The sequence below is a fragment of the Podarcis raffonei genome, chromosome 8 (genome assembly GCF_027172205.1).
Source record: "Podarcis raffonei isolate rPodRaf1 chromosome 8, rPodRaf1.pri, whole genome shotgun sequence".
NCBI classification, from domain to species: Eukaryota; Metazoa; Chordata; class Lepidosauria; order Squamata; family Lacertidae; genus Podarcis; species Podarcis raffonei.
The window spans coordinates 65,931,845-66,074,768 of record NC_070609.1 but is presented as its reverse complement, the minus strand read 5'-3'; the positions used below and the strand labels follow the sequence as shown (position 1 = coordinate 66,074,768).

At 45.9% G+C, this 142,924-nt stretch overlaps 3 protein-coding genes and 1 non-coding gene across 12 annotated transcripts; 2 read left to right on the top strand and 2 right to left on the bottom strand.

Annotated features, from left to right (window-relative positions):
• The first annotated feature begins 16,622 nt into the window (after positions 1–16,622).
• On the top strand, positions 16,623–26,761 carry UBXN10 (UBX domain protein 10). 2 transcript variants are annotated; one of them, XM_053400508.1, is made up of 3 exons: positions 16,623–16,833; positions 23,974–24,095; positions 24,822–26,761. In XM_053400508.1, the coding sequence occupies exon 3, from the start codon at positions 24,837–24,839 to the stop codon at positions 25,728–25,730; it is 894 nt and encodes a 297-aa protein (XP_053256483.1). In that variant the 5' UTR covers positions 16,623–16,833; positions 23,974–24,095; positions 24,822–24,836; the 3' UTR covers positions 25,731–26,761. The 2 variants fall into 2 exon arrangements, with proteins under 2 accessions (XP_053256483.1, XP_053256484.1); XM_053400509.1 differs by lacking the exon at positions 16,623–16,833 and adding an exon at positions 16,846–17,349.
• A 2,665-nt stretch (positions 26,762–29,426) lies between these two features.
• On the bottom strand, positions 29,427–50,896 carry LOC128419602 (ATP-dependent RNA helicase DDX19B). 3 transcript variants are annotated; one of them, XM_053400504.1, is made up of 12 exons: positions 50,769–50,896; positions 47,342–47,390; positions 45,362–45,415; positions 43,524–43,659; positions 37,815–37,907; positions 37,384–37,486; positions 36,825–36,939; positions 36,184–36,361; positions 35,115–35,352; positions 33,671–33,833; positions 33,039–33,230; positions 29,427–31,749 (listed from the first exon to the last, which is right to left on the bottom strand). In XM_053400504.1, exons 1-12 carry the CDS (start codon positions 50,823–50,825, stop codon positions 31,688–31,690), a joined length of 1,440 nt encoding a protein of 479 aa, XP_053256479.1. In that variant the 5' UTR covers positions 50,826–50,896; the 3' UTR covers positions 29,427–31,687. The 3 variants fall into 3 exon arrangements, with proteins under 3 accessions (XP_053256479.1, XP_053256481.1, XP_053256480.1); XM_053400506.1 differs by lacking the exons at positions 47,342–47,390; positions 50,769–50,896 and adding an exon at positions 47,155–47,223; XM_053400505.1 differs by lacking the exons at positions 47,342–47,390; positions 50,769–50,896 and adding an exon at positions 47,029–47,098.
• LOC128420438 (small nucleolar RNA SNORA57) lies at positions 44,737–44,881 on the bottom strand. The gene has a single exon (XR_008332040.1). It is a non-coding gene; the product is annotated as a small nucleolar RNA SNORA57 (small nucleolar RNA).
• Positions 50,897–66,926: 16,030 nt separating the features above from the next.
• VWA5B1 (von Willebrand factor A domain containing 5B1) lies at positions 66,927–139,259 on the top strand. Of its 6 annotated transcripts, none has more exons than XM_053400499.1 (22): positions 66,927–67,611; positions 87,873–88,032; positions 88,851–89,009; positions 89,967–90,189; positions 90,750–90,895; positions 92,749–92,880; positions 93,410–93,534; positions 97,564–97,740; positions 103,890–104,000; positions 105,262–105,464; positions 106,511–106,625; positions 117,460–117,645; positions 121,095–121,290; positions 123,037–123,233; positions 126,893–127,121; positions 128,170–128,490; positions 129,489–129,626; positions 130,311–130,424; positions 132,456–132,533; positions 133,692–133,752; positions 134,360–134,483; positions 135,795–139,259. In XM_053400499.1, the coding sequence occupies exons 2-22, from the start codon at positions 87,894–87,896 to the stop codon at positions 136,503–136,505; spliced, it is 3,885 nt and encodes a 1,294-aa protein (XP_053256474.1). In that variant the 5' UTR covers positions 66,927–67,611; positions 87,873–87,893; the 3' UTR covers positions 136,506–139,259. The 6 variants fall into 6 exon arrangements, with proteins under 6 accessions (XP_053256474.1, XP_053256473.1, XP_053256476.1 ...); XM_053400498.1 differs by having other exon boundaries at positions 88,851–89,012; positions 90,753–90,895; XM_053400501.1 differs by having other exon boundaries at positions 88,851–89,012; positions 126,902–127,121.
• The last annotated feature ends 3,665 nt before the right edge of the window (positions 139,260–142,924 follow it).

Sequence of the window (142,924 nt, the reverse complement as noted above, 5' to 3'; positions counted from 1 at the left end):
AATGTATATGCAGATGAAGCCCTAGTAAAGACTATTAGTTTCAGTGGATCTGCTATGAGCATGACTTGGTCGGATTTTCAAACTGAGAGTTTAAAAATCAGCAAAGGTTTGGTTCTGTTCTGGGGAGAAATCTGCCTTTGAGACTCGGAAATGGAATATATGATTTCTGCCCACATTTTGCTGCTGGGGAGGGCTCAGTGCTCAGTTGCAGAGGGCAAGCTCTGCACATGGAAGGTCTCGGATATTGCCAAGGTTGCAGGTTCGATCCCTGTATGGGACAGCTGCATTGCAGAGGGTTGGACTAGATGATCCTCAGGGTCCCTTTCCAACTCTACAATTCTATGATAGACGTGTGTAAAGTTATGCATGTTATAGAGAACGCGGACAGGGAAAAGGTTCCCTCCCTTTCTCAATCACACCAGAACGGGTGGCCATCCAATGAGGCAGAAGGATTCGGGAGAGACAAAAGTACTTCTTTATGCAGCAAGTGGTTAAACTATGGAACTCACTGCCACAGGAGGGAGGGATGGTGGCCAGTTTGGATGGCTTTCAAAGAGGATTGGACAAATTTTTGGAAGATAAAGCTACTAGCCCTGATGACAATGCTCTCTGCCTATGGTTGGAGGCAATAATGCTTTTGAATTACCAGGCGCTAGAAGCCACAGAGGGCTCAGGTCCTGTTTGCAGGTATCCCACAGGCATCGGGTTGGTCTCTGCAAGGACAGGAGGCTGGACTAGATGGACCACTGGCCTGATCCAGCAGCCTCTTCTTACGTTCTGCTCATAGGCCTGATCACTGTGAGAAGAGAATGCTGAACTAGATAGGCCTTCTAGCTGAATCAGGCTAAATCACCCAATCGGTGTAGGGCCACACTGAGCTCTACAGGGCTAATGCACTGCTTGGGATGTTCCCTTGCGTCCACAAAGACCCCACTTCAGTTCTCAGCATAAATATCAGGTTATATCTAGGGAAGATTCCTGCTTGACACCCTGTAGAGTCAGGCGACTGGCACCCAATCTGGCACCTTCCAGATGTTGCTGAACCCCAACTCCATCAGCTGATGGAAGGTGAAGTTCAACAACATCTGGAGTGTACAAGGGTCCTCAGCCCTTATGTGGCCAATATCGAGCTTAATGGGTTGAGGGAATATTCTGGTACAGCAGCTGCTTAAGACTTATATTTTACTGGTGAATTTGGACTGCCTTTTTAAAAAATAAATAAAAACTCCTTCTCCCTTTCGGCTCTCTCTCAAGACATGTTTGCCTGGGATGGGATTGTGCGTCTTCTTTGTGTGGGGGCGGAATGCAGAACCTGGGGGTGACATCTTCCATTTTTTATGTGGCGAGATCTCTGGAGAGGAGAGAACCTTAGCGAGTCATTATTGAAGAAACTGGAAGTGCAGGAGAATCTGTGTGTGTGTGTAGGCATAGGTCTGTGACGGAGGCAAAGCATGATAATAACTGCTTTGCAATCTTTGCGCGCAGAAAAGTATGTTTCCCCCGCTCTCTTTTCTATATGCATTGTATTCGGCTGGGGAGGGGGAAGTGATGAGGTCAGAAAGGAATATTACACCTAGAGGCAAACGACTGTCTATTTTTAGCTACTTCCTGTAGCAATTGCTTTTCCAGAAAGATCCACTGAAGGGAGGGGGGTGGAAATGGGGTACAACATCAACTTTGAGTGGTCATGCCAAATGACTTCTTTTTTTAAAGTCGGGCCACATGGCAAGGCAACTCATCTCAGGGAGATGATGGGGCCAGCTAGCGACGTTTGACTTCTTTATCTGTTTTTCCTTACTCTCCTGGCTCAAGCAACTCATGTGAGCTCCCTACCAAGCTGCTGAGTTTGGTACAATGCTCCATCTAATTCAGTATTGTCTACACTGACTGGCAGCAGCTCTCCCAAGTTCCAAGTGGGGATCTCTCCAAGCCTTTACCTGGAGATGCTGGGAACTGAACCTGGGGTGCTCTGCATGGAAAAAGAGTGCTCTAACCACTGAGCTTTGTTTTTCCCCTGCCCAAAGCTTGGTAGATGTTTGGAGTTTTGCTCCCAAAATAGCAAGAATCATGTTATTTCTGTTCTTGGTGATAATGTCTCACGGCAATTGCAAATACAGTGGTACCTCAGGTTAAGTACTTAATTCATTCCGGAGGTCCGTTCTTAACCTGAAACTGTTCTTAACCTGAGGTACCACTTTAGCTAATGGGGCCTCCCACTGCTGCTGCCGCGCGATTTCTGTTCTCATCCTGAAGCAAAGTTCTTAACCTGAGGTACTATTTCTGGGTTAGCGGAGTCTGTAACCTGAAGCGTATGTAACCTGAAGCGTATGTAACCCGAGGTACCACTGTAAGGCTGAAGTGACCCTCCCTAGTTCCATTCCTCTATTTTTCCTCAGGGTTGTTCTGTGGAGGAAACACAGGCGCCTTGAGCACTCCTTGCAAGCTGATTGGAAATGTGGAGAAGTGAATATTGGGAAAGTGAGAAACGGAGATGAAATTGACATATCCCTACCCCTGGGTAAGACCTCTGAACTAAGTTGCTGGGTGGGTTGGGAATGGCAATAGTATATCAAGTGCTTCTTTGCACAAAGAAGGTTCTGGATTCCAATGTCTTCAAGTTAAGGTTGCGCTTGGAAAGGCCCCCCTCTTGGGGAGCTGCTGCTTGCTGCCAGTCAACAAGATTACTTGCCTGCCTTGGAAGCGGTCCCACGGAGGGCCCTGCTGCAACCCCGACGGAGCTGGTGAGCTGAGGTGAGATTTTTACCAACTTGACCTTTACAAGATAAATAATGGTGACGACCAGGAGTGGCTGTAGAACATCAGGCTTTTATCGGAGTGATTTAAGACCCCTTCCTAAAAGAACTACCCTAAAGGGAGCACACAAAAAAAGCACTCGGCCCTTTAAGAATAGGGGTAAAGTCAAGCCGAGTGAGAATCAGCAGGAAACTGAAACTTAGAATCATAGAATCATAGAGTTGGAAGAGACCACAAGGGCCATCGAGTCCAACCCCCTGCCAAGCAGGAAACACCATCAGAGCACTCCTGACATATGGTTATCAAGCCTCTGCTTAAAGACCTCCAAAGAAGGAGACTCCACCACACTCCTTGGCAGCAAATTCCACTGTCAAACAGCTCTTACTGTCAGGAAGTTCTTCCTAATGTTTAGGTGGAATCTTCTTTCTTGTAGTTTGAATCCATTGCTCCGTGTCCGCTTCTCTGGAGCAGCAGAAAACAACCTTTCTCCCTCCTCTATGTGACATCCTTTTATATATTTGAACATGGGTATCATATCACCCCTTAGCCTCCTCTTCTCCAGGCTAAACATGCCCAGCTCCCTTAGCCGTTCCTCATAAGGCATCGTTTCCAGGCCTTTGACCATTTTGGTTGCCCTCCTCTGGACACGTTCCAGTTTGTCAGTGTCCTTCTTGAACTGTGGTGCCCAGAACTGGACACAGTACTCCAGGTGAGGTCTGACCAGAGCAGAATACAGTGGCACTATTACTTCCCTTGATCTAGATGCTATACTCCTATTGATGCAGCCCAGAATTGCATTGGCTTTTTTAGCTGCTGCATCACACTGTTGGCTCATGTCAAGTTTGTGGTCAACCAAGACTCCTAGATCCTTTTCACATGTAGTGCTCTCAAGCCAGGTGCCACCCATCTTGTATTTGTGCCTCTCATTTTTTTTGCCCAAGTGCAATACTTTACATTTCTCCCTGTTAAAATTCATCTTGTTTGTTTTGGCCCAGTTCTCTAATCTGTCAAGGTCGTTTTGAAGTGTGATCCTGTCCTCTGGGGTGTTAGCCACCCCTCCCAGTTTGGTGTCATCTGCAAATTTGATCAGGATGCCCTTGACTCCATCATCCAAGTCGTTGATAAAGATGTTGAATAAGACCGGGCCCAAGACAGAACCCTGTGGCACCCCACTAGTCACTCTTCTCCAGGATGAAGAGGAACCATTGATGAGCACCCTTTGGGTTCGGTCAGTCAGCCAGTTACAAATCCACTGAGTGGTAGCATAGTCAAGATCGCATTTTACCAGCTTCTTTACAAGAATATCATGGAGCACCTTGTCAAATGCCTTGCTGAAATCAAGGTAGGCTACATCCACTGCATTCCCTTCATCTACCAGGCTTGTAATTCTGTCAAAAAACGAGATCAGGTTAGTCTGACATGACTTATTTTTCAGAAATCCATGCTGACTATTGGTGATCACAGCATTCCTTTCTAGGTGCTCACAGACTGTTTGCTTAATGATCTGCTCCAGAATCTTCCCTGGTATTGATGTCAGACTGACTGGGCAGTAATTATTTGGGTCCTCTCTTTTCCCCTTTTTGAAAATAGGGACAACATTTGCCCTCCTCCAGTCTGCCGGGACTTCACCTGTTTTCCAGGAATTCTCAAAGATGACTGCCAGTGGTTCTGAAATCACATCTGCCAGTTCTTTTAATACTCTTGGATGCAGTTCATCTGGCCCTGGAGACGTGAATACATCTAGACTAGCCAAGTATTCTTGTACTATCTCCTTAGTTATTCTGGGCTGTGTTTCCTCTGCTGAATCATTTGCTCCAAATTCTTCAGGTCGGGCATTGTTTTCTTTATCGGAGAAGACTGAGGCAAAGAAGGCATTGAGGAGTTCAGCCCTTTCTGTGTCCCCTGTTTGCATTTCACCATCTTCTCCTCTGAGTGACCCCACTGCTTCTTTGTTCTTCCTTTTGCTACGAACATACCCATAAAAGCCTTTTTTGTTGCTTTTAACCTCTCTAGCAAGCCTGAGTTCATTCTGTGCTTTAGCTTTTCTGACTTTGTGTCTACACGTGCTGGCTATTTGTTTGAATTCCTCTTTGGTGGTTCCCCCCCTTTTCCATTTTTTGTACACATCCTTTTTTAATCTTAACTCAGTTAAAAGTTCTTTAGATAGCCACCCTGGCTTCTTTAGGCACCTTCCATGTTTCCGTCTCAATGGTATTGCCTGAAGTTGTGCTTTTACTATCTCCCTCTTAACAAACTCCCAGCCATCATGAACTCCCTTTCCTTTTAGTATTACTGTCCATGGGATCTCACCCAGCACTTCCCTAAGTTTTATGAAGTCGGCTTTCTTAAAGTCGAGAAATTGAGTCTTAGTATGCTTGGCTGCTCCTTTCCGCTGTATAGTAAACTTCAGAAGAGCATGATCACTCGCACCTAATGATCCTTCCACTTCTACCCCACTAACCAGGTCATCAACATTGGTTAGGACCAGATCTAAAACGGCTGTTCCTCTTGTTGCTTCTCCCACTTTCTGGACAATGAAGTTGTTTGTAAGGCCAGTGAGGAATCTGTTTGACCTTATGCTCTTGGCTGAGTTTGACATCCAACAAATATCCGGGTAATTGAAGTCCCCCATTACTACTATCTCCCTTCCTTTTGCATGCTTGGCCATCTGTTCCAGGAAGGCATCATCTATGTCCTCCGTTTGGCTTGGGGATCTATAGTAAACTCCCACAATGAGGTCACTGTTATTCTTCTCTCCCTTAATTTTGACCCAAATGCTCTCACTTTGGCTTTGAGGTTCTAAATCTTGGATCTCTTCACAGGTATACACATCCCTGACATATAACGCCACTCCTCCTCCTTTCTTGTCTGGTCTGTTTCTCCGAAATAGATTGTATCCCTCCATTATTACATTCCAATCGTGGGACTTATCCCACCAGGTTTCAGTGATTCCTATTATGTCATATTTAGTTTGCTGTACCAAGACCTCAAGCTCATCTTGTTTATTTCCCATGCTTTGCGCATTAGTGTACAGACATTGAAGTCCATTAATCATTCCCCCGTGTCTCTTATTTAAGGATTTTTTCCTCTCACCACTAGGTCTGCGTGCTGTTTGCTCCATTCGGTCTATGACATTTGGATGATCATCTTCATCAATTGATAGACTCCTACCTTCAGGAGCACTGTCTCCCTCCCCCACATTAGTCAGTTTAAAGCCCTCCTGATGAGGTTTCTGAGATTTTTGGCAAAAACATTCCTCCCAACCGTTGTGATAGAGATAGATTGTGATAGATTGATAGAGACTGTGGTTCAGATTGCGGAGATGAATCCACTCTCCCATATTCTGGAGGCGGAAACCCCAGCACCAGACCCATCTAGCATGCACCCCATCTCTGAGGCAAATATGGCTACAACATCTGCCTGGGACAAAATGAGGGAACTTAACGAATCTGAATTAGGCTCTCCATGTAAAGTGCCCCATATGGGTACACTTACTTGTAACTTTATTAACCCACTTTCTTCTAACGTGTGCAAGTTGAATAAATCCATAGATACCATCGAACCGGTAACAGAACCAGCTGAACCAGACCAACAAATGAGAGACGACTCTATTTTATTTTTAGCCCCGAAGAGTGATCTGGTTGAAGACCCGACAGGTCGTATTAACAAAACTATCCAAACAGTTAATGATCACTCAACTAGTGGCACGATACCTGTTGACTTAATTTCGCTCTCTCTAAGTAATACCCCCCTAATTCTACCATCTGGCTCTGAAAAGTCGACTATCTTAGGCCTAACATCTGCCTTTAGCGAGACGAGTGGCACGACTTTACAGCCAAACCACCCCAATAAATCTAAACAGTTGGGATGTATAGCACAATTGCCACCTTCTCAAAGGAAAATTACTGATTTTTTTGAAGCTGAAACTCCCCCAAATTTAGAATCCTATTCCCACATGATCTGACTACCTAACGACCAACCCAGCCACTCCTCAATGTCATTTCTATGCTGGAATATTGCGGGATGGAGGGGGAAGAAATCTGATCCAGACTTCTTAAAATTTGTTAATTTATTCCAAGTAATTCTCCTACAAGAAACTTGGGAAGAGGAGGTGATTGACATAAATGGATACGATACCATTTTGCTTCCAGCTAGCCCCTCTCTTAAAGGTGGACACCCTAGGGGAGGTTTGGTAATAGCCATTTCCCTCAAATTGCAAGCAAAACTTACACTTGTTAAATCTTCCTCTCCTTATGCGATTACAGGATTGATTTCAGGAGGGAAATTTGAATTACTGGTAACACATGTTTATTTCCCCCCTGGGGGGCAGGTAGTGGACCTCCACTCCAAATGGGAAACACTTGAAGAACACTTAGCTTTCTGTTACACTAAGTTCCCAAACATCTCAGCAGTCATGGGAGGTGATTTTAATGCTCGTACAGCTGCAAACTGGGAAGCGCTAGGCAAGGCCAAATGGTGGGTCATACCTGATCACCAGAACTTGGATTTCTCCCCCCATATACAGAGAAAATCGAAAGATAATAGGGTTAATGAAGCGGGAACCCTTCTTTATCAGCTGATTTTACGTTTGAATTTGATAATTTTAAACGGAAATTGTCCCCCCGGATATTCCGGGTGAGTTTACTCATTTGAGCACACTTACAAATAGTGTTCTCGATTATTTTATTGTTTCTAGAGATTTATTCCCAAATTTTTCTTATTTTAAAATAGAAAACGTTCAAATGAGCGACCATCTCCCCTTGAGTGCCAAGCTTTCCCTAGACTGGCAGTTTATCAAGTCTAGACACCCCATATAATATGGGAATAAATACTGCAGAACAAGTGAGAGGAATAAAATGGTCAGTAACTCAAGCCCAAAAATATATGGAATTCTTCCAACAAGAGATAATTCAAACTCATGTTGTTTTAGATTTAGATTTGTATGGGCATGAACAAATTATCAATTCATTCTCTCTGCTTACAGAAAATCTTATGTCCTTTTTTACAGTACCAGCCATCCAAGTAAATTGGGCCCATTTTAAGACCGGTGCCCCTTGGTTTAACTTAAAATGCAAACAAGCTAGACGACATCTCTGTGCCATTTACAATGAATATAAATCTTCTGGTGCCTTAGTATTACCTAGGAATTACCAACAAGCAAAAATAGCATATAAGCAAGCCCAGAGAATGGCTAAGCAAGAGTGGCAACAAAATCGTTGTTCATGTAACTCACGGCAATTTTGGCAATTGGTTAATAGAAGATCAAGGAGATACCCCTTAACAATAATTCCTGCCCCGGTCTGGGAATCCTTTTTAAGGAAATATTTTGCGTCACCAGATTCCAATACCAACGCTCTTGATGATGTATTTGATCATCTCCCCATCTGGCCTCCTACTGACCCCGATGAAATCTTGAATTTAATCTCTAAACTTAAAATTGGCAAAGCCCCTGGGCCAGATTTGGTTCCGGCGGAAGCCATAAAATTACATTCCGACTGGTGGGCAAAAATCCTGGCTGCTACTTTTGATGCTATTAATGCAACTGGAAGGGTGCCAAAAATATGGAAGGACGCTATTATAATTCCAATATATAAAAAAGGCTCCCCAGACAATCCGGAGAATTATAGGAATATTAGCTTACTGTCAATAGTCGGAAAGATATACGCACGTTTTCTGCTGAATAGACTTACCCAATGGGCTGAAGAAAAGAAACTGATAGGTCCTGAGCAAGCAGGATTCAGACCGAACCAGTCAACTACGGACCATGTTTTAGTCTTGCACCATCTAGCCCGGAAATATTCCTCTTCAAACCGAGGCCAACTTTGTGCGGCTTTTATCGACCTTAAGGCTGCATTTGACAGCATCCCCAGAAGGTTACTCTGGGAAAAGTTGGCCCGATGGGGAATTGATAGAAGACTTTTATGGTTAATAATCCAGCTGCATGAGGGGTCGGCTGCTAGGGTGAGAATAACCCCAGCCGGCGATCTTACAAACTCGGTGCCCATCAACAGAGGAGTCCGGCAAGGATGTATCCTAGCTCCTTTTCTTTTCAATTTATTCATTAGTGATATGAGGATACCATTGGCTGAATCTCAGGAAATCATCCATGCCCCCCGTCTCGCAAACTATTGTTGCCCATTATTACTCTATGCTGATGATGCTGTGATTTTATCCTTCTCAAGAATTGGCCTCAGGAGAGCATTAAAACTCTTTGTTTCATATTGTAAAACAAATTCCCTCACTATAAATCAATCTAAATCAAAAGTATTAATTTTCTCAAAAAGTCGGAAATCCTATAAGTGGCAATTAGATGGAAAACCTATTGAACAGGTCTATAAATTTCAATACCTGGGAGTTTTTCTCCAATATAATATGGGTTGGAAGGCGCATATTGCATATATTTTAAACAAGGCCAAGGCCCTATCCTTTGCGCTATTGTGCTTTTTCTTTTCGGACGGGGCTCTTCATGTTCCATCTGCCTTGAAAGTATTCAAAGCTAAAGTAATTGCAACATTGGCATATGCTGTTCCTTTATGGGGGACCGCAGTAAACTTGATGCCCTTGGAGGTAATTCAAAATCAATTTCTAAGACGACTGCTAAAACTCCCTCAGTGCGTTAGTAACGCAGCTATTCGCTTAGAATTAAAAACTACATCTTTAGAAAATACTCTTTGGAGGCGTAGCCTTTGTTACTGGTTGTCCTTAAGGCATAGGCTCCCGAATCTGTATTTGATCCAATGCCTCTGGAGAGATAATTTTCCCGTCCTAGGGGCAAAAGAGATCCATTCTAAAGTAGTGACCTATGGATTGTCTCCATCAGAATTATTGGAATTGGACCTAGCCACAGCAAAAAAAAACCCTCACTCAAAAACTTGAGGAGATTGACCTACAACAAAACACCATTTTGGGTAGTGGCACTTGCTCACCATTAAATCTTGGCATAGTCCCCTCACAGCAGATACCATCTTATTTGACTTCTTTGTCTGTAGCGGCCCACAGATATGCCTTTATTAAGGCAAGATTTAACGCCTTTCCTTCCAATGTCTTGAATAATAGATTTTCCAATGGTCAGATCTAAGCGGTGTGTGTATGTGATAATAGATCTATAGAATCTTTACAACATATACTATTCTGTTGTCCACTACATTCAGTTTCTCGGATCAGATTCTTGTCCCCTTTATTATTGGAAATCTCAGGTGACTCCTTGGAAACACAGCTAATATATTTATTGCAAGATTCTGATCCGAGTAGGTCCCTTTCTGTTGCCAGATTTCTGATAACAGTATTAGCTTATAAGAGGAAAAATGGATTACTCTATGATTATTGATTTTGTTTAAATAATATTGATATATATTGATAATTTGATATTTTAAGCGCTATATTGTTCTTATTTTAATGGAATTTAGAAATTTACGGTTTGAGATGTACTTGATTTAAATGTATTTTAATTTATTAATTTTATTTTGTTATACTTGTTTTGTTGTCTGATGTACTGAATATGGGCCTATGGCCGTAATAAACTATCTTATCTATCTGCCAGTCAACAGTAGACTGCACCTGGCTGGCTGGATCAGGAATTATGTTGGGTGGGAGTCAAAGGTATGGGGGTCCCTGCAGAGGGTCCCTGCTTTGGCCACCAGCTTCTCCAGGTATGGCTGGAAAAGACCTCCGTCTGCAGCCATGAAGAGCTGCTTCCAGTCAGTGTGCGCAGTATTGAACTAGACTGACCAAGCATCCTCCTCACTATAAGGCAACCTTGTGTTCCTATGATTCAACATTAAACTGAAACTGTACAGAAAATCTGAAGAATAAGAACTTGAACTGAAAAGACCACCAGGCCTCCTGAGATGTTCAGCTCAGACTTCAGGCCGTTGTGTTATTGCTCCCTCCGCGCTCAAATTGCCACGACTGCTAGTGCCGTCAAGCTGAACAGGTCCTGTCCCACGTGCCACAGAGGAGGGTGGGGAAACGTGTTCCAGCCCAAGGGCCACATCCACTCCTAAGCAACTTTCTGGGGGCCGGATGCTGGGGGTGGGCGGAGCCTGAGGCAAAAGTGAGCAGAGCAACAAATGTGAATGTTGACTTTTGTGTAGTGTGTTTTGTGCAGTATTTTTCACCCGCTCTTCGTCCTCCATCCAAATGGCATTATCTGAATTCAAGGACACTTTCCAGCCAGAGAAAAACACTTGAGGGGAAGCAAAGCGGGGACATTTTGGGGAGGGTCCCGGGGTCCAGATAGAGAGCCTTAGAGGGCCGCATTTGACTCCTGCAGGTTCCCCATTGTTAACGGAGAAATCTGAGGGCTCCCTTGGACAAAAAACAAGGACACCAGCCAGGAATACCAGAGCAATACAGCAGCCAGTAGGCTTGAAGACTGTCGTGACAGGACTCCCACCTGCCACAAGGTGGAACAAGATGGAAGCCCCAAACAAAAGAGCCCACAAACTTTTATTAGCTGCTAATCTCCATGTTAGGTAAAGGTAAAGGGACCCCTGACTATTAGGTCCAGTCGTGGCTGACTCTGGGGTTGCAGCGCTCATCTCGCTTTATTGGCCGAGGGAGCCGGCGTACAGCTTCCGGGTCATGTGGCCAGCATGACTAAGCTGCTTCTGGCGAACGAGAGCAACGCACGGAAACGCCGTTTACCTTCCCACTGGAGCGGTACCTATTTATCTACTTGCACTTTGACGTGCTTTTGAACTGCTAGGTGGGCAGGAGCAGGGACCGAGCAACGGGAGCTCACCACGTCACGGGGATTCGAACCGCCGACCTTCTGATTGGAAAGTCCTAGGCTCTGTGGTTTAACCAACAGTGCCACCCTTGTCCCTTATCCCCATGTTACACCCCCCCAACTACATCACTCATACATCATGAAAGGGGAGGTCTGGTGGCAGTAATCTGAGCATCCTGGACCCTGCCCCATGGTTCCCCTTGCCCTCCACCAAGCACCCATCAAGTGTAACAAAAAAGATATTTACATTTCCCTGTTTCCCAGCCAAGTTAATCACACCCTTTTGTCTTCATCTGGGTTTGTTATTTCTGGAATGGCTACCTGTCTGGCACTCAGGCATCAGGATGCCAGGGATTTTCACTCAGGCAGAGGGGCTGCTGAGTAGCTGAGCTCACATGTCTATATGAATTTCTGATGCTTCCCCTGTGAGCCAGAACATAGATACATTTATCAGTGAATTCTTGCATTTGGTATCGTGCAGCAAAGGCCCTTTGAATAGATAGGAAGAAACTGTGATGAAGTGTTTTGTGGGGACAAATCACAAAAGTCACAAAAGCGATTATGCTGGTTTTGGTAGTGGGCTGCATGTGCATGATATCTGCTGGAGGGGCAACCCCCCCAACTTATACATAAATTCCTGCAACACAATCCTTGTGGGGCTTGACTGGAGAGAGAATCTGAAGAGAGGCTGTGTCCGTGCCACTCTCTTGGTGCCATCCCTCTGACAATGAGGGCTGTGTGTCTTCCCCCCTCCAATTAATCCATATCCCCAAGCAGCTGCTGGCTTGATGTGCAACTTGTGACATTGGGTGCCTTTCCTGACTCTCGAATGAGCTCTGCGAGGGACACTGCTCTCTCTGTTGCTCTGACCCCCCCTACCTTGGGTGGGGTGTTTGAGCACAGTGCTTGACTGTATTCCCCCCCAGATCCATACAAGCTTCCTCCTTTCCAGACAAGAAGTTGGCAGTGGGACACCAGGAAAGAGGCACTTGCCTGGCTTTCCAGAGGCCAGGGTTCTTCACGCAGGGTTTCCCCATCCAATCCCAGCTCCATCACCTGTCGCCCTTGGATAGCTGTCAGGCACCAGTGTGTCACAGCAACGTCACTGATTATCGACCTCTTTTTTAAAAAAAAAATATTGGTTTTTTACAACAAAAATGCCTTCTTAACATGAAATCACAATGTAAAGTTTCAGTTTCTCGCTGATGTACATGTGTTTCTAAATCATAATAAAGATAAAACAAAGATATATTCTTAATCATTCGACTCACTGATGTTCTAATTACCTCAGACTTCCCTCCCCTTCCTACTTGGGTCTTTTGGAGTTCTTGGTTGAATGCATGTCATAATAAATCTAAATTGTTGGTTACCAACTTTTTCGCTATTATTTGATATTTCTTGTTACAATAGTTAATCTAAATCAGTCAAAAAATTTAATTCTCAGCAGTGGTCTTTCAGGTATTGTTGGAATATATTCCAATCTTTACTAAATTTTTCTTTTGCTTGGTCCCTTATCTGCCTTGTCAGTTTACCCATCTCAGCATATTCCATCAGTTTAATCAGCCAATCTTTTTTTGCTGGTATCGTCTCACTTTCCCCATTTTGAGCAATCAAAACTCTCGCTGCTGTGGTGGCATGCATAAATAATTTCTTTAAATCTCTTGGAATCTCCCACCTGATTATCGACCATTCATTCTGAGTTGTGTCCACAGAGGTCGCACCACCCAATGATGTTTCCATTATTCCACACTTTAAAATGCATTTCCCGTTTTCCCACCAGAAAAAATATCTGTGGCTGTCGAGTTTTTTTGCTTTTATGGGGCAGAGAAGCACAGTTGTTGTGCCAGAGCACCAAATCCGCTTTAATTGTGAGACCCAATTTTGCCTATGATTGAATAAGGTAAAGGTAAAGGTACCCCTGCCCGTACGGGCCAGTCTTGACAGACTCTGGGGTTGTGCGCCCATCTCACTCAAGAGGCCGGGGGCCAGCGCTGTCCGCAGACACTTCCGGGTCACGTGGCCAGCGTGACATCGCTGCTCTGGCGAGCCAGAGCCGCACACAGAAATGCCGTTTACCTTCCCACTGGTAAGCGGTCCCTATTTATCTACTTGCACCCGGGGGTGCTTTCGAACTGCTAGGTTGGCAGGCGCTGGGACCGAGCAGCGGGAGCGCACCCTGCCACGGGGATTCGAACCGCGACCTTTCGATCGGCAAGCCCTAGGCGCTGAGGCTTTTACCCACAGCGCCACCCGCTGTGATTGAATAGCTACAGCAAAATCTGAAAGTGGCCTTGCATCAGTGGACACTTCCCGCCCTCTAGTGGTAAGACTAGAAAAGAAGAAAACCTGGGCTGGATGAGGACTGGTAGTTTTTACGAGAGTCAAAAGTGGTTTGAGCTGAGAGAAGCCTTGACTTTCGTCCATGGTTGCCTCTAACCCTGTTTTCATTCCCAGAGGTCCATTTCCTTCTGAAGTTCAGGTGCCAGTGGTGGGCAAGGCCAGTGGCAAAAGTAGGCGGGCAATATATGTAAATTTTTACCTTTGCAGCAGTAAGCTAATTTCTACACAAGCTCACACACCTCTTTCTATTCTCCATCCAGGCACACAACCACAAGACTTCATCAGATTTCAAGGGCACATTCTAGGCAGGCTAGAGTACCCAAGGTGTGGCTTATGGAAAGAGGAGGGTAGCCTGGAGTGATGCCAAAAGCCAAAGAGAGGGGATTGGAGGTCTGCATTTGCCCCCACGCCCCCGCATGTCTCGGGTTCTAGTCAAACAGCCGTTGCCATTTTAAAAACTTTCTCAGGAGCAGAAGTAGAGCAGTATGCACGCTAACACTTTTCTTATTTAGATTTCATAGGGCATCACATCACTTTTTTGTTACTGTAATCTTGTGAGCATCCCTGTTAAGTCATTTGGCATTATTGTCCATCAAAGCAGATTTATAAGTCTGCAGCCTAATGCTCCCATGGTAGTTTAGCAACCAAGAAAAACAAAAGGCACGCACAGCCACTGGCAATAGAAACTTACCAGCCGTGCAGCCAGGTAACGAGCGATTCGGTGTCAGATTTATCATAAGCAAACTCACGTCAAAGCAATAAAACAAGGCAAAACAATTAAGCTAATACAAGTCAATTTAGCAACCTTCCAGCAGGATTCATCCCCATAAAACAAAAACAATTCAGTAAATCAGTTATTTTATTTGCAGAAAAGAAAGAAGAATAGTTATTTCAAAGATAAAACATTCAGTGATTACGTAAATAAATCTCATGGCAACAACTTCAGCAAAACCAATTCCATAAAACCTGTTTATTCAGCATTCACTGAATGATTCAGTATCTTGCTGCTCACTCCTAAAAAGCTGGCTTAGGGATGTGTAATGGGCTGATAATTTGTTATTTTTAAATACAGAGGTATTGCCATCTCCATAATGATTCACAAGGCTCATGAATGTGCTTTCAGCATGCAGCAGTTGCTGGGATTAGGAACACATGCAAAGTTTGGGTGATCAGAAACAGGCCAACAGGTCATCAGAAACATTATCAGTTTAAAACACAGCTAGGCCATTCACTTCATCAGTTTGGATCAAATCTACCTTGGGAGAAAGTACATCAAAAATGCACTATTTCATAAGAAACCACGGGCTACATACAGCATAGTTATTGTTATGGGTTTGGGAAGTCAGTCTGGGTCCCTTCCGAACCTGAGGCTGGAATCTGTTGGTACAGGATAAATAATTATAGGTATAAAAAGGAGAATTGCCTGGATGCCAAGATCCAGGTTTGGGGCAAGGACTTTTTGGTGACAGAACCCCAGCAGAAATATATAGGGTATTAGTCACAATCCATATTGTTGCACATACTCCAATCTCTGAATGGCAAGGCACTTCCAGGGTTCTTGCACTTACCCAGGTTTGGTTTCCTTGGAATGAAGGTCAGCGGAGACTGTGGTGTCTTTAAGATATATGGATTTATTTACACAGAGCATATACAACCAGAGCGTAGGCTGGAGAGGCTCACAGCATTAACATCCCAACGGATCTTGCTAACATGGTGTGTACACAGCTTCTCAAATGAGCAGAAGGAGCACACCAGATGCATTGTAAAGAGGTTGTGCTCAGATGCTGAGCTCCGGGTGTGGCAAAATAAAACCAGCCCATGAAACATCACCACAAATGTGACAAGCTGTTTACACACCTGCAAACAAATGTACACACTGCCAGCGGCTGCAGGTGTTTAATGAGAGATTTTTACATGCTGGGTTTTCTGTAACAAGGGGGAAATCTGGACTAAACAGATTGAAACAGCCCTGCAGTGTTGCTCAGTGCTATTATGCCCACCAAGCTCCAGGCTAAGGCAGGTGGGTTGAGCTTTTTTGGGGGGAATTATGGGGACAGAAGCACCTAAACTGTATAGAAACTTATTTATGTACACTACTACAGCGGCAAAAATGTTACTTGCCTCAAAATGGAAAGAAGCAGAAGTCCCAGCAAATGAAGAATGGATACAAAAACTTTTGGAATATGCAGAAACGGTGAAACGTACCAGAAGAATAAGAAATCAAGATAACAATTTTTAAATAAAAGAATGGAAATGGTTTATTGAATATTTACAGATAAATTGTAAACAGATAAGAACATTGGCAGGATTATTGTAATAACCTGCAGCTTCATAAGAGTATATATTTAAAAGGAGATGAATAAATGAGCAAATTAAGTTAATTTGGATACGGAGAATATATTAAAAATAAATTAAAAGAAAAAGGGGGAAGGAAGAAAAGCTTCGAAATGTCAAAATGATTGTAAAATTAGTGAAATGTATAAACTTGAAAAGTATAAATAATTATTTCAAGAGAAAACTGGAGCACAACACCCCTGCAATGTAGTCCACGTTCTTCATTTACTACTTTCGCAAGTGAGTGAGCATCCATATGATAGGCCATTGCTAATATTGCAGGTGCTGATATCTCCAAAGAAAATTCCCTTTAAATTGACCCTCAGCTCCTGCTCACAGCCTCCATCGCCCCTCTCCTCTTTCCCTGTCTGGTTTATTCCAGAGTTCTTCCTCTGTTTACCACGGAGGTGACGAAGGCTAGAGCGACGCGACTCCGCGCCCATAGAAAACCATGTCCTAGAACTGGCCCTCGCCCACCCACTCAGTTTATACCCGCTTCGGCCTCTCTAGGACGTTCTTCAGTCGTGTATGGAGAGGCTGCGCTTTGTTCCGGTCAAGGCCGGAAGTAGGCTACTGGCGGGCGTTGCCGTGGAAACGCGGCGCTGTTTACCACCGAGGAGGACCGGACCTGCGGCGAGGGAGCGAGAAGGGCTGCTGGATGGAGCCGCTGCGAGGTGAGAGGGCGGGCGAAGGCCTGGCGTGGGGCTCCCCTTGCCTTACCTGACGCGACCGGGTCGGGACCCGCCACCCGCCCTTTCTCGCCTCGGGAGCGGGGGGCCTCGGCCTCCTCAGCGAGTAGCCCCACAACAGGCCTCCTCCCTATCGCTAGGTGGTGGGAGAGACCGAGCATGCGCGCGTATGAGATACTTGGTTACATGACACCAGCCTTTGCCAACTCGGTGCCCTCTTGGAAGTTTTGGACTACAACTCCCATCTGTGCTGGTGAGCGTTGTTGTCCAAAAGTTCTTCCGGGAGGTTACCGGGTTGGCAAAGGCTGAGTGGCGAACGTGCATAGAAACTCACGCACACACGGTATTAGGGCAGTTGCACGCCTTACATTTAAAAGCGCATGACTTTACCTTGGAGAATATCGGGAAAGGTAGTTTCCCCAGTACAGAACTACAGTTCCCAGCACCCCCTAGCAAACTACAGTTCCCAGGATTCTTTCAGGGAAGCCACGTGCTTTAAATGTGATTTGGGTGTGCTTTTAAAAGTATGGCATGGATTTGGTCTTATACTTATTTGGCCCGTTCTCATCTGTGGATTTAAAAATATCTTAAGTTGCTCACTTAGTAAATCATGTTTACATTTTCACTTTTCTTTTTTGCTCAGTTTTCATTGGTCACATTTTTCCCCCTGATATAGTGTAGGATTTTCCTTGTGCGTATGCGTGTGTGTTTGTAGTTTTTATGTGCCATGTTTGTTTTGATGCTGAATTTTATTTATTTTGCAACATTTATATATTGCTTCATTGAAATTAAGCCTAAAAACAATGCTCTGTTTAGTTGCTACTTACATTGCATAGAATGTGGCAGCTTTTCTGGAAGGTTGTTTGTATTTGTGTTTATTTACTGTGGTGTGCAATATGTATGTGAGCCTTCTGTTCTAATGGCTGTGTTGTTTGGGATTGTTCTACTGTATATTTTAATTATTTGATGTTTTATATTTTAATGTTTGTTTATCTGGTTTTATGTATGTGTATTTAAAATATAACGTGAGTATATTTTTATCAAAATATTTTTATTCTGCACTTTATTTTCCAGTAACAGGACCTCCAACATGGCCAACAACTATCCACTTAAAACCATGCAAAAACAGCACACAATAAAATGGTATTATTAGCATAATGAAAAAGTGTCAGCATCAGGAAGGACAGGGAATGAAAAAGAGTGGGATTAAGTATTTAGGCCAAAGGGGCCCAATGGCACAGATATGTTTTTCAGAGGGCATGAAAGTGTCATTAGTGATGGGGCCAGCTGGGGCTGAGAACTCTGAAGCTCAGGCACCCACCCAATAGAGAAGCCCCTGACACCCTTCTACCTACTCATCAACTACAAGTTGGATGGTGCTGGGGCATGGATTGGGGCCTCTGCCAAAGATCTGAGTGGGAAGAAGTGATCCTTCAAGTATGCTGGTCACAAACTGGGTAGTGCTTTGCAGTTATAATCAGCATTTTTAATTGGAGATGTAAACAAACCGGGAGATAGTAAAATGGTGCAACAGTGAAGTCACATAGAGAGTGTTGGACTAATCCAGTTTAGCTGTGTCAATGGCAAGTGGATCAGCCTTCTCCAGGAAGAGCACAGCTGGCATACCAGCCAACACTGCAAAATGCATTCCTGGCCAAGCTGCCGTTTGGGTGATGAAGAGCAGTGTTGGGTCTAGGAGAACTTTCAAGAGGTGAACCTGTTTTTTTCAAGGATAGTGACCAAAACAGGCAATTCACCTAATCCCCAGACAGTTCTTGCTGACCAGCAGCACTTTCAAGGTGGTATATAGAAGTATTTCAATTAAACTATACACACACACACACTAGCAGGAAACGTATAAAAACCCCAAACCTGTCACAGATTGTTGAGAGCACCAATACACATTTTTACCTAGAAGAGCCAAAAACGTTTTTTTATTTGATGCTGGTTGAATAGGGAATTCCATAGATGAGGTGCCAGTGCTAAAAAGGCCACACCACTGGTAGCCACCGTCTCCTCCATGGCAGGCAAAAAGGGAAGGTAAATAGAGCAAGGCATCAGATGAGGACCTTAACAGGGAATCTGTGACCTCCGGATGCTGCTGGACTTCAGTTCCTTTCATACATCACCATTGGCTATGTTGGCTGGGCCTGATGAAAGCTGGAGTCTAGTAACATCTGGAAGGACACAAGTTCCCCACCTCTGGATTAGTTGCTCAGTGGCCAGAAGTTCCTTTTAGCATGAGCGACAACTATGGCCATTCCTGAACTGGAAGAGCATGACTACAGTAGTTCAGGCACTGGTGACTTCAAGATTGGATTACTGTAATGTACTCTGTAGGGTTTCACTTGCACTTTATCTGGAAACTGCAGCTAGTGCAGAAAGTTGTCGCACGGTTGCTGACAGGAATGAGACCCTGTCAGCATATAACACCTCTGCTCAGAGATCTGCACCAGAGATCTGCACTGGCTGCACATTTGCTACTGGTCGGAATTCAGTGTGTTACTGTTAGTATATAAATCCCATAACAACTTGGAACCAGTTTACTTGAAGGGATTGCCTTTCCCCCTATATGCTCACTCGGCTGCTTCAGTCTGTGGAACTGGCTCTTACTAGTGCCCCATAATACCTGTTCTGCACCTGTAAGAAATCATTCTTTTCGCTGGCAGCACATTTGAAGCTGTCTGCCTATTGACATCAGGCAGGTGCCTTCCCTGTATTGTGCTTAAAACATTTCTGTTTAGGAAAGCCTACCCAGACATGCAGAAGTTATGTGTATTCTTTCTCCTTTTAGCTACTGTTGATTTAAATTAATCTTTTGAGTCCTTTACATACTTGCTTTAACAGCTTTTACGAAGCATTTTAACATACCGGTAACCATTTAGAGGTTTGGGGTTTCTTTTACATTCAAGTGGTATATAAATGTTGTCGAATGAATAGGTTTAAAAGTCTGCCTCACATTCGTTTTGAAACAGCAAATATTTGTTTATAAAGGTCGAACTGAGATGGTATTCAGATGGATTCTAGGAGTGTAAAACTGAATGGGAGAACTCACTTTTAATCCTCATCTGTATGCTCTTTTCTTTTGGACTGAGATTAGATGTAGGCTTGGACTCCTGTTTGTACGTGTTTTCTCCATGACATGGCACATAAAACGCTTTGTATTAATTGTGCTGCCTTGGTGTTTATATCTGTTGCTTGGCATATCAAGCTTAATACACAAACACACCTACTCTTTTTACTCTACATCCCCACTCCAAGACAGCAGTAGATGATTGTCTTGGTGAGCCTGGCCTCTGTGGCCAGCTGGTGGTTCCTACACCTTTCATTGTAACCCAAGTCAGTGGGCCCTTTCCCCTATTATATATAGCTGGCAGATATGGGTGCATGCTGTGCCATTGTCAGTTGGAACAAGGCAGCAGCAGTGCCCCAGACTTGGCCACAAGAGTGGAGTTCATCATTTGCTACAGAATCTTTCCCCATTTTGTGGATGTGAGAAAACAAGAAGGCATAAGGTGAAAAAGAGCTTTGTTTTCTTTGTCCAGTTTTGTGAAAGCAGCAGGATTGTCAATTACTCTTTGGACTAACAGTTTTTGGGGTAAACTTGAGATGCTCTGGATTGTAAGGCAGCTTCAAAATAGGTTTAATTTCAAAGGGCTGTAGCTATCTAAGTTCTAATCAGAGTAGATCCATTGAAAGTGATTGACCTAAGTTATTCAAGTCCATTATTTTCAGTGGTTGTGCTCTGAGTAGATACGATACAACCCAAAATGTGTACGCATATTCAACTTGTATATCCTGCCTGCTACTTTGGAAGTTCAAGGCAGTTTGTGAAATGTCAATTTTAAAACTTTTAAATGCCATACACAGTAAAAAGAAATTCATGAATAAAAACCGTTAAATTAGCATTAAAAATAGCCTGAAGTAGCATTTCATGAAAATTAGTGTTTATTAAAAGGCTGAGCCATTATTTAAGGTCTTAGCTGAAGCTCTGTTAAGAGAACACTAGGGCCACAGCCCTGGAGATGTCTTCTTCAAAGGCAGCTGATATTTAGAGACAGTGAAGGGCTGTAAATTTGAATGACCCTCATCTCAGATTTGTTGTTTTCAAGATGGGTACCCAAAATTTTGGGAGAGCACTTTTCCTTGAAGGTTTCTGCTAGTGAATAGGAAGCCTACATGATCAGTCTCCTTCTGACTCCAAAGAGCTGATTCCTACCTTTCAAAACCCTGCAATCCCTATCCCCAGCATGCATCACAAAACACTTTCATTCCCAAGTTTCCCTCCAGACTCAGATCCATAATGGAAATCCTCTACTCTGACTGCCATCTTTTAAGGAGGTACATACCAGAATTCTGGTAATGTATTGGGGAGGAGCGCAAACTGTATCACTCTGTGGTACAGTCTCTTTAGGTGGGGAACCTCAGGCCCAACGGCCAGATGTGCCCACTCAGTCCTTTTTATTTGGCCCTTGGGAGTCTCCCCAAGCCACACATACCCTCCCCTGCCACACCTCTCACTGCCACTACTTTGCAGCCTCCATAAGTGTTTTTGTCTGACTGGAATGTGTCCTTGAAGTCTGGCAATGTTTTTTGATGGCCTGGATGGATGATCGTGTGAGGGGTGTGTGAGTCTGTGTTGAAATTAGCCACCTGGACAAAGGTGAAATTCACATGCATCAATTTGCCTACTTTTCCTCTGGCTCTGCCCAGTGCTGGCATCCTGCCCCCAGAAGTTTGCCTAGAAGGGAATGTGTTTCAGGCTGACAAAGGTTTTCCTATTCCTGATTTAGAGAGGCCCTCATTGCTCTCAGTGTTTTTTGCCAGAAGGATTAAAAAAGAAAAACAACTCTTCTCTCAGCTTACTTTTCAATTGACATCTCAAAGTGCCTTGACTTTTAAGGTGGGAGTGTTTGTATTGCTGCTTTCCCTTGTAAGCTTGCACTGAATGTGGTGCTTAAAGTGATCTCTTGTATATTTATGCGGTTATGGTATATTTTTAATTTAGTTTAGCATTGCTGTGAGTGTTGTTTGGAAAGTTGTCTAAATAGATGTAAATAAACAGATGGGCACAAATTGTGCTGCTGCTAATGTATAAAGGGAAGAAATGTGTCTCCCCTGCTGGGGATGTCCATCCCTGTAGTTCGACAACCGTTAACTTTTGTGCTTTAAAAAAAAAAGTGCCTCCACTACACTTATTCTTTGGTTGTAGAGCAGCAACCTTTAGTCAGGTAAAACCTTTTAAAATTGTCTTAAGAAGCATTCCTCTTGAATTATTTTTAACATAAGCATTACAGGTAGCAGATGCCCCCTTCCATCTCACACAGGAGGAAGACGGTACCTTTTGGGAGTGACACATCGATGTATCATTTAAGCAACCCCTGGTTCCTTGATTTAAACACACAAGTGTCTCTTTTTCTTCACAACCTTTGTTTTAGATATGCAAATTTGATGCGTCAGTTTTTAAACTATATCTACATGTCACCTTCCTACCCAAGTATTCAAGGTGGTTTAAAATGTTAAAGAATGCTCAGGAAACATAAAACAGAAGAAATCACATACCGTATTTTTCGCCCTATAGGACGCACTTTTTCCCCTCCAAAAATGAAGGGGAAATGTGTGTGCGTCCTATGGGGCGAATGCAGGCTTTCATGAAGCCTGGAGAGTGAGAGGCGTTGGTGCGCACCACCCTCTCACTCTCCACGCTTCAGGAAGCTATCCGCAAGCCTTGGGAGCCCGGCGAGAGTGCCCGCCGGGCTCGCAAGTCTTGCGGGCAGCAACCTGCAGCCCGAAGCATGGGGCGCACTCCGGAGCGTGCCTCGTGCTTCGCGCAAATGTCCGCAAGCCTTGGGAGCCCGGCGGGAGTTCCCGCTGGGCTCGCAAGTCTTGCGGGCAACAGCCTGGGCTGGGGGCTGGGGACGGGGGAAGCTCGGGCTTCCCCAGCCCCGCAAGCAAGCTCTGGGAGCGATGGCGAGGTTGCGCAACCTCGTCTTCGCTCTCGGACCCGTTCTGGGGGCTGGGTTCGGGGGAAGCTCAGGCTTCCCCTGCCCCCAGCCCCGCAAGCCCCGAGGCTAAGAACAAAGCAGGACAGCTAGCGGGATCCATCCCGCTCGCTGTCATGGCTTCTTTGCTCTTTGGGGCTCGGGGGGGGGAATATTTTTTTTTCTTTATTCCCCCCCCCCCAATAAGTGCCTCCTATGGGCCGGTGCGCCCTATAGGGCGAAAAATACGATAATAGGAAACGGCATGGACATAGCCAGGATTTTTTGGGGGGGCAGGCCTTTTGTTGGGGGGGGCAGAACCTCAGTTTGCTATGTATTTTTATTGATTTTGAGTTGCCCTTCCCTGCCTCTCTGCCCCCCCTTGTCTACACCCATGGGAAAGGGGGAAGAGGTGGTGAGGGAAGAGGATTAGCAGCAAATTCAATGTACCAACTCTTTTTAAAAAATTAGTTTTTATTAAAGATTTTCTTGTGTTACAGAACAAACAAACAAGGAAAAGTACATATAGCGTCTCCACTTTCAATTCACAGAGACTTTGTGATGTGCAGTGGAATTGCATAAAAGAAGTCCAGGAGGCTGCTAAGCTGCTGGGGTCTCTCGCTCTAATGCAGTCATGAGGAATAATGTCAATCAAGAGGGAGGTGGCACTCTTTTCTTTTCCTTGCTTAAGCCAGAATGTCAAAATTCAGCCTGGTGTTAGGCATGTTTATGGCCTGTGCTCTCACTGGGTGTAATGCTGAGCTGGACTGCATGCAGCCACTCTGTCTTTGTAGATGAGTCAAAGTATTCTTTGGGCTCTCAGCCACCAACAGCAACAGCTGATGGAATGAGGGCTAGGTACAGAGGGCACTCCCCCCCAGCCCAACATCTGCCTTCGGCTGCCTTCAGTGTGCATTAAGAATCTGTACCTGTTTTTCATTGCAGAGACCCTCTATTTTTAAGAGGTTTAATTCAATAAAAGCTATACCTATTGGGTTTCTGCCTGTCATGAGCTTCTAGAAGCATGGGGCCCTGCTGGAAATGGGCAGCTCCAATACTTGCCTTGGCCTCTAGAGGACGATTAACAGATTTCTCACAGAGAGAAATGTCATCTCCGCCCTTCTTTTCTCTTGCTTGGTTTCAGGGTTGAAAATCTGCAACTCCCTGGAGGTGCAGGCGGAGATCCTCTCAGACTGACTGGCCTGTTTGATCCTCTGGAGCTTTTGAGCCGTCAGTCCTTTTGAGCCGATGGAGCATCTTCTGCATGTGAGTGTTTTGGTTTGCTTTTGAACTTTTCCCAAACATGACCTTCAACGACAAAGCTTTAACTGGCTCCTGAAATATCCTGGGATGCTTTTGCTGATGTCTTTTAATTCTGAGGTGTTCTTTTTTCGTAACCTATTTGCTTGCAAAGTTGAGCAGGCATCCTAGGGCTGCAGAAACAAGCACACAGCAAGGCAGCGCTACACTTAGGTGCCATCATAATGCCTGCCTGGGCAAAGTCTTGTTCCCTGGACCTTCCACATGACAGTGGCTGTCATGTTCAAGCAGTCTTCACTAAAATATTCTAGCATTCTGTTCCCACAGTGCCCAGCCAGGGAAGCCCACGGGGTGGACGGGAGAGCCACAACCCTTTTGCTTCTATTCCAAGTCAGCCTCCTGAAACTAATGCCTGAATAAGTGTAACTGACATAATTTCCCCCTTTACCCTTCCTCATGTCACATTCAGGGTTCCCGGGTTTTGGGAAGGAGGTGCCAGGAGAAGATTTAGGGAGCTAGCCTAGTCCCCCTAGTCCACTGACTGCACTCCACTGGAGGAGTTGATAGATTAGTGCTGTCCTTCCGGTGTAAAGTGGCAGGCTCATATGAATTCCTGTCAGCCCAGCCCAAAGCCTAATTCAGCTGGGCTGAAAAGTGGTCTGTTGCAGGAAGTGAAAGCAGGTTGCTGCAAGCCGGGTGGTGCCTGGCCCTTTCTGACTTTTGTTTCCCCAGGTCTCCTGAAAAGCAATGGCTGCTGCCTCGCACCTGAACATCTCATCCTCTGAACGGAAGACCTCCTTTGGCATTGCGAAGCCTCCCATCTGGCAGCCACACTCCCTCAGCATGCATGTCACCCGGCCAAAATCTGCAAAGGGGCGCACGAGATCCAACTTGAATTACTCCCACAGCATAGAAGCCTACTCCTACCAGGTGCCATCGTCTCCTCAGCCATTAGCTCCCTGTGAAGAAGCTGCAAGTGGCCGAAAGACCTTGTCGACCCAGCAGCTGTACCAACCTGTTCAGGTGTTCCCTGCTGAAATCCCAGATCTCCTCCAGCAGGTGCCTATGAGAACTTCCTCCTCCTTAAACAAGTACAGAGTGCTCCCATCCATCAGCAGGAAAGAACTGCGGAAGGGTGCCGTGGAGATGATGTCTGAGCAGGCTGGTCAGCTCCAAGGGAGTCCCCAACCAGAAGAGAAAGAGCAAGGCTTCAAAGAGCTTCTTCCCCTGGTGGGGAAAGCCTCCACCGATATCATGGCAAAACACAAAGGGGGCGGTGGAGAATACGCTCAGAATCCACCTCCTCTTCTGGAGACAAAGCCCCGAAGTAAAACAAGGGAAGGGGCCCATCCCGTGCTGAATTTGGAAGAGCCCAGCGAGAAGGAGCCGAGGTTGCTTCTCGCCATCAGGTCTCCTTCAGGTCACAGATTTGAGCATCACTTCAGGCCGACGGACAGCTTGAAAACCGTCCTTACAGTGGCGGAGCAAAAGAACTCGGTCGTGTACAGACGCTGCAGCATTGAAACAGTGGAAGTGCCTCGGAGGACCTTCGCAGACCTCACCAAGTCCTTGCAAGAGTGCGGGATCCCTCACAAGTCAGTGTTGTGTATCCTGCAGGAGTCGCAAGAGGGGGAGCTGTAAGCATTCAGAGGCTGTTCTTTGCATTAAATGCCATTGGAGAGTGGATCTCTAGATCCAGCTGACGCCTTTTCTCTGGTGTAGCACTCCCCCCCACCCCGCCCACAAGCTCTTCCCTGTGGAGGACCATTTTGTTTCTTAAGCTTTGCATTGAAGCTTTGCATTGAAAACCCCACCCACCCCCTCTCCCAACTTCCCATATTCCCCATTGCATTTTGTAGGTTTGCTGAGTTTTCAAAATGGCCTGTTCTCCAGGGAAGTCTTACAATCCTGATTCCTTTATTCCAGTGGAAGGGATTGGTTTGTGATATTTGTTTGGCTCCAGGAATAGATCCTTTCCCCACACCAATGTGAGTTTTAAGATGAGTGGACGGGGAAAGATGGATATAAATAGCTGGCCCCCCAGGAATGTCTCTTGCACAAATTCCATTTAACGATGTTGTCATCCGTTTGCAAAACTTCTTTTCAGCAGGGGTTGTGCAGGAGAAGGTTCTGGTGATTGTGACCAATTCTTCTCTCCACCCCGCCCCTCCCCCAAGTTCTTCCAGTCAAGATCCAAATAGTTTTTTGCTTTGATGGAAGTGCAACTGACCCCAACACTTGCTCTCTCTTGTCCATGGAAAAAGCCAAGATTTATGACAGCTGCATTAGTTCAGCCTACCAGTTTGTTGCTGTATTGTTAATCAGATGTTCCTTTCACAAGATTATGGCACAAATTAGACTGGAAAGATCCCATCTAAGTGGGCTTACCCAGTGCAAATTTGAATGTTGAGTGTTGTTTGGTAACAGGTAACAGAACCTTTGCTTTTTTGAAACAAAAATGAGTTAATTGCAAACGTGTGTCGATTTCAGTATTCTGTTATCAATCGAGTTTTGCTTGGGGATGAGCAAGGGGCTTTTCCTGAAAGCTGCTTTCTCTTTTTTTTTTAAAAAAAATGAATCTTAACCTCTTTGTGTTTATCAAAATGCCATTTATATTCTTTTTTAAAAATCTGTGTTTGAATGTTTTTAAAAAAGCTTTCTGTTCACATGCAGGATTTGAAATCTTAGTATTATTGAGGTTGGGGTGGGTTAAGCTCTAAGTACACAGCTTGCCAAAACATTCTGCTTCCGAGTGTTAATTCCTCTTTATCCAATCTCACTTTTGCCTTGCTGAGATGGCCAAATGAACCTTGGAGGTTGGTAGGAAATTGACCTTCGCTTTGATGGCAGCTGCTAAAAGTTAGGCCTGCATCACTTTGACACAAATGAGGATTGGGCAGAGTGGGGCAGACATTCCTCACCTCTTTGCTCTAACTCAAGAACAGCCAGCTTGGGGCCTTCCAGTTGCTGCTGGACTCCAGTTCCCATCATCCCTGACTATTGGCCTTGCTGGCTGGGGCTGATGAAAGGTGGAATTCAGCAGCAGCTATAGGGCCACCACAGTGGCCATCTCTACTCTCACATCCTTACAGGCGAGACTAGTAGAGTGCCCAGCCTTGCTTCCTCTCTTTGCAAAGTGGCCTGCCTTCCGCTTGCTTTTCCCACTTCTGAAACGCTTGTGGGTCCTTTAGGAAACAGAGATGCCTACAACAGCAAGGTGGAATGGGGTGACGTTGTGTCAATACCCCCAAAGTGTGAAACGTATGGCAGAAAGAGGTGAAAGAATGCAGGGCATCCTGGGCCATCAGCATAAGACACCTGGGTGACAGGCAGCAATGCCATCTCTGGACAAGATATTAGCCTGCAGTCACAAGGCAAGGCCTGATCCTGAGAGCCCACATTCACCTTCCTGATTCATGTAGCAGGGTCAAGAATGATGGGGAAAACTTCCTGTTCTACCTAGCAGGGGTTATAGTGCAGAGAGACAAGGAAGAGTGTTGTATGAGCAGCCTGGTTTGCTTGATCAGCGGCACCATGGATGTGGGGCACAAAATGTGTTTTCTTCACCCAAGGGGAGCGGTGGCAGTGGTCTTGCTTAGAAGTCATTCCAGCTTAGGGTCAGTGTCTACATGGCATAGGTTCAAGCGGTGAAGGTTCCCTTGGACTGCATCGTTTGCCTCCCCATGCACTCAGTAAATCATCTCTGGGAGGCTACTGGTCTAATTCCCAATTCCATCTTTGTCTCATAGGAGAGTGTAGTCAAACCCTGTCTCCAGCCCGAGAAGGCAGTTCAGAAAGACTTCACCACTTGATTCTGCTCCATATATGAAACTGTCACCTGCGTGACAGCACTATTCCATATATAGGCAGATGACCTCTGGGCTGTGTGAACAAATGCTGACTTTGGTTTCTGATTTTGGAGGGGGGGAGCCCTCTCAGGGTAGAGGGGAGCTGAATATTTTCAGAATTACAGCGACAAGGACCATTGAAAGGGGCCTGGAATCTGATGGCCTGAAAGCTTGTCCCCCCCATGGGAACAGTAGAAAAAAAACCCTGGAAAATGTCAAGGGGGAAAAACAACCAAGGCTTAAAGCAATGGAATAGTTTCCTGGATGGAGGGTGGGAAAGTATGCTTTTTGCACTTCAGTATAATTTGAATATATGTTGTGTGTGCTGTTAGATACAATAAATATATTCTGGGTGTACTGGACTAGTTTTGTCCAGGCAAGTGTTCATTTTGAGTGCCTAATTTTTTAGTGCTGCAAGATCAACAATTTGGAACACACACACACATACACGATACTTGGGTGGGTAACTGAGCAGGCACCAAAGGTCTCCACCCCACTTTTATAGTTTCTATCCCACTTTCCTTCTTGAAAGTGGTTGCTAATGGTAAGCACATTGGACCAGTTCAAGAGGTGTCTTCATCAAAGATCTTGTGCTTAACAGCAACCATCCCAATTCCCCTGAGCTCAAAGGTAACACAGCAATCTTTACCTGTGTTGTCAAACAAAGTGGGTTGTTTTCTGTTTTAGCCTTACTCAAGAACAGATACACTGAAATTGATGGGACATAGTTGGATCCTGTCCAGCATATCTAATGCATCCTGTTAGTGCAAGGATTTCAGTTTGCACAATAGAAATCTGCTCTGTGGTTTCCCATTTGGGGAGGACACAGGGCCCATGAGTCTGACCAAACTGCGGGAGGCAGTGGAAGACAGGAGTGCCTGGTGTGCTCTGGTCCATGGGGTCACGAAGAGTTGGACACGACTAAACGACTAAACAACAACAACAACAGAAAGTCGTATCATTGGTCAGTCTAGCTCAGGGGTCAGCAACCTTTTTCAGTTGTGGGCCGGTCCACTGTCCCTCAGACCATGTGGTGGGCCGGACTATATTTTTTTTTGGGGGGGGGGGGATGCACAAATTCATATGCCCCACAAATAACCCAGAGATGCATTTTAAATAAAAGCACATTCTACTCATGTAAAAACATGCTGATTCCGGGACCGTCCGCAGGCCGGATTGAGAAGGCGATTGGGCTGCATCTGGCCTCAGGGCCTTAGGTTGCCTAGCCCTGGTCTAGCTCATTATTGTCTACACTGACAATAAACCTTAAGATGTATACAAACTACAACCTTTTAAGACTTAAACATGAGATCCACCTCATCTTGCCCAGTTTGCTCAACATCCCTCCTGAAGTACAGTCCTGGGATAATTTTTTTAAACCTGCTCCCAGTCCAGTGCTGCAAAGCTGGTTGTTAATACAGACACACGCTTGTCAACTCTGGCTGAAAAAAAGTAGTCTACATGAATGAGAAAGGTAGCCAGGACTACATTTCAGTCTTTTGGGTTCTTTATTCCAACTGCAAAGTACATTAGGAAAACCACGCAGGCCCACCCATCTTCTATTCAAGACCAGCACAATGCTCTCAATATTGTCACTCGGCAGTTCTACATAAAGTGGTTGAATAGCCTCTGCCACAAAAAAGCACACACTCAGCTGTCCCCCTTGCAAGGAAGAAAAATAGATATATCCTGGTAAAGTTGGTATGTATTTTTTTTTTAATGGCTCCACCACTTCTTAAAGCCGTTTAACACAAATTGATTGGAGTCTGCATTTGTCCACTTCCTAAAGTATATATATTTAGATTCCACATTTCCATCATTGAACAGAAGTTAACAACTGGAATGTTTTAAAAAAAATTTAAAATGACATTTTAAAAAAGGATATGGATAAATCCACAAAATTTACCATTTATTAGGTTTTTTTAAAAGATTCCTGTGCCAAGTAGGGGGTTGTCCCGATCCTCCAACCGTCATGAGGTTGGGGGAACTGCCCCCCTTTCAAGATAAAACATACTTAAAAACTGCATTAGTACAAGAAGTCTTTGGCCCCACAATGCATCCCTTTTCCTGCCTGACCACATTAACACTTCAGTCTTACACTGCTAACCAAGTTCCCTTTTTGCTATGCTGCAACAGAAGTTAGTCTGAATTGGCCTAGACATTTCAACGTCCACCATTCCCTGTTCTAGATGGATTTCCGGAATTGGCCACATCTTGTGTCAGAAGGGCACAAAGATAAGACTGAGCTTCCCCTGCCTCCAGATCAGCTGCTACAGAGGCCAGGAATACAACTTGGCCTATTAGACAGAGTCTACCCTGGCAACCAGGTGGCCTTGGAATTGTTATACCTGTCTAAAATGCAGCCTGCTGGCAGATTTTACGATGGGAATGAAACAAGGCCCAGGAAAGAGGTTATACTGGCTTTGCAGTTGCATTGCTAGAGTAAGAGCCATCCTTTGCAATCCTTTTCCTTGGGCGATGGGGGTATGCAACCAACAAATCTTTAATCCATCCTCCTCTACTTCTTCATTGCTCCCTGCTTGCAAAGTGCAGATCTACCCGATACTCTGACACAACAGAGGACTTGCTGATTAACCTCTTCATCCCTTTTCCTGACCGAAGTAGTACAGGTTGTCTTTTCTGGTATGGCAGAACTGATAATACACCCTACATCCACTGTGCTAAATTGGCATCCTTCGCCACAACGGCATTTTAAATACAAAGACAGCTCCAGGGGTACCACAAAGGCTGGCATGACCATGCATTTGCTGAGAGCCAAAAGAGACTCCTGGACCTGAAGCAATGAGGAGGCAGGCTCACAAAGGGTGCCTGACCTTCCAAAATCTACAGCAGACACTGCCTCTGCCAACCCTGTGAACAAAAAACATATTCAAAAGCAACAGCTCTCCCCTCAAGCCGCTCTGGGCAGTCCTGCGTGGTGACTGAGGATCTCAAGACTCCATAGAACAGGGGTGGTCAGTATAGGACCTCCCTAGATGCAGTTGGACTATCACACCCATCATATTTTGACTACAGCACCCATGCTGCCTGCTGCGAGTTTGGAGTCCAAAAGCTTCTGCAGGTCAGCAGGTTAGAATACAGTTCCTAGGCCATGTTCCTTGCAAGGGAGAAGTTAAAAGTCAGGTGATTGTTCAGCCTACTGAAGAGCAATTACCTTTGGACCACCTATCTAAGGAATTAGCAGTGTGATCTGCAGAGATCTAGGAAACAGAAAGCTCTAAGTGAAAAACGCCATTTCACAAAAACTCGTTTTTGCCAGATTTCCGAGCTCTCTCCATCAAAGAACAGAAGGTCCTCTCTATATACAACTGGGTTGCTGGAACATTTAATATACCGCTTGGCCATGGTTAAAATGTTGCTCCTCTCTTGACAGAGATCAAAGCAGGTGTGTCTGATTCTTTCCTCTAAGTGATTGGCTATGTTTTTGGCATCATCTTTAGAATTTAAGATATCTTCCCATTTTAAGGCTAAACTAAAAAATAAAAAAGGAAGTTAAAATTTGTTGTAAACATTTCTTCTTTCTCCAAAGTTTGTACTTCTTTAAAAATCAAGTCCAGCCACACTCTTTTTTTTTCTTTTTTAAAGTTGAGGTAATTTCTGTGTATTTGTTATCTTTAAAAAGTCCCTTTGCGTGTGACTGGCTAAGACGTGTGCCAATCAGGATGCGATCCAATTGCAGTAGGAGTGCTACCGTGGGAGGGATTGTGCACCAATTCCGGCAACCGGGCTTCAATTTGCTATTTTCTCAATTTCATCCAAATCGTCTGTATCCAGCTTGTGAATTTTCTTGTCTGGGGAGGGGGCGGGAGGAGAGAGAAAGTGGAGTCAAATTATCAAGAAAGAACTGGAATTACGACCAGGGATTGCATCAAACCAAATCCTCTTCAGGTTAAACCAAGGAGGGGTGGTGGTGAGAAACATTTAAAGGCCGACAGCCAAACATCTTTTTCACAATTAAAACGGAACCTGGAGAAACATACCACTTCACTTTTACAGTAATAACAACAGCAACAACAATTTTATTATTTGTACCCCGCCCATCTATCTGGGTTGCCCCAGCCACTCTGAGTGGCCTCCCAGTGTACAGGATTGAGAGTCGGCCACCTTCCCAGAAGGCCCACCTCCTTTGCTACTGCACAAATCAGTGCTCAAAGCCTCAGAGCACATCCCTAATTGGAAGAAGGCAAGTCCAGCACAGTGCTTCATGCAGAGAGACAACAGACACCATCTCTCAGAGAGGAAGGCAGTTAGGCACCTTCTGTGCAGTGGGTCCCAGCACACACAATGACAGTCCCCTGGGAACAGAGCTGATGGCATGGCTCTCTGTTCTGGCCTTGCCTACTTCCACAGAAATAGTGGTCCGCCTTCTGAGTTGATAACCCCCAAGGGACATTAAATTAGCTTCGGCCAACCTGGTGCACCCCGACTTTCCATCACCATCCCTGGCCACCAGGGTTGAGGGGAATCGTAGTCTGACAGCAGCTAGATAGAGGACAGCTAGGTTGGGAAATATTGCATTCAATTAATTTTTTAAAAAAGGTAATTCTTGGGACAACACTGGCAGCTCTCTCTCATGGCAGAGTTTGAGGATTACTAATCTAATCCAGTGATTGTGAAGCTTCAGTCTGGGAGGGAGAGAGATTCTCCTTGGCCAAGTTGCTTTGGCTGGGGATGGAGAGGCCTCACCAACCTCACCTGTCCTCACAAACAGTTTGACAGAGTGGTTTTCCCAGAGGCCTGTTTCTGAGGATATCCAATCATTACCAGGTGGAGATGCGTAGTTTATCCCAAAAGATTAAGAGGGGGGAACATGCGGCCCTCCAGATGGTGTTGGACTCCAGTTCCCATCATCCACAACAACTCGCCATGTTGATGGGGGCCGCTGGAGTCCAACAACACTTGGAGATCCCAGCAAATAGGGGTTCAAGTTTCCACCACTCCTCCCACCTTTCTGATGTGGGGTGCAGAACACCCAGAACAGCACACAATTATTCGACTTGGAAGTGCCCTGTTAGGTTGCACAATAGCTGCTTAAGCCGCTCAACAAAAGACGGGGGGAAAGAAGCATGGCAGGACGTACTGAAATGTTCCTGGATCCTGTTGAGGATGTTCAAACTGTGCTTGCTGTCCACCATGTTGATGGCCAGGCCCCGCTTGCCAAAACGTCCTGTGCGGCCAATGCGGTGAAGATATGTCTCGTTGTCTGGATTCCCATCTTTATCCACTGGAAGGTCAAAGTTGATGACGACAGAGACCTGCTCCACGTCGATCCCTAGGGGAGGAGAGCATTGCGAGATTTGGAGAGGACAGCTCGTTCCTTTATAGAAGGAATAAGGTTTACAAAAGGACAGAATGCTTGCAGCACAGAAGGCCTAAAATGTGCCCTTAAAACATACCAACAAAAAAACCAGCCACCAATTTATTTACTTAAAATCTAGCAGCCTTTTCCAAGTTCTCTTAGTTCTGATTTTTTGTTTTCAAAAACAAACAAAATGGAACTGAATCGTAAAATCAGTGTTGGAAGGGGCCACCAGGGTCATCTAGTCCAACCCCCTGCAATGCAGGAATGGGAGAGGTATTGAGCAGTGCACTAAGGCAATCGTTCCATCAGGGCAAGTATTTTGGTTTGCCCTCTCCTCCCTCCAGCCCCCATTCCGGGCGTCCTCCTGACCCCGAAGTCAATTTTGGAGAGTACAGGGAGTACACCGTTACCTCGGGCACAGACATTCGTAGTCACCAACACTTTCTCCTTGCCCTCCCGGAAGCGATCGATCACCGCGGCACGCTGCTCCACCATCATCTCGCCACTCAAGAGAGCCACCTGGTGGCCCTCCTTGGAGAGCTCCCCAGCTAGCCAGCCAGCTGTTTTGCGAGTCTGCAAAAGGTGAAACAAAAAGAGGAGCACCCCCATGAACACCAACAGAGAGGGGCTTTTTTATGGCAAGGGATTTCCACCTCTGCTTAACCCTACATTTGGAAATAAAGGGAGAACTCCACTTAGGCTCAGTTCCTCTTTGCATTGGCTCAGTCTCAACGACACTGAGCATGAGCCTCTTAAACAGGCCAATGTTTCATTCGAAGATGCCAGGATTAGACACTCACCCTCCCAGTAGCTCAGAACAAAGCTGAGGTGCAAAAAGCTCTCTCTCTCGGTGTGGCAGTGGATGGTGTAGGTGCCGATTTTTAAAATGAGCCAATTTAGTTCTTTTTTAAAACTGGGATGCCCCCACATCTTCCCTCAAAGCACCTACATGCTACTCCAGAAGACCGGGAAAGTAATTGTGAAACTGGATACAATGCCCGATAGCTATCCAGAAATATGGGAAGAGATCTGGGGAAAGATCCTGGGACAAGTTTGTGGGAATCCATCAAAACTTGGGAATGGAGATGCATATGTATTCTCCATCAGTCTCAGAAGATTTCTACAAACTCATCTTCAGGTTGCACTTGACCCTGGCTAGACTTAATCAAATAACCTGTGGTGGAGATGCAAGACTACAAGTGCCGATATACTTCACAGATTTTGGCCATGTCCTCAAATAATACCCTCCTGGACTTCAGTGTTGAAATAAATTGAGTATATAATAGGGCATTTGCCACCAGTAACATTGGGATATGTAAAAGACTATGTTTCGTTAAAGGACAGGGAGATAACAACACTTTCCAACAGCTGCCTGCATGGCAATTAGTTTCAAGCAAGAAAAAAAAAATGTTCCAGCATTGGACTGCTGGATTATAAAACTATGGGATGGTGCCCAAATGATAAAATCAACTAATACAATAAAAGTGAGAGAAAGGAGACAAATTGATGATGAATGTGTTGAAAATCGGGTCCCATTACTTAGGAAAATGCTGAATCACACAGTGTTGTGAATATTATAATAGCAGAAGGGCAAAACCAGCACCAAAAATGAATACTGCCTCCAAAAATATTTTGCAAAAGGATACTATGTGCTTTTGGGCCTCTGCTGTGTTATCTATATGATCCGCTATTTAGTTGGAAATATTTTTAATTTCTTCCTATACGCATAAAAAATGCAAGGCTGCCATAGCACAGCCCCCACTAGAGGATTTGTAGTGATGCATCACTGTTTTGGATTTGCATGAAGCCAAAAGCAAGAGGGGTTGGTGAGCAGCAAACAAAAAAAGGACTCACGTGGCAGAAGATCATGGCTTGTGCAATTGTGATGGCGCCATAGATGTTGCAGAGGGCATGGAATTTCTCCTCACGGCTGTTGCACAGGACGTAATACTGCTTGATGGTGTCCAGAGTCTCCTCCTCCCGCTTCAGCTTGATGATGTTGGGGTCGGGGACAACTTTCTGGGCAAACTTCCACACAGAGTCTTCAAACGTGGCTGAGAAGAGCAACATCTGGCAGTCTTTGGGAAGCATCCTGAGAGATAGGATACGGGTGGGGTGGGGAGAAAAGTCACATTCTTTCCTCAGCTAGAGAGTCACAGTAAGAACTGAAGAACTCCACTGGATCACACCAATGGCCCTTCTAGCCAAAGACTTTTCTTCTCAACAGCTGTTGACCAGAAGTTCCCAGAAGCCCACAATCAGGGCTTGAAGAGAACAGTCCTCCACTGCCATCTTGGGATCCCTGCTCCCCCAGCAGAGTTTTTTCAGAAAGACATTGACAAACTTGGAGGTTCCATTGAGCCATCACTGCTACAGCTTACATTTTTGAGACTTCTCCTTTTCCATAAATGTGTCTAATCCCCTTTGATTTCTAAACTAGTGACCATTACTACAACCTAAGAAGAGCCTGCTGGACCAGGCCAACGGCCCATCTAGTCCAGCATCCTGTTCTCACAGCAGCCAACCAAAAGCCTGCAGGAAACCTGCAAGTAGGACCCGGGCTCAAGAGCCCTCTCCCCTCCTGTGGTTCCCAGCACCTGAAACTCAGATGCATTACTGCCTCCAACTGTGGAGGCAGAGGACAGCCGCTGTGGCTGGTAGCCATCAATGTAGTAGCACCGTACCTAAAATGCCAAACGTGGCAGACTGGGACAATTATAGGGAGATAACAGAGCTCCTGAAGCAACTACTATTATGCAAGGCCCAAGCTCCTTCGGGCTGGTAAAGTCAGAAGTAAGTTTTGTTTCTGTTAAAATTTGCAACTAACAGGAAGGGTACTGGATGTGCACAGCTGCGCCACGGAAATCCGGCATCGAACTGGTGACAAGGCACCCAGTCAATTGTACAAGGAGTCCACCCTTACCTCTGGATGCGGATGCTCTGATCCTGGTGACCCTGGGTGGCTATCATGACATCGGCCTCATCCAAGACAAAGACTTTGATCTTCTTGGGGTCAATGAATTTCAGCTTGGAGCACCAATCCAGGACGGTGCCAGGCGTGCCAATGACAATCTGCTCAGCAATCTTCTGGCCACGCTCCACTATTCATGGAAGAGATCAAGGGCAGATGTGAGGTAGGCAGAACCTCAGCAGACCCAGAGAGTCCTGCTGGAGCGACCAAACTGTGCTTCGTCTCCTACCATCTGTGGAAACCAACTCTTCCCCATCCCCAGCCCCTCACTCGCAATGTCTAAAATTCAGCATTGAAAGAGCTCATCAACCCCATCAGCCAGAAAACCCACATTTGTAAGCAACCCAGCAGGTTAACTATAGAAACACCAACTTGAGGGGCCAATTGGTCTGGTCTGGATCCTGCTGGCTCAGGCTATTATCAGCATCATCTGGATGAGTCCCACAGCCACATAAACCCCGCAAAGGCCTTCCAGTTAGGATTCGGTCCCTCCCTGGTGACTTATATGCCCTTTTTGACATTTCCTTGCCTGCGTACTCTAGTCTGCTTGTGAGATACTGAGTATTATTCAGCAGGATGGAGTTCACACTCACGTTTGTTGCCTCGAACCGCGTAGGCCAGCTTCAGCTCTGGATAAAACCTGCCCATCTGCTCGATCACCTTCCCTGTCTGAAGAGCCAGCTCGTAGGTTGGAGAGAGGCAGAGACACTGCAAGAGGAAGGAGGCAAGTCTGGGACACTGTCCTAAGGCAAGTGGATGTTATGATGTTACTATGGTGCAGCGCATGCCCACCCTGCAGTGTCCTCCGCCACATGGCCTCAGTTCCTGCCATGCTTGTGGAGTGGTTGCCATTCATTCCCAGGGAGAAACCTATCCCCAGTCTGTTCTCTCTCTCTCTCCCTCCCTCCCCCCCTCACTTTTATGTATGTCGCTCGGCCCACTTTGCCTTTGGTCCCTTCTATGACTGACACATGACCCGCACAAGGTTTCCTAAAAGGGAATGTGGTCCTCAAGCTGGAAAAAGGCTTCCAACCCATGGTTCAGCTGATTGGCCAATTACACCGTAAATAGAGAGGAGCTCTGCAAAAGTGGCAAGAAGAAAGCCTGACACTGGCCCTCTGAGGAGACTATGCTGAAGAGATCCGCTGTTACCTGGGGGTATCTGTGCTCCGGCTCCACTCTGCTAAGCATCGCCAAGACAAAAGCTGCCGTCTTACCGGTACCAGACTGTGACTGCGCAATCAGGTTCTGTGGACTGGAGACACACACCAAAGTGGGGGGGGGGATTATAAGACTTGTGTATTGGGGAGGGGACTATTAAAAGGAAAATTCCTGTCGGGCCACATTGTGGCACCCCATGAGCTACATGTTCCTTTCAAAACACACCTAGCTGCAAGCTGTGCGGGAAGTGGGAAGAGGAAGATCAGAAGTGACGGGCAACTTTACAGGGAAGCTTGCCCACCATCCCTAGTCTTTGAGCCCCTCCCAGCCTGAAGACTCTCTTGACTACCTGGCATAACCAGCCAACCCCACACCCTCCCCAAACCCATCAGGCACTGCAACAGGTATGCACCAATACATACGGTTCTGCCAGCATCATGGGCAATGCGTTCTCTTGGATTTTGGATGGTCTGTTGAAACCCATGGCATAGACACCCTGCAGCAGCTGTGGCTTCCTACAAGGAAGAAGACAAAAAGGCTAAGCAAAAAGGCTGCTAAGGAACAGCCTGAAGGCAGGCACAGCACACTCCTGCGGCAAAAGCAGAGCAGGACTGGGCCTTGCAGCTGTCTGAATAGGAGGCTAGCCGCAACAAATGGGCACAGCAACAAACATCCATTATACCGTTGTACCATTTCCGAACCATCTGATAAGCCCTAGTTGACACATGGCTGCCCGGCAGCTGGATTTCATCCCTCGCTTTTCTGATGAGAAGCTGTGGGCTGGGCAGGAAGTAGTTAACAGGCAGCATCAGAAGCTCAGCAACAGAGGCTATGGATTTGGACATTGCAATCTCAGCAAAAAAGGCCAGTAAGGCTAAGCCCTCTGCTGTGTCTTTTCCCAGTCCCACATTTATGAAGGCAAACACTTCCCGGGCCAGACTCTGCTGAATGCAGTAGCTTTAAAAATGGCATGTTTTTAAAAGTTTTAAAAAGTTGGCTACTTCATTTGCTCCTGAAGATGCCTTAGAATCTGTGGTAGGAGTAGCAGCAGGCAATACAATCAAAGAAACAAAAACACCAGTTTCCCTTCTGCAGCTTTTCGAAAATAGATTCAACACACTCTTATACCTTGTTAAAATGCAGATGTGGACCTCCTTTTTTAAATACTGCAGTGCCCCAAACCAGCATGAAGCAGAGAGCCTGGAAGCCTCAACTGCAAAAGGGTGCTTTGAACATCCTTGGTAGCCCACTGTGTACCAAAGTGAGCTCAGTGGGGAGAAAAGCGTCTAGAGCAGCAATGGTGAAACCTGTGGCCCTCCAGACTCCCTTCTCTGACCACTGGCCATGCTGGCTGGGGTTGATGGGCATCAAACACAAGTTAGCCATCCCAGGCTGCAGAGTGTCCCGCAACCTGCGGTCCCCAGAAGTTGTTGGACTACAACACCCATTATCCGCAGCAAGGTCAGCGGTCGGGGATGATGGGAGTTGTAATCCAGCAAGATCTGGAGACCCAAGGTTGAAGAACACTGGGTTAGAGAAACAATCGCTTGGGGTATGAGTTCATAGAAAAAGGTCTCAGGTGCAATCCTCAGGGGAGCAGGTGATATGGAAGAATCTTCTCAGTCTGAGATCCTGGGGAGAAGACAAAACTCTGGGTCTCCTAGATGAGCAAACAGGCTTATCTAGTGTATGACAGTGTCTTATGTTCTTTATTATGAAAACTCACAATTCCTTCTGGGGAAGGGCTGCAAGTTTTGCACGCAAGTGCAATCACTGGCATCTCCAGGAAGGGTAGACAAAGGCTCCCATCTGAAAACCCAGAGAGCTACTACCGATCAGTGCAGACAGTACTAAACTAGACGGACCAATAGTTTGACTCAATATAGAGACAGCTTTTTATGTAGGGAAGGGCCCTTGGCTCAAGTGACAGACTCCAGTTCAACCCCAAGAACGTCCAGTTAAAAGTGTCAGGTAACAGGAGACAGGAAAAACCTGTCTCGGCCCAAGATCCCGAAGCACTGCTACTGGGCCCAGAAGGCAGCACTGGGCTAGACGGACTCTCCTACCTGGTGCAAAGGGAGCTTCCTACATTCTTAAGAAGAGCCTGCTGGATCAGGGCCAATGGCCCATCTTGTCCAGCATCCTGTTCTCACACTGGGTACGTGAGCACAAAAGCACTTTTCCCCTCCCGCAGTTTCCAGCAACCGACATACAGAAGCATCACAGACTCCAATAGTGGAGCATAGCCTCCATTGGGACTAGTAACCACTGACAGCCTTCTCTCCCCCTGTGAATTTGTCCAATCCTCTTTTAAAGCCTCCCAAGTCGGTGGCCGTGACTCCTCCTGTGGGAGGGAGTTCCGTAAGTTTACCTATGCGTTATGTGAAGAAGCCCTTTCACCAATCTGTCCTGTATCTCCCAACACCGAGCTTCCCATATCCGGGAAGAGAGACCACAAGGTGAGTGAAGGTGCCCCCCTCCCAATCCTCCGCTTCATGAAAGACTGCTGCAGGCTTTTCCATGTGACCACTCTGGGCCCAGTACGGGCTCTGGAAAAGCCCTCTGGAAAGAAGCCAGGCATTGTCTCGAAACGCCAGAAATCTGCGAAGCCTTGAACTTTCGAGTGTGTTGCCAAGGAGACACGTAGGCTGTGAAGAGGAACCGGAGACTCGACTTATCTGAAGATCACTATAATTAGCCTTGCCTTTGATTTTTTCCAATGAAATCCTTTGCTCTCCAAATAGAGAAGAGTGTACAATCTAAAGCGACTTCCCCCAACCTCCCCGCTCTCCACGTCTATCAGCTATTATTGCAACCGATTTTAAAAATCACCTTCTAAAACACCATCTTCAATGTGATTTACATATAATTATACAATTAAAACCACAAATAGAACAAGACTTAAACTCTAACAAGTGGACACTTGTGGCAAAGACCCATTTATTCAGCTGGGGAAGCCTGCTGCAGCAAAAATATATTCAATTGCTTCCAGAATGCTGTTCCACAGAACAGGGGCAGCTACCACACTAAGAGCCCTTGCTCAGAGTTACTGCGAAGTGGGCTCTTGGGACTTTTGAAACTCGCAGGAGAAAACTCTCCTGCAGACCACAACACTCGACTGAAGATATAAGGGAAAGGAGGTCTCTCGAGTCGCCAGTTGGTAGCAATCTCCTGAAGGAGGGAAGCATCTTTACCAGAAACAACAAAGTCCTTGGCAGACAAAACCATTCAACTCCTCCTAAAGGGCCCTTTAGGAGATGGCTGCTAGAAGATCCTGCAGGAATGGGATGTTACAAAGCAATTAAAGATGGGATCTTCTTATCCAGGTAGATAAAGGGAGGCCACTGGGTAGTGATCAGTGGCAGACCCTGGGTTGTAGCAAATGCTGGTGCAATTCAAAGCAGACCCACTGCAGTTAATGGACATGACTACAGTGGTACCTCGGGTTAAGTACTTAATTCGTTCCGGAGGTCTGTACTTAACCTGAAACTGTTCTTAACCTGAAGCACCACTTTAGCTAATGGGGTCTCCTGCTGCCGCTGCGCCGCCAGAGCATGATTTCTGTTCTTATTTTGAAGCAAAGTTCTTAACCTGAAGCAGTATTTCTGGGTTAGCGGAGTGTGTAACCTGAAGTGTATGTAACCTGAAGCGTATGTAACCTGAAGCGTATGTAACCAGAGGTACCACTGTAATGTGAAGTTCAATCGTGTCTACTCTGAGTATATCATAGTTGGATACAACCCAGTGATCGATACCACTGAGCAAACATATTTCCCAGTATGCACAACAAAACAAGTATGTATGGCTTGACAGGAGGAGGCGCATCGCCCTGTGAATAGGGTAAAATGGAACAGTGCAAACTTTGCAGCAGGGATGGGAACGATCATGGTAAAGATCCACTTCAGAATTAGCCTTCCATGTGTTTTTAAGACTCCAGCTCCCATCAGCCCCAGTTGGCATGGCCAACCATCGTGGATTATGGGCACTGGAGTCCAAGAGCATCTAGAGGGAACCTGATGTACTGGAACAGGAAATACAAGTTAGGGACAGCTGGTCATATTACAGGAAACTAGGGCCAGGAATGGGGAGGACAGAACACACACCAAAAGGAAGAGGAGCTAGCAGGCTGGAAGGGAAGAGAAAAATGGAGGGGAGCGGCAAATTGTTCCAAGACACCTCTCAGTAAATGGAAGCTCAGTTCCACCTGCCCATCTCATTTTTCTGCAGCTTTGCTGCCCGTGCAGTGCCATGAGGACTGGCACATAATGCATTGCCATGAGGACTTTCACATAATGCAGCTGTCAGGGATCAGTTGGCAGAGAAGGGGGGAGAGACCGCAATGTACAGAGAGCCACCTCCTTTGATGAGCAGCTGCACTTCGTCAGAGGGAGAGGAGGAGGGGCTGAGGGAGGGAGATCCAAAGGCTGTTTATAGTAGAGAGAAAAGAGCAGCCTCCAGCGCTTAGCTTTTCACGTAAGGAGAGGAGGAAAAGGGGGTGTCTCAGGAGGTTTCACTTCGGGAGGGGGAAGAGGCGCGAGCCAAGTCCGGCAACTGATAGTGACTGAGGCAGACATGCTTTTAAGAGCTCCGTACTGTACATAGTTTTGGACTTAATAAATCTTGTAAAGACTGGCTGGAATCCTGGGCTGTTATCTCGGCAAGCACCCACATATCATCCTGACAGCAGCAACCACATGCACACAATGTACTAGCCACAGGGAAGGGCGGCAGCGGCGGTGGGGCACATTGGCCACAAAAATATTCTGATCCAGCTTTACAGCTTGCAGAGTAATGCCTCTGGGACAGGAAGTTGTGGGGAGAAACAGCAGCTCCGATTTTGTCCAGCCCCTTCAAAGCTCTTCCATTTGATATCAGGGTGTTTCTCTAGAAGCCCCCTGAACTCAGCGGGGCTTCTTTCAAGACATATAAAATGAGGCTGTATCTCTCCTTAGAGAAGATGCAACTCTGTTTTCCCTGTGTGCTTGGCAGAGACAATGATCAACCCAGATGATAAGCCCAGATGCTTTTCATCTTTAAACAGACTTGAACAAAGCCGGGAAAACCATTATCTGCCCACGCTGCCAGCTGCTAACGCAGGGCACTGATCGGCTTCTATGCCGTGACCATGACGCAAGGTCTCTCTTCCCTCACAGCGATGGCAAACTCAGCTCAATTAGGCAACAACTATAATTAGGGCAGCAACATTTATTCAATTACAAAACATTCATTTATACCCCACCTATTAGCCAAAGTTCAAGGCAGCTGACGATATAGTCAAAATAAAATTAAGATGAACTAGAGTTGTTAGGGAGAGGCAAAATATCTCCCTGCTCCCCTAGCCCCCCCATTCTCAGGTGCGTCAAATGCAACTCTCACACCTGGGCCATGGCAGGACTCAGAAGAAATAACTCCAGCCTGGAAATGATAGCTGAAGGGACCAGATGTTAGTCCCTAACAGGCTAGTGGTGCCACAACAGAAATTAAGGGTTACATCCAATTCTAGTCCCATTCAGAGACAGACCCACTGAAAATAATAGGCACAAGTAACTGGAGGTCCATAATTTCAACAGGTCTACTCTAATTCAGTATTGGTTGAATACAACCCTAAAAGTCCTCCTGAAATGGGGCAAGAGAATTTTAATGTTTTATTTTAAACAATGGCAAGGACTTATAATAAAAACTACTGGAGGGTAAGCATTATCTCAAAAGGGTGGTGGGAGTATTTTCTTCCAGAATCACTTGAGCTATTTTGCTGCATTCCATGAACCATGGTCCAAGCCAGATGTAAAAGGCTGCTTCTGAGACAAGCAGAAGCCAAGCCTAACAATTTGAATCAAGTCCAGAAGATAGAAGATGGCCCAGCTGTTCACATTTTGGAATCAAGCAAGATGAAATAGGTATCTCTGCCTGCAGTAACACAGTCCAGAATTTGTCCACATCATTCAGTGCAACTTGGGGTCCCACTTCACACAAATTACACAGCAGCTCCACCACACCCCCGCTAAGGTCACCCTTTCTGGAGAAACTGGGGCTGCACCAGGAAGGGCAAGGCTGCGAAGTTCATTTTACCCAACGGATGCAGGGAAACATGAGCCTGTGGCTCAAAAAGGGAATGTGGGAGAGGCACTTACAGCCGCAGCTCCTCGAAAGACTTCACGGAGTAGAGGGGCGACGTAGGATCCCTCTGCAAAACCTCCACTTGGTTCGTGTTGTCCACCAGGTTGCTGCGGATCAGCTTGTTGAGCAACGACTGGGCGGCTCGGTCCTCTGACAGGAAGCAACGACAGAAAGAAAGAAAAAGTTGAAGGGGGAGCAAGTAGTCTGCAGTTCAATCCCTTGGCAGAAGCAGATCAATGCCAGCAGCAACCACCACTTCTGAATTCCATCAGCCTTGTTTGAATGAAGCTGTCTGGAGTAGCAGTGTGGAACGCCCAAGAGACCTGGGACCGAGCACTATAGTCCAAAACATCTGGAGGGCAGCAGGTTGGCAAGGCTACCCTACAGAAACTCCTATTGTCCCCTCTCCACCAAACTTGGCACATTTTTGGTAAAAGCACTTTGGGAAAACTGAAAATAAAGGAGATATGGGGTGTTCCTTAGCACCTATTTAATCCATATACTGCAGGGATGAACAACCAGTAGCCCTCCAGAAGTTGTTGGGACTCCAGCCCCAGTCAGTTCCAGCCAGCGTGGCCAATGGCCAGGGGTGATGGCAGCTAGAGTACTGCTATACTGGCTGGACACCTATAACATATGGACTATTATGAACAGCACAAAATGACCAGAACTGAAATTGGTTCTTCAGGAGTACTGCACAAGGATGAACTCTGTTCAAAACATGCTGGGCTCCTTTGGAAGAAGGCCAGCGATACACACACACACACCTCTTCCCCCTGTAATTGGTGCCTTTAAACACTTTAAACACCACTTTAAACACTTTAAGTCCAGGCCTTGCCCCAGAAGAATTCTGGGAGGGGTAGTTTGTTAAGGGTGCCGAGAGCTCTAATGCCCTCACAGAGCTATAGTTACCAGGGTGGTTTAACAAGCCATCTTTCTTCCCAGGGAACTCTGAAAATTGTAACTCTGGGAGGAGAACAGGGGCCTCCTAATAACTCCCAGAACTTTTCTCAAACTACAGCTCCCAAAGTTCTTTGGTTGGGGGGGGAGGTCCTGATTGTTGAAAGTTCTATCATAGTGCCTTAAATGTGCCGTGCAAATGTGGCCCTGGACACCCATAAAAATAACATCCTTTCAAATCCACTGAACATTATCTGTATTGTGAAGGAGGCGGGGGCACATCCTGCCAAGTCTTTCACTCTGGATTAGAAAGTGGAAGGTGTGGATTCTTGTCCCAGTGGCTGAGATAGAACCAGCAGATGGAAAAACTGCTGGCACCATGAATGGAACCCTGGTGGGCTTTGCTTTCCCTCGGGACATAAAAGAACTGGACAGTGACACTTGGCTGCCCAGGCCTGCCAAGAAAAGGAGGCTGTGGCTTGATCCAGTGGGCTCTTCTTGTGTTGAGCCACCCTACCACCGAGTTATGGCTCCACCCCCAAAAGGAACAAGTAATACCACTGGTCGATCCAGGTAGGCAGGCAGTGGCTCTCCAAGACAGACAGAAGCCTTCACCAACATGATATGTTCCAGATGTTTTCAACTACAGCTCCCATCAGCACCAGCCACAGAAGGGGAAATGTAGCCCCCATATGTTGTTGGACTACAACTCCCAACATCCCTACCTGCTGGCTATGCTGCCTGCGGCTGATGGGAGTTGTGAGTCCAGCAGCAGCTGGAGAGCCACAGGTCTCCCACCGCTACCACCACAGACACTTTAACTGGAGATGCAGGGGACTGAACCAGGGACTTTGTATGTGCAACGGGACATGCTTTACCCACTGAACTATTCCCCCCCCCCCCGTTTATCTTTGCTTCCCCCAGCTTGCCCTCTGGGGTCCAAGAGGCTTACCTTTTTCCTCCTCTTCAACCTTCTCCGTATTGTCATCTGTCTTGAGAACTGCTCCTGTGTTCGGACAAACAGTTTACAGTACAATTAAACAGAAGCAGAACAATCATCCTTAATGGGTCAAGTGTTTCATGCTGTACCAACAAGCCAAGGAGCTCAAATAGGCAACTATGCTAGATTTCCAGACAGTTTTACAGGCTAGGTAAAGCCCACACGCTACATATGCTCACCCAGGGAGGCGCGGATTGTTGCCCACAGGGCAAAGGCTCCCAAATCCTTTTCAAAGTGCCCCAAGTATTTCTGGCTGGGCAATGGTTTTGGGTTGCTGCATGTTAATTTGGAGGGGTTGATGAAAAGATGCATTTATCTAGGGATAATGTGGGATGGGATAACAAACGAGGGGAACAGAAAGGTAATTAACTTATTTGAGGCAGAATCTATTGATAAATTAATTGGGGTAAATAAATTGAAGAGGAACTATGTTGGTGTGATCTAGGGTGGGGTGCAAATAGATTGAACAAGTTATCTGGAGGAATTTGAATGGGAATACAGTGGAACCTCGGGTTGTGAACGTGATCTGTGTGCAGGAAGCAATGTTCGCAACCAGTAGCGCCACGTCTTCGCACACATGTGACGCGATTTGGTGCTTCTGTGCATGCGCGAGCACCAAAACCCGGAAGTAACCCGTTCCGGTACTTCCGGGTTCAGTGAGGTCCATAACCCAAAAATGCGCAACCTGCAGCATTCGCAACCTGAGGTATGACTGTAGTCGGTTTGAACTACAGTAGCTGACTTAAATTCATTATCAAACATGATACTGTGGGACTGAGCCGAGACTTGGGAATCACTCTCTTGCTAAAGGAAGAAGAAGAGGAGTTTGGATTTGATATCCCGCTTTATCACTACCCGAAGGAGACTCAAAGCTGCTAACATTCTCCTTTCCCTTCCTCCCCCACAACAAACACTCTGTGAGGTGAGTGGGGCTGAGAGACTTCAGAGAAGTGTGACTAGCCCAAGGTCACCCAGCAGCTGCATGTGGAGGAGCGGAGACGCGAACCCGGTTCACCAGATTATGACTCTACTGCTCTTAACCACTACACCACACTGGCAAGTACTTCAATATTCACACTCTCCAGCTTGCTTTGCCAATTTAACAGCTGCAGCTATTGGGGGGAGCAAGTCACAAGTAAACCAACTGAACCTTGTATTCATTTCTGATGCAGCCACTAATTGTATTTCATGCCCTTTCAGGTCTACAGTTACATTTACCACCCACCAACCCCATATGTACAAATACCTGCCAACTCAGAAGACTGCTTTGTGCACCTGTCAGGGTGGCTTCTGGTCCCCAAAAGGTTATGCCACAATATTGTTTGTGTTTAAGTGCCAGCAACAGGGATTTGTTTTTGTAACCTCCCAGCCAACTTTGGATTCCCTTAAGATTCAGCAGCAGTGGATCTCTGGCCTGCAGCCTTAATCCTGGCTGTGGTTCTAATTAGACCCACAAGAAGGATTCCCCCACAAACCACATGCACCATTCCAGCATATGACATCAAGGGTGACATCCAGCACAAAAGATGTCACTGGGGTTGGCTGACCTAGTGCGACTGAGAGGGCTGCTCTCAGCACCCATCAGCCAGCGAGAGAGCGGGCACCCTTTAAGTCATCACCTGACATCATAATGGCACCAGGCGACTGACAGGTGTGGTCCCCTGCACACCTGCCAAAGTTGGCCTGTGGGTGGTGGTGGTGAAGGAGGTAAGGATCTGGCCCACCAGCTGATCCAGTTCCCCCACCTGTGCCTTGAGTTCTCCTGCCTTGTACGATTCTAGCTGCAGCAACAGTGCAGGGTTGCCTTTTGCTCTGAGTGCTGCATAGCAAGAACAAGAAAGGAATAGAGAAACAGAAAAAGAGAAAGATTTGGGGGAAAGAGGAAAAGTAGTTGATGGCTTGCTCAACCCAGTAAGTCATGGTCATGCTCACCATTAGAGTCTGGCTTGGATTTCTCGTCCTTCAGGTGCAAGTTGCTCATCTAAAAAAACAAAAACAGAACAAGTCACCCAAATGCTACGGCTGGTCCAGTTTCTTCATCATTATGCTTTGTACATTTGCAGTCATTCTTACTGCCAGCCTGGCATAAGGCAGACCAGTATGTCCCCCACATTGCAGATGGGAAGGTATAAATCTGTTTCTCAAACTTGGGTCCCCAGCTGTTGTTGGACTACAACTTCCATCATCTCTGACCATCATCTCTGGTCCTAATGATGGGAGCTGTAGTCCAACAACAGCTGGAGGCCCAAGTTTGAGAAACACTGGTACAGAGGTTGATCAAAAGGTATTTTCCCACTGACAGCGAGTGAGCTGGTAGCAGATGCAAGATTCTGAACCAGGGGCTCCACAGTTGGAAGCGAAAGTCAAAAAGCACATCCAAAACATGGCAATGTGGATTAAGCATGGCCCATACCCACAGAATATTGTCAGCTGGAAAAGACAGACGGAAATACTTGGGGAGACAGGAAAAGGAGAAGAATGTAGTGATGACCACCAACTTGGATGGCTTTCGAATCTGATTAGACAAATTCATGGAAGATAAGGATATAAATGACTATTACACATAATGGCTGTGTACTACCTCCAGTATTACAGGAGGTATGGCTCCGAACACCAGTTCCTGTGGATCACAAGAGAGGAGAGTGAAGTTGCGCTCATGTGCTGCTTATAGGCTTCCCATAGGTTACTGAATGTTCACTGTGAAAAGTGGATTCCATAACAGATCCAGCTGGGTTCTTTTTAGGTCCTTCAGATGAGGACTAGACCATGTGAAAAATGAATATAATATTTTAGCTGCAGTTCATTCATCTTCAGCTTTGTATTCTTGTTATTAAAAATGTCCCTAGACATTGTTGTTGCACCCATAACTTAGATTTAAGATGCCATTTAGCTCCTAGATTTCATATCTCAGTTTCTAACACTGCCTGTGGCTAAACAATAAAGATCTGTACAGGGCACGTATCATGACAAATTTGTTTGAATGGGACAGATATGCAGGGTTTTGTTACATAAAATAAGGAAAGTTTCAAGTGCTTTACCCACTAAAAAGTTTTTTCTTTAAATCCCCAAGTTTTAAGTACTTTAAAAAGATAACACTGGCTAATAAATACAGAGAGAAACACAGACTGCAAGCAACTGCTTTATCTCCACTACCAGATTCTTGCCCCCATATCTTGAATTTAGTATCACATTCCTTTAAAGGAAACACAGAAATAGCACTACAGCTTTAGCTCATGTGTCACAAAAGCTGGTTGGAGATATATTATACTTCCCTGCTATCCCCCAATAGAATCATAGAATTGGAAAGGAACCACAAGGGTCATCTTGTTCAACCTCCTGCATTGCAGGAATCTTTTACCCCACATGGGGCTCTAAACCTGAGATTAAGTCTCATGTTCTACCAACTGAAGTATCCCAGATAATGGCATTGCACTAAACATACATATATCCCAATGGGACAAGAAATGCCAGATTCCTTCCATGGTATTTGGCACCCATTTCTGGATTACCTGGACAAATCTGCCCAGATCATATGTCCATCCACTATGGGACTTTGCTTACACCATGAAGGCCCATGGCCCACTTAAGCATCCAGACAGAGTTACCAATTTCTATAAAACCATATACCAGTGAATTTTTTAAAAGTTTAAATAATCTCTGTACAGTATTTAGGAAACCAGTTCTCTTCCTCCCTCCTCCAGTGGGGTCAGAAAATATGTCCTCCCTTCCAACATTAATAATACAACCACAAACCTCTGTTTTAAGGAAATTAGCTCCTCCCAGGAATACATGACCTTTCAAAAATGCAGAATTTTACCAAGGCAGCATGGAATGCCAGATAAAATGTTAAAAGAATGTACTGCAACAAGTACAGCCTCTATTTCCGCTAACTACGTTGCACAATTCAGACTGTGTGCCTGTGGATAGTGTGGTGCAGCAACTAGAGTAGGCATGGTGACTTGCAGAGACTATTGGACTGCAACTCCCACCAGCCCCCAGCCAGCATGGTGAATGGTCCAGGATGATTGGAACTTCAGTCCAGCAACATTTGCAGGGCACCACAGAGGACGAAGACTGGGGAAGCTATCTTGATCATGAAGCTCACTAGCAAGAGTACTTCACAAGGCTGTTGTGAAGATAAAATGGGAACTATGCATGCTGCCTTCAGCCACTTGGGTTAAAGCAGGATGTTAATACGCAAAACATGCATGTGATGGAAGAACAGACAGCATAAGTCTGAGGCTGTTTCCAGGCACCTCCATGGGAAGTTACATTATATGCCACCTTTCAGCCAAAAAGGCTCCCTGGGGGTGGCTCATTCATTTTGATTGCACTGACTTTGGATTGCATGCCTATGAGCAGTGAAGTGCAGGGGGTTAGAACAGTGTTCCCAAAGGGTTGCATGGCTGTAACTTCAACTCTGATCATCCCTAACCACAGGCAAGGTTGATGGGCATTTCTAGCAACCTCTAGAAGGGGGAGGGGAGAAAATGTGATGGTTGAAGTGTCGGATTACGACTTGGAAGACCAGGGTTCAAATCCCCACTCAGCCATGAAGCTCACGGTGGCTTTGGGCCAGTTGCTTGCCTCTTAACCTAACCTAGGTAAAGGTAAAGGTAAAGGTACCCCTGCCCGTACGGGCCAGTCTTGACAGACTCTGGGGTTGTGCGCTCATCTCACTCTATAGGCCAGGGGCCAGCGCTGTCCGGAGACACTTCCGGGTCACGTGGCCGGCGTGACATCGCTGCTCTGGCGAGCCAGAGCCGCACACGGAAACGCCGTTTACCTTCCCGCTAGTAAGCGGTCCCTATTTATCTACTTGCACCCGGGGGTGCTTTCGAACTGCTAGGTTGGCAGGCGCTGGGACCGAGCAACGGGAGCGCACCCCGCCGCGGGGATTCAAACCGCCGACCATTCGATCGGCAAGTCCTAGGCGCTGAGGTTTAACCCACAGCGCCACCCGCGTCCTCTAACCTAACCTACCTCATAGTTATTGCAAGGATAACACGGGGGTAGGGGGTGGAGTAGGCCTTTCGTTCCTTGGAGGAAAAGGTGACGAATTATATAAATGTAATAAATGAATTATTAAATAATTATGGGGCGTTGGGAGAACGACTAAAGAGGCCCAAGGTCCATCACAGCCACCCCTCAGCCATGGAGCTCACCACGTGACCTTGGGCCACCTGCCCTACCTCGCAGGGCTGTTGTAAACCACGGAGACCAGCAACGCGTGGAGAGCAATACATGCTGCCCTGAGAGGAAAAGCGAGTTACGGGAAATAGAAAAAAATACCATAATAAGAAGGAAGGGTCCCCTCCCCCCCACCCCACCCGGGCTTCTCCCCTCCCTGCCTTCTCACCGACTCCGCCGCCGCTTCCTGCTCGTCCACCGCCAGAGCCCAGGAATCCGTCGCCATGCTGGTGCGCGCGAGGAAGGAGCCTCCTGGCTGAGCAGCGCTAGCCGCAACGGAGCCGCCGGAAAGAACTGCGCAGCCGCTAACGGAAGTGACGCGCACTGCCCGGTAAGGCCAGTAAGAGAGTCCGGGCGGGAAACGCAATCTGCGTCACTGCTGTACCGGGAGCTATAAGTTCCTCCTTCCACTCCTGGTTCTCTGATTCGGAGGGTCTAGGACACTTTCTTTCTTTCTTTCTTTCTTTCTTTCTTTCTTTCTTTCTTTCTTTCTTTCTTTCTTTCTTTCTTTCTCTCTCTCTCTCTCTCTCTCTCTGCCCCCCCATTTGTTGTTAGCTCACCTTTCCTCCAGCCAAATCCATTCAAATGATATTTTTAAAAACGCATTTAATAATAATAATAATAATAATTCCTATCCAGCTAGGGATTCTTGTTAGCTTTTTATGTTTTAAATGTTTAGGACAATCAACTTACGAACACCAACAGAGAGGAACCTAATGCCCGCGACAAGCACCCAGCTCAAAATACAGTAATGGTTTATTCAAGATGACCCAATTGGGACCCAGTTTGGTAGCCAAATACTTATTTCAGCTAGTCCCCTGAAATATTGATTGATTGATTGATTTTATATACCACCCTATACCCAGAGGTCTCAGGGTGGTTCACAGAAAAGAAATTTATACCACTGCCATTCTCCCTCCCTCTCTCTTTGCCACCTCCTTTCTTATTCTGCCTCTTCCTCCCCGCTGTCCTGTCTGAGCTGATGGCTAACAGAGAGTTTTTGAAATTAGGCCTAAGGCTATGCAAGCTGCCCATCCCTAGATTGAAAGGAATGTGCCTTGAGGATTTAATGTACCCTGACCAAAGGGCAAGCAACAAATGTTTGAATCCTGGAAAGTTTGAGGTTTTATTAAGTATGAGGTTCCCATGTCCAGAATTATATAATTGTGGTTTAAACAGTTTACAAAAAATATAAAACAAGGAAATCAAGGAAAAAGTAACACCAGTACTTTAAAACATACAAAAGTTGAAATAGTAAAACAGATCAAAATGACCTCAAATTCCTAAACAGCTGGATAAAAGGTAAAGGTAAAGGTACCCCTGCCCGTACGGGCCAGTCTTGACAGACTGGGGTTGTACGCCCATCTCACTCAAGAGGCCGGGGGCCAGCGCTGTCCGCAGACACTTCCGGGTCACGTGGCCAGCGTGACAAAGCTGCATCTGGCGAGCCAGCGCAGCACACGGAAACGCCGTTTACCTTCCCGCCAGTAAGTGGTCCCTATTTATCTACTTGCACCCGGGGGTGCTTTCGAACTGCTAGGTTGGCAGGCGCTGGGACCGAGCAGCGGGAGCGCACCCCGCCACGGGGATTCGAACCGCCGACCTTTCGATCGGCAAGCCCTAGGCGCTGAGGCTTTTACCCACAGCGCCAACCGCATCCCAAACAGCTGGATAGGCTTGCCTAAATAAGAATGTTTTTAGCAGGTGGCGAAAAGAGCACAGTAGGCATGAATTATGGCTGTATGATTACCTTTGTTGGAAGAGAGGCGGGAAAATTTATCCCTTTTAATTATCCTTGATCTCTCAGCATCCTTCAGTACCATTGACCATGGTATCCAGTTGTAGGTGAGTGGCACTGCTTTGCAGTGGTTCCAATCCTACTTGGATGGTCACTTCCAGAGATGCTTGAGGGGAGGGTGTTCTTTGGCCCCATGGAGCCTTCAATGTGGGGTTCCTCAGTGTTCAATTTCATCCCCTTTGCTGTTTAACATATGCGTTGGCAAGCTAAGCCCTGTGGACGGTCTGGGAATCAGCGTGTTTTTACATGAGTAGAATGTGTCCTTTTATTTAAAATGCATCTCTGGGTTATTTGTGGGGCATAGGAATTCGTTCATATTTTCCCCCCCCGAATATAGTCTGGCCCCCCACAAGGTCTGAGGGACAGTGGACCAGCCCCCTGCTGAAAAAGTTTGCTAATCCCTGGTTTAACACCTACACGAAACTGCTGAGTGGGGTTATCTAGCGTTTTAGATTACATTGTCAGCAATTCACTGATAACTCTCAGTTCTGCTTTACATCTGCAGGTGGACCATTGTCTTGCCTCAATAATGGACTGGATGAGAGCTTATAAACAAGCACAACTGAGGCACTGTTAGTGGGCAGTTCTCTAGACCGGATGGCTGGTAGGTTGCCTCCTCTTGACAGAGTTATGCTGCCTCACAGTGGTGTGGAGTGCCTTCCATTCCATCACCTTTGGCTGGTGGCCCAGCTTTGGCTCTATCTGGACAGGTATAGCCTAATCTAGGTTACATTAATGCAATGTGTTTTAGTGCCTGTGCAAGTATACTGAAGCACATGAATCTGACCTTTGGAAAGTTTGTAAGTAAACCATTTTTAACTTGCCAAATGTGGTCTTTTCTTATGCTATGGGAAGAGGGGAACTTTGGAAAGGAACTTTTAAAGGGGACATTTTGGAACTCACTTAGAAGGGCATATCTTAAAGCTTTTACTGTACAGCCTACATTACTTCACTGATTACTTTGTGACTTTATATCTCTGCTGGGGTTCTCACACCAAAGAGTACTTGCCCCAAACTTGGATCTTGGCATTCAAGAATTCTGGATATACATTTTTTGCACCAACAAACCAAACCAATACCTTTAGAATTTTGTTCCCATATTCAGCAGTTCTGGGTCTTAGTCTATAATGATCTTTCTAAAATAGCAATGGAGCTAATTGCTTATGTGCCTGTCCTGTTTTTATTATCCTTGTTTAATGGGCCAAATAAGGAGATTCAGTCTGAACTATGGCTGTTTTTATCAAATGCAGCTCATCAGACTGTATTACAATGATGGAAAGCCTTAGATAATGTGATGTTATGACTAAACAACATTTGGTCCATCACTACTTTTGGAAAAATAAAACCCCATCCATAATGTATTGTTATGAGTTTGTGGTTGCTTATACACCCTAAATTCCTGGGTCTAGTAAGTGTTGGAATTTAATTAAGGCTTAGGGTATTAAAATCAGGAAATAGCCAGACCTGGGTGGACACCTCCAATCCTTTAATTAAGCCAAGTGTTAAAGGCTAATTAAGCTAGGCTAACTTCCTCAGGGAAGACAGAAGTGCCTGGCGTGCTCTGGTCCATGGGGTCGCGAAGAGTCGGACAGACTAACTTCCTCATGAGGCAATCCTACCAGGTGATGGGCCATTAAGAAGAATAAAAGATCAAGGGACTCTGTCCGAGCTAGCAAATGGGTGAGGCCGCTGCCTCCCTCTACTGATAAAGCTAGAGCTTAGAGAGATAAATAGAGTTGCTGTGATGTAAACTAGAGAGAAAGAGGGAGAGCTTGATGTAGGATCTCTGCTTGAATCCTAGGCTGTGCCTATAGAGGAAGCAAGACCCTCTTAGAGTGTTAATGCTGTGAACCCCTCCATCGTAGGCTCAGGTTGTATACAGTGGTACCTTGGGTTCTGGAGGTCCATTCTTAACCTGAAACTGTTCTTAACCTGAGGTACCACTTTAGCTAATGGGGCCTCTCGCTGCTGCCGCGCTGCTGCTGTTATGATTTCTGTTCTCATCCTGAAGCAAAGTTCTTAACCCGAGGTACTATTTCTGGGTTAGCAGAGTCTGTAACTCGAAGCATCTGTAACCTGAGGTACCACTGTATATTTATAAATAAACAATGTATCATAACAATACCACACCCTGCTGTGACTCAGCTCCAAGAAGAAACATGGACTCTGGATAAACTGCCCAGAGCCCCTGGAATCGTGCGCCGCTCAGAGATTGGGGTGGCGTGCAACAGGAGAAACAAGAGGAAGAATGCCTTCACACAGCAGAGTCATTATGGAATTCGGTAGCACTGAATAGCGATAGCTGCCAACTTGGATATTTTTAAACAGTATCTTTATTGCAAGGGCATAGAGAAGCCACAATTGTTCAGCGTGGTATGGTGGAACTTGGTTGTCTATACCTCCAACTCAGATGCTCGGCCTTATATACCAGCAACAGCCAGTGAAATTTGGACGTTATGATGTTTTTTCGTTACCGTAGACAATCTTCTGGAATTCTTCACCTGCTTATTAGATCTTTTAATAATATGCGAAAGACTTCAAACCCATCCTTTGTTGGGATTTTTTGGTGTGTTTAACATAAAAAAGAGGTGGGGGGTGTCGCGTATTCCACGCGGCGCTTTCAGAGAGACACTAAGAGTTCCAGGTTTTTCCAGTGGACAGCCTTGACAGCATTCCACGCCTCACTTGCCGTCACCTTATCAGCTATGTAGACTAGCTGGCTGTCGTCCACTCTAAGGATGATCGTAGCCAAAGCTTTCTCATCCTTTTCAAGCTGGGCCTCTGCTAGTGCCAGCTTTTCATCGTCGTCCTCATCCTCCTCAGGGGGCTGCGGTGGAGTTTCCACCACCTTCCACAGGCCCTCACGCTTGAGGAAGTGTTGCATGCCGACCAGATGCTGTAGTTCGTGGCCGTCAGCTTCTCCAGCCAGTTCTGGACTGCTCCATCCCTGCAGCTCACCTCCAGCACCCACGGCTAGATAACTGCCACCTGTACTCTTGCGCAGTGGAAGCGTGCTGGGCCCATAACCCTGTCGCGTATTCCACGCGGCGCTTTCCGCGAGACACTAAGAGTTCCAGGCTTTTCCAGTGCAGTCTTTTTTAATGTGAGCTATATACAGGCATTTACAAAAGAAGCAGTCCATACAGAGTACTTACAAACGAATACTGTCCACCACAGCACCACCACACTACAGCACAACCACCACCCACTGTTAAACAGGCTTTCCTTTTAAAACAGGTGATAGCCAATCACACTAATCACACTCCTGCTGAGTCACTCTGACCCAGCAGAGTATTGCATCATCCTGTTGAAGCCTGCAGACTTATCCAGTATCCTGCGAATCCCAACACTCCTCCTTAAGTCAAAGGCTTGAGACCTAATAATTCTCTTAAGTCTCGAAATTTAGGAGCATCCAAACATTTTGTATACAAATCTGCCACATTACATTTTGTGTTACAGTGCTGTACCTTTAACACATTTCTTTCCAAAGCATTTTTCACATTTCCGTATCTTATAGCAATATGTTTACTCTTGCTTTTAAAGTTCTGTTGGTTGGCAAGCTGTTGTGCAGCCATGTTGTCACTTAGCACAGTGATTGGCATTTCAGAAGGTATTCCAAGCTCTTTTGTTAGGCAAGCAAACCATTCTATTTGTGATACACATTCGCTTATGGCTGAGTACTCTGCTTCACAAGTACTTGTGGCAACAAATGTTTGTTTCTGGGATTTCCACTGAACCAGGGCATTTCCAATATATATGGCATAGCCAGTGGTAGACTTTCCATTTTCTCTGTCCCCCCAGCTGGCATCAGCGTATGCATACACTTGCTGATCATATCCTGTATCCAGCACCAGTTTGTAATCTTTTGTGCCTTTCAGATACCTTAGGATTCTTTTAAGTGCTACCCAATCTCTCTGAGCCGGGTCTGCACTTCTTTGGCTTAACATATGCACTGCCAATGTTATGTCGGGTCTTGTCCAACAACTTAAATATAACAGAGAACCCAACAGAGAATGAAACGCTGTTGCATTCTCACATTTTTGCCCTTCTGGTTCATTTTTGTACTGGGTAGTTATGGGAGTGTCAACCTCATTTTCCCTCTCCATTCCATATGTCTTCAGTAACTTTTCGATTTTTTCCTTCTGACTCGGAGAGTAGACGCCCTTTTCATTTCTCTGAACCTCTACTCCTAAGTAATTCTGAATCTCTCCCAAATACTTCAGTTTGTATTTGTTACCTAGGCTGTTTATAAACCAAGACACTTGCTTTTGTGCAGTTGTTATTAGACAGATATCAACATACAAAAGTAAATAACAAACACTTCCTTGCACCATTGCTGAATATAAACAGGAATCAGCCAGGCTTTGTTTGAATCCCATCTTTTTCAAAGTTGTGTCTATGCATTCATGCCATAGACGTGCACTTTGGTGTAAACCGTATAGTGCCCTTTGCAGTTTTAACACCATGCTGTCTTTTCCCAGCTCATAACCTGGTATTTGCTGTAAATACACCTCGGCGTCAATAGGAGCATTTAAATATGCTGAGGCAACATCAAAATGATTAACTTTCAACCCTCTCAGACTTGCCATTGCTAAAACTGATTTTACTGTTTCAGCCTTTGCTGTTGGGGCAAACACTTCATCATAATGTATCTTTTTCCTTTGTGTAAAGCCCCTTGCAACCAACCTGGCTTTCCTCTGACAACTACCATCAGCCAGTTTTTTCACTTTAAAAACCCACTTACAGATTATGGGCTTTTTACCTTCAGGCAATTCTGTAGGTACAAAGACATTGTTGTTTAGCAGAGAGTTATACTCTGCCTGCATTGCCTTTAACCACGCCTCTTTTTCTAGAGTAGGTAACTCTTGCACTTCTTCAAAGTTTTCTGGCTCAGTTACACAAACCTGGTTTATGGTGGCTGGGAACCCATAACGGTCTGGAGGTTGACCTTTATTACTTCTTGCAGACCTCCTTGGTTCATTAATCTCACCCCCTGGGCTACCTTCAGGACTGCTTTTGGGGTGGATTGACTCTGTAGATCTACCTCCTCCTGTCCCTGTTGCACTTTCTTCTCCCCCCTGCTTTATGCTAGCAGCTGGAGAAAAATGCTCAACCTTTACCTCCTCCCTTTCAGTTTCTCTGGGAGAGCTGCCAATTCTCAGCTTTGTTTCAACTGCCTTATCAGGTATGCTCGGCAGTAAAACTTTTTCTGGCAGCAGGTTTGCATGTATCTTGGGCCAATTTCTTTGCTCATTAAAGCTGGCTGATCGACTATAACTCAAAAGATTTTTATCATCTTCAAACCTGTAGGCTTTCATACCACTTTCATACCCAAGAAACAGCAACTGCTGTGCCCTTTTCCCACCTTTTCTTCGGTTTTTTACAGGTATGTCAACCCACGCCTTTGTCCCAAAGATTCTCAAATGTTGCAAACTGGGACTTTTGTTATAGAGAATTTTATAGGGTATGTCATCTAGTACCCTTGACCACAAGCGATTCCCAATATAATTTGCATTCTTAATACTCTCAGCCCAGTACTTAATTGGAAGATTTGCATCTGCTAACAATGCTTTCATTTGTGTCTTCAAGACACCTCCCCTACGCTCTGCTACCCCGTTCTCCTGAGGCGTCACCACATTGGTAAGCCTATGTTTAATCCCTTGGGAACGCAACCAGTTTCTTAGGGAGCTTGCCATAAATTCTCCTCCCCTGTCTGACTGAATAGAACACACCTTTTCGCCAAGTTGCCTTTCTACCCTTCTTACCCAGAACTTCAAAGTTTGGGCAACGTCAGACTTTTGCTTTAATGGATAGACCCAGCCAAATCTAGAATAGTCATCCACTAGGATCAAACAGTACTTGTTGTGGGAGACACTTGGTGGAAAAGGACCAGTTACACCAGCATGAATCAACTCCAGTGGTTTTTTGGTTTCTCTCTGGCTTGCTCTTGCTACTGGGCAAGCCCTGCTTTTAACCTCCTTGCAGATATTGCAGTCTAAGTAATTATCACAACTTTTAATGTTTTTCATTCCCCCACACAACTCTAATGTTTTGTTCAGCACCTTAAAGCTAGCATGAGCCAGACGCCTGTGCAGGAGATGAATACACATATCATGGGTTGGGACATTTTGCACATTCGCAACCTTAGACTCACACTGCAGTACATACATATTAGTTCTAAGGTTAGCATTTGCCAACACTGCCCCATTTTGCTTTATCTGGCACTGATCTCCCACAAAGTTTACTTCAAAGCCTGCTTTTGGCAAGTCAGGAATGCTCAGGAGATTGTTTTGCAAACTAGGCACACACAACACATTCCTGAATGTGTGTCCCAGCTGTGGGAACACAACCTTCCCCTCACAAACCACATTAGCTTTCTGGCCCGTAGCAAGACTTACATGTTTTTTGTTTGAAGCCCTAGCATCAGTTAGCAGTCCTTTTCTTTTACAAAAGGTTTGAGAAGCTCCACTGTCCAGAACCCACAGCTCTTCATTTTCTTGACCATCTGCAGACACCCAAGCGGTAGACTCCCTCTGCTGCCTCTTGTGCTTCTGCTGTTTTTGTTGTTTTCTTGGGGAGTCCCGCAGCAGATGTCCACTGGACTTGCAGCAAAAACACCTTTTTACTTTGTTGACCACCGGCTGGTCTGCAGCAGCTCCTCCTGGCTGTTTCTCTGGCTCCCGACACCTCTGCTCTTCCCGGCTGTTGTTGCCTCTGGAATGCTCCAACAGCTGGGCTGAGGTCATCTTTCGCTCTGCACGCCTGTCCTCCTCTGCATACAACCGTCCGGTAACGTATTCCAGAGTCAGCTTATCAGTCTCTACCGACTCGAGGGAGTTGACCAGCATATCATAGCTGTCATCAAGGGAACTCAGGACTATAAAGACTTTGTCCTCTTCCCCCACAGGCCTCCCTCTTAAGGCTAGCTCCTGGAAACAGCCTGTTAGGAATTTTAGGTGGTTTACCAGGGAGTCCCCCGGTTTCTTCCTACACCGGTACAGTCTCCTGGTCAGTGTTATCAGTGAGCCAGCTGTCTCTCGCACATGGACAGCCTTGAGCGCATTCCACGCCTCACTTGCCGTCACCTTATCAGCTACGTAGACTAGCTGGCTGTCGTCCACTCCAAGGATGATCGTAGCCAAAGCTTTCTCATCCTTTTCAAGCTGGGCCTCTGCTAGTGCCAGCTTTTCATCGTCGTCCTCATCCTCCTCAGGGGGCTGCGGTGGAGTTTCCACCACCTTCCACAGGCCCTCACGCTTGAGGAAGTGTTGCATGCGGACCGACCAGATGCTGTAGTTCGTGGCCGTCAGCTTCTCCAGCAACACGCCAGTTCTGGACTGCTCCATCCCTGCAGCTCACCTCCAGCACCCACGGCTAGATAACTGCCACCTGTACTCTTGCTCAGCGGAAGCGTGCTGGGCCCATAACCCTGTCACGTATTCCACGCGGCGCTTTCAGCGAGACACTAAGAGTTCCAGGTTTTTCCAGTGCAGTCTTTTTTAATGTGAGCTATATACAGGCATTTACAAAAGAAACAGTCCATACAGAGTACTTACAAACGAATACTCTCCACCACAGCACCACCACACTACAGCACAACCACCACCACCCACTGTTAAACAGGCTTTCCTTTTAAAACAGGTGATAGCCAATCCCACTAATCACACTCCTGCTGAGTCACTCTGACCCAGCAGAGTATTGCATCATCCTGCTGAAGCCTGCAGACTTATCCAGTATCCTGCGAATCCCAACAGGGGGAGCCTCTTAAAATTTCTGCCTGATGTGATGATCTGAAAGCCCAGACCTCTTAGGGTTAAAGGGAGACCTCAGAAACCCCATTCTCTCCCTATAGCCTTGTCACTTGCTCTGGGTTTTGTTTCAGTCGTGTGTTTTTGTTTTTGTTTTTGCCTGTCTGGAAAGATGCTTGTTCTTGGCTCCATCATTGCCAGAATATTTGCTGCATGGTACGAACAGCATATGAGGGATTGCTTTGCATTTTTGCCCGCCTTGCTTCCCTTCCCCACTCCCCTACCAGCGTGCATGGCCTAATTAACTTTTGCTTCTCCAACGCTGCTCACTTTGTGCTGAAATGAACTTAGGGGTCTCGCTGCCTTGTTTTTTCCCAAGGTGACATTGCAGCCTTCGCCATGGCAACCGTGTCGCCGGGCCCGAGAGGGTGCTGAGAGACGCAAAAGCCACAAGGAGACTGTCAATGGGAAATGGCAGCATTGGAAAGACTTAATTGAAGAGCCGCACACAAGAGACCGAGCAAGGAGAGACTGGAGACATGCCTCCCCAGCTCCCCAAAAGTGAAGCAAATTCAATCTTTTGAAACATTAGCTAAACTTAGGCCTGTAACGTTGACAGAGACGAGAGGAGGGAGCTGGTGCAATTTGAGTATTAACTTCACATACATGCAGAGCCAGTAAGCTGACCTCATTGTTTGCTGTACGCATGCCAATGATTCCAGTAAATAAATAAAGTGTTGTATTTTTATTTTATTTAAAAGCATTTATAAGTGCTTAATAGATTTTTTTAAAAAAAATCTTTATGTAGCACATGAAACTAGCAGTAAATGACAAAACAGCATTACGAAATAAAATGGCACATCTACACCCTACATTGGGGGTGGTGTCCCCCAAAGAATTCCAGGGGCTATAGTTTACCTCTCACAGAACTACAATTCTCAGCACCCTCTTAAAAAGTTAGGAAAAAGTTAGAAACAGGCATCTATTAACCAGTGCAGAAAGATATATTCTTAACTGCCTGCATTATTGTCATCAGGCACTCAAAAATTAAAACAGAAGGCTCCTGCTAAATCTCTACTGGCAGAGTATTCCACAGGACTCAGCTGACAACACTAGACACTCTTATCTTATCAAGTGAGCCTTGCCAACTCAGGGAATGACCAACAATGCTCCTGCCGATGATCTCAGTGTTTGAGGTGGAATATATGGATTCAGGCTGTCCTTGTGGTACCCTGGACCTAAGTTGTTCAGGGCTTTGTAAATTAGCACAAGGACCTTGAACGTGGCTCTGTAGTAGATGGGCTGGCAGGGCTGATGCTTTAACTAAGGTGTTGCATGTTCTCAGCCAGATGCCCCCATCAACAATCTGGCCACTGCATTCTGCACCAGCTGGAGCAAGGAGCAAGGACCAGGACCAAGGGCAGCTCCGCAGAGAACGCATTGCAGTAATCCAGTTTAAAGGTTTAAATGTATGGCATGGGTGTGCTGTTTAGGTCATACTCAGTTGAGACAGGGGAGTGTGGCAATTCAGTCCCTTTGCTGCACCAGCTGGCTCAACGCTATTACGTGCTGGTAGCTGGGCTGGCTTAGGGTCTCTCCCTGGCCTCTCTCTGCCCCTAAAACATCTCATATCAGAGGTATAAGCCAGCTACTGCCTATAGGTGAGACCTCTGTGATAGCAGAGGCCACCCCTCCCAGCAAGGCAGGCCACCTTGATGCCACTCTCAGGATCCTACCTCACTGTGTCTAAAGGTATCCCTTGTGTGTGCCTGTTGATCCACACTGTTAAAATAACCCATCTCCACTTTCCAGGACTGCAAAAAGATATTAAGCAAACCCACCCTTTATTTTGATGCAGTCCCTTTCCCTATGCCTTCTGCTCCTTGGGAATCCACAAGAACTGGGGAAATGTATCATATCTGACAAGTTTAATGTAGACGCATGATCTAATTGACTGAGTGAACGCTGGGCTGAGCGCCAGGGATGTCTCCGTCCTGCTTATTATGATGTCTCTGTTTTCCTCTCTGCGTCCTTCAGCTGGTGGTGGGAATGACCCTTTTGCAACTCAGCCTTTCCCAACCCTTTGCTGGGAAAGAGCAGTGGCTAGGAGCCAAAGGCGACACGACAGCTTTCTGTGTCTCAGTAGTGCCAGCCTATATTTGTTTACTCAGGAGTAAGTCCCTCTGCTCCCATGTGAAGTGACTTTTTATTATTATTTCAGGGGGCTTTTTAAGCAATTCTTGCTACCCCTGTTTATTGATCTGATGCTTTTCCCTGTTGCTTCCACTTGTTTCAAACACTGTGAGATTTTGATCGATGGATTGTGTAAGCTGCTTTGCAACCATCTGCGGTGAAAAGTGGTCTGTAAATATTGAAAGTAAACAAATAGACTAAATAGAATATTCCAGCTTAAATCATTAGATGACAGGCAGTGCAGCAGAGGGACTGAATTGCCACGCTCCTCTGTCCCAACTAAGTATGACCTAAAGAGCATACCCCTGCCATACATTTAAACCTTGAAGCTGAATTATTGCAATGCGTGCTCCACGGAGCTGCCCTTGGTCCTGGTCCTTGCTCCTTGCTCCAGCTGGTGCAGAATGCAGTGGCCAGATTGTTGATGGGGGCATCTGGCTGAGAACATGCAAAACCTTAGTTAAAGCATCAGCCCTGCCGGCCCATCTACTACAGAGCCAGGTTCAAGGTCCTTGTGCTAATTTACAAAGCCCTGAACAACTTAGGTCTAGGGTACCACAAGGACTGCCTGACCCCATCCTCCCTATGTCAATCCCCCTTAAAATCTCACCCTCCCACCCTCTGCTTTGTAAACGATTGGGCAGAAACAGCTGGTTACTTATTTTTATGTATATGGGAGGGGGGGACATAGGGAGGTTTTCTGCCTTGCCCTGCACTACAATGGATCCTAGGGCCACTGTTGGTTCCTGGGCAAGTTAATACACCTGCAAGCCCTTCTGACTGCAGGAAAATGCTTCCCTTGAAATCAAACTTAAGTAGCCTAAGGAAGCAGGCTGTGCAGTCATCAGTGCTGGTTACCTGACAGGAGGCAGCTGCAAGACCTTTGCCCAGCATGCTTTAAAATCAAACCACATGGGCAAAGGAACATTTCCCCTTTGCAGAACAGACCAGCTTGAATAGAGTGGGGAACATAGGATGATTGACAAGCAGGTGTCCTCATGCACTTGTCTCTGGTAGGTGAAGAGGCAAACTTTGGAAGGAATTCACAGGGGCATATTTTAAAGGTCTAACAGCCTGTATTTTCATGCTCTATTTTGCTGCATATTTTGTGATTTTAAATTTTGGATGGAGTTCTCTTGAGAACTTCTCTCACCAAAGAGTACTTGCCCTGGATCTTGGTATCCAGGGAATTCTCCTTTGATATTTATTTATTTTCCCTTGCCACCAACAGGCTCTGTCCAGATGCCCTCCAGATGTTATTGAACTGTCAATCAGACCCAGCCCACATAGCCAAATGTCAGGGATGGTGAGAATGGAGATTTAAAATGTTCACAATGTTGGGAAGATCCACATCATGCATCAAAAGTACATCCAGTGTTCATTTAAAGCACATCATTTCCCCCAAAGAATCCTGGGAACTATAGTTCATTACAGGTGCAGGGAATTGTAGCTGTGCAAAACACACAGGTTCTTCAGATTTCAGCCTCCTCACTGTTTATAACTGTAAAGTCTGTGCAACCAAACAACTATTATTATCATCACCATTATTTTACAACCCAAAGTGGACACTGATGTACCATACGCAATATCAAAATAATCAACAAAGGAGCAATAAGCAGCTTAACAATATATTTTGCTTTGTTACAGGATGGCATAAGATAGGTACCAGAATTGCCCAAATTGGGAATCGTTCTGACAAGTAACACTGAAGAGGGAAACTTATCTAAGGAAGAACCAAGAACAAAGAGATTGCCAAATATTTTTTTCGTATGAACTCATACTACTTGGAGACATGGGTTTCTATCTAACTGCTATACAGTGGTACCTTGAGTTAAGAACTTAATTCGTTCTGGAAGTCTGTTCTTAACCTGAAACTGTTCTTAACCTGAAGCACCACTTTAGCTAATGGGGCCTCGCGCTACCGCCGCGGGATTTCTGTTCTGTTCTTATCCTGAGGTACTATTTCTGGGTTACGGAGTCTGTAACCTGAAGCGTCGGTAACCTGAGGTACCACCGTACTTAGAGTAGACCTGTTAAAATTTAAGGAACTAATTTAGTCATGTCCATTAACTTCAGTAGGTCTACTCTGAGTAGGACTAGCATTGCCAGCAACCCATGGTGTTCTGAATGACCCCTTTGTATGAATAATGAAACCTCACCAGGTTCCCATTCTGCCCTGGCCCTTTGTACCTCTGTGTGATGAATTAATTTTTCTGAGATGGCTATTAATAAAACCTTTTTGATACCAGGTGTCTATGATAAGTTTACTTGCAGCCTTCTAGCCCTATGTGATTACCAGCCTGAGGGCCACCAGCAAAATAATTACTACTTGGGGTAGATGTTTCAGTCTTTTATAAAAAAAGACAATGGGAAATGCCAGCAAGGCTAAACTTTTCATCTGCAGCAACACTTACATACAGGGCCCATTACAGAGAGAAGGGCTGCATATGCAATATACCTTGAAAGCACATTTGAAGCACACAGCCTCCCCAAGAATTCTGGGCACTGTTGTTTGTTAAAGGTTTCTGGGAACTGTAACTCTGTGAGGGGTAAACTACAGTGCCCAGAATTCTTTGAGGCAAAGAATGTGCTCTGAATGTGCTTTGAAGGTACAGGGTGTACCGAGCCTGCAAAGCTTGTGCATATGTTGTGACCTAACAACAACAACAACAACAACAACAACAATTTATACCCCAGCCAGAGCCGGGCTCAGGACAGCTAACAACAGTAAAATTACAGTAAAAACATAATAGGAAAAAAAACCCCAATTTAAAATACAGGTTAAAATGCAGCCTTATCAAAACCATAAGGGGAGGGAAACATAAGGGTCAGATTGAGTCCAAACCAAAGGCCAGGCAGAACAGCTCTGTCTTGCAGGCCCTGTGGAAAGATGTCAAGTTGCTCAGGACCCTAGTCTCTTGTGACAGAGCGTTCCACCAAGTCGGGGCCAGTACTGAAAAGCCCCTGGCCCTAGTTGCGACCAATCTAACGACCTTGCAACCTGGGACCTCCAAAATGTTGTCATTTGTGGACCTTAAGGTCCTCCATGGGGCCTACCAGGGGAGGCAGTCCCATAGGTACGTGGGTCCTAGGCCGCAAAAGAAATCCCATTCTCAGGCTGCGTGCTTTGAATCTCAACCAGATGAAGAAGACCTCTGAAAGTGCCTTCCCCAGATCTTCCCACCCCACCCTGACACAAAATCCCTGGATCTGGTGCTGCTAATTGACCTGTTTGTCCTCTTCTCTATGTGAGCTAAGCACTCCCATCTGTAGCACTCTAGAACATTGTACACTTGAGTCCTTTTTAAAAGTGTCTCACACAAGCAAGTGCTGCTGTCTGGGTAGGTCTTGCGGGGGAGCAGTCCATATTTACCTGGGGGCCAAGTCCCATTTTACTCAGCAGAACTTACTTCTGTGTAGATGTGCCAAAGATCATTCCCATCTAACAGTGCAAGCCTAGCCACATCTACTCAGAGGTCAGTCCTATTGAATTCAACGGGGATTACTCTCAAGAAGAAGAAGAAGAGTTTGGATTTGGTATCCCGTTTTATCACTACCCGAAGGAGTCTCAAAGCGGCTAACATGATCCTTTCCCTTCCTCCCCCACAACAAACACTCTGTGAGGTGAGTGGGGCTGAGAGACTTCAGAGAAGTGTGACTAGCCCAAGGTCACCCAGCAGCTGCATGTGGAGGAGCGGGGAAGCAAACCTGGTTCACCAGATTATGAGGCTACTGCTCTTAACTACTGCACCACACTGGTTCAAGTAGGATTGCAGCCAAAGTGAGATGTAGAGCATTGGACTGGGATGTGAGATCTACATTCAAATATGCACACAGCCTCAAAAGTTTCTGGTGACCCCTGTTTCTCACCCTAACCCACCTCACAGGGTTGTTGTGAGAATAAAATGGGGAGGGCGAGAACCATGTATGCCACACCATATGAAGGACCTCATAAATCCAGAATCCAGCTGCACCACTCAGAGAGTCTGTCCACTCAAGACCTTTCTAACCCAGCATCCTGTTCTTGCAGTAACCTGACAAACAGGAAACTCACAAACAGATCTGAGTGCAACAGCAACTCTACCCACTTGTGACTTCCAGCAAGCAATACTCAGAGGCATATTCCTTCCAACAGTAGCAGGGGTGACCACTTGAATAAAATATGGGGGTGGGGGAAGGTAAGCCCCGCCCCACATAACTGATGGCATGACGCAGTGCACACACACCATTTGAATGGCAACGTTCACCAACTTTGGGTTCCCCGGACCCCCAAATATTTTATTGGGGTGGGGAGCTGAAGGGACATTGGTTCCTAGGAGTTGGCTCCTATGAACAGTGGAAGGGGAATCTAGGCTATCCTCTGTAAAGTTACCTAACCCCCTTTTAAATCCACCCAAGCTGTTGATTATCACTGCAGTTTGTAGCAAATTGCACAGCTTAACTCTGTGAGATCCTGAATTTTCCAGTGTTCAGCTCCATTGGTTCTCCCTCCCCCCAAGTTCTAGTAATAGGAGATGTGGAAAATTAAACACCCCCCCCAACACACACACAGTTCTCTTGAAAGTCTACTGGAATCACTTCTACTTGTTCCTTGCAACTGCTGAGTAACGCAGACGATCCTAGAGCAAACTGGGGGGAAATGATCCCAATAATACCAAACAATAACGAATCGCTAATAATCAGGATGCAAGTGCTATTGTCGTAGGCTAGATGGCCACTGCTCTGGAAACCCTGTTCAGGCGTGCAATTCTGGTCCAGGATGCTCTCCTGCGTGCTGACACCCCGAAAATACCCCCTGCCAGGTGGCAAACTGCTTCAGCCCAGCCGGACCGGCAGGGCAGCTGCAGTTCTCGCGTTTGAGGCAGCTCTGCCTTGCCTCCACCCAGCTGGGATGGAGAGAGAGACCGGTCCAAGGCTTGGGCTGCCGCGGAGCTGGTGCTCCTTATGCCCTTTCCAGGATGCTGAGCGCCTGTTGAATCCCACAGGTTGCTGAGCATCCCTCCTTCCCCTCCCTCCCTCCCTCCCTGATTCCTTATCTCATGTCTCCTCTCTCTGTGTGGCTTTCTCTCACGCACTGTCTCTCTCACACACAGAGCACAGAAGCGGGAAAAGGTTTCCTGCCGGCTTGCCATCGCCTAGACCGGTCCAGCCCGTTCTGGACCACTGAGCCCAGCAAGCGGAGCGAGCGAGCGCTCAGCAACCTGCAAAGTTGATCCGGCATCTCTCCCCGCGACACCTCCCCGTTTCCCGGCTCATCTCTCCTTCCAGACAAGGTAGGAAAGACGGGAAAGCAAAGCAGCGACTTTCTCTTCTTGATCTCTCCTTTTTTCTTTTTATTTTTGGAGGGGGGGGGGCGAGGGGTGTTACAGATTGGCCTCTGCTGCGGTGCCAGGGGCTGCGTTCCTTCTGCGTGCCTGTCTGTTGTCTGCACTTTTCTTCCCATAGCGCCGTATTCCATGTCTAGTTAGTTGTGTGTGTGTAGCTGGGCACTTCACCTTTCTACAGGCTATAGCAGCTCCCACTTAGAGGAAGAGAGAGAGAGACAGAGAGAATGAGAGAGAGAGAGAGAGAGAGAGAGAGAGAGAGAGATTGATTCTGCTTTCCAAAGCATCATTTTCCACCAGTCTCTTAAGGGATGTTCTTGGCAAAGGGGAGGCAGAGTTGGGTGGAATTGGGTGGCAAAAGGCTGGGGCAGCACAGAACCCCCTTTGCTGGCTGAAATGGGTGTGTGTGTGTGTGTGTGTGTGTGTGTGTGTGTGTGTGTGTAACAGCACCAGAGCCCCAGTTTCGAAAAAACAACCCTTCCAAGGTGCCATTGAAGGTGCTGGATCCATCCAACCTCTACATTCAGACTTGTTTTGATGGTCGGTGTCTCTCTGGAGGATATAGGAATAAAGAGTTGCATGAGAACATCACAGGCTCCCTCAAGCTGCCTGAATATCATCTCTAGATCAGACCTCTTTAACACGATCCATATATCCTGCAGAGGCTTTTATCTCTTTCATTAATTACCTTCTCTATGGCTGCTAAGCTGCTAGATCATATGAAACATCATGAACTGTAATCCTCCCCTCTCTCTTCCCTCTCCTCTTTTCTTCTTCCCCACCATTGCTTCTGCCCTCTCTTCCCCTCTTGTTACATGCAGATTGTAAGCTGCGCAGGGCAGGGACCTGGTCTTATGTAGCTCTGGAAAGTTCCATGCACTTTGACTGCACTGTATCAGCACATTGTTATTTGTTAAAATAATCTTGAACCTTTGGTAAGCTATGATTTTTGCAGTACTTTCAAAATGGTTTCATCTCGCAGCGGGGGGGGGGGGCTAGGGCTGAGAGTCAAGTGCTTTGCCCGCCCCCAAAGTCTTTCCCCCACAAGCGCATGATGTTTCGGACCAGTTAGTAGTGAGAGAAGAGCGTTTTGGGCACATGTTTTGAAGCATAGGTTTAGTTTGTCGAATCACCTTTGCATTTCACTCAGGGGGCCTCAGGCACTGCATGATAAATACTGGTAGGTTCTGGAGCTAATTGCCACTTGATTCAGATTAAGTCTCACTCTCAAACAGGATTGGCTGCATTTTTTCCCCATTTTCCCCCCCATTTTTTGAAATCGCAAGGTTACTATTAGACTCCGTTGGAGCTACTGCGTCTACCCACCCATACCATTGTTGTGGAGAAATCAACACCATGACAGCTTAAATACATGATCTCAACTCTAGTGTGTGATACTCAGACTTGGTACAGTCCCTCCTGGGCTAGCAGAGTGTGTGAAATCTCAAGATTTGAATGTGCCATTGCTAAACCTTGGAGCTCTGTTTCACTCCTTGCACTTTTAAGAATTTCCCAGGGGCATTTCAGTAGAAATCTCATGTCCTCACATCTTCCAAAGGACCTTGGCATTTACTATTTCACCACTTCCAAAAACATGAGGAAATTAACTGGAAATACTATATTCTAGCAACAAGAAAACTTAACATTCATCTGGTGTGGTTGAGAGTCCAGTACGCTTTGACTAATCACTCTAACAGCCTTGTGTAATTTGAGGTAGGTCAGTATAGTTATCCCCGTACTGCAGATGGGAAGACTGAGGCCAAGCGAATAGGCAGTTACCTAAGGGTAGCTCTTGAGTTTGTGGCCCAGGGCAGATCTGAACTGAGGACATCCTGGTTCACAGCTGAGTTTTGGACAAAGATCCTGTAGTCCTCATACTGGCCAGCTGCATATTCCTGCATTGCAGGGTGCTAGATGACCCTCAGGATCCCTTCCAACTCAACAATTCTATGATTCCTGACATGCTGGAGGGCCACTTATGCTCATACTGGTGAAAGACACAGGAGATGAGGGCACAGAGGCCTTCTGCTCTGTTTAGACTCGAGTCTCCCATGGTGATGATTTGATGGTTGCAGTGGGGAGTATTGGGTCTTCTCTTCCCTGCCTAATTAGGTTTCCTCTCTTCCCCCTACCCCATAAGTGCGCCATTGTAGAGACTAGGAGATGGACGGTACAAAAAGACCGCATTCAAACCACAAATTTAAAGCATTCTACCACATTAAGCAGTCATGGCTTCCCCTCAAAAAGCTGGGAAGTGCAGTTTGCTGAGGGAGCTGAGAGTTGTTTGGAGACCCCTGTTCCCCCTCCCAGTGCTACAATTCCCAGAGTTCTCTGTGAAGAGGGATTGATTGTTAAACCACTCTGAAAACTGTAGCTGTATGAGGAGAATAGGGGTCTCTGTGCACCCATAACAAACCAGAGCTCCCAGAATTCCTTGGGGGAAGAAGCCATGACTGTCAAAAGTGGTATTATAGTGCTTTAAATATATGGTGTGAATATGACCAAAATCCAGAAGAAACCAACGTTATTTTCAGTCCGTGATTCTGAAGCAAAGTCCCTTCTAACAGCATTAAATCCACTGGACAGAAATATATATATATATATACCGGTATATATATACTGGGCACCAACTTCATTGGTATCCTAGACTTGCCCAGCAATAAGGCTGAGAAGGTAAAAGTGATGCCGCCACAAAAATTGGAGCAGCTATGACAGCCACGCCCCCAACATGAAAAGAAACACCAATGATTCCCACCAATCACAGGCTGATGATGCAGCCACATCTGTAAGCCAGCCAGTCCACTCACTAAAGTAGGGAGACACTAGGGGTGGACAAATAAATCGATTTTGGCTTCCCCTTTGTCAGTTTCGGTTTTCCAATCTCAGAATAACTTAACGTTTCTGCAGCAATTTGCGATCTTTAAAAACACACAAAATCGTGAAAATTTATCACAATTTCCGTGCAAATTTGCATGTTTTTGCAAGCTATTTGCCTAATGAAATGCTTCTTTGTGTGATGAACATTTCCCACGTGGTGTGCATATTTGTACACACTGGTTGGTTGGGAAACAGCATCCCCAGAACCAGAGGCATGCAAATTTTGAAGGATCATTTTATGTTGGTTTTGATATTGCAGGTAAGAGGAGGACTGGATTTGGTCAGTGGGCAAGATTCTTATTTCAGCACACACACACACACACACACACACACACACACACACACATGTCACAGAGTGAGTCAGCAGTAATTCACACTGTGCAAAGCTGGAGTTAACCCTTTACAGTATTAGCGAAAACATAACCTTCACAGATTTGGCTAAGTGTCAGGCCTAATGAGCACAGCAGCTCACCCCGGGTAGGTCTTTCCCCATGAATCAGTTGCCAAGACTAAAAATCCACACCTGCTCACAGCCATCTAAGTCCCATTCTCTACAGGGCTTTTTCCAAGCAATTGGAGACTTCACTGTGTGCAGCTTGCTGCTGCTGCACCCATTTCAGTCCTCTTCTGGTTCTGGGAGAAAGCAGGGAGGGGAGCTTGTCGCAGCAGAAGGGGAAGACTTCCATGACTCTTCACCAGCCTGATTCCTCTCTGCCTCTGGCCCTGCCTCCTCTCTTGCTTCAGCTCAGCTTCTGATTCTGGACTTCTCTCTGTCACAGACTCTCCCAGCTCACTAAGCCCTGTTACCTCTTCAGCTTCCAACACCTCCTCTTCCTAGTTTTCTCCCTCTGACTGCTCATCGTTGTCCCACCACCATTCCTTGGGCTCTAAGCTTTCTTCCCTTGGTGGTTCCTCAGCTGGTTCCTCCCACTATTCCTCTGCATCCAACCAATCTAGGACATTCAGCTTGACCCGAGACCACCCACTTGTCACAATGTCGCATTCACCCGATGCTATACCAGATGCACTGGCTCCCAGTGGAATACAGGATCAGGTTCAAGGTGCTGGTCTTAATCTTTAAAGCCCTATATTGCCTAGGACCCTCATACCTACAGGATCGCCTCTCCTGGTATGTCCCACGGAGGACCTTACGGTCTTCAGATAAAAACATCTTGGAGATCCCAGGACACAGGGAGGTTAGGCTGGCCTCAACCAGAGCCAGGGCTTTTTCAGCCGTGGCCCCGATCTGGTGGAACGCTCTGTCACAAGAGACTAGGGCCCTGCGGGACTTGACATCTTTTTGCAGGGCCTGCAAGACAGAGCTGTTCCACCAGGCCTTTGGCCAAGGCACAGTCTGACCCCCTCCTCCAGTAATCCTGACAGAACTCTAGCCCAATGGTTGCCATTAATTTGATTTTGAATTGATTTCAGAATGCATTTCTATTAATTGATTTTATGTAAACTGTGTTAGTTTTATTGCTGTTAGCCACTCTGAGCCTGGCTTCGGCTGGGGAGGGCGGGATATAAATAAAATTTTATCATCATCATCATCATCATCATCATCAGGTGGCCCATTTGGGTGACAAATAAAACAAAAAAGGTTGTTCCCAAGCTGCCTTTATTGAACAGCTTCTGGGATCAAGTGGGCTTCAGAAAGAAATACTCAGCCAGTCATCTAGGCAGGGCTTCTCTGCACTTAACAGTTGCAGAGTGAGCAGGGAAGGAGGTGCCATGTGCAGCATGGGCCCATCTCTATGCAAGGAATGGCTTCACCTGTTGTATAGCTGTCCATCATGGGGCTAACTGGAGCTTGGCTGGAACCAGTAGGTTTGGAACTCCATGAAGGGTTAGCTGTTGATCACATGGTGGGGCTCCACAAAAGTGGACACCTGAAGCATCCCGCGAACTACATCTGTTGGAGAGCTGTCTGGAGTTGATGATGGCCTTTGCCTAGCAGTCCATCACTAACTCTTCCACAAACAAAACAATATTAAAAATACAATCTATAATAATCTTAGAAAGCGAATGGAAAAGAAGAGAAGAGAACTAAACATCCATTCTTACAACAGAGCAGTTTACAGCATGGATTTAAAACACAGTTTTGAAGTGTGGGTGAATAAAAAAGTTTTTCACCCGACACAGAGGAGAGCCTCTCTGGGAATGCTCTTTAAGAGCCACAGTGCCACTGCCAAATATTTTTTTAATAAATATTTTTTATTATATTTTTCATAAAAAAATTTTTTTTACAAAATTATACATCCATTTTTAACTTAAACCCTTTTTTCCAGAACTTCCCTCAGCTTGTCTGATAATTTTCCGTTTATTTTTTTACCCTCATCTCACATTTCCCAATATTATATTGCACTCAAATACTCTTAATCACATCATATTTTTTAAACAATATTTCTAACAGTAATTTCACAGAGCTTCTTGAAAGCCAATGAACGTTATTTGCTCATCACAGAAATTTTTGATATACTCTGTAAATTTCTTCCAGTCCTCGGAGAATCTCTGGTCACGTTGGTTCCTAATTCTCCCCGTCAATCTGTCCATTTCTGCGTATTCCATCAGTTTCATCCTCCATTCTTCTTTCGTGGGCATCTCTTCCTGTTTCCATTTCTGTGCCAGCAAAATTCTGGCTGCTGTTACTGCATACAAAACTAATTTCACATCTTTTTTACTAATTTCATTATCCAGTATTCCCAACAAGAGAGCTTCTGGTTTTTTAACAAAAGTATATTTCAACATTTTCTTTAACTCATTATAGATCATCTCCCAGAAGCTTTTTACCTTCTTACATTCCCACCACATATGGTAAAATGTTCCTTCTGTCTCCTTACACTTTCAACATTTATTACACACTTTATACATTTTACCCAGTTTTACTGGTGTTATATACCATCTATATAACATCTTCATAACATTTTCCTTAATCCTTGTACAAGCTGTAAACTTTACCCATCTTTCCATAATTTAGTCCATTTCTCAAATTCAATATTATATCTGAAATCTCTAGCCCAAGTAATCATTACAGATTTAACCTCTTCATCCACAGTATTCCATTCCAACAATATTTTATACATTTTAGATAAAATTTTCACTTCATTGTTTAAGATTTCTTGTTGAAATCTAGATTCTTTTTCAGAATATCCCCTCTCTAAAAACTCTTTTTTAAACATTTCATTTAACTGAAAATAATGCAGCCAATCCTTAACATATTCTTTTACTTCTTCATATGGTTTCAATTTCCACTTATTTCCTTCCTTTTTTAATAGTTTCTCATGTTATCCATCTCCCGCTCATATTTATCTTTTTAATACTCATAACCTCTAATGGTGATAACCAATGTGGAATCTTTGGTTCTAATACATTTTTATACCTATTCCAAACTCCAATCAAAGATCCTCTAAAGATGTGGTTTTCAAACCCTTTATGTATTCTTTTTTTATCATACCATAAATATGCGTGCCAACCGAATCTATTATCATAACCTTCTAAATCCAATAATTCATTATTTTCTAACTTCATCCATTCTTTCAACCAACAAAGACATGACGCTTCATAATATAACCTCAAGTCTGTTTTGAAGTGTGGGTGAATAAAAAAGTTTTTCACCTGACACAAAGGAGAGCCTCTCTGGGAATGCTCTTTAAGAGCCACGGTGCCACTGCCAAATAGGGGTGGGAATCTGGAAGTGCAGGAGCTCATCTTGAGACGCCCCCTGCCCAGAGCCACACAACCAAGGAGCAGCCCAAAAGAAGTTTAAAACTAACTTCTCTCATGCAACGTCTCACTTGCCTTTTCTGTAAATGTCCCAAATGCAGCAACCTTTTCTCACATTTTGGTTGCCCTTTTCTGAACCTTTTCTAACTCTGCAATATCCTTTTCATAGTGAGTCAGTCACAACTACAGTATACACAATATTCCAAATGTGGTCGCACCATAAAGGTAAAGGTAAAGGGACCCATGACTATTAGGTCCAGTTGTGGCCGACTCTGGGGTTGCGGCGCTCATCTTGCTTTACTGGCCGAGAGAGTCAGCGTACAGCTTCCAGGTCATGTGGCCAGCATGACTAAGCCACTTCTGGCGAACCAGAGCAGCACACGGAAACGCTGTTTACCTTCCCGCCGGAGCGGTACCTATTTAACTACTTGTTGAACTGCTAGGTTGGCAGGAGCAGGGACCGAGCAATGGGAGCTCACCCAGTCACAGGGATTCGAGCCGCCAACCTTCTGATCGGCAAGTCCTAGGCTCTGTGGTTTAACCCACAGTGCCACCCGCGTCCCTGGTCTCACCATAGATTTGTATAATAACCATTCTGATATCTGTAGCTTTGTTTTCAATTTCTTTCCCATTGCTCCCTAGCATGGAAGTTGCCTTTTTCACAGCTGCTGCACACTGTGTTGACACCTCTATCGAGCTATCTCATATGACCCTTGGTCCGTTACTGCCAATTCAGACCTCTTAAGCATATGTGTGAAATGAAGATTATTTTGCCTTAACGTGCAGCGGCAGAGCAAGCTGATTGGGCGCCTGGGGTGGTGGGCGTGCCCTGGGCCCAGGGGCGGGGCGAGCTGGGGCAGCATGCTCTGTGGGGCCTCTGAGGAGTCTGCCTGCCTCCTCCCACTCAGCTGCCCTACAGCTGAGGGGGAAGCAGCGGGTGGACTGTTTGGGGCAGCATGGAGCTGCCAGGAGAGATGCGTGGCTCGGGTGCGCTACAGGCCCCGTGGTGAGTGCCGCCCGGCATTTTCTCACCCCCATCAGTGGTGACACCCGAGGCGGCCCGTTCCTACCACATCCCCCTTCCTCCGCCACTGTTAACATGCATCCCTTTACACTTGTTCACGTTGAATTCCATTTGCCATTTTACTGCCCCTTCACTCAATTTGGAGAGGTCCTTTTTGGATCTCTTCATTATCTCTTTCTTTTGCTTTGACGACCCTGCACAATTTAGTGCCCTCGGCAAACTCAGCCATCTCACTACTCACTCCTAACTTTAGATTGTCCATGAACAAGTTAGAAAGCACAGGTCTATTCTCTGAGCACAACCCAAAGGCAGTCCTCCTCTGCCTATGGCAGCCCCAGTCTGAGGAGGCCTCTCCCTGCTCCCTTGAGATTCTAGGTTCTGTCACACCTACGCTCCACTGAATCAATTTCCATTAAGACTCTGTTCTTCACATGCAATTATTAGCTGTCATATCAAGACTCCATTGTGTGTGAAACTATATTTAAATGGTGCCTTCACTCCTGGAAAATTGCAGCCCCCTCTTTTTTTTATTCACGAAACAGGTTGAGTGTTCTCCTGCTCAACTCACCCTGTGAAATGGATCCTCGGGATCCTGAGCCCCAAGAATCCTTCCTTCATTTTGTGCTCTGACACAGGGCGCAAGGGCGCACAGTTAACCTATGGAACTCATTCCCACGGGAGGCAGGGATGGCCACCAACTTAGCTGGCTTTAAAAGAGGATCAGACACATTCATGGAACAGAAGGCTATTGAGGCTTCTAGCCACGAAAGCTATTCTCTGCCTCCGTGGTTTGAGGCAGCGATGCTTTTGAATCCCAGTTGCCAGAAACCACAGGAGGGGAGAGTGTTCGTGTGATCAGGTCCTCTTTCTGGTCTTCCTATGAGGAATCTGTTTGGCCATTGTGAGAACAGAATGCTGGACGAGATGGGCCACTGGCCTGATCCAGCAGGCTCGGTTTATGTTCTTATGAGGCTGGCAAGGAAACTAGAGGCGACACGTTGCTCAGACTGTCAACCCAGCTCTGAAGGAGGGATTTGATCAGGTCTGCTGCCTCTCTTTCAGGCTGCAAGCTCAGCTGACCTCCTCAGGACTCTGACACCATTAATTGTTGGGGAGAAGAGAAAGCTTTTTCACATGTGGTGGACACGTGAAAAAATGAGAAAATTTTGGAATATGATTTACAACAAATTGAAAAAACTGTTCAAATATACCTTCCCCAAAAAACCCCGGAAGCCTTTTTGCTGGGGTTGATAGGAGATGAAATAAGAAAAGCAGATCAGAGACTATTTATGTATGCTACGACTGCTGCCAGAATCTTAGGTAAAAGGTAAAGGTACCCCTGCCCGTACGGGCCAGTCTTGACAGACTCTAGGGTTGTGCGCCCATCTCACTTAAGAGGCCGGGGGCCAGCGCTGTCCGGAGACACTTCCGGGTCATGTGGCCAGCGTGACAAAGCTGCATCTGGCGAGCCAGCACAGCACACGGAAACGCCATTTACCTTCCCGCCAGTAAGCAGTCCCTATTTATCTACTTGCACCCGGAGGTGCTTTCGAACTGCTAGGTTGGCAGGCGCTGGGACCGAACAATGGGAGTGCACCCCGCCGCAGGGATTTGAACCGCCGACCTTTCGATCGGCAAGCCCTAGGCGCTGAGGCTTTTACCCACAGCGCCACCCGCCAGAATCTTAGTAGCCCAAAAATGGAAGACTCAGGAAATACCAACACTAGTGGAGTGGCAGACAAAAATGGTTGAATATGTAGAATTAGCAAAACTGACCCACAGGATCCGTAACCAAGAGGAAACAAAGTTCAAAAACGAATGGAGTAAATTTGTTGAGTATATAGGTAATAACTGTAGAAGTTTAAAGACTGTAGTAGGATTAAAACAAATTTTGTGATGTGTATAGGATGCTATTAAGAATCTGCGAAAAAAGAGAAAATTCAATATGAAAGGCTGTTGAAGGGAGGGAGGTAAGTCCGTGCGTGATGGAGCATTTAGAAAATAAGTAGACATATGACTGTTGAATTTTAGAGTATTTATTTTGTTTGTTTATGTTAAAGAAAACTCAATAAAGAGCATTGGGTGGGGAGAAATGTTGGGTAGAAGAGATTTCAGCAGGTGCAGCGTGCCACACACTTATTGAAGGTGCACAAACCCTCTCCTCTTTAGCATGTAGCTACAACCTTCAGGGTTAGCTGAGAGCACACAGGCTGATACTGCAGCCTATGAGACCATCTTACCTTATGGCTTGGCTGATTGATTGTGCAAGAAGTAAGGAGCTGAAGGCTGCTGGTCACTGCAGGTCCCAGTTCAAGACACACAAACCCGCACACACCCTTCAGCAGCTGACATGACGTGTGGAATACTAATGCTGCTAAGCCTTTCATGGATTGGAGACGTAGATGAACACAAAAACATGACTCCAGTTTGCTGCCTTCTCCACTCCCCACTCCCTACGTATGATTTTGCTTTGACTTGCATGCAGCAAAAAGGACTGGGAGCCAGCCGAAGAAATTGCTGGCAAACAGCTTGCCTGTCGGTTCAGGGATCTGCATTTGTGCGATAATCTGGCAGCCCTCAAAGACAGCTCGGGCCATGCTCACACGCAACTCAAAAAGCAATTAATGGCCTGTCCCATTGCAATTATTCAGTTCTTTATTGAGTGCATCAGATTCTAGCAGTAAGACTTCCAATTTTGATGTGTTGCATCAATATACATGTGATATTACTGCATCTGGGAATGAGTCTTGTTTCCCTTGTCCTGTTCCTGTACGATCCCTCTGATTTGCTCTGCCTGGGGTGCCTCACACACATGCACACTATCTCACCCATGAATTCTGGTTTAATTTGAAGAACTTTGAACAGGTGCCCATTTCTCCAACAGCTGATCAATGGTTCTTGCTCTTCTGTGCAGAACAATGCAAACGCATCACTTTTCATGTCCGAATGGCAAGAATAGAACCCCTTTCCAGTCCGAGGGCTGCATTGCCCCTTGGGAAAGCTTCTGGTAACTGCATGACAGGCATTGATGGATCCAGAGGCAAATGTGTGGGGGGCCATGGACCTGACCTTGAACTTGCTTCAGTAAGCAATTGTTCAGCCACATGTGTCAGAGGTTTCTATATACACCCTAACCCACATACATCTCTCCGCTCCCTATCCAGGCAAGATAGAGGCATGGTCACAGTCCAAGGACCCATTCTAGTGAGGCCAATGCCCTTAAGAAAGGGGTGGAGCTGGGCAAGTGGGAGGCTTGCCCTAGGAAGGGGTGTGGCCTGGGGAGGAGTCTTTTTTGAGGGCCAGACTTGTAGAGCTGCATTTGGCTCCTGGGCCAGAGGCTTCTCCCTCCCCACAGCATATTTCCCACTGGTCACATCAGTGTAACAGAATGCTGAAATACAGGAGTCTCCATCTGCATTGGCATCCCGCCGGCTTTGGAAGACACAACTGTTTACACAGGCTTTCCCTTGATCTCTCCACCTGCCTTAAACACTGTGCTGTTTGAATGGGATTGCTTTGCTGTGTACCGTAACAATGGATGTTTATCTTTTAATGTTTATATAACCAGATTTTATATGCAGTCAGATGGGTGGCATACAAATAATAAAATTATTACGATTATTATGCTGTAATTTGCTACAAAGGCATGCAAGTGGGTTAACATTCCCCAAGCATCACCTCTTTCCTCCCATCATATCAACGCAACACCAGTGCACCACCATAAACGCACTTGGAGAGGAACACTAAATCCCTGGTTTACGTTCCTGCAAGAAAAGGACAGTCCTGACATAAATCACCCCTCCTTCATCTTCCTCATCTTCCTTCCAAAGAGGAGGTAGTCAGATTGTTAAGAGCAGATAGAGGACCCCTTAGCGCATCAGTCAAGAGAAGCAACCTGCAGCTTTCCTCTGTTACAGCCTTACGGTCTCCACACATTTTCTCTTTCATTTATCTGTTTGGATTCTAAAGCCAACCTGCCCCCAAGAGTTCAAGGCAGATAACATGAACACAGAAAGCTGCCTCATACCAGATCAGATTATTTGCTCACCTAGTCCGGAGGATAGTCTGACTGGCTCTGAGTCACTTGGGTCTCAGGCATAAAGATACGTTTCCCATTAACTGTTGTTATTTACTTACTTACTTAACCTTCCAATGGTTTGACTTCACCCCCAGAGAGGCACTCCTCCATCGTCTCCTGATACAGAAGGATGCCAACCAACCAATTTATTTAACTACGTACCGTTTTGTTTTTTTAAAAAATCTCTAAGCAGTTTACATAAAATGGCATGATATGTTCATAAAAACAGCAGCAGAAAACAGACGCTAAACATAATAAAATGATCAAAACACATAAAAAATCAACAAGTTTTAAGAAAATAAATGAGCATCCTGAAATTATGTGTCAGGCGTAGGTGCTGTTACACTAAAAGAATGATTTCATACATAAGAAAAATAAGAACATAAGATGAACCTGCTGGATTGGGCCAACGGTCCATCTAGTCTAGCATCCTGTTCTCACAGTGTAGGCTTGCCTTAGCCCAAAAAGCAAAAAAGAGGACACTCGTTTGCCTGCTCACCTCCTCCTTCCCTCCCCTCCATTACCATTTGGCCTCCTGCTCATGAGACGCTACGTCTCCAGACGATGGAAAGCTGAGCAGCTCCCAGGCAAGGCCTGGCAGCCGCAGGAAACAACACAACACCTGATGCGCCCCCCAGAAGGCTAAGCAAGGCCTGGTGGCTGCCGGAGACTGTTAGAATATTCCGTTCCACCTTAAGGGACAGACATGAGACTGTTGTGTGTCACATGTCTGTTTACACTCTAGCACAGCTTGCTGGGAACTTCTGTTTGTGTATAGCTTTCGTTTTTGCTGCTTGCTTTGGACACGAAGGGGGATCAGACATGTTTTCCTTTTGTCTTGATGTATGCTGAATAAACTGCTTGTAAATATGCTTACACAACCTCTCCTGCCACTTCTGTTTGCACGTTATCTCTGCTGAGTTTGCGTGCCCCGGCTTCTGAAGCTGTGGGTCGCAGATGCTGCAACAAGGACTGGAGATTGTCCTGCACATTGTCCTGGTGGGCTGGAGCCAGCTGGGAGCCTGCCAATTGCCCCGTTTCCTTGGTTGTATGCCAACAGAGACATCAAGAGACCTAAAGCAGGCCATGGCAGGCCGCCCACTTCTCCAGAGATGGCCGCAGCAGAGGTGGCACCAGTACGGCCTGCAGACCTCACTCCAGACCCCGCTGTGGTGCTTCCGCTTCTGGGGCACAGTGCCCTCCCGAGCATGCATGTGCCCCTCCAAAAATGAATGCATGAATAAAAATAAACCCCCAAAACCTGGACATTTCATTTAAAGTGCAAAAATCCACAAGGATGAGCATGCTGGCCCCTCAAAAGAAGACAAGTGCAGGAAAACCATATGGCAACTCCATCACAGTGGCCAGCTATGGGAAACCCTACTATGGAGGAAGAGCATAGCCTTCATGGTTAGTAGCTATCAATACCCTTCACCATCATTCCCAGGCATTGGGAGTGGAGGGTGATGGTTGCCATTAAAACATGGTGATGATATTCAGAGCACATTCTGCAACGTGGGCTTGTTTAGCTAGGGGAACCTGGGGACAATGATAATCTTAGGCCTTCCCTCCAAAAAATGCCCAGAGAAAATTTCAGTTCATCTCAAGGAGAGAACTAGAATGTTGGCGGCCGATGATGGGACAGTGGAAGTTGGTCCATCGGAGTGAACGGGGCACTGCCCCACCAACTTCAGCCAGTTTCCACTTGCTTTCTTCTTCTTTTACTTACAACCAGCCCAAGGCATGGCCCTGGCTGTCTGATTCCTCCTCCTTAGTCTGAACTTAGTGCCCCTGTACAACTCAGCAAGGAGGAGGAGAATCGGTCCAAAGTAGGCTTTGCAAGCTCTTCCTGTCATTGACTCTGGCGCCATCTAGTGTTGGCCTCCTTGCCTTCCACCCTTCTGGCCCCAGTGCCCACCAGCCACCACTAGACTAATGTTCATGGATGGCTGACGAATGCCAGCACACTTTGAGCCTTACTACACTTCAGAGCTGTGCAACTTGAACCACAGAATTTCAGGGTGCCTCAACCAATCCGCAAGCCAGTAGCTGCAGCTGAAGTCTGTTCTCGTTCTACTCTGGCCTCCTGCAGATTTGCAAAGACCCACAGACGCATTTCCTCAGCTTGCAATGCCTGGTGCTGTGCCTATGTGATTGGCTGAGCTCTGGCTGTCGTTTCCCTTAGCGACCTTCTTTCCCAGCTGTGCTTCCGTCCACACCATTCCAGCTGTTTTGGCTTGCCAGTATCTACGGAAGCCCCCTCCCCTGCTTAGTTTGCAGCAGTGCATGATTTTTACACAGATCTTTGCTGACGCATAATAGATTCTTGGATATTCTCTTGGCAAGCTGAAAGTTGGGAGAGAAGGTCTAGCCACCTTCTGGGAAGACCTCAGGAGAAGCCAGTTTGACCATGACTATGGGGGCTGAGCTCTGTCTCTTCCCTTGCCTTCCTTGCCCAGCCTAATAATAATAATAGTCATTAAGCAGGAATCTGTTTGCACAAAGCACTGTCCTTCGGGTGAATCTTTGGATTATTTATTCAGTTGCTTCCATTTATGAATCTCTTCCCATTAAATATCTTGAGGCGATTTCACAGTGAAAGCACCTTTGTCAACAACCAGAACTAGCCCATATGTGAAAACCATGGGATATATTCAAGCATTAGCTCAAAGTGAAGCTGAAATTTTGAAATCAACCAGCACATTATAGATTTAAGCATTTCTTTGAGAACCCTCTATACCAGCCTTTCTCAACCTGTGGGTCCCCAGATGTTGTTGAACTACAACTCCCATCACCCCTAGCTAGCAAGGCCAGAGCTCAGGGATGATGGGAGTTGTAGTCCAACAACATCTGGGGACCCACAGGTTGAGAACTGCTGCTCTATACTTTTCAAGCATAGGGATGCATTGCAATGATCAACACAGATCTCCATGTGTTGCCCTTTCAGCTCAATCTACTGCTTTCTGTGCACATACATGGGGAAATGATTTTGAGTGCTCCAATATCTCCTTCTGAAGTGACTTAAGTCGTGTTTTCCCTTGAAGTACCATTGTGTGCAACAGAACTTGCACACCATCCTCTTGAAATTGAAGCACCTTGTGTTTTCAGTGTTCCGAATGCTTGACTTTGGAGCACACAGAACCCACGCACCTTCTCCAGAGTGACCCTAGGAGCCAATCCTCAGTGGCTGACTCAACTCCTTTCACTCTGATTGGCTCCAATCAACACAAAGAGTGATAAGACTTCTTCTCCTAGTACGTTTCCGAGCACAATTCAAAGTGTTGGTGCTGACCTTTAAAGCCCTAAACGGCCTCGGTCCTGTATACCTGAAGGAGTGTCTCCACCCCCATTGTTCACCCCGGACACTGAGGTCCAGTGCTGAGGGCCTTCTGGCGGTTCCCTTGCTGGAAGAAGCCAAGTTACAGGGAACCAGGCAGAGGGCCTTCTCAGTAGTGGCACCCACCCTGTGGAACGCCCTCCCACCAAATGTCAAAGAGAAAAACAACTACCAGACTTTTAGAAGACATCTGAAGGCAGCCCTGTTTAGGGAAGCTTTTAATGTTTAATAGATTATTATTTTTTAATATTCTGTTGGAAGCCGCCCAGAGTGGCTGGGGAAACCCAGCCAGATGGGTAGGGTATAAATAATAAATTATTATTATTATTATTCTCAGTGGCAAGAACGTTCCCCTTTCAAGCTGATAGGGCAGCTCCAGGGTTTGGGGGCCAGAGACCCTGCTGGGACCCTGATGTGGAAATAGTAATGGGTCTTCAACTCTCCCTCCCATAACCTTTGACCACTATACCTCTGTCTGCATTGCACAAAAACAGGCTATGGGTTCATTAAGCTCTGTATTGCCTGCAGCAGCGGCTGCTAGTGGCTCTTTGGGGTGTCAGACAGAGGGCTTGCCCCGTCTTGCCTTAAAATGCTTCAGATTGAACCTGGGACCTATTGCATCCAACCCACTGAGTTTAGTTGTCTTCCCCATCTTAATTTTGCAAGGTTTCCAAAGGGATCAGTGTTATCAAGGGCAGGATTTATGTGCTAGATCAAGCTCAGGGCCTATAGCTCATCTATAGCGCATTTGCATTGCTTACTAAAAGTCGGGGGGGACTCCCTATGCTAGAACCCCAAGATCTTTATGAACCAGGTCCATCTGCAAAGGTGTCTGGAGTTAGAAAGAAAGAGCAGAGAGATCTTCTGAATGCATTCTGAGCACAGAATTATGATTTTTGTACCAGAAACTGAACTGAGTCCACAGCCCTTTCACACACAAAAATCCACCTCTGGTTAGCAGTTTCCATTTCAGCAACGTAATGTAGGCTGATTTAAGCTGCTACTCATGTAATTAAGGCCTTGATTCGCAGCAAACCTGCTTTGTGCAAACTCTCTTGAAATGAATAGGAAGCTATCTAAGGGAGCTGTTAGTCCTGCTAACCAGGGTTTGTACCACTCAAGAATGCAGGATGGGTGCATTCTCTTTTGTGCCCTGAGTTTACTTTTCGTGAAAAGTTTGCATGTCAGAGATAAAAGTTTAGAATTCTAAATGAAGCTAAATTTCCAGGGCTGGAGAGTTTTGATCAAGGGAACCATGCAAAGTTGATTACGCCTCTGCCAAATCCCGAAGTAGCTCAATCCCAGAATGAGCGTATTATATGAATTTTCTTACCAGTAATTATTTTTTTAAACCAGCAACAGGCATAGTTAATGGTAGCGCTTAATTAAAACTACCATCTTTTCCTCTCTAGTACACTTCTGTGCCTCTGGGGCATAATTCTTTCACAATCAGCAGGAAACAAAATTAAAACCATGGGCTCAATGTAGAACTTTATATAGCGCTTTATTCCCCATAGCCTAGCCCCATGGGCAAAGATCCTAAACATGTTTGCTCAAAAGTAATAAAGTCTCATTCGGCTCAGTGTGGCTTACTGCTCCCTGGAAAGCGCATTTAGGACTGAAACTGTCAATCAGGAAAGGTATTTCTATTTGATGTGTGTTAACGTAGTCTTGCCTCTCTGGGCTACTGGCCCTTTACTTAGTTGTTTCCTAATTTCAGACATTACTTGGCAAAGTTCACACCATTTGATGTGTTTAATGAGTGGTTTTCTGATCTAAATCAAGAAAGGCTGGAATGTCTGTGTGACTGAGCTGCTCAGTTAATCTGTGGCATTTTATGGATTGTAATTTTTTTTGCTGATACCATCCTGGTGGATCATATTTTAATGAATTATGGAATTGACTTGGGTGATTTCTTTTTGTTGTCATTTGCTTAAAGGTGTCAATGGAAGCAACCTGCAATTTGAAATGCCAAACAGGCTGATGTTACATCCTCCAAGTGCCCCTATTTTCCAGGAACAGCCCCAGATTTACAGAAGTCATTGCAGTTTCTGATTTGATCCTGGGATGTCTCATTTTTTCTTAGGAGTCGCTCCTATTTTCATTGGAGAAATGTTGGAGGGTATGGTAGGACATCCTTATTTTCACTGAAGAAATGTCAGAGGGTATGGAGTTAGGTGACCCTTGAGACAATGCGATAAGTAACTAGACAACCTTTAGAAGACATCTGAAGGCAGCCCCGTATAGTTTTATTATGTTTTTAGAAATGTTGGAAGCTGCCTAGAGTGACTGGGGCAACCCAGTCAAATGGACGGGGTAAAAAATTATTATTATTATTGTCAGAGGCTCAGGAGCAGAAGCACAGGGGGGAGAGCAAATAGAGAGCGAAGGAGAGGAATCTGAGGGGAGCGTAGGGGAGTATGACAGTGACCCGAGAGATTCCATGAGCTTCTCCAGCGAATCAGAAGATTCCCAGAAGGGGGCGCCTATGGTAAGGGCAAGGGGGGTCCCAGGGGGGACGCACCAGAAGCAAGGGGCCAGCGGGGACTCCCAAGGGAGCAGCGGAGGATCAGGACCAGCTCCCCCACCAGAGCGCAGTGGGGGGGGGAAGAGTCACATGAGTCAGGACCAGCCTCTCCTCCAGTGGGGAGAGAAGATGAGTCAGGGCTGACCACGCCCCCATCGGAAAGTGGGGAAACGGAGGGGAGGTCAGGTCCAGCTAGCCTCCCCGAAGGAGGGAGCAGTGACACAAGTGTAACGGTCAGAAGGAAAGTGGGAGGTTGCGCGCGCGCGCCAAGTTCAAATGTGGAGGAGCGCGGGACAGCAGAAAACCCGGATTGGGAGCCAGGTCCTAAAGCCCGAAGGAGGGAGGGGGAAGAGTCAGGGGACTCAGCGTCAGAAGAGTCTAGGAAGGGTGAGACCCCGGCGAGCAGGCGGACCCAGAGGAGGAAGGAACAGAGGAAGAGGTGGAGTAAGGCTAGAGTCTTAAACTGGTGTCAGGGGGGAGGAGATTCAGATGGAGCTTCGGCGGTCTAAGTTTAGAGACGTAGCGTTGCACGCTGCGCGTGTGGAAGTGAAACTGAACTTCAATAAAGACTTTTATACTAAAGAACGAAGCAGCGTTGGTCTTCTGTGAGCTGGGACCTCGGGCAGCGCTGACAATTATTATTATTATTATTATTATTATTATTATTATTATTATTACTACTACTACTACTACTACTACTATTTTAGGATGTCCTTATTTTCTTTCTTTTTCTTTTTTCTTTTTTTCTTTTCAATGCAAAATTACAACAAAATTACAAACATTGAATCCAAAATGAAACAGTACAAACAAGAAAAAAACCCAAGAGAAAAAAGAACACAAAAACAAAACAAAAACACACATCTACAAACAAAACGACATCATCATTCTAATCTAATCATTACATACATATACACATATTGACTTCCTTTCTTTGTTTTAAGACCTTGAAATTTTTACTCTAAGTTGTTCTGACTAATGTAGAATACCTCTATCTTTATACAGTGGTGCCTCGCAAGACGAACGCCTCGCAAAACGAAAAACTCACAAGACGAAAGAGTTTTCTGTTTTTGAGTCGTTCTGCAAGACGAATTTCCCTATGGGCTTGCTTCGCAAGAAGAAAGCCCATAGGGAAATCTCCGGGGACCTCTTTTAAATGCTGGCGGTGGGGAGCAAAGCCTTTCGCCCCCCTCCGGCCTTCAGAAGAGGTCCAGGAAGGCCGGCGGGGGCCGAAAGGCTTTGCTCCCCACCGCCAGCATTTTAAAAGCGGTCTGGGATAGCAGGGAAGCGCGCTGCGCTTTCCCGCTATCCCGGACCGCTTTTAAAATGCTGGCCATCGGGAGCAAAGACTTTCGCCCACCGCTGGCCTTCAGAAGAGGTCCTGGACCTCTTCTGAAGGCCGGCGGGGGGCAAAAGTCTTTGCTCCCCCCCCTGCCTTCCCGGGATAGCGGAGAAGCGCAGCGCGTTTCTCCGCTATCCCGGACGGCTTTTGAAGGCAGGCGGGGGGGAGCAAAGACTTTCGCCCACCGCCGGCCTTCAGAAGAGGTCTAGGAAGGCCGGCGGAGGCCGAAAGGCTTTGCTCCCCACCGCCAGCATTTTAAGATCGCCCCGGCACAGCGGAGAAGTCTCCACTGTCCCGGGGGCTTTTAAAATGCTGGGGGTTGGCAGCGAAGCCCTCCTGTCCCCGGAGTTTGCGGGGTTGGGGGTGGGGAGAAGGGCTTTTCTTCCCACCGCCAGCCTTCAGAACAGCCTTCTGAAGGCTGGCGGTGGGAAGAAAAGCCCTTGTCCCCCCCTCCCCAGCCTTCAGAAGAAGTCGGGGGACAGACTGTCCCCGGACCTGGTCTGAAGGCGGTTTCCATAGGAACGCATTGATTGATTTTCAATGCATTCCTATGGGAAACCGTGCTTTGCAAGACGAAAAACTCGCAAGAAGAAAAAACTTGCGGAACGAATTAATTTCGTCTTGCGAGGCACCACTGTACTTTTTACACCATTTTTCTCTTTCTTTAACCCTGCAAAGCTTCATTCATTACATACCAATATGCTTACTCCAGAACAATGTTCTTTCATATACTCTTTAGCACATCCCCATTCTTTTAATAATTTTTGGTCCGATTGTCCCCTTATGAATGCTGTGCGTCTTGCCAGATTTATATATTCACAAAATTTAATTTGCCATTCTTTCATTGATGGAATTTTTCTCCCTTTCCAATTTTTTGCTATGAGCATCCTGGCAGCTGTTGTCGCATAGAGGCATACTTTCCTTTGATTGTCAGGAATATCATTTGTGATTATACCTAAAAGGAATGCCTCTGGGTTTTTTTTACTAAAAGATAGTAAATAGGTGTCCCTATTTTCATTGGAGGGTCTGAAACCACCAATCAGGAAACACATCCAAAATGAAGGTTTCAAGATGCTGGACTAGATGGGCCATTGGCCTGGCCTAACACCTGTCATGAAGGAGCGATTCTGTAAGCAAGTATCTCTGGGTGGCGTCCCTCAGGCAGGTGTTAACAATTAGTCCCCCAAGCAGGAGCAGGTGATGGGGCTGCCAGCATTCCTCAGCCCCTATAAATCTTCGAGTTAAGTTGCCAAGAAAAAAAAGCTAACAATCTGACTGTTACTGTGGTTTCCCACCCTGCTCCAGTCTGGAGAGACAATTAGCACCATGCCGGGGCTCATCAACCGGATGACCAACTCTGCTCTCCCTCTCGCGGCCTCTGAGGTGACCTCTTGTGTCAGCGGCTATGCTTTTGGGATGACGGCCTCTCTCACCTACAGCAACTCAGAGACCCACCCCTTTGAAGGTAAGGGACAGAGGGAATGTGCACCCATGCCCATACTCAAGCCTTATTAATCTGTTTCAGGTGATATGTGTCCACATGGGAGAGGCTTCCTAAAGGGTCTAAGGAGGCAAGCCTCTCTGAGGAGACCCACAGCAAGGCGTCCTGCAGTTTGCCACCTGCCCCATCCCTGTTAGCACACCTGGTGTTAGTGGTGACGTCAGGAACCCAGCTGATCCAGACCCTGGAATCTCACGCGGCTAAATCAGCTAAGATGCTGACCCAGCAAGCAACATGCCCCCTTGGCCCCTGTACCTAGGACTGGGGTGGATGCAACTTCAGTGCAGCAAGCAGAATGTTTCTTTGCGCTGGGCAACCAAACAGGAACTCCTTTGGCTGGGCTGGGTATGATCTGTCTGTCCGTGCTGGTACTGGCACCTCCACAACCTAAGTGACAGAGGGGCTGTCAGCAACTGCCATGGACCAGGCTAGGTGTGAGGTGCTTCCTGGATGCTGTACCAGGGGTGGGTTCTAGTTATGCAGGTGGTTGATCCAGTGCTGAAGGTGAGACTGGTGCGGGAGCTGATGGGAAAGGGACTGCAGAGCTTCCCTAGGGTCATCATCCAACTCCTCCCATCTCTCATCCTGGTTTGACCAGCCCCTCCAAGACATCTCCTTGGGACTCATAACATTGGCCTGGGATGTTGCTGGAGGAGAACGTCCCTAGGATCAGATTTGTTTCCCAGGTGTGAGGTTCCTTGCCTTAGCCACCCCCAGCCCCAATGACCTTTGACCCCAGGCATAAGCATTATGTCTCCTGAAAGGATGCTTCCCATTGGCAGGGCTTTTTGTCTACCCATTGGATGAATACACAACTGTGGTTGGCTTTGAGGCGATGATTTCTGAACGGGTTGTGACCGTGCAAATCAAAGACAAGGCCAGAATTGACGACTGCTACGTTGACTGCTGCAGCCTCCCCAATGGCAGGGCCCTGGACGAAGGTGGTGAGAGAATTATTTGCGAGGAAAATACAACCACATCTAACATGGTAGCAACTCTTGGTGAGGGTGTAGACCTTCCAGGCCACTAGGTGGCAGAGTGGCAGCCGAGTGCCACCCTTATCTGGGAAGTGGCAAAAACAACCTTTCTAAGGGAAAAAAGTTTTAAAAGCAAAGGAGGGGGAACAGAATACCTTTGGCCACCTTGAAAGGTCAAGTAAAGTAAACAGCAAACCCCTCCTGAAAACTGAAGAGAAATTTCTTTTTCCCTTGCCACTCCCCAATCTGACAGTGCCCCAGTCCTTGTCAGGGTAGAATTCCTTTACACACAGAGTTATTTATTTGTATCATTTATGAATCACTTCCCATAAGGCATCCCAAAGCAATTTAACAATGAAAATATCGGCAAGCAGTACATACATTCAAAGCAAACAAATAATCAAGTCCAATACACATACAGACTAGGATCAAAATGGGTGTACTGAAATTGTGTTACTGAAATATATTGCTTTGGTTTTGCATTATTCTTAATATTGTCTTTTCATAAGCTGCTCAGACACTTTTTCATAGTGAATGATGATGTGGCGTACCAAAATGCATACAATAAGATAAAGTGTGCACATTAAAAGGAGGATATTAATGAAAACAGCATACAAAAATGTTGTATGTTAGGCTGAAATTGCTTGACAAAAATGTTTATACTAGGCAAGAACTATGTCTATTTGGAGGCATTTTTTATTTTATTAAAAAAAAGCAACCTGATTTGGAAATGAGAAGAACTGAATTTAAGATTGAAAACATGAGAAAATGAGAGTAACCAAAATGGAGGGATTCACCCATCGCTAGTGGTAGTTAGGACTTCTGAAAACTAGGCCATGGCAACCCTTATATAGAGAGGTGGGTGGGGTTGCTGGGGATATGAATGTTTTGACATTTTGTCATTTATTTTCTTTTACACAGGACGTATTGTGCTAGATGAGGATTTGGAGAGGATCGTCTTTGTGGCCAATTTGGGCATCGTTCCTTCTCAGGAAAATGTCTCCATCTGCATCAGTACCTCCTCAGAGCTGCAGACCCTTCCCAGCGGTGCTGTGAGGGTCCTCCTTCCAGCTGTGTGTGTCCCTAAGGTCCCCCAGAATAGCACAGATGCCACCGCCACCATCTCTGGACACCACCTTCGATTGTAAGGGACCGACATGAAATATTGCTCTTGATGGGTTTAGCTAGCGCTACAAGAGGGAGGGAGGGACAACATTGCCACATCCTAGGGCAAAGCTGCCAAGGCTTTAAAGCATGGCCTGAAGGGACACTATGGCAGAATCACCTGGGAGCCTCATGTGTGCCTCTTAAGCTACATGCGCAGCATGCACTGAAAGCCCTATGATACCCTTCTCCACAGTCATGGCTTCCCCAAGGAATTCTGGGAGCTCTGGTTTGTTAAAGGTGCAGAGAGCTGTTCAGAGACCCCATTTCCCTCAGAAAGCTACAGTTTTCAGAGTGGTTTGAAAATTATAGCTCTGTGAAGGGAATAGATAGCTCTCCATGCTATCTAAAGTTTAGTCGTATAACAAGGAACAGGACTTTTGCTTCTGCTTTTAAGGAAAGCCCAGATTGTTCAAGACTCAAAAATACAGGGAGGATTTTGGATGGGAATTTTGAAGTCCTTTTGATGGTTTAGATGGGCCTGTGCACAACCTGAAAGTTGCGTTTTAGCATTCCCTTTACAAATCGCCTCCTTCTTAGCAGAGACAGACACTACTGTGGTGTTGCTACTCCGGATCAGCCCGGAAAATTCTGTCTGGCTCGGCTTTTGGAAACGGAAGCGACGAATCCTACTGAGTATGAGTTCAGCTTCTACCTGGAGATCAGAGGACCGTGCTTACTTGCAGGTAAGTCTATATAAAAGCGGGCAGGGATGGGAACATTTTTGAACATCCACCTGGTATGGAACTATAACCCCTATCAGCCCCCAGACTGCTACTCCGTGGCCGACTCCTCCAATCTAAGCAATTGGAAGCTATCAGATCATTGGCTCACCTTGCTCAGTAATGTTTACACTGACTGGCAGAGTTCTCAGATTTTCAGTGAGGATTCTTTCCCAGATGATCTCACAAGGTTGCCATATGTCCTCTTTGACCAGGACATGTCCTCTTTTTTTATAAAATAATTTTTATTAACAGGCCAATCAAATCACATTAATTCCAAATCACATTAGTTCCAAATTATACAGCCAAATTTTTAAAATTTTGTTGGGGGTACCCATACTTCGAGCTCCGAAAGGGATCCAAACATCACTCTTGCTGCTGCTTTAATTGCACAGTTCTGTCCACTTCTGTCCAGATAGTCTCTTTGTTATTTTCCTCATCTTCTTGTTGTTATCATATATTCCTTTCTTTGTGATCTCTGATAATCTTCACAAGCGGGTTGAAAACAAACATATCCTGTGTGGATTTTACACTCTCCAAGAGCCATATCACATAAAGGACAGACGCCATTTCCACACCTCCGTAAAGAACATTCCCACAGTCTGTCCGTTGATTTCCACAGGCCTGCCAATCTGTATCTCAGGGGGCCCTGCCAGGTCAAATTCACATTCTGATAACCATACATTCACATTCCGATGACCATGGACCTCCTCCCCCTCGTCCTCCTGTGGGCGGGCCTGTCTTAACGAATCTCCATTTGTAACTGCATCACAAAGCTTTCTTTCCATTCCCGATGTTCCCACCAGTCCTCTCTTTGATCAGTAATTCATTTCCACACAGTTCTTAATCGGACATGTCCTCTTTTTCATGGGTGGAATCATCATAGTGGTCCATAGTTAAAAATAGAAGTCGGCAAAGGTGTCCTTTTGGTTTTTTGCTCTTCAAAATATTGCAACCCTACCAGAGAGTGAACCTGGGGTCTTCTGAGTACAAAACAGGTTCTCTGCTGCTGAGCTACAGCCCTTTCCCTCGCTCATAGTCAAACTAGACTATGGTTTTGTATGTGGTGTTGGTGCAAGGGATAAAAATTAAGGCTGCTACACCTCACACCAACTTTTTCTGCTGCACGGCTGGAAGTTAAGCCATTGTCTGGCTTAGCACTATGTCCAGACCTAGGCTTATGGTTTGTTTTCCCTCGAACAAACCATAAGTGCTAAGCAAAGAATAAACCTTGGTTCACAGCTCATGGTTTTGTTTGGAAATAAACCAACGATACATAATGCTAAGCCAGACCATGGCTCCTATTGAGGCAAAAGTCGGGGAGGAGTGAAGCAGGCATGACTTCTGTAACATGCACCGGCACATAGTTCAGTTTGAGTTTAGCATGGTTTACACTTCAGTAGGGCTTGCACTGCAAGCAAGGCTACAGCAAACATGGTGAAAACGTTTTGTTGAAAAGTAGCAGTATTAAAATCAATTACCACCCTGCTTTTTATCGTAGCAGTGCATGAGTTTGCTGTTACTTACAATTGCATTTATATGCCCACCTTTTCTCCAAACTCAAGTTTTCTGGGTTCCAGATTCATCTTCGCACAACAACCTTGCGAGGTGGGTTAGACTGAGAAACAGTGACTGGCCCAAGATTGCCCAACAAGATTTATAGCTGAGTGGGGATTTGAACGCTGGTCTCCCAGGTTCTAGTCTGACACTCTAACCACTACTCCACAATGGCTCCTACACACACACACACACACACACCTCTTCTCAAGTTCTTTTGGGTTCTCCATCATATTTCCCATGCTGGCTTCCCCAACTAGGAGTTGAAAGCCCGACGCACGAGATCCGCGCAGATGCCGCTCCTTCAGCCAGATCTGCCAAGAGCATTGTGATCACGCTGGCGAATAAACATACTTTTGACCGACCCGTGGAGATCCTGATCCATCCAAGCGGTAGGTGGGCCATGCTTGCTGTCTCTTGACTTCTGGGGCCTCCCCATCCCAGAGATCCCTCCTTCTCTGTTTAGACAGCGCAAGAAACATTACGTCTTGAATATTCTCCACCTAACCAGGGACAGTCCATAGTTTCCGGTCCCTGGTAAATTGTCGATCCAATCTTGCCTCTGCATTTGTCATTTTGGGGGTGGCTTTTTAAAAATGTACCTTGCACCTAGTCCCTCCCAAGGGGAGCTGAGCCTGGCAGGACAGCTTACTCTATGGTCTTAACCCCTTCATGCATTAATTAGACTTAAGCATGTTGGTTATAGGAGGTTGGTTATCCCACACTTTGTACAGTAGACTAGTTTATACAGACATTCTACCCATCTTCCTCTATCCTCTGGCTGAAAAAGCACCCCCCCACCCTGTTCTCAGTGCCCCCAGCTCCTGTTAACAGTGGATCTCAAAGTTCTAGAAAAATCACAAAGTAGATTTCGCAAACCTGATCTCTTCTTTTTCTCTCCCAATTTCCCTGCCGTTCCAGAGCCTCACATGCCCCATGTATTAATGGAAGAGGGTGACATGTCCCCTGCAGAATATGAGCAGCACCTGAAGGGGCGGAATGACTTCATTAAAGGGACCAAGAAAGATGCAAGTGCAGAGAGAAAGGTGAGGGGCAGAAGAGCGAGCCAGTCTTCCCTCCATTTTCTACGCCAGCCTCACATAGCTACAGTTCTCAGAGTTCCCTGGGAGGAGAGAGATTGACTCTTAAATCATTATGAGAAGCAGCCAGCAATAAGCATGGTTTGCACCCATAATGGTGTGCGGTTTGACCAAATTCATTGAGGAAATAAGGTCTGGATGGGTATTGATAGCTTTCATTACAATTTGGGGAGCTTAGCTGCGGCCCTCAATATGTTGATGGGCTCTAACTCCCATCAACTTTGAACATTGGTCACGCTAGCTTGGCTGGTTGTACAACCTGGAGGGCCCACAGGCTCCCCACTTCTGCTGATAGCTCCGTTGGTTAGAGTGCAGTGCTGAGAATGCCAAGGTTGCAGGTTCGAACCCCGTATGGGATGGTTTCATATTCTCACATTGCAGAGGGTTGGACCAGATGATCCTCAGGGTCCATTCCAACTACAATTCTATGATCCGGGTACATCATGTTCTGGGGCAGCATGACTCTGAATTCCCAGTGGGGAAATAACAGGGGAGGGGTGTTTCCCCCAGGTGTTGCCTGTGACTTCCTTGAAACATCTGGTCGGCCACTATAGAAAGCAGGTTGCTATACTAGTAGCCAAAATTATGGAACCTTTTGGAAAAAGTGTATTTCCAAGGTTTGATGGCTCATAACACCTAATTGGCTGTCTTTACACAGTCATGCTCATTGGCTACATTCAAATGAAGGAAAACTACTGCATATTAACCTAAGCAAGTTGTGCTTCCTTTTTCTGGTTATTTGCCTATAACTTTTGATAGAATACAGATAATTGAACAAACTTTGTTGCATTACATTCTTCATTAAATTATTTTTTCATTGATACATAATACAGTGGTACCTCGGGTTAAGAACTTAATTTGTTCTGGAGGTCCATTCTTAACCTGAAACTGTTCTTAACCTGAGGTACCACTTTAGCTAATGGGGCCTCCCACTGCCACCACGCCACCACTGCACAATTTCTGTTCTTGTCCTGAAGCAAAGTTCTTAACCCGAGGTACTATTTCTAGGTTAGCGGAGTCTGTAACCTGAAGCGTCTATAACCTGAGGTACCACTGTATTATGGTATTACTCAAAAAAAGTGGTGTTATGAGCCACCAAACCTCAGAAATACACTTTTTCCAAAAGATTTCCACGATTTTGGCCACTAGTGTAGGTCTTTGCACTTCTGTGGCTGCAAAGAAAGGGAATAGAGAACAGATTTTCTCCCTCTCTCCATAGTATTAGAACTCAAGAGACCTCCAAGAAAGAGGCAGAATGTTGGGAGGTTCAGGATAGACAAAAGAAAGGACTTCTTCATACAGTCAGCCTGTGGAATCTGCCCCCACAGGAGGCAGTGACAGCCAGCAACTTGGATATTTATAAAAGATAATGCTATGAATAGCTACTAGCCTCAGTGGCTATGTAGCGGCAGGATGCCTTTGAGTGCCAGTGGCTGGAAATCACAAGTGGGGAGAGTTGCTGTTGTTGTGCAGGGTTCCCATTGGGGCACCTGATTGGTAGTGTGAGAACAGGATGCTGAATGGGCCTGGCCTCCTGCTGCTGCCGCGCCGCTGGAACACAGTTTCTGTTCTCATCCTGAAGCAAAGTTCTTAACCTGAAGCACTATTTCTGGGTTAGCGGAGTCTATAACCTGAAGCATATGTAACCTGAAGCGTATGTAGCCCGAGGTACCACTGTATCAAGAAAGGTCCTAGAACAGATAATTGAACAGTCTGTGAGCACTTAGAAAAGGATGTTGTGATTACAAAGACCCTGCATGGGTTTCTCAAAAACAAGTCATGCCAGATGAATTGTTTCTTCTTTTCTTTGATAGTTTCTAACTTGGTGGATCATGGGAATACTGTGGATGTAGCGTATCTTGATTTTAGTAAGGCTCCCCCATTATATTATGGTGGAATAGCTAGTGAAATCAATGTGCATTGAATAGGAAAAGTGATCCTATTACACTCAGCAGCTTGTGAGGTGCCCAGTTGACAATATCCAAGAAAGCTGCAAATGGAGCGATTTCTGGTGGCAAACAGCCTCCACAAGACTCTGTTGGAGTTCCTTTCTTTCTTTAGAATATTAAGTTTCAGAATGTCGGTTGAAAATTGTAATTAAGCTCCTGTCTTTGGCGTGTTATGCAAATACTCGTTAGCTAGTGGGATTACGTGGGACAAACATCCTGGGGAAACAGTGGGCAACTAATGAGCTTTTGTTAGTTTATACCATAATTGGATAATGGGTTGAGGGTGTTAATAAGAACCCATGCAAATGTCTTTCCCAATTCAAGGCACAGGGGGACTGAGATGATTAAGCAGAAACACATTTTATTCTTGGCAGAGCAGCTGCACTATTGAGTTCCAATAGTTCCAAGGCTAGCAGTGCGGGAAATGTTTGCCTACACTCTTCAGCCAAAAGAAGACTCTGAGACCAACTCACTAAAATCAATAATAACAGAGGCCCTGCCCTTAGACATGGCACAAGAGGAAAAGTAGGGTTGCAATACATCCAGAATTTTCCGTACATAGCTGGGATTTGGCCCTCGTCCGGGCGGAAATCACTGAAATGTCTGGGAAAATCCAGACGTACGGCAACTCATGTTGGAAGTGTAGATTTTAGCGAATTCCCTTAAAAAAAGCTCACAACTTCTTCTTTTTTCACATTGTGCAAAACAAACTCAACAATGTTGACCAAAAAGGGGTTGGGGTGGGGTGGGAAGGCTCAACAACTTTGCCAAAGAAAGAGAGCTCAACTTTAGTGTCCGGATTCTCATTTTTTGAAATATGGCAACCCTAGAAGGGATTGAGGAGGAAAAGTGAATTCTGGCACTAGTTCTTGGTTACAAAGCTCTTGTAATGACCATTAAATTATAGACAGTTTAAGGAAGAGGAGAGGAGCCCCATATCACTGGCTTCTCAACTAGGCTGATGAAATGTTCTGCTTCTCTTCTCTCTCTGTCTCTTCCACCCTGATGGAATGGTTGCTACCAAGTGGCCGCTGAGAGATGAAGTAGTCTGATGGGTACATGCATATCGGTCATGACACAAGACATCCTATTAAACGAATCCCACCTTTATTTCCTTTTAAAAGCTCAGATAAATGTTTTCGTATCATCATGCAGTTCTGATATCTTCATAACGTCTCATCATTGCTTTTTGGTGGGGGGAGCGGGTATTTATATAATGAAAAGTTGAAGACAAATGGAGAGAAGGAATGACACATTTCATTGGATGTGATGACATAGATAATTACTCAATCCGTTAGGAATCATGTTAATATAAAGAAATACGAAAGACACCCACCCACCCCACATACACACATAACGAGAGAATGAGGAGTTAATGGAAAAGAAGTGTGTAGAAATAAAACTAATAACAGTAATAGCATGGAAATAGAGTTGGACACGACTAAATGACTAAACAACAACAGGGTATATAAGATAAAGAACAGCATAGAAAAAAGAAAAAGAGAGAGAAAGGAAAGGGAGAATATGTGTGTACACACACCCACACATGGAGAGGAAAGGTACAAAGGCCACTGAGAATAAGGGCTCATCCCCACATTTCCTTGACCCCTGTTTTGATCATATTGTATACCAATTAATTTCCCCAGCTTTTCTCATTGTTCCACAGCTGTGCCTTGCCAAAATCTCATCTTACCCACTGAATGGAAGCTTAGTTAAGCAAAAGCTCTCTTCAGATTTCCCACGCATCTGGTAAGATCCCGTTCAGTAAGATCAGATCTTTGCAAGGCACAGCCACAGAACAAGAAAAGTTCTCAGGCTGGGGGGAATTGGTCAGTTCAAGTACAATCAAAATGCAGGCCAAGCGAAAGTGTGGATGAACCCTAGGTTATAAGGGGAAGTGCTATCTTCAGCTCCATGATTCTAATTTATGAAAAGGACCCGCCGTTCTAAGGAATAAAACTGGCTTGCTTGTTTTTAAATGAAAGACATCAACAGCCTGTACCGATTTTCTTGTTGGTTGTTGCAGACAGAAATCATCAGGAAGCGGCTCCACAAGGACATCCCTCACCACCCAGTGATCATGTTGAACTTCTGTCCTGATCTGAGGACAGTCCAACCCAACCTCAGGAAGAGCCACGGAGAATTCATCTTTCTCGTGGACCGCAGTGGGAGTATGAGTGGTGTGAACATCAACCGTGTCAAGGTGTGCATGGCTACCTGATTCTTGCATGCAGGGTGGGAAGGGCATTCGTTTGTGAATACCTTCTAGTTTCACTGGGCAATTGGGTAGAAAATTGAGTTGCCACACGATGCAGTGCTTAGCAGGGGCCTTCTGGTGACAGTTTTCCATGCTGGAAGTTAATGCAGAGTGTGTGGAAAGGAGCATGGGGCAGTTAATGGCAGGGAGCAGGCAACCTTCTGACAACCATATGCCTTAAAAGCAAACTAGAGATACAATGGCCCCACCCAGGTAAGTAAGCAAGCAAGCATTATCGAAGTTCAAAATGCTTTCCTGACTGGTGTAAATACTTAGAGGGTACAAAACAGGGGTGATGAAGGGGGGGTGGCCTGGGGAGAAGAGGGGTGGCACAGGAGGGTGTGTGTGACCTGGAGGGCTGGATGGAGCCAATTGGAGAACCACATTGCCCCCTGGGCCTGGGGCTCTCTAGCTGTACCTTAGACAATTGTGCTTGAGTCTTTTTTAAAAGACTCAGCAGTGCAAAGTCTTTTCCTTTTATCGAAATCCAATTCAGTTTCAAACAACCCCAGTTACCATTTTATTACTTTCTGCCGAACCCCCAGTTTCTTTTATCTTCTCCCCCAGCACGTACCATCCTCCAGATCAAGCCATCCAGAGACTGCAGCAGCATCGACACGTAAAGGCTAATCAAACTTTCTGCGTTTTTCTTTCCCTGAGAGCCACCAGATTAATTCAGAGATAAGAGAGGAAGGGAAGCTGAAAACATGAACAAACACACAGGGAGATCTTGGTGGTCCTGTTTGCACGTCACTGTGTTCCCGGCCCTGTTCTCATGGCGACGGCTGATAGCTGCAGCCTCAAGCGATTGCTTTTATTAAAATGTGTTTGTGTTTAGTTTTGTTACTTTATTATATCGTTATCATGCTTTTCAGACAGTTTCAGGTGGAATTTCCTGAAAATGTAGAATTTAGCCACACAGATTCCACACACACATTCCATTTTCCCTCCTTGATTTTGGCGAGAAGCCAAGCTACGTTTTTTTTTTTTTTACCAGTTCTGCAAAACTGGTAAAAAAAAATTCATGCTTTCTAAGCATGGGACAAGTGCATACCCTCCAACATGTTGCAGCAGAAAACCGGGATTCCTGTTTTCTGGGGCTATATTATCGTGCGATTCATATAGCCTGCACAAGACCCCCAAAATGGGAGGTCCCAATTTAATCAGGACAGTTGAGGGATATGCAAGTGCAAATCCGGATTAGCCCTGTAATTAAGCTAGGCCTGTGCCATTGGGCTGGGAATGGTGTACAGTTAAGCAAAATCTGTGCTGACGAATGGATGCACATTTAAATCAGGCATGTGCTGTTGAATGGGAGGCGATGCACAGTTAAGCTGAGCCTGTACTGTTAAATAGGCTCTGTGCTGCTGTTGTAAGGGGGAGTAAAATGCAATTAAACCAGGTCTGCATTGCTGAATGGGAGGTGATGGACAGTTAAACTGGCTGTGTGCTGTTGAATTGGGAACAATGCACAGTTAAGCCAGGTCTGTGTTGGGGAATAAAATTAAACCAGGTCTGCATTGCTGGATGGGAAGTGATACACAACTAAGCTAGGACTGTACGTTGAATGAGAAACAAGACTGAAGTTCAGATGTTGCACAGGCATTGAACCAGCGATGCAGCCATTACAAAACTTTCAGATATTTAGAAGTTGCGTATTCTTTTCACTTTTGGAAAGCATAAGCACCCTGCTCATATGATTGCTTGCCTTTTTGGAAAGCAGAAATATAAATGGGGGGGTGGGAATCAAAATGGTTTGTTTTACCTCCTGTTATCAACACATTCCTGTCATCCCCTTCCCCACCTCACCCACCCAGCTAGGAAAATGGAGGGTCAAGTTCTGCAGCTATTTACTCTCCTTCAAAGCGGTGACTCATCGTCAGTGCATCAATCCCTCATTCAAGACGCAGGGAGGTCTCCTTTTCCTTGTCCTTCATTCAGTTAAGTGACTTCTTAATTATTCTTCAGGGATTCTGCTCTGTCATCCTGACAATGGCATATAATGTTGTTTAATGTGCTCCTTCAGCCACAGCTGAGCACTCTTGATAGCTCTTCCATGCTGAACAAAGTCAAAGCGGGTGGAATAGTTCAGGTTTGGGGCTTTGGCACTCACTCGCTCCTCTTGCCAAGTGGCGCACGGGAAGCGGCATTTATGTGACTGAACAAATGACGCAGGGGAGGTTTCCTGATTGGGAAACGCCTACCGTATTGAGAACAGGGTTCTCTGTGTGTTGTGAATACGTGTGTGCTTAGGGTGTGGGTCTGTGTTGTGGTGTTTCTCTCGCTTTCTCTCTGAACAGATAGGTAGCCGTGTTGGTCTGCCATAGTCAAAACAAAAAAATTTAGTTGGTCTTTAAGGTGCTACTGGAAGGAAAATTTTTTTTTGTTTTCTCTCTGAATGTGGTGTATACTAACCATAGCTCCCTCAGCCATTTTCTGCTGCACTTGGAGCACCCAGGAAGCTTGGCCAACTAGCCATACCCATGAAGAGCAAGAACTTTGGGTCACCTGTAGCTCGTTTCCAGGAGGGAAACCTATTTATATGGAGGTTGCAGATGTTGGTGGGTTGCCAGCCAGCCCTGCATACCCTCCAACATTGATGAAAATAGGGGTGTCCTAAATATTATTATTATTATTAATAATAATAATACTCTGCTCATCTGACTGGATTGTCCCAGCTACTCTGAGTGGCTTCCAACATGTATGGGCAACATATATGGGCAATCAGTGGCAGAGGAGATGCTTGATAGGCAGAAGATCCCTCATTCAATCCTTGGTTTTTCTAGCTAATATTACCAGCTAATATTACTTCAACATTTCTCTGATGAAAATAGGGATGTCCTATTCAACAACAACAATAACAACTTTATTATTTATACCCTGCCCATCTGATTGGGTTGCCCTGGCCACTCTGAGCAGCTTCCAACATATATGAAAACATAATAAAACTATACAGAGCTGCCTTCAGATGTCTTCTAAAGGTTATCTCATTGGCTTAGGGGTCGCATAACTCCATACCCTTCAACGTTTCTCCAGTGAAAATAGGGACGTCCTAAGGAAGAGTGGAACATTATGGCAATGCGCCCACCTGAGAGGTGCCGGAACTGAGTTCTGGTGAGTTCCAGCTGAAAAAAGCCCCGGGAATTCCTGTACAGAAAGCAGGTGCTTTCTCACAGAGCTTTTCAACTCAGCCCTTCTGTTTTGCTTAAAATGAGTAACTTTGCAGCAGGCTGAGCCTGCTAAGGTTTTGTTGTGTTGTGCATTCAGAAGCAGTGGAGGAGGGAGGGAGAAGGCAACCTTGTCTAGTCTGAGGAAAGTGTAATTTCTGTTTATGAACAGCAAGATTGGAAATGGGTCGCCTGAAGGGAATATTATCTTCATATAAACAAGATTATGCCTGGGTGGGTGGAATAATGGTTTTGGGTGCAGCGGAAACCCATTGTCTCTTTGTATTGCTAATGGCAGCTCCCTGAATGGAAATCAGAAATCTAGATTTGTTTCTTAAACTCCCAAGGGGGGTGGGGGTGGAAACATGTTCTGGTGCTAGGGAGAAAAATACCTTTGAAGGTGAGTAAATAGCTGACAATGATTCACCTTGTATGTATTTAATTTTTAATCTTCCTTGTTAGCCTGTCTATTTATCTACTGGTACATCTCCTGGAAGAACTCAGGGGGGGACCCTGTTGAATAGTGTGTGTGCTTGATGTTGAGCATCTGCTGTTGAATGAATGTGAATGTGTCTGTCACTTTGGGTTCTCCCAGAGTCATAGAATCATAGAATTGTAGAGTTGGAAGGGACCCCAAGGGACATCTACTCCAACCCCCTGCAATGCAGGAATGTGTTCTTGAGTATAGTCTGGAATATCGAGAGCCAGTGTGGTGTAGTGGTTAAGAGCAGTAGTCTCATAATCTGGGGAACCGGGTGCGTGTCTCCGCTCCTCCACATGCAGCTGCTGGGTGACCTTGGGCTACTCACACTTCTCTGAAGTCTCTCAGCCCCACTCACCTCACAGAGTGTTTGTTGTGGGGGAGGAAGGGAAAGGATCATGTTGGCTGCTTTGAGACTCCTTCGGGTAGTGATAAAGCAGGATATCAAATCCAAACTCTTCTTCTCTTCTTCTTCATTTTAAACAAATCACCCCGGCCCTGGGTGGTTCCCGGGTGGGGTAGTCATTTGCCTGCAGGGGGTGCTGCTTGGGAGGCCATGGCACCTCCAGGGCAGAAATCTAGGATCTCACTTGAATTAAGTGGAAATAAAACACTTTACCAGCTACAGTGATACCTCGGGTTAAGAACTTAATTTGTTCTGGAGGTTTATTCTTAACCTGAAAATGTTCTTAACCTGAGGTACCACTTTAGCTAATGGGGCCTCCGCTGCCACCCCTCAATTTCAGTTCTCATCCTGAAGCAAAGTTCTTAACCTGAGGTGCTATTCCTGGGTTAGCGGAGTCTGTAACCTGAAGTGTCTATAACCCGAGGTACCACTGTAAAGAGAAGGGGCCCTTCTAAGACTGCAAAACTCAGGATCACCTAACTTTAGACCTTAGGGCCAAATCCCATGATTCTGTCATTGCAGAACCCCCTAAATGACCCCCAAGAAAGTGACAGACAATGCCAAAAAGCACAACTTGATGTAGAAAAGTGGAAAACTGGACTTCAGATTGGGAAAATAAGAAACTGAGAGCAACTGAAACTGGCAGATTCACCAGTCCCTAGCCCAGGGTCTAAAACATGGGTAGGCAAACTAAGGCCCGGAGGCCGGATCCGGCCCAATCACCTTCTAAATCCGACCTGCGGACGGTCCGGGAATCAGCGTGTTTTTACATGAGAATGTGTCCTTTTATTTAAAATACATCTCTGGGTTATTTGTGGGGCATAGGAATTCGTTCTTTATTTTTCTTCAAATTATAGTCTGGCCCCCCACAAGGTCTGAGGGACAGTGGACTGGCCCCCTGCTGAAAAAGTTTGCTGACTTTTTCAGCAAACTACTAGTGGAATCTTGCAGAACTTTAGTGCTAATTTCTGTCCGGGAGGGGGAGAGGAGGGGGAGAGGAATCTATCTATTTGCAACCCAGAAAATCCTGGGAGTTTTGCATCATAATTTCATGCGATGGAATTCATGGTTGTCTTCCGGCCTACTTTTTTTATGCCATTTAAATTTCTGGTGTGACGTGGCATTATGTTGATCAAAAGGTCACAGTTACATAATGCAATGGGCAATGCAGTGTAAAAAGAACATAGGAGTCCAGGAAAACAGCAGCTCTGCAAGTTGGCTGAAAGGAGAGGACTTGCAAATAAAACAAATATCGCAAGGACGCCATCAATCTCCACTGCTCTTTGATCCGAAGGAAACAAAGGCTTAGCTCCCTTAGCTGTGCTGGTCCCCAGAATTTCTCACTGCTCAGGGAAGCGGGCAGCCTGCTGCCATGCTGGTTGTGTGTGTGTGATTGTGAGAGCCTACTGCTTCTTGAAGGAGCCCATTTCCCTTCTGGAACTGTTATGTACTGAAGTTCTCACCCTGGGCCAGCAGGGGAATACTGTAAATAGTTTCACTCAGGTCTGCATATGCAAATAAGGAATTGAAAGTGACGTTCAGTGATTGGATAGTTACAGGAAGTTGTTACTGTTGCTTTGTAGTTGAGCTCTATATAAGCAGGTTGGCTGAACCCTTCAGTTCAGTTCTGGCCTGTGAATAAACAAGAGCTGTCTGAAGAATCGCTGTGTCGTCTGATATGTTCACCCACAACTTAACAGGAACAGTCCTCAACATTAAGAGCCCTCTACTAATGTTCTGCTGAAACGCAGTTTCCACTCTGGAGCAAGACAGCCATTCAGGTAGTTGAAAAGCATGATCTTCTTAATCTTCATCTCTCCAGACTAAACATTCCCAGCTCTTTCAACCCTCCCTCAAAGGACTTGGTTTGCACACCCCTCAGCCGCTATTTGTCTTGTTAAGTTTCTACTCTTCATTTTATTTTCTTCCCCAAAGGAAACTAAAGCTGACTCTGGACTTTACTTCTGGGGAAAATAGGACTGCATATATGCCGCTACCAAGCAGAAGTCCTGACTTTCTGTTCCTTTCTTCCCTTCGCCAGGATGCCCTCCTGGTCATTCTGAAGAGTCTGATGCCAACGTGTCTATTCAATATCATTGGATTTGGATCGACTTTCAAGGCCTTGTTTCCTTCCAGCCAGACCTACTGCGAGGTGAGGGGACGCTTTCTGTCTCTTCTATTTTAAATCTCCTTTTCTTCAGAGACCTTAACCCATCATGAGCAGACTTTGTGGTGACTCTGTAATTCCCTTCAGAGTTTCACATGATAAGGGAGCAATAGGGACTTGCTAGCTGGATCTTCCTCCTTCATCACACCCCCCTCAACTAGGTCTGTCACCCTCCACTCACTGAAGAATGAACAGGATTTTCTGGAACCAGTTCACTGTGTGTAGATTAGGCCCGTGTGAGTAAATTTCTTATGATCTCAATGTTGAACTTATCCACATGATGCTATCTCCCCCATCTAATTCTCATCTATCTCATTGATCTTGATGAGAGATGAGTTATCCGCCCCCCTCCCCCAGTTCTCTCTTCTTATATGAACATAAGAAGTTCCCTGCAGGATCAGGCCAATGGCCCATTTAGTCCGGCAACCTTTTCTCACTAGCCAAGCAGATGCCTCTTTGAAGCCCATAAGGCAGCCTTTCTCAACCTGTGGGTCCCCAGATGTTGTTGAACTACAACTCCCATCACCTATAGCTAGCAAGGCCAGAGCTCAGGGATGATGGGAATTGTAGTCCAACATCATCTGGCGACCCACAGGTTGAGAACCACTGCCATAAGGAATACCTAAGTGCTCTCTCCCCACTTGCAATTCCCAGAAGCTGGCGTTCAGTGTCTCCATCACTGAAGATGGAACATAGTCAGTTTGTGCCTAGTAGCCATTGATAGCCTTATGCACCATTACTTTTTTCTAACCAGCTTTTAAATCCATCCAAGTTAGTGGCCACATATGATGTCATTATACTTTGGTTTAGAGAAAAGGCAAGAGGTGCCATGATAGAAATTTATAAAGTTGTCCATGACATTGAGGAAGCTAATAGAGAAAAGTTTTTCTCCCTCTCTTATAAGACCAGAACTTGGGGACATCAAACCCCCGGCTCTGAACCTTGTCCCCTTGGACGTTTCCCAGCTGGTGCCTCCCTCCACCTTTCTGCATCCATGACAATTGTGTTGCAGCTGATGGAATCGATGGCGTTGTGTGTTTGGTTGCAGCACCATGCTTACAATAGTTTTCCCATTTTGCAGGTGTGCTCTCAAGGCCCCAAAAGGTTGGTTGCTCCTCACCTAGCATAACCCTTACATCACCCTGCCCCATATCCTTCCTCCTGTTCATGTGAACCCCTCCACAAATGCCAGTTTGCCTTTTGTCCATGTGTGAGCCCCCTGGGTGGTTCTTGTGCTCCTCTGCAGGAGAACCTGGCCGTTGCATGTGAAAGCATAAAGAAGATCCGTGCTGACATGGGTGGCACCAACGTCTTGTCGCCCTTGAGGTGGGTCATCCGGCAGCCGATCCACCAAGGCCACCCACGGCTGCTCTTCCTGCTGACCGATGGCGCCGTCAGCAACACGGGAAAGGTCATCGAGCTTGTCCGGAACCACTCATTCTCCACTAGGTAGAAGCCCCTTCTGGCATTTCCTCTCCCCCTTGCTTTTGCAACAGCCTCTCCCATCCTCCACCGTATTGACAAATCTATTTATTGACTTGTGACCTTTATGCCAGGCTGAATGCAAAGGCAGATCTTCCCAGGACCAAGTGCCTTTCTGGGCTGTCAGTCTGGGGCTTTGTGGAGGCTGAAAGCTCTTTCTGTGAGCTCCCAAGCTCTCAGTCTGACTGTACTATCATTTCTCCTTCATGTTTAAGACTGGAAGAAAGCTAAAGGAGTGGTGGACAGAACTTTGGTGGGGAGGGAGGAGAATTAGACTAATAAACTGTTATAGATTTGATGGGTGTCAGTCTGGATGATGGTCTCTTCCAAACCTACAATTCTGTATCTGTGAGGGCAGGATCTATAAGAGGGAACCTGGTCAGACCATTCCCTTTGTTAAGGTAATGGCTCTAGCTGGCCAGCTTAAGTACCCATCCTTTGCATCTTAAAGATCGACCTCTGTTGCCATAGAGACGAATGAGTGAGCCTTTTCACACTTCACCTGGCTGGATGCTGCTTCATCCTAGAATGGCGCACAAATAAAAAGTAGTAAAATAGAATAAAAAGTCATAGAAACTAGTTAAAAAGAATAATTAAGATGCACCAGAACAGATTTTGAGGCAGCAATTAGAGTACAGCTTGCCCTAACAGCATAAGAGTCAGCTCCTAGCGGCCGAAGTCCCTTCACCCTCCGCACCCCCAATAAATGACAGTGGCCAGCATCTTCTGTGCCTTAGTTTCCAAAGGCCTGTCTGAATAGGAAGAAAGGAACAGGAAGGAAGAATAACAAGGAGGAATCCTGTCTAATCCTGCCAAGGAGGGAATTTCACAATGCAGGAGCAGTCACAGAAAACTCTATCTCTCATGCCACCACCATCTGTGCTTCTGCTGTTGATGGGAGCAAAATTCATTTGGAATTCTAGCCTTGCAGAACTTTCCACTGCCAGAGTCTTGGCATTTCCCTTCACCACCATTGCGGGCGCATCCAATCCCTCTGTCTTTTCCTCTTGCAGGTGCTATACTTTTGGCATTGGGCAGAATGCCTGTCGGAGGCTGGTGAATGGCCTGGCTGCCGTGTCCAAAGGAAGTGCGGAATTCCTGGTTGAGGGAGAGAGGTTGCAGCCAAAGGTACTGCTGTGGTTCTCCATCTCCTTTGCACCCATGAGAAACAATTGGGGCCTGCAAGAAAGGGTTGCAATGTGGGCTGCTCCTCTTCACTCTTCCAGCCAGCCTGCTGAGTGACAGGATTATGAGAGGAGAAGAAAAAGTTCTCTCCCTCTCTACCTCTCTCTCCCCACAACCCCACATACTTTCCATATGAAATGCAATGATCTATGAACTTTCTCTATCACATAACCCCCAAAATGTAACCCCTGGGGAAGATACTTGTAAAAGCCATGTTTGCACAACCTGGTAAGAGCCCTTTAAGATAGCATAGCTAGTTTCTCCAAGGAGGAGAAGTCAAGTACAGTACAGGCTTTGCCAAGCTACCTAAGGCTTCAGATCAGGGGTCCCCAAACTAAGGCCTGTGGGCCGGATAAGGCCTAAGCGACTCGTTTATCTGGCCCGTGGCGATCCCCACTGCCACCACCCATTCTTACCGGCGCGGCTGCCCACTTCCGGGTCGGAGGAGCACTGGAAACAGCGTGTGCGCATGTGCAAGCGTTATTTGCACATGGGCAAGCATTATTTCTGGTGCACATCTGGGTTGGAGGAGGCCCGTGCACATGCATACAAGCTATTTCTGGTGCTCCTCCAACCCGGAAGTGTGCTGGAAATAGCATGTGCGCACATCTATGGGCACGTGCTCCCTCGCCCTGTGGCCCGCCGTGCGATTGGCACTGGAGACACCGGCCCGAGGCAGGTAAGTTTGCTGACCCCTGCTTCAGATGGTCTCAGCAATCTCGTGAGATGTTTATCTAACAGGGGCTGCTGAGAGCTGTCCAGGGTCCTGATGTCTGTTGAAGCTGCTTCTGCCTGCCTTAGCCTGCCTGGGAAAACTATCTGATGGCTTCCAATTCCCTGGCCCCAAGCTCTGACACAACAGGCTATTGGGCTCCCCTTGAACCCAAGGAGGACTTTTGGGGAATGATGGGAAGTGTGCTGTGGTAATATGTACCTCCTATCGTTCTGGTGATATTGTCCCTGTCCGCTCAATACACTTGCTGCCTCCACTTCGTCCTCTGCACGACTGTACAAGAATCACATGCAGAAGTAAAAGAAGACAGATCTAATTTGGAACACTCCAAAAAAAGTTATATATATATATATTAGGGCCTACAGATGGCAATTTGTGAACCATGATTCAGAAAGTGGTGGTTGGAGGTGGGTTCTCAGACATGCTCCAAAGTGTCTAAGCAAATTTAAATCCACTCCAAAGCAAATCAATTGCAAGAGTTTTTCCACTGTGGAAATGTGCATAGATCTGCTCTCCCCCCCCCCTGTAAGTCTGGGGAAGGGGCAAAGTGTGTCCCGAAGACCAACCACTACTTCCAAGTCCATCTTCCCAAGTTAGGGACTAGAATCATCAGAATGTTGGCCCCAATGCACCCATTTGTGTGTGCCTGAGAGTTTTCACCTGGCTTTAGGAAGCCAGTGCAAATTTGAAGTGCTTTGGAATCAGTTGTTTTCTATCATTAAAAAATTTCGATTGGAGTCAGCCAGCGCAGGGAAGATGGTCGATGAGCTCAATTTAAGTTTGGTCACCCTACTGCAGAGGAACCTGAGCCAAAGACAAAACTAGTAATTAAGATCAGCACTTTTTTAATAACGTTTTTTTATTAGTTTTCCAATATACCCCGCAAAATAGCCAAATTATAGCAATAACAAACTATACAATTATCAAAGTGCCAATCAACTCCCAATTATTACATTTTAGTGAAAGTGGCTCCCCGCATGATGGTTTGGGTGCATTTCCAATCTTATATCAGTGTGTTCCATAATCCTAATTAATGTCAGTTACATTTCAGTAATAATAATAATCCCTTCGTTAACAGCTACATAATTATTTTCATTCGTGATGTTACAGTATATAAATTTATAAAGCTTTAAGTGAATAAATAATAATAATAATAATAATAATAATAATAATAATAATAAATAAATTTTATTTATATCCCGCCCTCCCCAGCCAAAGCCGGGCTCAGGGCGGCTAACAACAATAAAACAGTACAAAAGTACAACACAAACAACACTCTAAAATCATTCATTATAAAATTAATTCAAATCAAGCCACTGGCAACCATTGGGCCAGAGCTCCGCAAAGATTGCCGAGGGAGGGAGTCAGGCTGTGCCATGGCCAAAGGCCTGGTGGAACAGGCCCTGCGGAAAGATGTCAAGTCCCACAGGGCCCTAGTCTCTTGTGACAGAGTGTTCCACCAAATCGGAGCCACAGCCGAAAAAGCCCTGGCTCTAGTTGAGGCCAGCCTAACCTCTCTGTGGCCTGGGACCTTCAAGATGTTTTTATTTGAAGACCGTAAGTTTCTCTGTGGGACATACCAGGAGAGGCGGTCCCGTAGGTATGAGGGTCCTAGGCCGTATAGGGCTTTAAAGGTTACAACCTGATCCTGTACTCCACCGGGAGCCAGTGCAGCTGGTATAGCACCGGGTGAATGTGATCTCGCAGCGAAGACCCCGTAAGGAGTCTCGCTGCAGCATTCTGCACCCGCTGGAGTTTCTGGGTCAGTCTCAAGGGCAGCCCCACGTAGAGCGAGTTACAATAATCCAGTCTGGAGGTAACCTCAAACTATTATCTTTATTGTGCCCTGGGTGTGAAAACTCTTATATCCATGGAGAATCCTTCTGTCCACACAGTATATGGTGTTGTCTTTTTCACTTCCCAGCTATTGTTTTCTCCCATTGTGGCTTGGGGCAGAACCGAATCTCAAAGTTTCTCAGAGGTCTTATTTTTCCGTCCTTTGCTTCAGTGTCTCAGAACAGATGACAGTCTGCTAGAAACCATTTCGTCTCACTAGTAAAACATGTTGCAGATCTTTGCCATTTTTCTCTCAGCCTAGGAAAAGGTGGGCAGTTTTTGAATGCACTGAAGATTTAATACTCCTTTCCAACTCCCAGAAGCTCTGCAACGTTCTTATCACAGCCCCCAAATTCTTTTCTTTCCAGCAAGAGATTTATGGCCCAATTAAACTTTATCTTAGATTACATTCTGTCAGTAGCACACAAAAATCTCAGTCTTTATCCTTGTCTGTTGTTTTTAAATGAAAGTGAGGGGAATTACTCTGTCTTTCCAACACAGACCTACTTGAGCTTCCCCTTCCCCCTCCTTTCTTCATTTCAGATCACACACAGTTCCCATTTTTGTTTCTTGTTATCAATATTACTCCAGTGTCCTAAGGTCAGCACACTTGGGAACAGCAGACAACTGCATGCAACTGAGCCAGGCTTTCTCAAGAATTGTTTCATTTGCTGGCTCATACTTCGGATCATTGATCAAAGGTACCTTCAGGGTGCACCAGAGCAGCCTTTGTCAACCTGGTGCCTCCAGATGTTTAGAACTACGGCTATCAGCTCCAGGCAACTGTGCCCCTCATGTAGAAGGTTCCAATTTTCACTTTGGGCATCTCCAGGTACAGCTTGAAACCCTGGCAGGTAGACAGCACTGAGCTACGTAAAGCCTAGGTCACAGTGCTTAAGGAAGCTTCCTGTATTTATTATGAGCATTGTAGCCTATTGGTAGACATCATCCTTTGCCTTCAGAAGGTCCCAGGTCCTTGGCATCTACAGGCAGGGACTGGGGAAGGCCTGAAATCTCAGAGAGCCACTGCTTGTCTGTGTAAACAATCCTGAGTTAGAGGAATCAATGGTCTGATTCAGTATAAGACAGCTTTCTAAGCTCCTGTAAAGTATGCTGCATCTTTCAGTTCTTTTGTGTATTTCCCCCGACACACACACACATACACACCCTGATGTGCTTGTATCATGTATCAGGCAGCTTCTGATATTCCTAGCTTGGCCAAAGGTTTGTGTGCTTGGATTTGCATGTGTGTTTGATAAAGAGGCATCCATCCTCCACTCAGGGATGTAGCTCCTTGAGATGCTAGGGGGAGTAAAATCCCTAGAGCAAAAAAAAGGATATTGTGCATTGAACAAACAAAATTCTAACAAGAGGCGAAAATCCATAAGGCAGGGGTTTGTCAGAGGCAGGGTCCAGAAAACAGAAACGATGCCTGAAAAATAGAAACAGGCAGAGCACATCTGAGGCCAGCACCGTCCTTTGTCATTCTGTTTTCTGGGGGGGGGAAGGGCCATAACTCATGAGAAGAGCCCCTGCTTTGCTTGTTGAACATCCCATGTTCACTCTCCATCATCTCCAGGTGACAGACCCTTGCCTGAAACCTTGGGAGCCACTGCCAGTCAGTGGTAGGCAGTACTGAACTAGGTGGACAAAAGCCATCAAATGAGGCATCCACACAGCCTCTGCAGTGTCTCCTTTCACCCCATCATCCCACCAGAAAAAGCATTCCCACCCCCCTGGATTTCATTACGATTCAAAATTCCTCCAAGATGCTCTGGTCTTTTAATGTGACAACACAGCATTAGTCTTGCAGTTGAGACTAAAACTTCTGATCATCTAATGATCTCCCCCCCCCCCCGTCTCAGAAGGACTGCGGAGGCAGGCGGTTTGGCAGCTGGTCTCTTTCTCCGCTCCCTGACGCCCACACATTGAGTGGGCCCAGTTATGTCGGATGAAAAGCGCCCCCGCGGACCAGTCACCGGAGAGATGCAATTTACCCTTTTGTGTGTAAGAGCAGGGAGATTGGCGGGGGAGTGCGTGTCTCTGTGCAGGAAGAAAGAACAGTCTTGGTTGGAGAAAGGGGTTTGCTTTCACCGCATCGGAGACAATAGAAGCAGAGGAGACGTAACTTGCTCAAGACGTGGAACCAGCCCTTCTGTTTCCTACCCAGGGCCTGAACCTGGGTGTTCAGTAGCCGGAAAGTGAGGGTGGGGGGAGCAATAAAACAGGGCTGCTTTTTTTTTTTTGCCTCAGTGTGATGTCAAAGCAACTTGGTGTGTCAGACGCCCCACACCGACAACTCTTTAAGTGTTAGACTGGTGTCAAAAGCCATTGTTTTCCTCACACCATGCCCTGGAATGACGCTCAGTCTGGGGCCTTGTGGAGGTTGGTTGTCAGACTTGGAAGAAAAGGATAAAAGCTCTGCTTCTGCCAGATGCCCCTGAAGAGTTTCTCCTCCCACTGGAGAACTTAGGTGAACTTGTTCCCCTGTCTCCCAATTTCTGGGCCCACTAATAGGGATGGACAAACCTGCTCTTCCTGGGGCTTTTCAGATTCTCCTTTTCCCCGCTCTGAAATACTGTCTTCCACCTTTCTGAAGTACTTTGTGGTTGATTGACCTTTTTTTTTTATTACACACCCTCATGAAAATTGGTCAGCCATTTCGGTGCAAATGTCTCCTAATGAACACTTTTTTCTTTGTATACGGTTTTGATATGTACACACCTTCCCTCCCCAAATCAGGCCCTTAACATCATGCACATTGTTTGCATGCTGTTTTCAGGGATATTTGGATTTTTAGGCACTCCTGCCCTTAATAGGTGCACTTTTGCACACATTATTGGGCAGGAAAACTGCAAAATTTGGAGAAAGGTGAATTTCGAAGGATAGGTGTGTTTCAGTTTGCCTGTTGGTTCAAGAAGTGCAGATTAGACTGCTTCTCATTAATATGCAAGTAACTTAAAAGTTCTCCTCCATCCCACCTCACAAACAGAGTGAAGATGTTTGAGAGGCTAGTTTGCATATAATTTTAAGAGTGGCTATCACCAATATTTAAAAAGATCTATCTCCTTGTTGTTTTTTCCTGGCTTGGCAAGCATTTGGGCACTCTGACTGCTACAATGTCCTCTCACACGCAATTTCCCATATTATCCAAGCATCCCTCCTTACCAGGAATGCCCACTCTTTCCTGATTCCTGTCCAATGGCCACCACAGTATCATTATCAGGGCATTATCAAGACCAGACATAGGTGAACTCGGCCCTCCAGATGTTTCGGGACTACAATTCCCATCATCCCTGACCACTGGTCCTGTTAGCTAGGGATGATGGGAGTTGTAGTCCCAAAACATCTGGAGGGCTGAATTTGCCTATGCCTGATCAAGACACTCAAACTCAGGATGCAAGGGAGAAACGTGCTAAGAGGAAGGCACACTTGGCAAATCCACACCGTGATCAACTCCCGCCCGGAAACCAATGTCCCCACCGTGGAAGGAGGTGTGGACCCAGAATTGCCCTCCACAATCACTTACAGACTCACTGTTAAAATCGTGTTTATGGAAGACAATCTTACTCAGCTACGAGTGATTGCCAAAGAAGAGAAGGAGAAAAAGATGATTATCAGAGCAAAAGGAGGGAAGTGTATTGCTCCTTGGGTTCCTTGGAGACATTGGATGGATGCTGAGGTGCAACTCTGCTTGCTTAGAAGGCTCTGTGTGGACTTCCGGGTTAGCGCCATCGGCTAATGATGGATTCCCTCCGAGTTCCGGAGGGAATTGGCTCCGCAGGATCCGGGTCTTGCCGCTGCGGCGACGCGGGGACCCTCAGAAATCACAGGCGCTGAAGCCTGTGAACCTGGTGACTCGGCGGGCACCATTTGCGCCCCCCCGACCCGCGAAGGAGCCTTTTTAAAGGCTTCGGAACGGGGGACGGGGTGAGCGTCGCGGTGCTGAGAGTCGACTGCTTCTCCTGCGGAGTCAAGCCGCATGCCATGGTCGGAGAGCGCTGACTTCTTCTTGTGAACAATTGGACTCTAAAAGCAACAACCCGTGAGTAATACGGAAATTGGATTTGTAAAGAAATTTTTTTTTTTTAATTAGGCACGATCGGGGAAGGCGCAAACAGGAAGTCCGTCTCCCCGTCTTATAAATAATCTAAAGCAAGGACTAGCTAACTAAGGTCGAGAGAATTTCTTCTTCTTTATTGGGTAAAAGACATTAATTTCACGATTTGGCAGTATAAGTAATTTCACTGGAGGATAAGAGCTAATTTTGAGAGCTGAAGTGCCACCCCCCCGGACCCGGGAGTGATCCGCGAGAGAGCCTGTTGAGGAGATATAGAAGAGTTTGACAGCTGTCAAATTAGCTGTCAAGAAGGAAAAAAAGAACTTTGTTTCTGCTGTCTCTGCTGGATATATTTGCTACAATTTGGTTATATTTTGTTGAAAACAAGGAAGAACTGATACAAACTAACTTGATTTTTGGATTTGAACTGGAAGGAAGATAAAGTAACCAAAATCCCTCTAGAGGGGGTTTTGGGACATTACAAGAATGGCTGAAGGAGGAAAAATTCAAGCTAAATTGGACAGAGTGTTTCTTCTCTTGGGAAAGTTACAAGGCCAAATTGATGTTTTGGCTACAAATGTTGCAACTCTGGACTTAACAGTAAACAAATTCATTGAATTTGATAAGGACTTGACTCATGAAGTCCATGCAGCTGGACAAGAAGAGAAACTTGAAAGATTTGAGAGTGTGGAGAAAGAGATATATGTTGTTTCTGAGGAAAAGGAAGGAGGAGATGTAATGTTGCAGATGACAAAGGAGAGCCAGAGGCCTGACATGATGGCTACAAAGGAAAATAAGTACTGGATGATGAAAATCTGTTTTGAATTGAAGATTGAAGAATGGAGAGATCTCCTTATGTGGAGATCTGAAGACCTATGGATTACAAATTTGATTAAGGTGAAAGTTGGAGCTTTTGGGACATTTGGACTTAAAAGGAGTAAGAAACAAGATTCGGGCTCCACTTTTAAGTATGGAGGTCTGGCTGGAAGAAATATGGACGCTATCGGGACAGAGCTTCTCCGAGATCTGGTGTTTAATATTAAGGACTACCAAAAAAACCGGCATAGAGGAATTGAGAGAGAATTAAGAGCCTCGGACGTGAGGTCTCCAGGCTGATAGTAGACTAAGACTGATGGACATTTGTTGGGGATTGAAACCGGGAAAGGGGGGGGGGTTGGGAATCCAAAGGGTGCAGAATTATAATCTGTTTTTTTTATTTTGTTTTGTTATTAGTATGAAAATTGGGGAATTCGTGGAAGGGAATTTGGGTCGACTTGAGAAAAACTGATGTTTAAATACTGATGTTTATAAGTTAAAATTGGTTTTTTAAAAATGAATTAAATATAAAAAGGTCAAAAATTGGGGACAAGAACTTGTTGAATTAACAATTTGAATTGGAATATAAGAAGGGGAGGTGTGGGGAAGTCAGGGAAATATGTTATTGAAAATAAGGATTGTAAACTTTATGTGTTTTTAACTTTTTTCTTTTTTCTTTTTTTTCTTTTTTTAATGTATAAAGGTGGAAAAACTCAATAAATATCTTTTAAAAAATAATAATAGAAGGCTCTGTGTGGTGTTAAGACAGATATAGTGGGAGAGTCCAGATTCCTAAATTGTCTCTGTCCCTTTGATCTCTGTGCTTTGAAGCCAAAGTGTCATTTAAGTTTCATCCTCTTTCCCCTTCCACCTCCTCTCACACTTTTTCTGGACTTGCAAGCGCCAAGGCCACGTTGCTTGTACCTTCCAAGAAAGAAGGGGCAATAGGAGCTTCCTTGTTTCTCCAACTAGTTAGTTAGCTAGGGCTATAGAACTCTTTCCAAACAAGAATGCCCTTCCCTTAAGAAACATAAGCTCCCTTATCTTACACTTAGTCTGAGTGCCTTCCAATTAAAGGTGTGCTCCAAGCAAGGATACATTTTGCTAAAGGTAACCTCCTGCTGTTGCATACAAGCACCAAATGCTGACGGGAGGAAAGGTCAGATAAAAATGCCATGAATATATAAATGTTCACAAAATGTTTGGAGCTCCCAACTCACAGTCCAGCAATGACACTTCTAATCAGGGTTGGTCCAGCTGGAAAAGAAGGTTTCAAGAGTCTGTGGACTACCGGCTCATCTTCTTCCAGTCTGGATTGTATAAAATTTTGCCGGCTCACAAGTTTTGTACAACCTTTAATTTTTTTATTTTTATTTTTTGCAGATCAGCCAAGTTGGGGGGGGGGGAGAAAGAGACAGAGCAAATGAGGGGATGGAATTTATGCATCTTCAAAAGCTTGAGATTCTCCGCTCTGTATCCCTGAGATGAAAGCAAGCATTTATAGGGCCATTAATTTGGCCATTGGACTTCTTTGAAAAAAGCAGTGTCAACTGCTCTCGGGGGACACATGGAGCAGCCTCATCTAAAACAACACTTCCCTGTTTTGCTGTGTGATTTATAGCAGAAGGGTTCACTCTGTTTTGACTCTGAAAGCAGCTCCTGAACCATGAGCTGGTATGGAGAGGCAGAGGATTCTGAGGACTGCAGCATTGCAGACAACATTTTTTTTTTTTTAAGTAAGTGTACTGTTTAGTGTACCCTGTTCCTGGAGCCCTAACACAGAGGAAGGAAGCAGCATAGGAATGAATCAAAATCAACAAAGCAGCTGTGGCACTTTCAATACATTTTAAAATACATTTATTGCATCATAAGCTTTCGGAAGGTTGGAGTTAGGAGTGAGCAGATTCACCACCCCAACACACACACACACACACACACACACACACACACACACACACTGTTCATAGGTTTGCTCTGTCTTGTGTTTGACTCCTCCTGAACTCTGTTTAATTGGAGCCATACTTGGCAGTATCACTCATACATACCGTATTTTTCGCTCTATAACACGCACCCGACCATAACACGCACGTAGTTTTTAGAGGAGGAAAATCCGTAGGCATGCCACCCATAGGCATTCCCTCCATAACACGCACAGACATTTCCCCTTACTTTCTAGGAGGAAAAAGGTGAGTGTTATGGTGCAAAAAATACGGTACATTCAGCTTCTCTTGGTTTCTCATTCTTAAATTCAGTTTTCCACATTTCCACAGCAACATTTGCGATTCTTTGAAAATGAAAAAGTCATCAGCATTTTGGTGCAGATTTCTCCTGATAAGTGCATTTGTATGTATTTTCTCCTCAAAATAACACGTTTCCCCCCCCCCCCCCAAGCAACATCCCCATATATAATGCATTTTCTATGTTATGTTCACCAACGTTATTGGACTTTGGTATGCAGTGTGTGGGCTGTGAATTTGGCTTAGAGAGTGGACTTTACCTGTTGCAATCACACATAGGGATATGAGCCTTCGCTTAAAAATAAGAGTCTAGTCCTCATGTTTCTAAGGGCTGGTTTAAACAGGAAATTGCATTATATTGAGTCAGACCATTGGTCCATCTAATTCAGTAACTGCATCACTGACTGGCAGTGGCTCTTCAAAGTTTCAGACAGGTCTCTCTGCCCTACCTGGAAATGTTGGGAATTGAACCTGGAAAATTTTGCATGCAAAGCATAAACTCTGCCAATGAGGTTTGTTGTTTCCCACATTCTCCCATCTTTTATGCAGGGGAGCAGGCAGTGATTTGGGTTTTTAGGGCTTTCTAGTTCAATGCCAGTACAGTGGTACCTCGGGTTACATAAGCTTCAGGTTACAGACTCTGCTAACCTAGAAATATTACCTCGGGTTAAGAACTTTGCTTCAGGAGGAGAACAGAAATTGTGCTTCGGCGGCGTGGCAGCAGCAGGAGGCCTCATTAGCTAAAGTGGTGCTTCAGGTTAAGAACAGTTTCAGGTTAAGAACAGACCTCTGGAACAAATTAAGTACTTAACCCGAGGTACCACTGTAGTTATTATTCTATTATTTCTAGAAACAAGCTAAGCACCCGTAAGCTCTTTATTCTGCCGACTTTCCATAGCAGTGAGCAGCCTTGCGTCCATATTCTGCTCTAACCAAAATTTCCAAGCAGCCTTCAAATGCAGCTCCAGGTACAATTCATGGCAGTAGTCTGGCCTGAATATGTGGATAACTATGACCAGATCTCAGCACAAAGCTTTACCAGTACATGTGATTGGAATCTGATTTGACAGACTTGTTCTTGCTCTGGGTTCCCAGATGATAAAATCTCTGAAGAAGGCGATGGCTCCAGTCATTAGCGACGTCTCCGTGGACTGGGTCTTCCCTGAAACAGCCGAAGTCTTAATCTCACCTGTCAGTGCCAGCTGCCTTTTCCCAGGGGACCGGTTGGTGGGCTACAGCATTGTCTGTGATACGTCCCTGTATGTTTCGAACCCCAGGCTGGTGAGTAACCCCTCACAGTAAACCTTCTACTTAATATAATGCCATTAACAATATGCTTCCAGATTCTGGCTCCATCCTGTTCTTCCCCCATTATAGAAAAAAATGGGGTTGACTTTTACAGCTCAACACTCCATCAAAGGACTCAGTATCCCCTAAGTCCATTATCAGTCAGAGATGAATGGATGGAGGCAAGATCCAGTGAAAGCAAGGTAGATCTTATTTTTCTGTTGCAGCAGAATTCCCCTCCCCACCTTGCAAGGAGGCGAGGACCCAGAACGAAGGTGTGTAAGGACTTTTAAAGACTTTAGAAATTGCCCAGCCCCTTAACCAAAGACCACCCAAAAGTATCATAGACACATCACAGAAAGAGGCGGTCTACAACAGAAATTTGAGTGTGGCTTTTCTCCTGTCTGTCAAGATAATGGTCACTGATCGCATTAACTGGCCAGTCTGGGCCATTTTTTTGAGATGGTGAATACCTTAGTTATTATTTTTTTAAAATTGTTTATCTATCTATTTATCCCTGGAAAAGACCCTGATGTTGGGAAAGATGGAGGGCACAAGGAGAAAGGGACGACAGAGGACGCGAGGGTTGGACAGTGTTCTCGAAGCTACAAACATGAGTCTGACCAAACTGCGGGAGGCAGTGGAAGACAGGAGTGCCTGGCGTGCTCTGGTCCATGGGGTCACGAAGAGTCGAACACGACTAAAAGACTAAACAACAAATCTATTTATACTTTTCAAGTTTATACGTGTCACTAATTTTATACATTTCACTAATTTTACAATCATTTTGACATTTCAAAACTTGACTTCCTTCCCCCACTTTCTGCGGTTTTAATATCTTCTGCATATCCAAATTCACTTAATTTGCTCATTTACTCATCTACTTTAAATATATACTCTTATAAAACTGCAGGTTGTTAATCCTGCCAATGATTTCATCTCTTTATAATTCATCTGTAAATATTCAACAAACCATTTCCCTTTTTTTATTTAAAAAAATGTTACAGTGGTACCTCAGGTTAAGTACTTAATTCGTTCTGGAGGTCCGTTCTTAACCTGAAACTGTTCTTAACCTGAAGCACCACTTTAGCTAATGGGGCCTCCCGCTGCTGCTGCGCCGCCGGAGCACGATTTCTGTTCTTATCCTGAAGCAAAGTTCTTTACCCAAGGTACTATTTCTGAGTTAGCGGAGTCTGTAACCTGAAGCGTATGTAACCCGAGGTACCACTGTATCTTGATTTCTTATTCTTCCTGTAAATTTTGCCATTTCTCCATAAGTTTTTATATCTGTTCTTCCTTTGCTGGGACTTCTGTTCTTTCCATTTTGGGGCAAGTAAATACCTTAGTTCTTGAAACCAGGTCACAGCCCTACCCTGTTCAGCTGAGATTCCTGCATTGCAAGGGGTTGGACTAGATGACCCTTGGGGTCCCTTCCAACACTACAATTCTTTGATTCCGTGTAGAAGGCATTATACAAACTCAGTGCCATGACAATCGGGAGATCCACTCCCAGTTACAGCAGGCAAGGCCAAACTCAATGAGGCAATGTTTCAGCCATATAAGTAGGCATCTTTTATTGATGGTCACCCTCGCCTGAGAAATCAGACCCGGGAGAAAAAAAGACAGTTTGCCGAGATGGCAAAAATGACTGCATCAATCAGGGGCTGTTCCAATCAAAAATTCTACACAGAATGGGAATGCATAGGGGAATAGATGAAGAAATATGGTGTTAAAGCAAAACTCTTAATAGGCAATTGTTAAGCGTGTAAGGACAAAATAAGTAATTATAATTTAACAGTTTCCATGTTATTCTATTTTGTTAAAGCAACTAGAAAAAATATTATGATGGGAATATCTCATACAGGTGAAGGGAAGCTGTGGGGAGGAGGGGAGGGTTAGGTTGAATTTGAGAAATAAAATAATATATGGGGCAGGAAAGGATATAATAGATTCTTATAGAATAGTAATATATTGTAACCAGAATAGAAGTTCAAAAGGGGAAGTAAATGTATTTTTAGTATTTTCATTATTGTAATACAGTGGTACCTCGGGTTACATACGCTTCAGGTTACATACGCTTCAGGTTACACACTCCACTAAGCCAGAAATAGTGCTTCAGGTTAAGAACTTTGCTTCAGGATAAGAACAGAAATCGTGCTCCGGCGGCGCAGCGGCAGCAGGAGGCCCCATTAGCTAAAGTGGTGCTTCAGGTTAAGAACAGTTTCAGGTTAAGTATGGACCTCCGGAACGAATTAAGTACGTAACCCGAGGTACCACTGTAGTTATTATTATTTCTTATCAGTAGAAGGCAATGTTAATTTAGGCTTCTTCGTTTTGCTATCTGTATAACTTTCTTAAGTCAAGAAGAAGAAGAAGAAGAAGAAGAAGAAGAAGAAGAAGAAGAAGAAGAAGAAGAAGAAGAAGAAGGAAGAAGAAGAAGAAGAAGAAGGAAGAAGAAGAAGAAGAAGAAGAAGGAGAAGGAGAAGGAGAAGGAGAAGGAGAAGGAGAAGAAGACAGCAAGTGGAGAAGGGCTGTAGCTTATCATTAGAGCACCTGCTTGCATGCAGAAGGTCCCATGTTTAATTGCAGGTAGGACTGGGAGAGAAGCCTGTCTGAAACTCTGGACAGCTGCTGCCAGTCAGTGTAGACAGCAACAAGACGGATGGACCAAATGATGTGGGGCAGTATCAGGTAGCTTTGCACGGGAGCTGAATGATCCTTTTGAACCAGTTTCCTTCCTCACTTTCTCCTCTCCCCTAGGATCTGGGATCCCACAGCTAATTCTCCCCTAGTCTCCTCGCTGGCCCAAATAGGACTAATTTAGCCACCTAGCCCTGGTGATCATCTAATGTTTATTGGATGGATTTCCCCCCCCAAACTGATTTTTGAATTCTGAATTTATTGTTGTTCACTTTTTATACTCTGTGTGTGTGTGTGTGTGTGTGTGTGTGTATATATATATATATATATATAATCAGTTTTTTTAGACATATCATTTTCAACAGTAATTAAACATACTTTTACATCTTATTCAAATTTTTGACTTCCATCAATCCTGTCTGAAAATTTTCCAATCTAATCTCTCAGTATGCATTTCTTATCTTCCCTGTTACGTTTCAAACTCATAACCAATATCTCTATATTTTTCTACTTTGTAACACTTCATATATTTCTCCTTACAAAACTTCTTGTAGTCCTACTAGCGTAATTTGTTGATTACAGTTGCTTTTCAGATAATTCGTATACTTCTTCCAATCTTCTGTAAATCTCTGGTCCCGCAGGTTTCGAATCCTTCCTGTCATTTTGTCCAATTCTGTATCTTATGCTGTTTTTTGTTATATCAAATGTTTTAAATTTGTTGTTAGCCACCCTGAGCCTGGTTTTCTGAACCAGGAAGGGCAGGGTATAAATAAAAAAATATTATTTGTTACTATTATCATTAGGACAAGAGGCGACGCTACAGTATGCTGCATTCCCAAGAGTCTGGCAGCTCCGTTTTTTTCCACTCACAAGAAGAAGGAGGTGGCTCAGATGTCTGGGGCTGCCTCAAGGATTCAGAAACCGGGTTGCCTTCAGAGAGGACCCCTGAACTCCTGGAGGTTGGCAGTGACCTGGGAAGTGAATCTGAAGTGGACTCTGGTCAGTTTCCTCTCCTTCAGCACTTTGGATGTCGTTCATACATGTAAAAGGGGAAAAGAAGATTTTCTCCTTTACTGTTCCTAAACGTTCCTCCTTTCCCAGATGTTTTGCTCCGTTTTCCATGTTTCCAGATCAAGTTTGGCGGTGTGGCGGCGACCTCATGAAAATTCATCAGCGTCCTTGTGCAAGTTTATTTTCATATACGCATGCTTATGCAATTTTGCCTAATTCACACATCTTTTGCGAAGCAACTTGTCCTAATACGTGCATTATATTCACGAACGTGTGCATTTCCCTCATACATATTCATTTTTAAAAATTATTATTTTCGTATGCAATGTTTGGTTGGAGATCTCCATTGCAGAATTCAGAGAAGGGCTCGTTTTGAAGGATAGCCGTGTTTCAGTCTGTGTATTGGTTCAGAAAGTGTGAATTAGGTAGGTTCATCTTTAAATGAAAATGGAATTGTCTTTCTGCCAAGTCCTTGGGAAAGAAGCCACCTTATTTTGGTTCCTTTTGCATGTCGCTTTACAGCTCACAATGGTGCAAAGTGCAGGGGCTCATCCTGGAAAGGCATTTTTATCTGGTGCAGCAAAGCACCACACTTTAGATGAAAGCCAGGGTGGCAAAGTGGTTAGAGTGCTGGGCTAGAGACCTGGGTTCAAATCTCCATTCATCCATGAAGCATGTTGGGTGACCTTGGACCAGTAACCATCTCTAGGGCTAACCTACTTCACAGGATTGTGAGAGTCAAATGAAGAGGGAGAGAACCACAGATACTACCTTAGGCTCCTTGAAGGGTCATTCCACGCCAAATCACCTGGTGTCATGTGCTCTCATGACTCAGATTTTCTTCAATTTTTTTTTTATGTGTAGATACCTATGAGAGAACCTCAAATTAATTTTTAAAGATGTTTTGGTCCAAAATTGCGCGCAGGAGAATTTTTTTTAAATTTTGATTTTTGAGCGATTTAGGCTAATGCAATTTCTGCGTCAGTTTAGAAAAAAACTCCTGTTTCGCTTATTTTTCAACCAATTGGGCTTATTTGGATATCAAAATAAAACTAATTTTAAAAAAAAAATTCTTCAAGGAAATCTGAGTCGTGAGTATTAAAATCAGGTGTTTTGATGTGGAATGACCCTGCCAACCTAGCAGTTCGAAAGCACGCCAGTGCAAGTAGATAAATAGGTGCTGCTGTGGCAGGAAGGTAAACGGCGTTTCTGTGCGCTCTGGTTTTTCTATTGGTGTTCTGTTGCGCCAGAAGCGTTTTAATCATGTTGACCACATGACCCAGAAAGCTGTCTGTGGACAAACGCTGACTCCCTCAGCCTGAAAAGCGAGATGAGCACCGCCACACCACAGTCGCCTTTGACTGGACTTAACCGTCCAGGGGTCCTTTACCTTTACCTCTTTTTGGGTCCACAGACTGCGGCTGCTCATGTATCCACCCCTGTCACAAGAGGTCCAGGTGACCTCAGTGGCCAGGTGTACCTTTTACCAGCCTTTCTATTAGTTGACTGATTTTATTTCTCAAGGGAGCTGCTGCTTTGAGGAGAGCTTTACCTATTAACTCCCCCCTGCCCCCCTACCTATATTGCTATGTAGAGTTGTATCCAAGGCTGGTCCAACTCAAAGTAGGTCCATTGAAGTTAATGGGCATGGCTAACTTAGGTTCATTAATTTCAGTGGGCCTAGTCTAAGTCGGATTTAGTTGCATACAACCTACTGGCGTTTTGTCTTCCCAGGAGTGGATGCAACAACAGCTCCGTCACGGCGTAGGGCGTACAGCACCAATCAAATTGCTGACCACGAACCATTCCGGAAGGTTCCCACGGCCAGCGACCCCAGTTCTGTTCTCATTAAGAATCCGCTTCGGAAGGCCCAGCTGCAGGATCTCACCCAACTCAGCCCAGAACCGCCATTGTGGCAGGTGGAGTTTCAGGTAAGCTTCCTTGCACTTTGAGTAAAATATACGTTGGAAGGGTGTCCCTGGAGCTGCTTATCCGCGTGCCTTTTTGTTGTTTTCTAATGGGTGTGTCAAAAGCTTATTTGCCACACCTCTGAAAGTTCAGCACACCAGGGCAAGTGGCTCAAGCTATCTCCCACTATGGTAGACTCTTTCCGCAGAGGAAGTCGAGAACAGATCTTTAATGGGGAAATATGTCTGTAGATGGGAATGCAAGGGGTGTTCATAAGGAAATCTCACGATACCGTATTTTTCACTCTATAGGGCGCACTGGATCATAGGAAGGGGAGAACAGGGGGGGGGATTCTCCCCCTCTCTGCGCAGTGCCCCTTCAGTGAAGCAGTGGGAGAAACGGAGCCCCTTCCATTTCTCCTCCCGCTTTGCTGAAGGGGCGCTGCGCAGAGAGGGAAAACTGTGCAGCGCCTCTCCAGCGAAGTGAAGCCTGGAGAGCAAGAGGACTCGGTGTGCACCGACCCCTCTCACTCTCCAGGCTTCAGGAGGCTTTCTGCAAGCCTTCGGAGTGCAGCGGGAACTCCTGCTGCACTCCAAAGGCTTGCGGATAGCTGCCTGAAGCCCCCAGAGAACAGCGGGAGTTTCCGCTGCACTCCGGGGGCTTCAGGAGGCTTCAGCGAAAGCAACGCGAAGCCTCCGGAGCGCGGGGGGAGCTCTCCCTCTGCACTTCGGAGGCTTCGCATTGCTATCGCTGAAGCTAAGGAGCCTGCATTCGCTCCATAGGACGCACACACATTTCCCCTTAATTTTTGAAGGGGAAAAAGTGCGTCTTATAGAGCGAAAAACACGATACCTTTCTCTTGACTGCAGAACAGGAGCAATCAGAAGATAGATCACATTCTCCTTGAAAATCTCTGAATGTAAGAAGAGTCTGCTAGATCAGGCCAATGGGCCAGGATCCTGTTCTCGCAGTAGCCAAGCAGATTCTCCCAATGGGAAGCACCACAAGCAGGAGGAAAGGGCAACACAGCACTCTCCCCAACTGCGATTCCCAGCAACTGAAATCTACTTGTCAAACTCACACATTCCTAAACAATATGCAAACCAAAACACAGCTATCCTTAAAAAAAAGAATTAAAAAAAGTGAACCTAGGAATGGAGTGTGACCCTCTCAGTACTACATATATGAATCCCTAATCACCACCCCCTTCTAAGAAAGGGCCTTGTTTAAAACACACATAACGCCACAGAACGTCACAGAGGTTCCAGCTGTGGTTACCAAGCAACTGAGCCCTGGTATCATACACCTAATCTTCCTCTCTGTAATTAAAGCAGCTGGCTGGCTGGCTGAAGCTCGTATATTTTGCTTTGTCTACCTCACAAGAGGTCAACGAAACCTTTCCAATAAGTGGAGCAGCATAGATCACTCTAGACATGACGTTCAGAGGAGTCAGGGTGCCGGTCTGTTGGCTCTATAAACCATCAAGAGTCCTTGTAGCACCTCGAAGATTAACTGTGGTTGGAATCATTGTGGAGAGCCGCTAGCTTCACTGGGTACTTAACCGAAGCGCATCTGACGAAGTGAGCATGAAAGCTTATGCTGTAAGGAGTAAATCTTTGAGGCAGTGTGAGACTCTCTCTTGCTCAAACACAGCATGATTAAGAATAGGTAAGCATCAGAGGCCTGCTGGATCAGACCAAGAGCCGATCTAGTCCAGCATCCCGTTGTCTCAGTGGCCAACCAGGTGCCTGCAGCAAACCAGGAAGCAGGATTCGAGCACAAGAGCACTATCCTTTCCGGGGTTTCCAGCAACTGGTATTCAGAAATATTAAAGGTAAAGGGACCCCTGACCATTAGGTCCAGTCGTGGCCGACTCTGGGGTTGCGGCGCTCATCTTGCTTTATTGGCTGAGGGAGCTGGCATACAGCTTCCGTGTCATGTGGCCAGCATGACTAAGCCGCTTCTGGTGAACCTGAGCAGCGCACGGAAATGCCATTTACCTTCCCGCCGTAGCGGTACCTATTTATCTACTTGCACTTTGACGTGCTTTTGAACTGATAGGTTGGCAGGAGCAGGGACTGAGCAATGGGAGCTCACCCCGTCGCGGGGATTCGAACTGCCGACCATCTGATTGGCAAGTCCTAGGCTCTGTGGTTTAACCCACAGCGCCACCCGCGTCCCTGTGTGTGTGCTGTCTTTAATTACTGTGTGGAAACTGTTGTTTGGACTCAGGTTTAGCTTGCTGTAAGATGCCTGCTCAGAGATGCCAACTTGAATAAAATATGGGGGGGGGGCAAGTAAGCCCTGCCCTGTATAATAGATCACAAGACACAGCATATGCACACCATTTGAATGGCAATGCCCATCAACTTTGCGGACCCTCAGCCCCTTCAAATATTTTAGGGGGGTGAAGGGAACTCGGTCCCTAAGAGTTGGCCCCTATGTGCCTGCTCTCTGTACCATTTTTTAAATAGATGCTTCCCAGATTTTTGAATTCTGAATGGCCTTGTCTCATGCTCCACAGACTGAGCTATAGTGCCCAATTATTCTTGGCTGAGGCTGATGGGCATCGAGAGCCCAACAATATCTAGAGGGCTACTACAAGCCAACAGACCTTGTGGGAAGCCCAGTCTGCAAGCTGAGGAATAGTAGCAGTGGTCTACCTAACTGAGCAGAAATCAGACTTACTGAGCTGGAGAAGGGGAAACCCTTTGAAAGTAGAAAATCTTATTTAGGGCTTGTGGCTCAGGGAACGTGCTCTGCACAGAGAGGGTTTCGTGTTCGGTCCTCGGCAACTCCAGTTAAAACCATCAGCTAAACAGGGGGAAACTCTGCACTACATGAGAGCCTACAAAGCTGCTGCAAGCCAGAATCAACCATTTTCAGAAAAGAGGACCGATAGTTTGACCCTGGAATAAGGTAGCAGCAGCACCTCTAGCCTTCGGGCTAAATGCCACCCTCAAGGCTTTACCAACCGGCCTTCAGGCAACATTGTCCTTGAGCACTTTTACCTGACTGGATAGTGTGTGTGTGTGTGTGTGTGTGTGTGTGTGTGTGTGTGTGTGTGTGTAAATGTCTGGCTTTGGTGTGGCTGGAATGAAGGCTTCTGCACAAAGGTAAGAGTCTCATCTGCTGCTGCTCCTCCCACTTTTGCCTCAAGCCCCACCCATGCAGTGCCAAAAGGTTTGCCCCAGAGCAAATGCAGCCCTTGGAGCCAAAAACCTTCCCTTCCCTTGTTGCATGTGGACCCCATTTCTGACCACTCTTGTCGCTCAGTGGCATAGCGTGGGTTGCCAGCACCCAGGGAAGGATGGAGTACACACGTGCATTCAACTGCCTAATGATATCCACATTACCCAGGAGATCACAGCTGCAGAGATAAGAAAAGAAGAGTTGTTTCATTGACTGGAGAGGTCACTTCCTGGTTCACATGGAGAGCTCATTTTCAACAGAGCCACATAAGCATGCAGTTGAATTGCCGCAGCACGGGGTGTTGAAATTTTGTACTCCCTAACAATTTTCTGCCTCGGGCAACTGCCCCTGTGGCCCCCAAACACTACTCCACTGTTGTCACTGTTATATCAGAACCAGCTGTTCTTCCTGAGTGATGCCCTTGTTTCCCCGGAGTGTGTTTGGGTGGGAGTATGCACGGGATCCTACCTCTCCTCTCCTGACCTTTCAGTCTTCTCAGGCTTTCGCTGCCAGCCCTCAAATATCTACCCCAAGAATACGGGGGGTCGGAGCAAGGCGGCCCTCCCTGCTGCAGCAGAGTCGTGTCTCCTTCTGCCACAACCCAGAATCACCACAGCAGCACATCAGCCTTGCACAGACTGGGAAGAACTTTGGGCCACTTGAGACCGACTCCCTCCCAGGGTCCATTTTTTCAGAGAGCCGGAGCCCGGGAGATCTGGGTAAGCCATCCAAATCACCAGGCCCTAGGAGGCTTAGTTTGGTCAGAATTGACTATACACTTCCAGAGTTAAGACTAAGTACATTACTTCTGGCAAATGAGCCACCGTGGCTGCTAGAGGGCCATGGAAATTTGTGTCGGTTGCCAGATGTGAAATATATCAGCATTATTTACTGCTCTCCTTGCCCCATTGCTAGTTGAAAATATTGGGTTAGACAGACTAATGATCTGGCTTTTCAAGTAGCTTCATATATCACTCCCTCTAATAGCAAACTCAGCTGGTGAGTGCTAACAGGATTGTAGCTGAAACAGCACCACTGAGGAGCAAGAGGAAAGCATTGGGAATAGTGTGGGGGAATTCAGAAGATTGCAGAAGTACAAAAAGATTTAGGGGGGGAATCATAGAATTGGAAGGGACCCTGAAAATCATCTAGCCCAACCCCTGCACTGCAGGAATATGCAGCTGTCCCATACAGGGATCAAACCTGCAATCTTGGAGTTATCAGCACCACGAAGAGGGCACCAACCCCTCTCTAGCCCAGTGGGGACTGAGCATGCTTAATAGACATGGAATAAAGGTAAAGGGACCCCTGACCGTTAAGTCCAGTCAGGGACAACTCTGGGGTTGCAGTGCTCATCTCACTTTACTTGCCAAGGGAACCGGCGTACAGCTTCCGGGTCATGTGGCCAGCATGACTAAGCCACTTCTGGCGAACCAGAGCAGTGCACGGAAACGCCGTTTACCTTCCCGCCAGAGTGGTACCTATTTATCTACTTGCACTTTGATGTGCTTTTGAACTGCTAGGTTGGCAGGAGCAGGAACCAAGCAACAGGAGCTCACCCCATCACAGGGATTCGAACCTCTGACCTTCTGACTGGCAAGCTCTAGGCTCTGTGGTTTAGACCACAGCGGCAACCAAAGGGGAGGGGGGAAAGGAATGGAGCAGCTTGGAAGAAGGGCATGGCTGGCTGAGTGGAAACCTGAACAAGACATTTTGTTGCAAGTCCCACAGGTATCACATAACTGCTTGCATGCCTCTCCCCGGCAGATGTTGCCCAGCACCCATCCTTCCTCTTTGAAACGGAGACTTCGTCGGATTGGGAATCCCACGACCCAGAGATTGGCTCAGCCAGCGGCAGCTGGCGGCACTCTCCAAGATCCACCTGCAAGGCGGTGGTGAAAGGGCTGCGGAACAATGAAGTGGTCCAGTGGGAGGTGCTGTTTGACATCGCCCCGCTTTTCCGAGGTCGGGAGGGCAAGAGGAATGACGAAGATGATCTCTGGAGCGAGACCTTCCACCACCTGGCTGCCAAGTCCATCGTCCGGGACTTTGAGCAGCTCGCAGAGAGGGAATGTGAAATTGAGCATGGTAACTTGCATTGATAGCTTCAATGAAAGTGCTACTCTTTGCTGGGGGGTGGAAGATGGAGTTACCCCAGTAAGCCAAACCATGTTTTAACATGCTGTAGATATAACTTGGGGCCCTGTCCAGACATCATCATCATTATTATTAAAATTTATATACTGCCCTTCATCTGCAGATCTCAGGGCGGCTCACAACATAAAATACAATATATTAAAGGTAAAGGGACCCCTGACCATTAGGTCCAGTCGCAGACGACTCTGGGGTTCCGGCGCTCATCTCTCTTTATTGGCCGAGGGAGCCGGCGTATAGCTTCCGGGTCATGTGGCCAGCATGACTAAGCTGCTTCTGGCGAACCAGAGCTGTGCACGGAAATGCCGTTTACCTTCCCGCCAGAGCGGTACCTATTTATCTACTTGTACTTTTGTGCTTTCGAACTGCTAGGTTGGCAGGAGCAGGGACCGAGCAATGGGAGCTCACCCCGTCGCGGGGATTCAAACTGCTGACCTTCTGATCGGCAAGTCCTAGGCTCTGTGTTTTAACCCACAGCACCACCCGCGTCCCAAAATACAATATAAAAGCACAAAATACATGATTACCCCCCCACACACACAAATCAGTAACCCCCTCTCCCCACCTGCTCCCACAAACACATGTAAAAGGAGTATAGGATGTTAATCAGCCCAAGGCCTGGTTGAAGAGGATCGTTTTTTCCTGGTGCCTAAAGGTGTATAATGAAGGCGCCAGGTAAGCCTCCCTAGGGAGAACATTCCACAAATGGGGAGCCACTGCAGAAAAGGCCCTTTCTTGTGTTGCCACCCTCTGGACCTCTCATGGAGGAGGCACATGAAGGAGGACCTCAGATGATGATCTCAGGGTCCAGGTAGGTTCATATGGATGTCTTTCTTACTGTGCAGTCAGATTGGATCTGTAGGAAGCAAACTTCTCTATCTTGGGGGGGGGGGGAGATTGACTATCTCTACCCGGCACTTTTTGTCCAACAGGGTCCGGCCGGCGGTACCAGGTGAATGCCGTGCACACCAGCAAAGCCTGCAATGTGATCAGCAAATACACAGCCTTTCTGCCCGCAGACCTGAGCAACAATAGCTACTTGCCGACCGTTGTGGAATATCCCAATGCAGGTAGAGGAGCCTAGCCAGAGCACAAGGATTGTGGGCAACAGCACCTGGTGTCACCTGGAAGACTGACCAGTACAAGGGTTATGTCATATGCTCCCGTGGACTTAGAAATGTAGGAGGCTGTCTTGTTCAGAATCAGGCCTTGGAGCCATCTCATGCAGGGCTGCCTGCAATGGGTGTTGCCAGGATTTTTCTTGTGGGGGGGAGTCTTGGGGGGGGGACCTCAGTTAGCTATGCATTTTTATTGATTTAGGGGGGGCAGCTGCCACTCCCTGCCTAACCACCCACCCAGCTACACCCATGCTACCTATCTTTTAAAAGACATCTGAAGGCAGTCCTGTTTAGGGAAAATTTTAATGTTTAATGCTGTACCGTGTTTTTAATATTCGGTTGGGAGCTGCCCAGAGTGGCTGGGGAAACCCAGCCAGATGGGCGGGGTATAAATAATAAATTATTATTATTATTATTATTATTATTATTATTATTATTATTATACCTGTATTCCCTTCTGAGAAGCTTTCCAGGGTCCCCATGCTAGCAGTAGGCAAACGTGGGTGGAGAAATTGTTTTGCATGGGTGGGTGGGTGTGTTTCATTTTCATTGGGTTAGAAGACATGTCCACCCCCTCCCAAACCCTCAAAATTGCCAGTTCTCACTCTATAATGATTCCATCTGATTTGTTCCAAGGTCCAGCCTTGAAACCCGGCAGCCAACGGAATTCGGGTTCTGAGAACAGGCGGCACAGAACACTCTCCTCTGGGCTGGGACGCATCCAGTCAACCTGTGGTCAAGATTCAGCAGGTGACCAATTGCTTGGCATGAGTAAGATAACAGCATTCCTGTAGGTTTCTTTTCTTTTTCTTTTTCTAAAATAAATTTGATTTTTCAGTTTTCACAATATGACCAAGACACAGAAATTTGCAAACACAAATTATGAATACAATTCCATATTTGACTCCCCCCCACCCTTTTGTGGTTCCTTTTCTACTTTAGATTTTTAACATTGAATATTCCACTTTACTCCATTTTTAAGCTATTCTTCCTTTTACCTTACTAATATTTTTAACTGCTTGATTTAAGTTAATCCTACTAATGAACTTATTTGCATGCCAGAAGTTTTCAGATATTCTACAAATTTTCCCCTCTTGGTTTCTTATTACATCCATCAGTTTTGCCATTTCGGCATAATCCATCCGTTTAATCAGCCACTCTTCCTTAGTTGGTATAGCATCTTTTTACACTTCTGGGCAAACACCATTCTGGCTATGGTTGTGGCATATAAGAACAAAATTTAAAGGTCCTTTGGAATCTCTTTATTTGCAATTGTTAAAAGAAAAACTTTTGGGTTGTTGTTTTTTTTTAACTAAAGTAGGTTTCTTTTTTAAAAGGCATAGATTTATTTTTATTTTTTTAAAAACCCATCTGAATTCTCCCCAGGATTTAAAGGGTCTGTTTTTATTCTGATATCAAGAAGCTGGCGAAATTAGAACCGTACCCCAGTTTCTTGAGGGTTTCCTTCCAGGATCAGTTCCAGGGACTGGATGTTGACCCCCCCCTTAGGGTTATGGGCCTTGCAAAGCCCATACCTGCCACCAGCCCTGCTGAACCCCCCCACCTTATCAGCATGCAATGAGCAGATGGTTCGCCTAAAATTGTAATTGCACTGAGGAGTGGCGGACTTGGGTACCATTGCACCCTGTGCGAGCCCAAACTTTGGTTCACCCCCCCCCAGTCCTCACACTGCCTTCCCAAAGGCAGGTAAGGAAGCACCTGGCTTTGTGAAGTAGGTGCGAGGCTCTGGCAGGGTCCTAGAGCCCTCCCATCTCTTCCCGAAAGCTGGGAAGGCACCAAGGAGGACTCTAGGGAAGGAGGAAGGAGGACTCTAGGACCCTGGCAGAGCCTCACAGATGCCCCTGCACTGAGCAACCCAATCCCTGCTGTCAGGTTTGCAGGTGGTTGCTCACGAGTAAACAGCCAGGACTCTGACCTGTCTTTTACAGGTTTTATTTTAGTGCAAACTATGTACAGTGCAGGGACACGGGTGGTGCTGTGGGTTAAACCACAGAGCCTAGGACTTGCCGATCAGAAGGTTGGTGGTTCGAATCCCCGCGATGGGGTGAGCTCCTGTTGCTCGGTCCCTGCTCCTGCCAACCTTGCAGTTCGAAAGCATGTCAAAGTGCAAGTAGATAAATAGGTACCGCTCTGGCAGGAAGGTAAACGGCGTTTCTGTGCGCTGCTCTGGTTCGCCAGAAGCGGCTTAGTCATGCTGGCCACATGACCCGGAAGCTGTACGCCGGCTCCCTCGGCCAATAAAGCGAGATGAGCGCCGGAACCCCAGAGTCAGCCACGACTGGACCCAATGGTCAGGGGTCCCTTTACCTTTATCTTTTATGTACAGTGCAGAAATCCGAAGTTTCTGCCTCAGTCACTTGCAGATTCTGGGAGTGGCCTCTTCCGGTCTTCCCCCCAGCATAAGAACTTAGACACCCCAAATCTCTACCTCCCCTCCTTACGTTTCATCCCTCTTCGAAAACTGGGCGATGGAAGCGGCATCTCTGTTTCCTGATCAGCCTGGCTGAGCGGAGCGCTTGGGCTCTCAGTAGCCTCAGTGAGCCTTTCCCTCGCTTCGCCCCTCCTTCCCCCCTCTGCTTCACTTGAGGCAGGGCTCTCTCCACTGCCTGTCAAAGAGCTGCTTCTGAGCAACATCAGAGGCTCCCTGTATTCTTGTGCCCTCCTCCCCCCTTTCGATGGCAGTTCCCTGACACCTGCCATGCTGCAGAAGAGGCTAACCCAGGTGGTCACTGGTTCTTGTCTCTCTTCCCCCCCCACAAGCAGATGCAGAAGAGAACAGCCTGTCTCCGTGCAGTACACCGTCCTCCTCGGGATGGGATCGCATCACTTTCCCAGATGGTAAGGAACATCTTAGAGAACCTTGCACCAAGTCAGACATGGGATCTTCTAGCTCAGTGTTGTCTACACTGGCTGGCAGCAGCTCTCCAGGGTTTCAGGCAGGGGACAGTCTCAGCCGTAGCTCGCAATGCTGGAGGTCAAACCTGGCACCTTGTGCATGTAAAATAGATGCTCCACAAATTAACTGTGGTCCTTTTCCTCAGGAGAAAGAAAGATTCCAGTCCTAAGAATCACTGAATTGCATAATGGAAAGGAACCATAAGGGGCACCTAGTCCAATCCCCCTGCAATGCAAAAATCTTTCGCCCAATGTGGGACTCGAACCCATGACCTTGAGGTTAAGAGTCTCATGCTCTACCAACTGAGCTATAAAGCACTGATTTAAGTAGGAACATAGAAAGCTGCCTTAGGACTCATCCAGGCTTCCACTCGTCCAGTTCCTAGAAAGCACAGGTCAAAGAGCTTTGCCACTTGCCCTGTGCTTTCCAGGCATTTGCCTGCTGCTTTCCCCCAGGGAAAACACGTTCTTTACTGCTGAATCGGAACAAACAGCAATTTGTGGGGGAAATCCAATTGACCTTTGCTCTGCTTCAGCCATAAAGAGTGGGTTTTCTCGGGGGGAAGTAGCAGGGCAAGCAGAAGTGTGGACAAGTCCTTAGACTGGGTCATATCATTCATCCATCTACCCTAGGACACAGTGTGCATTTGTGCAATCCAGTGTGATCCCTGACCTCATTCCCCAGAGAAGGGGCATGAGAAGGCCCAGGGTCATGGCAACCTCAGGGTTAGGAAACCTTTTCCAGACCGAGGGCCACGTTACCTTCTGGACAACCTTCGGAGGGCCACATGCCAGTGAGGCAGAAGCGGGTGGAGCAATGAATGCAAATTCCACTTCTTGTGTTTACAGCGAGTTGGATTGTACACAAATTTATCTCCTTCTTTCTGTCCTCTGCCCAGACAAGCCAGAGGCATTATTAGAGTACAGGGACACATTCCACCATTGCACCAACCCTCAAGAAAGGTGAAAAGCAGGATTGGGGAGGGGTGCAGCTTGGGGAGAGTTCTGAGGGCCAGATAGAGAGACCTGCTTTGAGCACTACACTAAACTGTCATCCTTCCAGCTCTGGCGCCATCTTCCATTTTCTCTCTCTCTCCTCAGTTCCACTACGAAGTCCATCTGTCTCCTCTCAGAAATCCATTGAGAGCTTTTTTGCGGCCAGGTAAGGTCTGATGTTTCCATGGTCTGTTTCTCTTCCTGAAAGGGCAGCATGTGGTGACCATCTCAGGTGGCAAATGCCGAGGGGGAGGGAGGGGTGGTGAGCAGGATTTGCACCTTGCACCTCCTAGGAGAGCCTGCTATCCTTGGGAACAGTGGAGAATGTTGTTCTGTCAACCAGTGTTGAAGGAAGACTCACCCAGGCCAGGCAGCTTTTGTATATTGATAAGAGGGCTACACTGTCCCACCTCCCAGTTTTTCTGTGGACAAAGAAAATGGCGGAATTAGAGAGGTTGTTTGTACACAGCTTTAGTGGCAAGCCTTCCCCTGCACTCAGCTGTGAAATGTTGGGCGAACTTTATTTTGTTTAAAATGTCGCCCAAGAAAACTTTGCAAAAACCGTTGGTCAAGATGTCAGTAGGGTGAATGTGCTCCTCACACAGTCAAATCTTTTCCTTGAAACTGACTTCTGTGGGGTGTGGTGGGGGAACAAAGAAACTACTTTTCCTCAGCCAAAGAGAATGTGCTTAACTGGGAGAGGGCAGCCATCATGCTGAAGGCTGAACAGCGCATCTCTGCTTTCTTTGCACATCCTTGTCTTGGTGGTCCAGGCTCACCTTTAACAAAACAAGACTGTTGACGCGAGCAGCCCGAGGCTTTATGGGAAAAATACCCGCCAGGACCAGCGAGACGAGTTTGGAAAGCGACAATGAAAACATTGACTACCTGCCCCTTGTAAGTATCGGGTCCCACCAGGTTCAGACACTGCTCTCCAAGCATTCACATTTGGATGCTTGCAAAAAAAAAAAACCACCATCAAAATTTATTCTCTTATTTTGGAGTTCTGCATTTCCTTGTGACTTTTTACTGAAGTGGAACCCAGGTATTAGGAATGCTTTGTTGCACAGCTCCTGTTTCCAAAGTTCGCACAAGAGTTGTGCATAGAAATTCAATAACTAAATAAATAACTGACTGCAGCTTTTGCACAGTCTGCAGTTCCTGTGTGCCTCCATCCCTTCCACATGGCGCAGCTGCATTGATGAAGACACTTCCAGAAATAATAGTAATCCCCATATGCAACGTTGTTCTTGTTATTTATTTCTTAGATGCATTTTTTTACTTTTGTTTACCCAGGGGTAACTCAGGGTGACCTACAATATATAAACAAAGATATATCAAAACGGATATAAATGAAAACAAAGGAAATCTAGAGGACAATCCTATTTTTAAAATGCATGATTAAAATATCCCATGCACTGTGGGAGGCCTCAGATAATTAAAAAACCAAAGCCTGGCAGGGGTGTGTGTGTTTGCCTGGTACCTAAAGATGTGTAATGATGGACCCAGGTGAACCTCTCAAGGGAGTGCATTCCATAAGCAGGGAGCCACTACTGAAAAGGCCTGTTCTCATATTCCCACCCTCAGGACCTCCTGAGGAGGAGGCACATAGACACAGTCTTCATGTGATGGGAGAGGAGACCCTGGAGGCATTGGGGTCCTGAGCCACAGAAAGCTTTATAGGCCAAAACCAGCACTTTGAATCGGTCCCAGAAACTAATTGGTAACCAGTGCGGCCGGGCCAAAATTGGTGTTATTTGCTCAGGCCATCTTAGCCACCTTGTTATGATCTGAGTATAACTTAGTTGGCTACAATCCTGCTGGTCTAGGGTTTCTTAGGCAGGGCCGGCCCACCCATGAGGCAGGCTGAGTCAGCCATCTAATGTGGCAGAAGGGCGCCCCACCACTGGCAGAGAAGTGGCACCAGCTTATCCACTGAAATCTCATGAGATCTTGTGTGCTCTGTGAGATCTCGCTGGAACCTACTGCCACTTGGCAGGCATGGCCACACAACCCAGCTAAGGGAAGCTTCAGTGGCGCCGTGGCGGCAAAATGGGATGTGCCAGCCCTGTTCGTAGGAGACTGAACACACCTGTCAACTGTTTAGCTCAGTATTCTAGAGAGTTCCAGCACTCTCCTTTGCGACCACCCGAGTTTCTTGCCTGTTTGGGAATCCAAAAGGACTACTGTTTTCCCCCTTCCCCTCAGGTGTCTCTCCAGCTTGCCTGTGGCTCCTTCCTCTTGAACAAGGCCTTCTGTGAGGCCATCAACATCCCCCTGGAGAAGCTGAAGTGGACGTCTCCTTTTGCCTGCCACCGCATGGCTGCCAGCCCCTCAGCCAGCTCCTGCGCCCCCAGGAGATCAGCCACGTCAGAGGAAACCAAGAGCTCTGAGGGAACTCAACCACTGGACAATGTCAATCCCTCGACAAACAAAGAGAGTGAGTCCGGCCACGCCCGCCATTTTGCCAGTGACACTGTCGAAAGTCACTCTGGGGCCCTGAAGGCTGAGAACAAGCTTTCTCCTCCCGCCATCACCATCCAGCGCTTCTCCTTTCCAGAAAGCATTCCATCGCCTCAGGAGTCGCAGGCTGACAGTGGGAGAGGTTCTGAGACAGACAGCTCCGAGCTGCAGACCTGGTTGGTGGACATTGAGCTCCAGAAGAAGAATGCACCAGAGGGAATGCTGTGGGCCACAGCCGTGGCCCTAGCCTGGCTGGAGCACAGCTCTGCTTCGTACTTCATTGAGTGGGAGCTGGCGGCAGCCAAGGCCAGCCTGTGGCTAAGCGAGCAAGATTTCCCCGAAGGTCGCAGCCTGCCAGCAGTGAAGGCAGCAGCTCAGCAGCTCTTTGTGTTGCTCAGGCACTGGGATGAAAACCTGGAGTTCAATTTGCTCTGCTACAACCCGAATAATGTATAGAGAGCAGGAGAGGGTGGGATCTCAGGAGGGAAGGTGGGCACACGGTGGCTCATTCACGAACCAGGTTACAACCTACCAATTACTGCCAGAAACACCCCTGTATGTTGGGTTGAGGGCTGGGCTGGGAATCTCAGGCCCGGAGGTCATATGCAGCCCTTCAAAGATCTCTATCTGACCCCTTGGGGCTCCTCACAGGTCACACCCATCACTGACCCTCCTCCTGAGCTTCCTTGAGCTCTTTCACTTGGTTGAGACGTGTTCTTGAACTGTGATAACGCTTCTTGCTTTCCTGGATGCAGAGTTGTCTGTGTAGAACCTCTCTGACTGCTCTCTGTTTGTAGCCTGTTGTACAAAGAGAAGGAGTCCTATCCCGTAAGCCTAACCCCATCTACCACTGCCAGGTAGCCCCCAGAAGGTTGCCTGCTAGAGAATGTGGCCTTTGGGCTGAAAAGCAGTTCCTTGCCCCTGGGTTAAGTTTTCCCAGACAATGATCAATGCTGCATTCAGAGGCTACTCCCCACCCCTGCATCCTTGTATCCTCTGCCAGCAACACACATTTTCTATGGGGCTAGAATCATTTAAACAGTGGTAATATTATGCATCCTTTTCTATCAAGTCCCAAGCTTGCAATGTGCATTGCCATCTTTTGCCTAAGTCCTGTGATGGTGGCTAATATTATTCCCATCTGTAGATACAAACTGTGGAAGTTCCATTAGCCTATGGGGTTCATCCAGACCATTCTTGTAGACACCAGGGATGAGCACCAAACTTCAGGCTCATGGGTCCCACTCCTGCTCTTGGTTTATTAGGATGCCGGTGAATGTCAAAGTCCAGCAACCAGAGTGTGAAAGAGTGTCAGAGGAAGGGCAACATGTGCCTAGAATTAAGGAACAAGGTGCTTCTAAGCATTTGCTCAGCCCAAGGGTGCGTTTTTCTCACCAGATCTAAACTTACAGTCCAGTCCCAGACAAAACTCCACTCCTGGTTTTCCCAATAAACTTTATTCATCTCAGCAGCTTAATTTTTAGAAGAGTCGGATGTGGAGAAAGCCTTATTTTCTTATTGCCCTGTTGTTAAACAAATCCTCACAGATCTACTGGAAATCACCTTGAGATCTAACAGTAGATCTACTTTCTGCCCACACTGGTTTGTGTTGGCAGGGCAGCAGATCACCACGTTTTCGAAGAGGGATCTCTTCCTGGAAGTGCTGGGGGTTGCACCTGGGATCTTTTCCAGAAAGGGCACCTGCTACAGCCTTTCTCCTATATAAGCATAGGAAGCTGCCTTCGACCAAGTTAGACCATTGATCTGCCTAGCTCAGTATTGTCTTCTGCAAAATGTAGGAATGATGTAAAAATCTTACGCTGGTACTGTAGTGACAAATTCAGAAGTGCAGGGTTCCCTTTGTGTTAGTCACAGACACACCCACTTCTAAGGTTATATGACCTAAGATTATACAATAATCTTACAAATATAAAACAATAATAATTAGGGAGACATTGCAACGATAAATACAAATCTCCGTTTGTTGCTTTTCAGCTGGATCTACTATTTTCTGTGCCAGGTACGTTGGGAACTGATTCAGAGAGCTCCAATATGTTCTTTCAGAGTGGCTTAAGCTGTGTTTACCTTGACGTTCCGCTGGAACAGCTTGTGTTGTCTGTGTTCCTAAACGCTTAGCTTCGGAGCATACATAACAACTTCTCCTCAATATTCTTCCCACACACCTTCTCCAGAGTGACCCTAGGAGCCAATCCTCACTGGCTGGCTCAGCCCCTTTCACACTTATTCGTTCCAATCAGCACAAAGGGTGAGAAGGCTTCTTAGTGGCTAAAAAACTCCCCTTTCATGTTGATGGGGTTGACCCTGCTGCAGAAATAGTAATTTTGACTGCAGATCACAACACCACTGTAATCTGCTTTGTGGGAAAGAATCCCATGGAGGCTTATAAGCAGTCAATGAAAACAGAACATTCCCTGACCACAGGCTTGCAATCACAAGACATGGCACACAACAGAAAAAGGAACAACCAGGCACCGGTTCTTAAAGTTTAATAGCACTTTTTATAATAACCACTTGGGAACAGTTTAGGGGTTGGAGGTGCCTGATGGAGCTGGCCTTTCAGTAGAGCTGATGGGGTGAGTCCTGCTTCTCATCTCTCCCACTGAGGCAGCTGCCGGAATGGTGAGGAGGACAGATGCAGATGCACAATCCCATCAAGGTTGGTTTTGAGCAGTGTCTTCTTTTATCAGCACATTCCTGCACACTGGTAATGCAGAGGAGGTGAAAAGACTAATGTTGCAGCACAAAAACTTCCTCCCACTTTTCTTTTGGAGGGACCGTCCTTTGTCAACTAATGAGAAAAGGAATTGCATCCAAAGGGAAGATAAAATGTTGGTCGTAATGGGTGGGCCAGTGGCTTTTTGTTGTATTTACTTTCAAGGTGGCTGAGGGCACCTGGGAAGGCTGCAAGTGATTTGGAGAAAGAAAGACAAGACATTCACAGCCCTTTATTTCACTCTGCAATTCATCACCCCTTGTGGTTGGCACTCTGCAGCCCTCCCAGGTGCCCACGCGTCAATTAAAGCCCAGGGAAAGACGTCATGAAGTAACTCCACATATGTGGCTAGGAAGGACAGGCACCTGGGGAGGCTACAGAGCATGGAGGAAAATGTTTGATGTAAAGAAAAGCATACATAGCATGCTTACATCGATAAGCTAAGCTCAAAGCCCTATATTTACCAAAATTATAAACTACCCTGAGAACCATGCAGACAAACAGGGAGAAAACTTTTGAGAAACTGAAGGGCAGGTCTTGGCACAACACAGGAAAGAACATAGAAAGGTATCATATATTGAGTCAGACCATTGATTCTTCTAGCTCAGTATTGTCTACACTGGCTGGCAGTGGCTTCCCAGGGTTTTAGCCTGGGTACATTCCCAGCCCTACCCGGAGCTGCTAGAGATTGAACCTGGAACCTTCTGCATGAAAAGCAGATGCTCCACCCTGAGCTATAGACTTTCCCCTAAATGTAAAATAAGATCCCAGTCCTCATGGAACACAAAGCTATGGCCAATTGCACATATGTAAGATGAGGAAGTTTAAAACAGCAGTGGAAGACTCCTAAAGCATCCGCTCTATTTTGAAAACAAGACTAGGTGATTCAGAGTTCCCAGTTATTCCAGGGAGGAATTCAGACTGGGAGAATTTCAGGAGCCCCCCTACCTGCCACTCATCTTCCAGCCCTCCGGCTCTGCCACCAGGGATGTGTGGAGTGGGGTTTTCTACTGAGCTGTGTTCATACTGCCGGCAAAGTGTTAGCAGCTTCATTTAGTTGTGTCAGTCCACCAGGTGGCCTCTTTCAATAATTGTTCTTGCTGCTCAATGTGATGATATAATTATCTAACATCCGAAGTGCCTTCCGGATGTGATCATTCCTGCTGTATCACTGACGCTTTTGACTGTGGTGTCTGGGCTTTGCATTTGCCATCCCATGTGCCCGAAACCTCAAAAGTGGGGGGAAAATATTGAAACCTTCTCTTGCCTCCCTTTTGTTTTCATGTAGCAAAGTATTCCTGTGAGCTAAAATATATTTACTGCAGCTTGCACAGTGTTGCGTGAAATCGGGATCAGGCACCCCTCTCCTCAACTTAAACTAGAGCCATTTTGGTAATTAAACAACAACCCACAAATTCAAACTTTGGCCCCCCCCCCCAAAAAAAATTGTTTTGGTTTTCTGACTTTCTGCTCAGATTTTACTTTTGGAATCCAGCTGGAAATTAATAGAAGAACAACAACTTGATTTCTTGCCCACCCTTCATCCATGAGGTCCCAAGGAAGGTTACAGCAATATAAAAAAGCAAGATTGAAATCTGTTAAATGAGTATTTCAATCTCCAATGAAATACAGCCAAGAGTACATGAAAACCTTACTCTTGTTGATGGATATGAAGCATCAGCTTGCCAGATTCAATGGTTCCTATGCTGTTTTCAAAATAAGATAAGTGGAATTTCCGCTGATTCCATTCTCTTTTTTACTTAAAACAAAGCAAAACCTTGTCATCAGCTCCAGAGCTGGTACAGATTGTTGCCCTTTTCCTATGGGTCCAAGACCTTCCCTAATTCACCTCCAACATGCCCCCCTTTACTCCCTACCACCATGGAAACCCTGCTGTTGGTACTTCTACATCAGCAGATCTTTCCACCAACATGGAGGGGCTGATCCAGTCCAGTATCCTGTGTTCACAATGGCCAAACAGATGGGAAGCCTGCATTTAGGTTATGAGGGCAAGAGCCAGGAGTCTCCCCCTTGGTGGTCTCCACAAACTGGTATTCAGATACAGACTGGATTACTGCAATGCATTCTACCTTTAAGGTTAAACTGAAAGTTGCAGGTAGGGCAAAATGCATCAGCTAGGTTGCCTTAGGCCAAGTTTATGGTCTAAGGCTGCAATCCTAACTTCATTCACCTGGTAGTAAACTCGACTGAATTCAACAAGACTTACTTATGAGGAGACATGGTTAAGATTGCGCTGTTATAAAGCCTTAACAACTCAGGACTGGAATAGCTGAGAATCCACTTTTCTCTATATCCATGCCTGTAATGGATGGGACCCTGTCCTCTTTACTGTTTCAACAATTGCCTACTACTCTGTGCTGCAAAAATGGTTTTTCTCAGGCCTTTCCCAAACTGAATTGCTGTTTTTAGTTTGCAGCTGATCTATGATCTATGAGGATTTTCATTACGCTCTCTATTTCTGCTGTATGACTGGTTTTATTGAATGTCTTTTTATGTACCCTTGCTCCCTGAATAGATAGTATATACTGAGTGATTTTTTTAATGCTGTCTCTTATGCTGCAGATAGTCCACATAGTAGCTATTATGTGTGCTACTTAAGTAGTAGCCTCTGGGAGCATCAGAAATGTTGCCCCCCCCCCACCAGGCATTGCTCTCTGCCAGTCAAGTGGCATTTTCACTGGCTCCAATCACTTTCATCTCATTTGGAATAGAGCTGGGATCAGCTTCCCTACTTTCAGTTTACTCGCATCACTTCTTTCTTCTTTGCTATCTAGGTTACGTTCAAAGATATACATTGATAAAACACAACCCCCAAAAAGAGAGGCAATATTGATGCCATTGTACATCTGCTCCCCAATATTATTTTTTGTGTAGTGTTTTCACCAGTGCACAACATATGGGTAAAACACCACACAAAAAGAATCTTGACACAATCGCATGCGCAGTCATATTAAGGGTTGCTTTTGTGCAGTGTTTTAGCAATGTGTATGGCCCAGTGACGAGGAGGGAGAAAGACACAAATGGCTCGAAGGAATGGAAAGCTGTGTCAGATCCTGCACCCACAAAAATGTGGAAACTTAAAGACAGAACAAGAGATGATTCCTAATGCACTGGATCCGTTAGGGAAACCAGATCAAGTAATTCAGAACTTCAAAATTTGGGAAGAAATTTACATGAGAATAATATCAGAAACAACCCAATTCTATCTATCTATCTATCTATCATCTATCTATCTATCTATCTATCTATCTCTATCTCCAGTAACAGTCATTAGGAATATCAGCGAACAAATTATGAATGGGGGTTTGGTGAGTGTTTTTGGACGCACAAAGAAAAATGCCTCTCCAAATTGTGTTTTGAACTCTAGTTGGTGTGCTTGCTTGCTGGAAGAGCAGCTTAGTGAGGGAAGGGCATTGTGCAATATCAGCAAAATGGTGACTGCATGGATTATTATTTTTCCTTTGGCTTGTTTCTTGTGTTGGTTTTCTCTTGTGGAAGCTTCGGTGTTGCAATAAAACCACAACTCGCTGCAAGAAAACCTTTTCTGTCTTGGTTTGTAAGCATGGCGAGGCTGCACTGACGGAATTAATGTACTGCTCCCTCATTGCCAGATTTCGGCACCTCTCTGACAAGAGGTGGTACCCTTGGGAAAGGACTTTGTGGTAAATGGCCAGGGCCCCACGCAGCAATTTTCACAGAAACACCTTGAAGCGACTTATAAAAGCATATATTAAAACAATCAATGAATCATCTATTATACCATCAGGGACCCATTGAAATAGGACAGAGTAAGAACATAATCATTAAAACATTAATATATTTAAATAACATATAATACAAGGATAAAAAATGAGCTGCCAATTGCAATTAAAATGAGAGCGTCACTTTATGAGACCTTTGAGTAGAGAACAGGAACTTGGCCACTGACTCTATTAGCTTGTTTGTATCAGCCAAGAAATGTTTCATAGAATTGATGCATTGGAAGGGACCCTGAAGTTCATTTAGTCCAGCCCCCTGCAATGCAGGAATATGCAGCTGTTTCATATGGGGATCGAACCTGCAACCTTGGTGCTATCAGCACCACGCTCTATCTGAGCTATCTAGATTTCAGGTACTATTG

Excerpts from the sequence above, each read along its gene's own strand:
- UBXN10 (XM_053400508.1), top strand. The coding sequence starts at position 24,837 with ATGGCTGCTGCCTCGCACCTGAACATCTCATCCTCTGAACGGAAGACC.
- LOC128419602 (XM_053400504.1), bottom strand. The coding sequence starts at position 50,825 with ATGGCGACGGATTCCTGGGCTCTGGCGGTGGACGAGCAGGAAGCGGCG. Across the intron at positions 37,908-43,523 it reads TCTTTCGAGGAGCTGCGGCT|GAAGCCACAGCTGCTGCAGG; the intron begins GTAAGTGCCTCT and ends TCTTCCTTGTAG. Across the intron at positions 35,353-36,183 it reads CAGAGCATCCGCATCCAGAG|GATGCTTCCCAAAGACTGCC; the intron begins GTAAGGGTGGAC and ends CCTATCTCTCAG.
- VWA5B1 (XM_053400496.1), top strand. The coding sequence starts at position 87,894 with ATGCCGGGGCTCATCAACCGGATGACCAACTCTGCTCTCCCTCTCGCG. Across the intron at positions 89,013-89,966 it reads CAGGGCCCTGGACGAAGGTG|GACGTATTGTGCTAGATGAG; the intron begins GTGAGAGAATTA and ends TCTTTTACACAG. Across the intron at positions 128,491-129,488 it reads GGAATGTGAAATTGAGCATG|GGTCCGGCCGGCGGTACCAG; the intron begins GTAACTTGCATT and ends TTTGTCCAACAG.